At 47.0% G+C, this 116,081-nt stretch overlaps 6 protein-coding genes and 1 long non-coding RNA gene across 24 annotated transcripts; 3 read left to right on the top strand and 4 right to left on the bottom strand.

Annotated features, from left to right (window-relative positions):
- Positions 1 to 20,283: 20,283 nt before the first annotated feature.
- On the bottom strand, positions 20,284 to 30,091 carry LOC149335308 (uncharacterized). Its single transcript, XM_089552003.1, has 6 exons — positions 29,611 to 30,091; positions 27,215 to 27,418; positions 24,419 to 24,741; positions 22,918 to 23,064; positions 21,450 to 21,695; positions 20,284 to 20,597 (listed from the first exon to the last, which is right to left on the bottom strand). Exons 1-6 carry the CDS (start codon positions 29,805 to 29,807, stop codon positions 20,284 to 20,286), a joined length of 1,431 nt encoding a protein of 476 aa, XP_089408129.1. The 5' UTR covers positions 29,808 to 30,091.
- A 7,543-nt stretch (positions 30,092 to 37,634) lies between these two features.
- On the top strand, positions 37,635 to 61,835 carry LOC149335307 (uncharacterized). Of its 17 annotated transcripts, none has more exons than XM_089551987.1 (3): positions 37,635 to 38,012; positions 43,348 to 43,465; positions 60,649 to 61,835. In XM_089551987.1, the coding sequence occupies exons 2-3, from the start codon at positions 43,441 to 43,443 to the stop codon at positions 61,146 to 61,148; spliced, it is 525 nt and encodes a 174-aa protein (XP_089408113.1). In that variant the 5' UTR covers positions 37,635 to 38,012; positions 43,348 to 43,440; the 3' UTR covers positions 61,149 to 61,835. The 17 variants fall into 17 exon arrangements, 10 of the variants coding, with proteins under 10 accessions (XP_089408113.1, XP_089408108.1, XP_089408109.1 ...); XM_089551982.1 differs by having other exon boundaries at positions 37,636 to 38,012; positions 43,323 to 43,465; XM_089551983.1 differs by having other exon boundaries at positions 37,636 to 38,056; positions 43,323 to 43,465.
- Positions 61,836 to 65,984: 4,149 nt separating this feature from the next.
- LOC149335306 (uncharacterized) lies at positions 65,985 to 68,065 on the bottom strand. Its single transcript, XM_089551999.1, has 2 exons — positions 67,803 to 68,065; positions 65,985 to 66,282 (listed from the first exon to the last, which is right to left on the bottom strand). Exons 1-2 carry the CDS (start codon positions 67,921 to 67,923, stop codon positions 66,056 to 66,058), a joined length of 348 nt encoding a protein of 115 aa, XP_089408125.1. The 5' UTR covers positions 67,924 to 68,065; the 3' UTR covers positions 65,985 to 66,055.
- Positions 68,066 to 68,159: 94 nt separating this feature from the next.
- LOC149335305 (uncharacterized) lies at positions 68,160 to 74,738 on the top strand. Of its 2 annotated transcripts, XM_089551978.1 has the most exons (3): positions 68,160 to 69,790; positions 71,825 to 72,761; positions 72,979 to 74,738. In XM_089551978.1, exons 1-2 carry the CDS (start codon positions 68,562 to 68,564, stop codon positions 72,759 to 72,761), a joined length of 2,166 nt encoding a protein of 721 aa, XP_089408104.1. In that variant the 5' UTR covers positions 68,160 to 68,561; the 3' UTR covers positions 72,979 to 74,738. The 2 variants fall into 2 exon arrangements, with proteins under 2 accessions (XP_089408104.1, XP_089408103.1); XM_089551977.1 differs by having other exon boundaries at positions 71,825 to 74,738.
- Positions 74,739 to 75,071: 333 nt separating this feature from the next.
- LOC149335304 (uncharacterized) lies at positions 75,072 to 79,172 on the bottom strand. The gene is made up of 3 exons (XM_089552000.1): positions 77,534 to 79,172; positions 76,829 to 77,101; positions 75,072 to 75,698 (listed from the first exon to the last, which is right to left on the bottom strand). Exons 1-3 carry the CDS (start codon positions 79,108 to 79,110, stop codon positions 75,221 to 75,223), a joined length of 2,328 nt encoding a protein of 775 aa, XP_089408126.1. The 5' UTR covers positions 79,111 to 79,172; the 3' UTR covers positions 75,072 to 75,220.
- Positions 79,173 to 79,860: 688 nt separating this feature from the next.
- On the bottom strand, positions 79,861 to 91,654 carry LOC149335303 (uncharacterized). The gene is made up of 3 exons (XR_016284481.1): positions 91,317 to 91,654; positions 90,552 to 90,641; positions 79,861 to 81,129 (listed from the first exon to the last, which is right to left on the bottom strand). It is a non-coding gene; the product is annotated as an uncharacterized LOC149335303 (long non-coding RNA).
- Positions 91,655 to 99,905: 8,251 nt separating this feature from the next.
- On the top strand, positions 99,906 to 111,770 carry LOC149335302 (neprilysin-3-like). The gene is made up of 5 exons (XM_089552002.1): positions 99,906 to 100,259; positions 101,571 to 101,954; positions 103,404 to 103,903; positions 109,702 to 110,064; positions 110,847 to 111,770. Exons 1-5 carry the CDS (start codon positions 99,921 to 99,923, stop codon positions 111,154 to 111,156), a joined length of 1,896 nt encoding a protein of 631 aa, XP_089408128.1. The 5' UTR covers positions 99,906 to 99,920; the 3' UTR covers positions 111,157 to 111,770.
- The last annotated feature ends 4,311 nt before the right edge of the window (positions 111,771 to 116,081 follow it).

The raw sequence follows: 116,081 nt of genomic DNA, 5'->3' as shown, positions 1-116,081 counted from the left end.
CCAAAGGAGTATGGGGTTCACCAGCTTCCTAGACTGCTATGAACATTTCGGTTCTCAGCTAGTAGTATGAAAGTACTGCATTTCCTAAAATACAGTTTGTTTTGTACTAAGGCTGGGGAGAGGTTTAGTGTATTTGTTACCTGAATACTGGCTTATTTGCGCGCTTGGAAAGTGAAAAGCATCATTAAACCTTCATTAGAAAACCAGACGGCCCATGACGTGTCCTTTAGTGTGTATTTCTCCATAAAATTCATTTTTTCTACTAGTGCACCCAACAATTTTTGTTCAAAAATTTTTCTTTGCCACATTTTTTGTGCTGATGACATAAGTGATGATGACTATCTTTAGTTGCTGGACACTGTGCATGTAGGGATGAGCAACAAACAGCGTTTAATAGAATACATAAGCTGTGTGTATTCCTGCTGTCATCTAGAGCCATATTTCTTTTGCGTCCTTTCTCTTAGTTCCTTTGCGTTGGCTGTGTCCGTTCATATGCTGTGTTCTACTTTTAGACTGGGTGCAAAGGCAGGCTGCCATGCTTGGTTTGGCATGCAAGGGATAACTGTTAGCACCATGTTAGGCTTCCTGATGAAAATTCCAGTGTTTGTGTACATGCAAAAGTCTGTATCGTGCCCCATTTTTGTTGTTGTAGTTATTACTCTGTTGTGGTGCCAACTTGTGCTGGGCCCCATCTCGGAACTTTTTGGCAAGTGTTGATTGTGTAATGTTGGTACTCTGCAAGCCTGATTGGAATGACTGTGTGACCCATTCATAATTACATCATCTTGTTCCAACACCAGTGACAAGAAGAAAAAGCTGTTATGATAAGGACTTGTTGCGAGTCAGCTAATTTTATCTGTGTTTTGTTATGACTACAGCCATGATTTATTGGCAGGAATGTCATTTTTACTTGCATCCAATCTATACGGTATTGATGCCCTGGCATAGATATCTTTTGGATGTATAATATTACTGAAGAAATACAATGGGCACGGTGGACCTGTTGAGTGTTCAATTTATCTTTCATGCTGATGCAAACTGCGAGGAAAAGCTTTTATTTGGAGACTGAGTTATAAACTCTTCACGGACAACATTTTGACATCCTTCATGCCAGCAGTTTAAAAAGGGGTGAGGGAGGCATTGTTGCTGCGTACCCTCACCTTGCATTGACTGTTCTTGTGAGGTGGTCCTGCTCTTGTTTATACATTGAGTCTCATTTAACGGAACCTGCGCTTCCTTTCATTACGCAGGCTTGGCTAGCTCTGGAGGCAGACGTGATGGACCACCAGATAGGCCGGAATTGCAGACCGGAAGGCAGCAGTTACAATGCCGTGAGTGTGGCTATGCCACGGATCATCGTGGAAACTTGAAGAAACACGAGAGGAGACACACTGGAGAGCGCCCCTTTAAATGCAGACATTGCGGCCAGAGCTTTGCAAGGAGTGACTACCTGACAGCGCACCTTCGCAGTCATTCAGGCGAGAAGCTGCACCAATGTGTGCATTGTAGCCAGCGTTTCACAAGGAGGAAGACCCTGATAGATCACATTCGTCTCCACACTGGCGAGGGGCCATACCATTGCCACCTTTGCCCCATGACCTTCATATATAAGACAAGCCTGGACCGTCATGTGCAAAACCACAGTTGTGAGAGACCATTCAAGTGACACTCCTTGCTTGAGGACATTTGTGTGAAAGTTGCTGCTGAATTACAGTGAACAGAATGTAATTGCCTAAAGGCATCCGATGTTCTGGGAAGATGCAGTGCGTTATTCCAGCACTGTGCCATATAGATTCCATGCAGCGTGCCTGAAAAACGAGCCCATTTCTGCTCTTCCGTGTGCGCTGATGTCACTTTTACAAAAATGCCATCAAGAGTATGTGAAGGTGCGAAATAAACTTTCTTTGACTGTGTAGAAACAGTAGCTGCACCAAGGGGACACGAGGGTGGATTTTTCAGACCAGAAATTAGCCAGTTGCTGCCTTCAGAAGCAAAGCTGTTTCCTTGTAGTGCAGCTTGTATTAAAGGGAAACTGCGTAGGTTTTAGAAATCAACGAGCTTGGGAGGGTTGAATGCGTGAAACTTGCAGGTAAAGCATGCAGAGTCTTTTTGGGCTAGCACTTGAAATAGTGAAGCAATCGCCGATTAAAACCCGGACGCCCTTCAAGCTTCTCAGCAGCGCACGGCGTGAAGTGGGGTGCGCATGACGACGTCATTGAAGGTATTGGTACATTTCCAACGCTTTGAAGGAAAAACCAACGCCACTGAAGGCAAATCCTGCCGAGAGTTGTTTGGCAGCGTCGAACGAGTCAAGGCAGGGTACGGCTGACGACAGTGGTAATTTGAAATCATACCTTCCGTGACGTCACGCTGAACTTCCCTGCACTCCTCTGGTGCATTGAGGAGAAGCGCAAAATTCGACCATCGATTACGTCACTATTTTAAATGCTAGTGCAAAAACACTTGGCATGCTTTACCTAGAGCCTATATTGATTTGAATCCTTGAATATCATGAAATTCTCAAAAAAGTGGTGCAGTTGCCCTTTAAGGCCCTCTCGCTGTTAAAGCAAATATATGAAGCTCTTGCCGTTGCGTTTTATTGCTATCATTTATTTTATTTTTCTAAGGAGCAGCACTACTGAGGCATCTGACTTATCTAAAGTTGAATTTGCCACTCCCGCCACTCCTCCTTCTCCGTGCCACCTCACTACGAATTGCCTGGTGCCATCTCTGTGTGCAGAAAGCCGCACTCTGATACGATAATTACTGCGTTAGACAAGAAAATATTTGTTACCATAATTTGATGGAACCAAGGAAACTCAATACGCCACCCACTATCTTCACGTCACTTGCGTTGCTAACCCAACTGTTCTATAGCGGTGACTTTAATTTCAAAGGAATTAATAAATAAGGGAGTAATTACTCATTAACATCCAACCAAGCACAACCATACGGCTACAACATCAAATTAATGAATACTTCAAAAAAGGAGTATACCCTCCTGAAGAATTCCAAATCCAGCCCTTCTGCACTCACAAAGAGTTGATGATTGTGTTCAGATGAACTAAGCAGCGAAAAACAGTCACTCGCCAATGTGCGCACATCTATAAAAACTGCTCCAAACTTACTGCTAGTGAAGTTTCGGCAACAAGAGCGAGGTGATGGCCTAAGCTGGAATGCAGTCCTCACCAACTCTCGAATGAGTTGTAATCAGTCTGGAGGTCTTTGCCTTGTGCCTGTATCTGCTGCTCCACTTACACGTTGGAAGGCATAATGTAGAACTCAGTAAAATGCATAAATGGCGAAGGAAGGCACTGCACAGAACAGTCGCTTCACAGTGGAAACACAATGCTGGCAGATTAGAAAGCATGTCAGGTGGGAAGAGCATTCAGATAACCCAGCTACCAATGAAGCTGATTAACCCTGCGCCGCTGCATATTTTGCACGTCTTGGGTGGGATTAAACTAGAATGCTGCCCTTGGTGCAACAAGCTGTTCTTTTAAGTATTCATTGCTGTCTTCCGTTTCCTTGAGGCCGCGGAGCAGCACACGCTATTCACTTCGCGGGGCTCTTTAGGGCATTCAATGTGTGGAGGTGTCCGCAATGTGCTAAACTTTGCTGGAGGGTGTTGCAGAGTGCTGGCACCTCCATACCACCGCATGAAGCCTATTCTTATGGCAATAAAAAGAAACAAATACTGCCAATCCTGATTGGGATCATCGCAGGAATGGGGAAAATGCAAAATATAACAAAGAAAGTACATAATATATATACAGAAGTGTGACAGTATGTGAACAGAGGTAGTTCAGTTATTTGCTGTGATAATAACCGGTTTGGAATAACATGAGAGTAACAAATATAAAATGTAAAAAAAAAGAAAACGGCTTGTTACATTATACTCTAGAAAGGAGAATTTTCGTTAGTCAAGATAGAGCACTGGAGGAGTCGAAATGTGGTCTATAATTGCCACTGTAGAACTAGTAGGTGCACTTCATATGACCCTAAAAGATTTTCTAAAGATGTGCTAGTTACATTTGATGGTTGGCTATTCCACTCTCTAACTACTAACGCAAAAAAGAAAAAAAATGAAAGTCTGTAACAGTCTGTGTTTAGTCGATATTCTACCAGTGATTGTGTTTTCTTGTCGTGTTACTCTTGTTTCTGATTTTGATATATAACTTGAACTGTCCAGTGTTGTGATAAAGTAGTGATGGATCCAGAAGGATTGCGTCTGACTAGTATTGTGTTTTGATGTGTCTTAATGTGCTATTTTGGGAAAAGACGTGAGGCAGGCCCAATTTTTCTGTGTGTGTGGATGGGCCGCTCTGGTGGCTCAGTGAACATGGCACTCGGCTGCTGACCCGAAAGACGTGGGTTCGATCCCAGCCACGGCGGTCGAATTTCAGTGGAGGCAAAACTCTAGAGGCCCGTGTACTGTGCGATGTCAGTGCACTTAAAAGAACCCCAGGTGGTCGAAATTTCCGGAGCCCTTCACTACGGCGTCCCTCATAGCCTGAGTTGCTTTGGGACGTCAAACCCCGTAAACCTTTTTGTGTGTGGGCAGTTGTGAACACTTTTATCTCCACTTGGGATCGCTGGATAGCGGCGTGAAGAAGTGTATTAGCAATAAAGTGTGCGTGTATGTGCAGATAGTACTTTTTTCTAAACCGAATAGAATATGAATAGTGTAGCTTTGTTACTAATTGAATACGAACAGTTTAGCTAAAAACCAAAATCGGATACAAACCGAATAGTGAGACAGCCGAATTGAGTACGAATCGAATATTTTTACGAATGTTCGCTATTTGTTCACATATTCAATAAGCACTGCCTTTGCAGTTATAGCTGTGTCTGTTAAAAGACGAAAAATTGATCTCCATTTGGGGGGGCGCAACACAAATTCAGTGTATTAACCTAGTCATTGTCATGTTATGTGCACAGCAAAAGTACCTTTTGTTGTTGATAATTGAAGAAAATAAACTAGCGCCACGTCTTCATGCATGAGACAGGTGAGAGCTACGTATGGGGCATGGCCTCCGAGATCGGGCATAAAGGCCGGGTTTGCTGAACCCGTCTGGGCCCTATCGCAACGTCTAATCTCTCTGAGGCTGTGTATGAGGATTAAGAACACCGCCATGCAAATGGACTGCACCGTGGTACTGAACCCTCTGTGCATATCAATCGCGGCAGCATTGGTACGCAGCGTATGTGGTCCGTGTTTTTACAATAGTCATGGAAGAAAAAATATGGCAGGCCTTTTTCGAACCTCACACCAATTATTCAAAAACTTGACGTATTTGATTCATTTCGAATAATTTTTAACATGCACTATTTGACTCATTTTAATTATCAAATAGGAGGATACTTCATTCGCTATTCGAAATTTCAGAGTATTCGCGCAACTCTACAATGAAGTGATGTGTTCACTGTGTACTGAGACTAATTTTATGTTTAGCATTTTTATTATCCAAATGCCGCCTTTTTTTACTTGTTTGGAAAGTCAAAAGTCATCATGAAACCTGCATTACAAAACCAGACAGTGCATGGTGTGTATATATAAACTGGTTGCATTGCTTTCAGTGAAACATAACAAGCTCTTCTTGTCTTTTACTGTTGCGCATCCAACAATTTGTCTTCAGATATTTGGGTTTGGTGTATGTTTTGAATTTTGGTGCCGTGTAAAGGCGGAAACTGATCCTTGATTTGAGATGGTCCCTTGCCTTTAAGTTCAGGCATTGCAAAGGATGTGTTGCATGGGTCTGTGCTGGTCCAATGCTGTGTCTGTTCTGTTTGATGCCTTGTAGCACAGATGAAGTGTGATTTTTGTTCATTTTTTGTGCTCACTGGTCGTTCTTTCCACATTAAAAGCCTAGAGATGCCAATCTGCTCGTAAATGACATCCTCTCATTTACCTTATGTAATATCCCCGATACAAGGGGGCCTTTAAGGTAAATAAACTGAACTGAACTGAACTGTCTCCTGCCTGTTTGTGTAAAATTTAAGAGTGCCCAATTACCGGGTAAAATCTCTTAATCTCTCGCTCTTAGTTTCATAGCTGCCTGTACTGTGCAAACAGTTTTCACATTTTATATGGGTTCTGGTATTTTAGATGGGTCCTGGTATGAGACAGTCCCAAGGCAGCTAAGTAACATCTTTTAGCTTACATTCAGAGATTTCAGGTGCTTCTTTCCAGCATATTATGTGAATGCTGCTTAGCGAAGTCTTTCTCATTTTTTTTTGCCATGGGTAGCAACTAGTTTCATCGCTGATTTATTTAATATCTGTGGCCATCTGGGGAGAGATTCTTCTTCATTTTTTACTCTAATTTTTCTGTGCCTAAGCAGAATTCTCTCTTTTTCACTCCTTTTTCAGGATGCACAGCAGTTGAGTCAGTGCACTTTTTGAATGTCTTCTTATCATCATCATCATCCTGGCTACGCCTTGATTCTAAATTCTTACTATGCCTACGTTCTGGATTAATGCTTTGCTCGGTTCTTTAATGTACTCCAGCCTCTGTGGGTATTCCGGAAAATATCAGAATTTTCTTTGTGCCTTAGGAATCGAAAAGCACAGAAAAAGGCAGAAGCTACAATGCCATTTCCCTCCTTCTACAGCATACTAGCTCCTCAGGTTGATTTTAAAATTAGGAAGCACCCATTGTGCTTTGCACCCAATGCCATCAAGTGATTCCGGAACTTTTTAGGAGCTTGCGCATTCATGTTCTGCAGTGTTCTGATCCTTGTAGCGCCTATGATTAAGTAAAGTAATCATTGTTTGTGCATTTATTGTTATAAATTTCCATGTGTTTTAACGACAGCTTGTTCAGTGTCTTAAGGAAATCATAGGTCAGATATTAACTCTAGTTATATAACAACTTATTCCTAATAATTTCAGTGATGGGAAGAGTGTCATTTCAGTATTTCATGTCAAAAACCTAAGTTGAGCAGTGGGGTGGGGCTTCTGGAGCCACATTCCAAAACCCACAAATTTCAGAAAAAAAAATTTAAGCTAGAAAACGGGCTTTACCTCCAAAATGGCTGTAAACCAAACAGGCATCTTGCACATATAGAATGGTCGATTTATGATGTTACTTTTGATCGACTTTTAAAAAGCCCGGAAGCACCCGCAATGTATAGCCTCGCCCTCCATTAACTCATCTTGTGAGGTGGACCAGATCTTGTCTCTGCATTGACACGTACCTCTCACATTTAATGGAACACTTGCTTCTGTTCATTGTGCAGGCTTTGACACCACGGGAAGATGTGATGGCTCACTGGATGGAACAAAATTGCAGATCGGAAGGCAGCAGCTTCAATGCCGTGAGTGTGACTACACCACGGGTCATCGTGGAAACTTGAAGAAACACGAGAGGAGACACACTGGAGAGCGGCCGTTTCAGTGCAGCCACTGTAGTCTTTGCTTTGCTAGAAGCGACCGCCTGAAAACACACCTTCGCATCCACACAGGCGAGAGGCCGTACAGGTGCAAGCACTGCAGGAAGAGCTTCTCCGTAAGGAGCAACCTCGGTGTACACCTTCGCACCCACACAGGCGAGAAGCCGTACCACTGTCACCTTTGCCCCTTGACCTTTGCACAGAAGACACACCTTGATTGTCATGTGGACAAGCACAGTCGTAAGAAACCGTCCAAGTGACACTTGTGACTGGGAGAATTTGTGTGCAACGTACGACTAAACTACAGCGAACAGACTTACCACCCAGAGGCATCAGCTGTTCCGTAAAGCTGTGGAGTGTCCTGGCAGCATTTTTTGGTGCACTTGCATGCAGAGTTGTACTTTTTATGGATCCAGAAAAATTGTTGAGGGTGACCATCTTGGAATGTGCTGTGTTGCTATGGTACTGATCAACAACAACAAAAAAAAAACTGATGTGCGTTAAAATTTTATATTAGAAAGTGTTTCAGTTCTCTTCTTGGGAACAGAGGCAAGTAGGAAGGAACTGCATTAGCAATGGAGATATCCATTCTCTGCCTGCTAAATAATATTAGGTGTAGGTTTAGTGTATTGTTTCTGTGAATGATGTCTTCTGTGGTCGTGAAGGCAAAAGTGGTTGTGAAACCTGCATTAGAAAACTAGACTGGCTCTGGAAAGGGCAAATGTTCATTCTCAGATGAAAATTTTTTACTGGGGATCTGCTAGTTCCAGCAGTACTAGTTTATTAGAGCACTCCCAGCAGCTGCTTAACCAGGGGCTGTTGGAACCAGGGGTGGTATTCTCCCGGTGTCGCCTTTTGCGACATGTCGCAGTCGCACTTCGCTGATTGGCTCGAGCCGCGGTGACGGCGGCGTGACAACACGGATCCGCCTTCCTGCTACGTCGTCGTGACGTCGCCCCAATTTACTACGCTTAGTCGAACAACGGAATGCGCTGAAGCGATTCGCGCGGGCGACGGGCTACCGTTAGCGTACGAACGCAATCGGCAGTTGCGGCTTTTGCGCCCTTGGCGTGAAAACATGGCGACGTCCTTTCAAGCGAGAGCCGCCCGCTTCAGCCAATTCAGCAGTCCTTGCGATTCCGGTCGGCATGTTTACCGGCAACTACTGGTGTTGTTACTTTTCGCTATGACTTACCTTGCTTCGACGATAAAGTTTAAGCTGCAATTCAGCCTAGTTTTTTAGATACGCTCTCGATTCTGGAGCGCGCAAGCCTAATGGGACCTCCAGCTACACTGCTACCGTCTGCAACTGCCCGAAACGCAGCCGAAACCTAGCACAACCGTCCGGAACGAAAGAAAAATAGATTTGGAGCTTTTTCGCGGTGTTTTATAGACTTAAATGAAGTAAAGCGAGTTTATATTAAATTTGCAAATGTTTTTTTGAACATTAGACGTCATGTGATGGCAAATATTCTTGCTATAAAAGATACGAAACTACTGCTGCTAGTGAATCAGCAGTGGTAAATTGTCGCTTCTCGGAGTGAATGAATGCACCGCAGACGAAAGTGCCGGCGGCTTTTTCCGTTTCTTCGAGCATCTGTAAGCACTTTTTTAGGCCCCGCCCATATGCGACATGTCGCAAAAGGCGACACCGGCAGAATACCACCCCAGGAGCTGCTGGAACCAGTGGCTTCCCTAGTTGTGATGAAACATTACATTTAATTCTGTTTTGATAAACGACTCATGCAATGTCCTTTCATTTTCTAATCTTTCTCCAATGTTAAAAACAAATGTTAAAGTAACTTCCCTAAACATTAATTAGGCACACATAAAAAATTAGAAATAACTTTTGCAACCTACGGTAAAATGTTAGTCAAAGACCGTGCAAATCTTCCTGTAGTGGGAACACACATACAGCTTGAAACCCCACCACATCGCAAAAATGCTTTGTTTAAAGCAATACAGGAGAGTAAGAAACAAGAAAAAAAAAATCTAAATTGTTACATTTGTGGCACGCACAGCGATGCTGCTCACTAACAGCAGTGTGACTTAAATCAATTCTACGTTCATTGAGAATTTTGAGGAGAGGCAGCAAAGTGTAAGGTATTTTGTTCTTGCAGTAATTGTCACAAAGAGTGACCTTCCAGTATTCGGAGTGACATAGTATAGGATGCAGTTTTTGATACCAACTGAGCTAGGTTGAGGAAAAAGTTGCGGTTTTCTTTTAGTTCTCACTTAAGCACGACACATTGCCTTAACGGTATAATTTCTTAACATGTTTTGTGTCTCCTGGAAGGAACAGATCGCGAGTGTGAGAATTATAAGGAACATCAAAAAGGAGCCTATCTTTTTTTGCAGGATGGACAGCTTTTCTAAGTTTGTTGTTGGGGTAGGTCTCCATGCTAAAAAGCAGTAGCAGAGGTGGGAATTAAAAAAGAGAATTGTAGACTTTTTTTGCGAAATATGTAGTATAATATTGTACTACATCGCACAAGAATGCCAACAACACTCGATAGTTTAAAGGACATCGAATTTACGCGAGTGTCATCATCATCATTTATTGGACCATTAAGGACCCTTTACAGGCCACTACATAAGGGAGGGGGCAACATACATCGAACAATACACGAAACACAAAGTCAAGATATTTTGTGGAAAAGTAACACCAAGAATTTCGTTTTACTTACTGTTTATATTTTTGTGCTACCAAGAGCTACATTTCAATTTACATGTTTTGACTTAGGTCTAAAGAGTATGACATTAGTTTTAGTGGTGTTTACTCCTGACTGGTTTGTTACAGACCATTCCCGAAGTTTTGTAAGAGCAGAATTTGCCATGTTGCTGATGAGCTAGTAGATTCCCTAGTGTCTAGTTGTAGTGTTTGTTTCTGCTTAAATGTTGTTCTCACTTTTTTTTTTTCCCCAGGAGTCATTACAGGGTTATTTCACTTTTCTACTCTTGTGTCCAACGTATTGTCTGCAGATATGTGGCTTTTGGCATAATAGTGCTGTTGAATATACAGGACAGGCAAAGCTAGGCCTTGTACTGGGAGGATATCTGTGTGGTGTCTGTTTCTTTTGCTTTTAGGGTTTTACCAGCCCTGTGACTGAATCAAGAAGCTTTATGTGTGCTTCTCATTAGACAAGGTTTTATGCTACATTCAGCATTAAAATAGAAGAAAGTGGACGGTATTGTGCACAAGCAAAAAGTACATTTTTACTGGTACAAAAGGGAAGGTCAGGCACAGGCCTTGGCGTAGGGTGGCAAATGTGGTGCACTGATGCAGGTTGAGAAGTGTGTGCAATTAAGTTTAATGATCGCAGTTCGTAAACTTCTGATTATACACTATTACTTATAAGCTTGTGTTGAACTGCCTCTGCAATGTTTCAATAGATTAATTGTTGACATGTAAAGTGAATTCGTTTATACACTTGACCTCAGTAATCGCCTTATGTTGCAGACACTGAGTGTGCAAGACAATATTGACAGCATTTGTGTGAAGAGTAATTTTTCTAAACTAGATCAGACTAGTGGAACATGTTGAAAATACTTGAGAGAACAATAAGTCGATCATTCTATGCTAATGATGCAGATCGATAAATAGGACCATGATTGTGGAGGCATATTGGAAAACCTGTGTTATTCATGACAATGCTTAGGGTAATGATAGCCTGGAAGTTGTGGTCTATTGTATAGCATTTGGTTGTTCCTATGTCTGGGGTACATGGGCAGAATGGGGCACTTCAGCTCTCATCTCTTTATGCAAAAGATATCAGCATGGCCATGTGAATGGACGCAATGACCGATAGCAAGGCATTGAGCCCGTGTTTCCATGTGGCCATGTGTATGGCTGCACCTGGGACCATGCCAGGAAGTGTTGTATTTTCTCCTTTTCTTGCTTTTTCATGGTGTTTGATAGTTCTTTAATAGAGCATTGCATTGCTACACAGTGCCTTAGAATGCACCTTTGTGCCTTGTACCCACTGTGCATAAGGTTTTTGTCCTTATGTAGAATGTAAAACAGTATGAATATGTTTATGGAATCTTTGAATAGCTATCTTTGAATAGCTGGTCACTGACTTTCTGAGTTGCTGGTTCTTGTAATGCTGCATAGAATCTGTATATATCAGCTTCAGTGTAAGTTTTGGTGCTGAGAGTGCATTGTGAAATCAACTTTTCTCAATAAAATCATTTCCCAATGCTAAGCTGTTGTGCAGAGACTTTCTGCTGGCATTTATTTAACACTTTTGCTATCTTCTGGTACCATGTCTTTGTTTATTACCTGTGCCGAAATTCTCTCACGAATCAAGTGTTTTGCCACCACCACACGAACGAGGTGGGAGGAAAGTGACTTTAGTTCCATCTTTTCTTGCTCACAGATGGTGCATGTCATTATGTATCTCAACATAGCCAGGTATGCTGTTTATTGTGCGAATCTCATGTATGTTTCATTCTGAAGTTTCATTGGAAAGCCTTGGCTTGTGACATTCTTTTTTAAGTTTGTTTGGGAGAATTAATAAAAAAAAGTTTAATGAAAACGGGTGAAGGGAACTGAAGGTAACTACTAGTTGAAGATGACACATTCTCCATTTTATGCTTGTTTTTCAGGGTGGAAGCATGTCTCCTAAAATTTTCAATGAAGTGGAAGTCTCAATTACAGCCTTCTGTGGATTACTTGTGGATGTGATATCATTGCTTGCCTGCTGTAGTGCAGCTTGTGGAGTGTCTCAGGGTTCGCTATCATGTGCACTGCATGTTAACACACTGTTGCAACAAAAATTTTAGCTTTTTTTTTGTGTGTGTATTATATAATACCCAACATGCCCATATTTTTTGCAGACATTTGCTTTATGCATTTTTCGTTCATGTTCACAGGAGCAGTAACTGTTCTGTCATTTCATGCTTTTACTTACCTAGCAACAATGAAAGAACACTAATCATTTCTGAGGTGCAAACTATGCACAATGTCATAACAGGGGTTGCATGTGCTCAAAAAAGCTTTTGTAATCACCAGATAAATCAGGTGGAAGACGTATTATTGGGGCGGGCTTAATATTGCGAAATGCACAGCATTAAGCCAGAATGTATCAGCTGGACCAGCACTGTGTCTATTTTATGATCGTAGAGATGCTGTTAAGACCCTTTCTTTGACATGCTGTGAGAAGCAATACTGGTGATTGAGTTAAGAAGTCTTGCAGTTGTGCCACTCTTTAAACGAGGCTTTGTGTTATGCTCAGCCCTCAAATTAACCATGTGGATCGAAGGACTGTGGAAATTTTGACCACGTGGGGTTCTTTAACGTGCACTGACATCGTGTACTGTGTGATGTCAGTGCACGTTGAAGAACCCCAGGTGGTCGAAATTTCCGGAGCCCTTCTCTACGGCGTCCCTCACAGCCTGAGTCGCTTTGGAACATTAAACCCCCATAAACCATAAACCAAAGCGTCTTATGAGGAGGCAAAATGAGTATTTTTGTATCAGTGAAATTAAAGCACTGGCACATAATTGTAGCGTGGTACCAGGCTGTCTAGTGAACCATCATTGTAGTCCCAGTAGTGCATGTATCCACAAGGGTGGCAGAACAAGCTAGACAGTGCTCAAATGTCATTTCAGCAGTGCTAAAATTTAACTCGGACAGGGAGACGCACACATACAAAGGAGCACTGCTTCCAGCTCGCTTCTTCCAACTACTTCCAGCGCTGCATTAGTCTACCACAACGGTGGCCTAGTCATTTGAGCATCTGCCTTTCATGCAGGAGGTGTGGGGTTCAATCCCCAGTGCCGCCGGGTACGCACTGGTGATACAATAGGTACAAGCTTTCCCCTACCTGGTGCTTGGCTTCTTTAGGGTGAAATGCTTGAGAAACGGGTCTCCGACCCCACCTTGAGTAGATGAAAAAGTCTTGTGCCATGGCGCTGTCTGGCCACAAATGCCCTCGCATCATAAAAATATCATCAGAATTAGTGCTCGTCCATGTATGTGTGTCTTCCTGTGTCTGCATCAAATTTTAATGCTCCCGAAATGAAGTGGACTTATGTTCAAAAGCCCTTTGTTCTGCCCAGTATCTATAGTTAGTTTAACTGGGCATAGTTTTCGTTATTGTAATCAAGGTATTGGAAAGTTGTTTTCACAGCTGTCTGTGCATTGCTTTATTAGTTTCACTGGCCAGCTGTTTAGTCCTCTCAAAGATTCTACCTGAAGAGGCAAGGTGCAGTTTTGATCATCCTATGCGGTGATTACGTGGTGTGAAAAGCACAATGTTTAAAAATTTTCTGAAAAATAGTGATGGTAACACTCACAATTCATTATTTCATACTGGCAACACGAAGCAGAGAACAGAATGGTGGTTCTGTTGGAATGGTTGAAAAGCTGTGTGATGTTGGTTATGAGAGGTCATTTCCGTGATCAAGGGTTCTCAAACTGCGTTCCATGGAACCCTTGGCTTGGGACTGGCTTACGACTAGCTTTTGTCTGTGCAGTGAAGTGCATCCTTGAAACATGCTTTTTTTTTTTATCGTGCAGGCTTAGTCACGACTGGGAGCAAGTATGGCAGCTTACCGGATGGAATGGATTTGCAAGCAGAAATAGAGCAGTTCGAGTGCCTTGAGTGTGGATACACCACGGCTAATCTTGGAAACTTCAACAGGCACAAAAGGACACACACTGGAGAGCGCCCGTTTCAGTCCAGCCATTGCAGCCAGAAATTTTCTAGGAGTGACACACTGACATTACATTTTCATAGCCACCTAGACGAAAAGCCATACCAATGTCACATGTGTCCAACCGCCTTCACACATAAGCGAAACCTAGATCGACATGTGGAAAGCCACAAACGTAGAACACTGTGATGACACTTTTGCTTAAGGGAATTTGTGTGCAATTCAAATGCCATGAACTGAATGATTATCCAAGGCATTCATAGTTCCATAAAACTGTATAATGCTCTACCTGCATTCTGGGATGCACTTGGAGGCAGTCATTTTGCATTATGTGTTATGTGCATCCTGGAGTATTCTTTTTGACGATGACCATGTTGTTGGAGTGTCATGTTGCCAAAACAATGAGATGCACTAAAATTCTTATTTGCATAATTGTGAGCAGTTTGTTTTCTTCTTGGGAAGATTAGATAGTAACATGAAAGAAGTGCTCTAGCTATTAGATGTGTTTGGTGTAAACCATGGTATGGTTTCAGCTTAGCGTATTTTTTTTTCTGAATGCTGTCTTATTTGTGAGCTTCGAAAGGCAGAAGTGGTAATTGGCAAGTAATTAGACACGGAATGGAAAGCGACACATAGGCAGCGTAAAGTGAGTGCTTTGAATGTTTTTTTATGGTACCAATTTTTAAATTTTTTCGCAGACGCATTGGATGCATTTCTTTCCTTTTGCCCTCACATCGTACAAATTGCTTTTAAAATTTTCTCGTTTGTGCATTTGTTCGTTTATCAGTGCCAAGAAAATCGGAAAACTAATACCTGTCCTGAAGTGGTACCTCTTTATTTTTAAGCATTGTGCAAGAGAAGCGTGGCCAGTCTGTGCTGGTTTAATATTTTCTAACGGCCATTCTGCTTGATACCTCAGAGCATGTGAAGTTTGTTTCATTGCTTGTTCTTTCGTGGTCAAACAAAGTTATCTTCATGCCAGCCTCTATAACATTCTTTCTGTACTTTGTTGCATGGAAAAAGAGTGCCCAATTCTGGGGCGAAATTCTTCAGTCCCAGTACTTAAGATAGTGAGGTCTGGTTGGTGACTGCCTTACTGTGCAAATTAGCAGACATGTGGAGGGAAATGAGGGGCTTATTATGACATACTCTTCAAACGGTGGACACAGTGCGTCTAAGTTTAGGTATGACAGTATCAAAGAAGATTGAACGAAAATTTCTTTTTAACTCCATTCAGAGATGGAATTGAAGTAGTAAACCCCTTTGTAGTAAACCTTCTTTCTTTTTTTTTCTATTGTGCATCATCCTGTTGGAAAAGAGAAAGTATATATACCTCCTCTTTGCAGTACATCTAAGGGGCACCAGCTTCGCTACCGACCTTTTGCACCCCGAACAGATTTAAAAGAAACTGGAGAAACTGCAGAAACTTTGGATATTTCATGCTTGTTCTAGAGGAGCGCCTTGAATTAAGTGGTGATCGTAAACCCCCTTTAATGCTACCGGCAGCGTTAGGGCAGTAACGCTATGAGTGGCTGCAACACAGGCGGCTGTGTCATTTGTGTAGCATTGATGTGCGACTGTCGTCGCGCAGTTTGTTGGAGCGAACAGCGCGTTCTGAGCGTAGCGTCGAGGCGGTAGGACGCCACTGTGTGACGCTAGTGGGAGCCCTGCACTTTGCTTGGACCGCTGTGCGGGTGCTTTTGCTTTTTGTTCAGTTTAGTGTTGTTTCATTGTTGGTCTGTACTAAACGGTATTGTCTGCTGCTCATGGTATGTCACCTTGGCTTGCGGACCACCGTGAATGGGGTAGGCTCAGATGTTGGAATGCACACAGATTGTTCTATATTTTCTGGGTCAAGTACACATTTGTTATGCTTGATTTAGTGCAGCACACTTGCAAGTGTGTCCTGTGGCACTCTTCTTGTAGTAGCTGTGTGACGGCTGTCTCTTTTGTTTGCGGGGTGTGACCAGTGATGTTCGTGAGTGAATCGAGAAGGTTTATGATGTGTGCTGCTCATTAGACAAGGTTTTATGCTGCACTTAGCATTAAAATGCAGAAAATGAATAGTGTGCTGCATGCAAAGGCAAAAGGAGCACATTTTTAATGGTGCGAAAGGCACGTGTCTTTAATAATCGACTGATGCGTTAAAGCAGGACGACTGTAAAATCGTAGATTTTGAATTTCGTGCACTTTCTTTTAGGGCCGGTTGAAAAAGCTATGTTAATGGCATTAACTCTACCTAGTTGCAAACATTTCACCTAGCAGTTTTTTTGAGGTGATCTACAAATTTACTATAGGTACTTTATCCCAAAGCCAGCATTTAAAAATTAGCTAGTTAGCCTGAACTAATTAACTTTGCAGCACACAAAAAAAATACTGTGGACTAGGGCACACAACTTTCAACAGCACTGAACTGGTTTCATTAATCTAGGATACTTGGTCTTTTTAATAACTGGGTTACATTGTGCTGGCACATCCAGAAATCACAGTTTGTTCAAATTCAGTTGCAAGCATTACCTATAAACATCTGAGCAACTTTTTCTGTGACAGATGAGTTTTAAAGTCCACTCACTCACGCACTTATCAATGAAGAAGGTGTGGTAGTAATCACCTTATAAAGCAGATAGATACTGGGTGTGAAAAACAGCATTGACAGTGTTTGTGTGAGGATTAAGCTAAACTATACTGGTGGATCATGTTCAACACTGAGGTGAACAATTGAAATCAGTTATTTTATGCTAACAATGCAAATTGATGAATACGATGTGTCTTCTCAAGGTTCACAAAACTCTCAAATACAATCATGGATTTAATTGACCACTTTCTTGGAGTTGTTTCTGTGCATGCTTGATCTGGTCTATTTTTTTGTGGGCATTGGAGCTGACATGAAAATTAAAAAAAAAAAAAAGTTGGAGGCAAGCAGTGCTTCAGAACAACTTCCCATATGTTTATCCTCCTGAGACCTGTGTATGGCAATTTGTCCAATATATTGGACATTAGCTTTTAAGCCAGTACTCCCGCGCCGAAAGATTCATCTTCATAAAACCCGCTTGTCCAATACATTGGACAACTGGTGGCGCCATCTGTGCACCTTTTTTGAAACTAAACTGCTCACTTTCCCGCCAAAACACTTTGAAAACGGCGGCGTTCAGCGGCGCGGCGTTCTATGGCACCTGCCGGTGAAGTAAGTGTTGTTTCTACGATTTTTACCTACTTTTAACGCGTAAATTTTGTTGGATATCAACAAAAATAGAACAGAAAACATGTAGATATCATAATTGTAACTCTACATGACCTAACTTTTCTGTGTTTTCAATTTGATTTCACGTCTCCAGTACGTTGGACGCTGGGACTCAGCCCGGTTATTTTGACCGCGCTTTTGAGATGGCTTTCGCAATAACTGTAAACGAATACTGCTTGTACCGTATTGTGCGTTTTTATCGTAAAGACTTTCAAAAATTTTCCCGCCTCAACCGCTCGATCGTTTGTGGTGAAACTGCACACAGAGCTTGCGCAATACGGTAACTTTTGTATCGTAGCAAGTTTTACAGCGGTACTTACTTAGTTGAGCCGTGCCTGATGCGAAATCGTAGTTGTCTGCGTAGAGATCGTCGAACCCAAACCCGCAGACGCCGTTTTTTCGCTGAAAGGCGGCAGTGGCGCCATCTGCTTTCAGCAGTGAAAAGCGTCACGACAAGGTGCCACGGCAATTTTGCAAATAATATCATCTGAAAGGTAAAGCCTCGTTAAATAAGTTGTTCTGATATTTTTTTTTCGCTCAGTTAGCCGAAAAAACGGCATGTTCAAAGGGCACGCTTACAGCTCACCTCGGCTACCATAGTTGGTGCGCACTGCGCTGGGATTTCTTGATAATGTAAAAGCTCACTTAAAAACTGCTTTAAAATATAATTAAATAAATCGTCACTTATGGTTTTAAACCTTAAAAGCATTGTATATAGCAATATCTTTAGTTTTTCAGTACGTGACGTATCGCTCTCTCCCTGCACTGCGGTATGTGGGGTACTGCCGCTGGCGCCGGCCAGCGACGGCCGCGGAAAACTTGCGCGAAAGCGCGCAAAGGGCGTGGCTTACGGTGCGTCGTCTGCTACTGCGCTTGCGGTGCGTTGTCTGCTGCTGAAAACGCTATGGAGGTGATTTACGCCCATCAAGCCTCAGCGGAGCTGCATCGCACGATGCCGTTTTACGAATATGTGCTCGAGCAATGCGCTGGCGCTGCTTGGGCCCGTGCTCGTAACTTAATTCTTCTAGGCCGTGGCACGTTGCCACGGTCGGTCTCGAAGGGAGCGCGAGTCCCCCTCGAGACCGGCCGTTCACTCGCATGACCTATTGGGCAGTGAATCTATGAAGCATTCAGAACATCCACGCGGACACAGCGCAAAAACAGAAATTGACAGAATGTTGGACCCCTACCGGTTTGAGGATAATGCTTCCTCGGAGAAGCTGCCAGACCTCGGAGAAGCTGCCAGACCTCGGAGAAGCTGCCAGACCTCGGGAAGCTTGGATTTCGAAGACGAACCTTGCACATCCGTCTTAAATCCACCGCGCAAAAAACACGCAAAACAGTCGCAAGCATTGCGAACCTGCATGGCGTCTCCAAACGGCTCAAGAAGAAAGCAGCAAAGTACTTACAGGGATGATGAAAAGAAATGCCAACAGTATGAATGGTGTGTGCTCGCATTTCTTTTCATGATGCTTTTTACTTCGATGGCAGCAAAAGTCGATATAGAGTCGTCCAGGGACTCTGCCTTTTTCTTACCACCCAGGTAAAATAGCGGTGAAAAGAAAATCTAACAGCAGAGTGAATAGGGGCCGCGTTGTTCAAATTTCTTTTCATCGCGATTGTACAATGTTCAGGTAACGTTCTCCAACATCGGAAGTGTTGTGCGGCCGTAAAGATGCGGTTGTTAGAGGGCCCTGCTAATGCAGGAAAAATGTGTCTCACGTGCTACTAGGCTTACTTAATTCGTATAAAAAGGTGTTAACATAACGGGAAATGGTGAGACAGGCAGTTGCATCAACGCGTGCGGCTAAAGGAGCATGAAAAGTCTAGAAAAAGATCGTCGTACGTCATTAACCTTGCGCTGCACTGCCAAGGAGGCAAAAAAAAAATAAACAAATTTGAAACTTCCACGATTCCATGAAAAACTTCATAGCGCAGCATATATAGGCATGACATCAGAACACATCAGATTTTACTTTACAGCATCCGCAAAATTTCCGTTCATTTTTCGACCAAATGGCTTTAGTGAATAACACATCGCGGGCTAGTTGGTTCATCACAAGGCAGAACAACAGCGCAAGCTACACAGGGACAAGTAGACGAGACACACGACACAGCGCTGCGTATGTCTCGTCTACTTTCTTGTCCCTGTGTAGCTTGCACTGTTCTGCTTTACTGCTGCTTGAAAAGCTTTTTTCTCTCAGGCACTTTCAGAACGCAAAAAAGATGAATATGGAAGCTCCGAAATGCCGATTGGTGGTACTTGCGGCCTGGTCCGCGAATCCGACTGCGCATACCAGCATGGCGGTTTTTGCCAGCTTAAGACACTGGACAGCGCCGCATTCGCAAGACGCCGGCGCCCTTAAAAAATTGGTGGAAATGGCACATCTCGGTGGACACCCAAACCGCACTGTAAAGGAAGGGAGGAAGGTGGAAATGAAAGAGAAAGAGGAGCCATAGTTGAGGTCTCCGGAATAATTTCGACCACCTGGGGATCTAAAGTGCACTGACATCGCACAGCACACGGGTGCCTTTGCGTTTCGCCTCAATCGAAATGCGGCCGCCGTCGAAGGTTAAGGCTTCACACATACCTCGGCTTTTTCAGCTTTGCTGACAAAGCTGAAAAAGCTTTCTTCCCTCGCGCTAAAAAGAAGGGTGCCATAATTCCGGATGACATGTGAACAATCTTATGCAGCATGGTGATGCATTGTCAAAAGCCGATAGGAGTGTGGCCACGAACTGTAGGGAGCTGTGGACACTTGAATCGCGCAGCATGCGACTAGACGATGCAAAATGATTAACAATTAACGAATGCACATACAACGAAGCACGAAGCTGCTAAGCTATGAACTGAACAAGCCTTCAGTTTTCTATGCTTGACTTCGCCACTTCCGGCAGCCCAGCACGTGTTCGAACCACTTTATTCGGCCAGGACACGGTACGGACGATCCTGAGCAGTGCTCCGGAGTCCAACAGTCGCGCGACATGTCACATGATGCGACACTTAGGCTGCTTACTGCCGCCCCTGGTGGTGTCAAAGGAGGAACCCGTGCGAAGGAAGCCCCTTGACTGGCTGACCATGGACACTGGCGAGGCGGCCTTGTCCCGCTTGTCGGGCATGTCAGTGTAGATGCGAAAGTAGAGAACCACGCGTGTCCGTCGCTGCTGCTCCTGGTCGACCCCTGCTGCGTCGGGAGCGACCTCGGATTTGCTGGGAGCCGACGCATTGATCTTGCTCAGACCTCGGCGCGATGACGGGTGGTAGTCCACAGTCAGGGACTCGGCGCATAGGATGTTGCCGCCTGCGAACGCCGAAACATGTGTGCTGTCTGAGACTGCAGCAGCCTACTCCGGACCCTCCGGACGCGCACCGTGGTTGCTCTGGTTGCTCACTGGCTGTAGCGTTTGACCGCTGAAGCACAAGATAAAGGGGGTTCATTCCCGTCTTCGGTGGCAGCATTTCGGCGAAATCGTAGCAGAATCGTATGCCACTCAACGGCGGCCGGGCTTTCGTGGGCCTTCCATTGTGTCGCTACAACCACACATACTCAACTACCCAACAGCCATCCTTGATGACAGCTATCTGATGCCTACCTTTATAATGCTCATGCATATTGACCCGTACACGAGTCACTGAGTCACTGCGCTACCATGCAGTACATATACTAAAATTAAAACGATACAGAGGAAATTAGCATGGTCCCTACCATCACGTGCCATACTTCTAGGAAAGCCCGGCTGCCCCTTCTGCTGTGCTCCGGCCAACACTGTTGCCGCCCACATCCCCCACGTATTGCGTATCTGTCATACCATATGACGAGCTGCCACATCAACACTTTTACACTCTACTCGGCCAAGTTATCTGGGACACGGAACGCGGAGTGGATTCCAAGAGGACGAAAGCACAGCTGGAGACGCTACAAAGTCAGGTGAGAGCAAGATATTTGCGGGATATAGAATGACACAGATCGATGACCCCGAAATCAAGTTCGACTGCACCCCCCCCCCCCCCCCCTTCCTGTTCTCTTGGCAGGTCTCAACCAGCTGCCAGGAAGCCGGTCAAGCAGTTCAGCATCCTGCTGGGAATGCGATTTAAGAAAGGGGAGTTTGTGCTGCAGGGAACGCCTAACGCACTGCGGGTGATGACAACTCACGAAGTGCGACGCTCCAGAGGCTCATTTTGGCCTTGAGAGCGTGGATGGCCTCGGCGACGGGCAGCTGTCGGCCATCGCTGCGGTCCATCGTTGGCAGGAACACCCGGTGCGACAAGCAGCGAGGGAAGCGGAGGCTGCGGAAATCTCCTGCGCTCTCGGGGAATGTGCTGTACACGATGCGCAGCACCTTCAGGTAGCGCACCAGCGAACGAACTTTGCGAGACAGCGCCGTGCCCGGGGGAACGTCTGCGTACGTCAGACGTAGTGCACGCACGCTGAGACAAGCCACTAGGATATGCGAAGGTCACCTTTATGCCATTGAGAGCCAAGAGCCCGTGAAAGGAGTTCGGGTTGCAGGAACCGCGACACTCGACTCGTGTGCTTATTAATGCGATATCATTAAAGCCCCGTGGGTCCAAACTGCGTCGTCGGTCATAATATTAGCCCGTTGGCTATAGGAAAGTGACGTCATCAGACCGGACCATTCTCGTTAGCTGAAGAAAGTGACGTCACCAAACCAGAGAATTCCGATTGGCTAGAGTGAATTGACGTCACTTCCGGCACATGCATCAACAGCTGCCGATGCTATCGTATTGCCAAGACATAATAAATAGAAAATAAGGTGGCCCTGTGAATATTTGTTAACAATATGTGCGCGTGGTTCGCCTTGAAATAAATGCGGTAGCTGTTGGAAGGCAAACAAAGCCACACGTTACATCGTATGTCTAGTGGACACCTTCGGGACCATTCAAACGGCCGTAGTTGGATGATCCTTCGCACACGCACTCGCTAGAGGCTCGGGCAAGACGAAATCTGACCTAGTTGCTCTTTGGCGTTGATGAATAAAAACAGAGATTAAAAGTAAACACAGGGAATATAGCGTACAGTCTTTGTCAAAAGTTTAGAGCCCAGGGGGTTTGCTTCTAAACCTTGTAGTGGGACTCCTGAAGCATCCCTCCAGCCCTACCCATTGGAGGAGGCAGGACCAGAAATAATTTTACCTTCAGGAAATTTGGAGCGCTGGAGATGCATTACGAACCACACAGTGTGGCTCAGAAACAAACCCCCTGGGCTCCAAACTTTTGACAAAGGCTGTACCTGAAATTACTGCCTTTATAGCGTCGTCCCCAATGACAAGAATGAAATTTGAACATAAGGCTCCCGTCTTGCGAGGAGGGGACATGCGGCATATTTATTCATCGCATTTCTCTCCATGTAATGCACAATGCTTTATATTTGGCGGGAAAAGGGGAACAAGCTTAACCCTCGCGCTGGTGGATTCTCAACCGCCTCATCTACATTCTAAACATGATAGAGTTAAAAGGAAGTAAGCTGACATAGAGCAGTACATGGAGTAAGCACACTCCATTTCATAAAAGAGAGTGCACTAGAGGACAGCTCACTGCCATTTTAATCCTATTTTGGCATATTTGTGTTTAGAGTGTACAGCTAAAGCGAAGGCACCCACCGAGCTTGGCCTTGACGAAGAGCGTCTGCAGGTTGTACAGTTTCAGCGGGCTTTCGCTCTGGAGCCACTGCGAGGCACGCCTGAGCACACCGGTGAAGTCTTCGAAGGCGTAGTCGTCCAGAGGCTTTGGCACCACGTCGCGGATCTCTGTTATAGACCGAAAAGGGTGGCACATGTGTGTCTTCTGGCGTCGAGTCATACTCAAAGGCTTTCAGTGGAAGTGCAACAAAACCCCACAGTGTACTGTTTGCTCACTTCCGCTCTTTTTTTGCACTGCTCCGGTGAGCCAAGAAAACAGATGATGGTGCCCCTGTAAACGCATCATCAAAATAAACACCTAATGGACGAAGAGCTCCGATATGTTTTCACGCCGACGAATTTCTGCTAGAGAGAAAGTTGCAGGGTACTACTGAAATCATCCTGGCAACCATAGGGTCTTTCAGATATCGCATGCTAGCTAGAGCCGCATTCTACCACCTCCTGTTGCTGTGGTTACCACGATACGACCGCATTCGTTATGTGAGCGATGGGTACGCCGTTAGTTCGCCACATGCAATACCTGCGATATTAAGTGCTCAGCTTAGAATATTTTCAAAGAACGCGCACCAACCTGTACCTAGTGCACACAATCGAATTGCAGTTGCTTTTGGCACTGTATTTTGCCGAAAATCTGTCACCATGGCTTATCGTGCGAAGAAGGCTTCAGACAAGGTTATAATCAGAAAGAACTCTAGAATGTAATGGCAAATACCCTCAGAGGAGGACCTCCAAGAGTATCGACCTATTTGACATCAGGCAACCACTGTCTGCCAGCCAGTGCCGCTAGCATGCAGGTGCAAGACTGGTATCATATTACAATGGCTGGGCGCCATTTGTTGTGGGGCCTCCTACGAAGAACGTTTGCCGCCCCGTTCTTGAGTTCTATGTGACTGTCATTATTGTTATCCTAACTACGTCCACTGCATGCAGTATAAAGGCCTCTTCCGTATTCCGCCAATTAATCCGGTCCTGTACCAGCTGCGGCCATCTTATCCCTGCAGACATCCTTATCTCATCCGCCTACACGACTTTCTGCCGCCCACTGTTGTGCTTGCTTCCTTTCGGAATCCATTCTGTCACCGCAAAGAACCATCGGTTACTTCGTCTTCCATTACGTATACGTGAGCAGCCTGCCCATCGTGTCAGGCGGCAACTCAATTGTGAGGGGCTGCATGCTCGGGAAGAGCAACCTGAATCGCAACCCAACCCAAGTCGCCACCGATAGCAGCACCTGTCATAGAAGAAGGCAGCACCTGCCATAGATAGCACCTGCCAGGAGTAAGCTGGAAGTCAGCTTACTCCCTTTTTACTCCTTTCTGTTTAGAGTCTACTTTCGGCACCTGGTGAAACAGGGGCTAATGGCGTGTTCATATTCGCTGCCCATCTATACTTTTTTTCTGAGGAACTAGCAGAATAATGTCTCCAGATGTCAACGGATTTTAAACGACCACGTGCCACTCACGTATCCGCTCGCGCGTGGGCAGTCCCCGGTAGAAGAAGATGCGAAGGCTGAACAGCTGGAAGTAGCCGAAGCCGTCGCCCTGAGCCACGTCGCGGCGCATGTTCTGCGGCTGGTCCACGTCCCGCGACTCGACGGCCACTATCTTGCCCGGCACGGGGGGCCTGGCGGCCGTCGCCTGCTCGGCGTTGAAGCGCTCCAGCAGGTCCGGCACCGTCTCGTAGCGGATGTGGCCCGGCGGCTGCTCTACCAGCTGCGGATCCAGGTCGCGGAAGCCCAGCTCGAAGCCGCCGTTGATGTGCGCCTCGGACGGGAACAGCCACACTCTGTATATATACAAGGATGCGCGGTGAATTGCATGGGCATCTTCTCAGCAGAGAGGCACAGATATACCCACGACCAGACCACCGTTACGAGGCACAATTCGAGTTTATTTTGGCGAAAAATCACTCCAAGGTTTTACAACTGTGGCGCCTATACGATTTTGGGATGCCGTATATACATCCACTTTTACGGGTCTTCCGTGTTTTCTACTGGCTGCCAGTAGGAAATTTTAAGCATTGTGCAATTTACTGTGAACTCCAGTACACTGAAATGACCCAGCCAAGTACTATGCACTGAAGTTATAGAAAAAGAAGGAAGAATGAAAGTCTGATAAGGACGAAACGCGCACGAAATCGGCTGTATGACAGAGCTGGCCTGTTCACAAGTATTCGTCGGAAAGGTTGAAAGCGAGGAGGGCGATGGGCGGAGGTGAGGCACTGGTGTTCAAGTACCGTAATTTCTGTTGTACAGTCCGCAGGCTATATATGTTTAAAAGCTTAAATTTTTAGTTTTGCTGACTACCCATACGTGCGGACTCTGCAGTAATTTTCTCTGAACATGACATGAAATTTCCAACCCCTATTTTATCACGACGCTTCAATTGTGAAACGTGCACAAAGATTTTTGTGCACTGGTTGCACACCTGGCTCCTGCAGGCTACATATCGGGTGCCGACAGTCTAGTAACTTTTTTTTTTCATCCAAGACAGACGTGCTGAATGCATCGGGTGCGGACTGTATACAGTAAATTACAGTGCCTATTTTCAGTGTCAGTGCTCAGGGCTTCAGCCCGGACAAACTACTTAACCCCTCCACCCGCCGCGCCAAATGGTCATGCTGCTCATCATCATTAACAGCTTCCACGCCACGTCGAAGGTCTCTCGCGTTTTAGCACAAGCTTCGGTCATCCTTGAAATCTACAATCACGTTTCTTATCGAGGACTTTAAAGGGTCCCTGAAAAGGGTGTTGGAGGTTGGCTCTAAAATGTTTTTATTATGTAGAGTACAGGACACCGAGCGTTCGTGCCGCGGACAAAACCTCAAAAGCGAACCGATAATTTATAATACAATTTTAAGAACTCCCGCTTCCGCGCCTCGGGGCGACCAGCGGTGCCGAGCTTTCACCCCAATCCGCGCGCATTTACGTCAGCAGCGGAATGCCATCTTTGGTTGGCCGCGCCAGCGCAGTCGACACCAAACCAGTTTAGGAGGCGTTGGCTCCGCCCCCTGGGAAATTTTCACGTGCGTCGGCGGTCGGCGGAGGGGTCGAGTCGCCGAGTGCGTGAAGTCGACGGACCGACATTTCAGGGTGCAAAAAGTGACGAGACGAGAGGGAAAGGCGCGAAGACGCGGAAATCCAAATTTTGAGTACAAATAATTCAGCTTCCACAAAACGCACCAAAAAAATTTTTGCTGGAGCATATTTGTGACGCTGCATCCTTTAGCATCCTAGGCATATCACATCTTTGTTGAGACCCCCTTTCACAGCCCCTTTAAGAGGTTATCCGCGCTACAAAATCTGTAAAATAGCTGGTATGAGTGTCCCTGTGGCCAAGTGCTACACTTGAAGGTAGAAGCCGGGTGACAGGCAAAGTATTTCATGAGCGAATAATAAAAGAACGCACCAAATCATAGAATGGCGATGCTATTCTTGAAACAGTGAAAGCACTGTTCTTAGCCTGACTGGCACAGAAATTAGTTTTATACAACATTGCGTCTTCAGAGCACGCATTCGACTAAGAAATGTAAACATTTAACGAAGACAGTGCTCTATACTGGCCATGCACCTTATACTTCTGCCTCTTCTGTACGCACGTTTGCCGCGAGATCATTCTTGGTCTAAGAGAAGCCTGCCTGTTGCGTGCGCGGTGATGAGTAGAAGGCGGCATCACAGCGGTCCCCTTTCTCGAGGAAGACGACACTGATGTGCGGAATACTGCTACTATAGTATGATACAACCTAAAAAAACAGCAGTTGCTAACACTGGGCCGCAGTCCACGGCGTCTTGTATTACTCCGCTGGTCAATCGCAACAGTAAAGGAAATTAGTTTTAATATTTGACTATATATCAAACAATCCGCACATTAAAATTCTAGAGCTGATATTTTTTCTTGTGACAGGCTGCTTGATTAGGTAACAAGAAATGTTCAAGCAGCGTACCACTTTTTCGTCGTGGAAGAATTCTGTGCGCGGAGGCTCAATGTGGGCAGAGCAAAAATATATAATACACTTAAGGCATATCCACCCTTGCACAGCCGCCGTCACGCAAAACGTTGAAGCCCCTCAAATAGTGACTCTACTCTCAAACTTTTCAGTTCAATGGTAAAACATTTTCAGTTTCCCGTGTGCTTGGATGGCTAGTCGTCATTAAGGAACTATAGAGATCTTCAAGGATCGATGTCTTTTATCGTCAATAAAGAATGGTGTAGAGCGTGTGCAACCAGTGTTGGGGGCCAGTGCTATGTGGCGAGCCCACCTGAGTCCGTCGCCGTAGTAGTGCTTCAACGCCGAAGACCTGGAGCGGTCATCTTCCGAGGTGGAGGCAGGGAGCGCCGCTGCTTCCCCGGATGAGGAGGAAGCGGAGTCCCTGTCGCGAAACTTGAACTGCACCGTTTCCATGGAGACCACCCGGTAGCCGCAGGTCTTCCGGTACCAGTCGCTGGCGCGCTCCATAACGTCCCTGCAGCACCGGTACAGGCAGTCACGTGTTTGTGCGTATGCCGAGCTTTGACGCTCCAGCGTGAGGCGAAGCAGCCAGACTCGCTAGCAGTCGAAGACTTAATGGCCAGGACAGCGTTCTGAACAGAGCTGTTTGATCATGTCGGGCTTTGCCATAAAGCCCAGGTATCAAAAAACGTCGCTGCTAATGATCCAAAGTTGGGAGGTTAGCCCCGAAGTCTATCGCAATAAGGGGCTTCGTGGACGTTCTCACGCAACATGAAATCGTGTTCGTGCAGATTAAGCCCTGAAGAAAAAAAACACGCTAAAAAACATGGTTCGTAAGGTTGTTATATTGTAATCAAGCAACAAAATACGACATCAGATAACGTGGTCTGTTTCGCGATCTCACTTCAGCGCAGAGCACGAAGGCTTTACTACAGCGAAGCCCACTTGTGGCATGAACGGCACCGTTGGCGCGACGCATCATGGTACGTCATCGGAAGTGAAGAGCTGTCCGAGCGCGCTCCGCAAAGGTGTTGGAGTCTCTTCATTTCATCGCAAATAGCAAAAACACATACTGCTGTGTTGGTAAAACGCATTAATAAAAAAGAGTAAGTGCAGAGGCATTTTAATGCGTTAGCAGTACAACGTTCAATATCGCAAAAACTGTCCGGCGTTGTCGTGTGGAGCCTCGGCTGGCAAGAGGCAAAGTGGAGAGTGAAAAATCTCCCTCTCCACTGGGAGAGGAAAAGTGGGAGAGAAAAGACAGAGGGCGAGAGGCAACGGGTGGCGGATGGGGTAGAGTTCTAGTTCACTATAGGTAGAGTGGAGCGGGGAGTGTGGCGTTTTACGCTGTGATTGTCGGTTTGGATCACGCCACCCGCCCGCACGGTCTGAACCAATCAGCAGTGGTAGCGGCTACTCTGTCCGGGGGGTACACTAGTGCTAACGCATGCTCTACCGCGTCAGTCGCATTGATCATACACTAATAAAAAAAATCGTATAGCTTGGTGCTGTATGAGTGTTTTCTGGATGCGAAGAAATCTTGTACGAGTAGTTCCGGGTGAACACTTATTCTCGGGAGCGAAGTGATGCGACATTGCAGTGACACCCAAGGAGAGTTATTACGCGAATAGACCTGAAACGGTGTTCTGGGCTTGTATGAAAGGTTCTGACCTGAGACGGGACAGTTCTCGGCGGATGCGATTCACGGTGTGCAGCCACAATGGACAAAAATTTGTTGGGGTATAGATTCGCAGAAAACTATTTTTTTCGCTGTCTCGATAACCAGTAAGCTAGTATGTGTACATCCAGACGATGCAGCCCTCAAGTCCGTTCGTGGTTCTATGCTTTTCATTGACCTAGCTGCTTTACCTGAATGCGCTGAAATATATATATATATTTTTTTCTACGCAAGGCCGTATCCTGTTAACTTTTGTCCATGACTGCACTCCTCCACGACGGCCAACTCGTGGGGGATTACCCTTACTGCTTCGGTCACAGCAGCATTCATGCTAAAAGTCCGTCACGGTGTTGCCACTGTCAAAATGCTATTTATTTCATGTACTCTACGTATTCACTGGGACAACAGTTTATTTGCATCCGTTGAATTCTCCCACCTGAATTGACAAGACGATGTGGTGCAAAAAAAAAGTTTAACCCCATCAGAAGCATGCGGTACATAAGACCAGGTTTAAAAGCAAAAAATATATTAAGGTATCTCCTCAAGGCCTGTAATTGTTTTGATCAGAATGTTTTTTTATTCATTACATCACTATCGTACACACATAAACCTGCAGTTTTTTTAATAAACCTGTTTTAATAAACTGCAAATTTTGAGTAATGAGAGTCCAGTGCGAGAGATAAAAGCTGATTTGATCTCTGTTCAATTCCACAGTACCGTCCTGTGATTGCATTTTTTTAGGACGTTTGAGGAATTGTCATCCTCGAGTTGTCCTGCAAAGTACAAACTGAGGACATTTAGCCATGATGCACTCAAAAGGTACTCAGAATGTCCTGTTCGGGATGAGGACGTTCTGACCATTTGAGGACGTCCTAAGGACATTTGGCTTTGTCTGAGGCCTCAAAATACACCGACAGTGCGAAATGGCGCACACGCGAAAGGACTACAGCGTAACGAAACGTTAGTGCCCTTCGTGCGAGGCTGAGAGGCACACCAACCTCTCCATCAAACGAAATATGCACACTCACTCAAACCCTTGAAACTCGAGCAGCCCAGTGGTCTTCGAGCGACGCATCAGCGGAAGGAACTCGTAGTAGAGAAGGCCAGGTACAAGGTCGTGGCTTTTCGCTTGTTCAGCCGAGTTCGACTTGTTGAGTTGCTGCAGCGAGGGCCGAGACCTGGCAGCACCCTTGGACGACTTCGTCATCGACAAGCTCTGCGCCATTTTGCGCTGAAGATGTTTTCTTCAAGCGCGTAGAACGAGACAACGCCTTGTAGTTATTGACGCCACTCGTTGGTACCAAAGCGACCTGTCCAGGTCGTGCGTGTTACCAACGCCACGGTCCGGAACAGGCCGAAAGTGCCCGCGTCATCGCCGGAAATGCCGTCCACTCGCTGACGTCCGGTGAAACGACTCTTGCGCCTGGTTTGAACTCGCGGACGGTGTTGCAGCCACCCACTGGTTGCTCGCGAGTGTGGTGCAGTTGTAGTAGCTTGGCTGTTGTCTTCTGTCCTCAACTCGTGACGGACCACTTAAGTTAGCTCGAGCTGTGCGCGGAGAAGTCCTTTTCGTAAATGGCCCGGCGGTGGGCCCCACGGAAGCCGCGCGAGGCTGCCGCGGCCAGAATCGCGCAGTCGCGCCCTCACCTCATTCTTCTGCTTCCTTCTCCTTGCCTCTTCCTTGAAATGTGCGCTTCCGCCGATGGCGGCGGAGCGGCGTAGATGACAGAAAAAAAACAGCGTGGGCACAGGACGGCGAACGTAAACGGTACAGGCTCTGGCTAACTGAATTTTATTCGAAGGTGCACACACGACATGTAGTCTTGAGGAAATCAGCTGATTCAACAAACTAAGGTTTCTTGGCGTGGCCCTCATCCTGCATGCTAGACACACTTGTTTTCTCATGGCATAAAGCGGGTGTGTAATGGATGGCAAAAAAAAGGATGGTTAAATAAATGAAAAAAGGGCTGGCCGTTGTGATGAAGTTGAGTATAGTGAGCGGTGATATGCGGTCATTGCGTTCAGTCAGTATAATATGACGAGGGATTGTTCGGCGAGGGGCCACTGACGACAGGTGCCGGATTTTCGTTGGCTTCAGTTCCGTAAACCCAAAACGGATGGTGGATGTCGGCCCCAGCATTCGGCCGGGACTTGCAGACTTCTTTTATTCTTGGTTCTTTGTTTATCACCGGTGGCTCACGGCCTTAGTACTTGGTTTTCTAGGCGAGAAACGACCCCGACCTAGGACGCACGGAGTCAGCAGAAACCACAAACGAACCTTAATTCGGAAGTTCAGAAAATTCGGACTGCCGTCGCCGTCCCGAGGCCAACGCCAATGCAGGTCTAGGGCGTTGGACGGTCGTTAATCCGGACAGAGCTAGATGGGCTCATACCGGCTAATTTGGAAAGGCTCCCGACCGGAACCCGTGTCGCGATATAAATGGCACAGCGAATTATCACCCAAATATCCCGCGTCGCGTATACTATCACGTGATAGGGATGCCCGCGCACCTCTTGATATTCGCGCAACTGCAAACGTGACGATTTTCAGAGCCCCGTCGCCGAAATCTAGTGCAGCCACATAGTTTCGGTTTCCCTTTTAATGCGATGACATTACAACCCTAATGTTGGAAAAAAACTGCGTGGCGTCCGGTGTTCTCTGAAGCCCCCTAGAACCACCTGCCATGGTTGGCAGGTGGAAAGTCCTCCTCTCCACTTGTAGGGGAGAGAAGGGACAGGCCGGAACGTGAGCGGAGAAATGCGCAACTTGAGGGTGGTTGCCATGGGAACAACCCGGCGGAAAGCTATTATATAAGGTGGAGGTTGATGAAAAAAGTGAGCTAATAAGAGGCAGAGATATATATATATATATATATATATATATATATATATATATATATATATATATATAGGGATCCGCTAGGTGGCGCCGCCCTGGTTAGCTGGCTGACTATCGTGCTCCGTTTTTCACCTGCCCCTGGCCTGGTCCAGGGCCTTGCCCGCCCCTGGATTTACACTCCATCGCGTCAGGAAGACATCCGCACCACGAGGACACCATTCGCATCACGGCCCGCTGTCGAGCTGGCGCTCCAAGCGCCTCCAAAAATCTGCTGCGGCGCGGCGCCTCACTAACCCTAACGCGCCGCGCCTGCACCTCTGGCATGCAGCGTCTCAACAAGCCCCTGAAGCCGAGACCCACCCATACCTCGCCGGTGTCAACTTCTTCCGACGCGGCCGCCGCGGGGCCTACTCCGACCACGCTTACAGCCATGACTCAACCGGCTGCGTTCAACACCGGCCACACCACCGCGCCCATTCCCGTCGCGTTCACCGACGCTGGGAGCTCCGAATCGACAGCCGCAACGCAGCCGGCAGCGTTCGTCACCGCCGCGGCGTCCACTGCTGGCCAACTCCACGCATTAAGGGAAGCCAAGAGCTTCGGGCCCACAGACGCATCGCAGTCGACTGCGTTCGTCGCCGCCGCCAGTGCCGCCGCACCTACTCGTACCACACTCCCCGCTGACAGCAAGTCCAGCACCTTGGTACCTGCGTCGCAGATTGCGGCTCAGGCTGACGACACAGCAGACATGGACCTTACGGCGTCCCCGGTCGACGGCCATCTCATTCCGGCCCCTGAGGTCGGCTGGACCACCATCGGTGCCTGCCGTAAGCCTGCCTCCGCCACCCGGCCCCGCACCGAGCTCATCACAGTTGGCATACAGCTTCCCCCTGGCACCCTCAACCCCAAGATACCGCTCTACGACGTCCTCGCCGCAGTCGTCTCCGCTGCACAACTGTCCTCCGAGAGCAGTGCGGAGATTACCCTTCAGGCCAAGCCAGCCCAAAGCCTCGTCTTTTTAAAAACTCATTCCCCTCTCACCGCCCACCTCCTGCTTTCTATCACGCATCTTCAGCTTCACGGTAAGGCTATCACCATTAAAACATATGCCCCTAATCCTCCCATCTCATGCCTCGGCGTCATCCATAACGTCGGTGGCCACTTCACCCCTGATGACCTCATGCATGATATCGAATCATTCAAAACCGATATTCTTGCTGCTCGTATGATGGGCACCACTCAGTCGGTGCTCATAACTTTCGCTGGAACCGTAATCCCCCACTTTGTGTATTTCAAACGCGTTGCCTTCCGGTGCCGTCCCCATAAGCCTAAGCCTCCCACCTGCACCCGTTGTCTCGCTCTTGGACACCGCGCCCACCAGTGTCCACAGCACAGCGTTCCGGCAAAGTGCCGTCGCTGTGCTGCTCCTCTACCCGCCGACCCTTCCGCTCATGTATGTGCCCAGCCCTGGTGCGTTCATTGCCAGGTAAACACCCACCCCTCCCTCGACCCCACTTGCCCCTTTCTCCTCGGTAAACAACGCGAGTGTGCCAAAGCTGCGTACCTACGACGCCTAGCTTTGCGCCGGGCCACGCAACCCACCCCCTCCTCCTCCTCTAATCATGAACCTCCGTCAGCTCCGGTCACGTCACCACCAGGCTCCTACGCCGCCAAAGTTAAAGGCTCCTCGGTTCCAGCGTCCCTTTCCAGCGTCTCTTCCACTGCACCACCCTCTCCATCCCTGACTGACGAGAGCCGCTCCTTCGACCTCCGGCTCGCTATGCTGGAACGCCAGCAGCGAGAGCAACAGCGCATTTCCCACGACCTACAACAACAGATCCACGCCTTGACCCAAACCCTCCAGACAACCACCTCCTCTCTTACCTCCCAGCTTACCAAGCTAAATGAGCACCTTGCCGCACTCACCACTCCCTCCTCCACCGCCCAGGTCGCCCCTTTGGCTGATCTTCTCGAAACCATCACACAGGCACACCACACTCGCTTGGTTCAGCTCGAGACATCGGTTCTACAGATTCTTACCACCCTCCAAGCACAATCCAAACAATTAGAATCCTTCACTTCTACGCTCCAATCCCTGCATGAGTCACTGCCCCCGGCCAAAAAGAAGGAACGCGTACCCTCACGAAGTTCTACCTCTACACTATCATAATGGCTTTTGGCGAGGACCTCGAGATTGTGCAGTGGAACTGCCGAAATCTGTGCCATAATAAGACCCCCCTCCACCAGTATCTACTCGCCCGCCCCTCCCTGCCCCATTTTCTCCTTCTCCAGGAGACCCGGACGGCCCGCACTGTCCCAGGCTACCGCGCCTACCATGCCGCTACGGCCACACCACTTGCGTCTATTTATGTACGTAGCGACGTGCTCGTGGAGCCACTTGATATCCCCTCCGTCCTTCTTAAATATTTAGTTGGTGTGGTCTATTACCACCCTTCTTCCCGCGTCTCACTCGCCCTTTTGTCTTTCTACAACCCCCCTGTTACCTCCTCTTTATTTTCCGCCCTGGGCAAGTTCCTTCACTCTCTTCCTTCTAACTACCATCTCCTCTTTGGTGGTGACTTTAATGCCCCTCACACACTCTGGGGCTACCCTCAAACCCTCAAACCCGGCCGCCTCCTCCACTGTCTGGCCCAGGAACGCCACCTCACCCTTCTCAATACTCCTGGCTCCCCTACTCGAGCGGGCACTGCCTCACAGCGTCCCACGACACCCGATCTCACTTTCTCTCGCGGTTCACTTTCATTTCACTGGCAAGTGACAGCCGAAACTCTTCTCAGTGACCACTATCTTGTCCACATTTCCACCTCTCTTTCCCACATCCCTCGATGTCATCCGGTCACTCATACTGACTGGCACGCCTTCCGCGCTAATCTCGCCTCTGACTCCTTTCAATCCTACGACGACTGGACGTCGCGCATCACTGCAGCGCTCACGTCCAGTAGCCGTCGTGTTCGCTCTTGTCACCCAGTCCCAGACCCAGATCCTCACCTACTCCGTTTATGGCGTCGCCGTAAACGTCTTCAACGCTCCTTCCGCTGCCAACCCCACAATGCCCAACTTTCTTCCCGGATCACTGCTCTGCGGGCCGAGATCGTCGCCCACTGCGCCTCACTCGAGCACTCTCGTTGGAGTGCTCTTTGTGACCGTCTTGACTCTGCATTGCACTCGCGATCCACATGGTCTCTCTTCAAATCCCTCCTTGGCACTAAGCCTGCCCTTGCTCCCACTCTAGCTAAAGCCCTCACTCAAGGAACTCCCTCCGATGTTTTTGATCAGCTCGCCTCTCTCTATCTCCCGCCCCCTCTGGCACCCTCCTACCCGGTGTACTGCGGTGGACCTAACCCCGATCTGGACCAATCCTTCACTCTCCGGGAGCTCGAATCGGCTCTGGCTGCTAATGCTACACGCTCGGCTCCCGGTGAGGATGCCATTACATACACCACACTTCGCAACCTTCCTGACTGCGCCAAAGAATTCCTCCTTAAAACCTACAATGATGCATGGGACAGCGGCTGCCTGCCCAGCTCCTGGACCTCCTCCCTCATTTCTATGATTCCAAAGCCGGGCAAGCCTCCCTCTCTCTCTAACCTCCGCCCAATCTCCCTGACATCATGTGTTGGTAAGACCCTTGAGCGAATGGCCCTGACTCGCCTCTCTAATTTTCTCGAGACGAGGGAGTTCTTCCCTCATTCTCTCATCGGCTTCCGACGCCACGTCTGTGCACAGGACATGTTTCTGGTTCTCCAGCACACGTTTCTGTCACCTAACCCCACTCAAATTCACGCACTTGTGACCGTCGATGTTCGCAAGGCCTTCGACGGTGTTTGCCACGACCACATCCTTTCCCAACTCGCCTCCCTAGACTGTGGCTCCCGCATGTACTGTTATATCCGCTCATTCCTCTCTAAACGTGTCGCTCGCTTTCGAGTCGACACCTATCTGTCCGACCCCCACAACCTCACCCGAGGCACTCCTCAAGGTGCTGTTCTCTCTCCTACCCTTTTCAATCTTGCTATGGCCCCTCTCGCCTCCCAGCTAGCTGAAATTCCCGACCTGCATCATATATTTTACGCCGATGACATCACTCTCTGGTGTTCGTCTGGCTCTCCCGGTCATGTACAGGACACCCTGCAACGTGGCCTAGATCTCATCGACTCCTTTCTCACCACTGCTGGCCTCTCTCCTGCTCCTGAAAAATCCGAGCTCTTTCTCCTCAACCATTCCTCATACCAGCGCTCACACAACCAATTCGTCTCTCTCCACCTTTCTGGCTCTCCCATTCCTGTCGTCACGCAGTGCAAAGTTCTTGGCTTTCCTTTGCATGCAGCCAAGAACGTGCAAGCCCTCCACCGTGCTGTCACCACCTGCCACTCCGTAACTCACCTCCTGCGGCGCGTGGTCACTCGGCGCTCAGGTCTCCACGAGGCTCACGCGTGCCGAGTTGCCCACGCGCTGGCCCTCAACAAGGTCTTGTACTTTGCACCCTACGTTTCCTTCAATCAGACTCAACTTAACGCTCTTGAGACTGCCCTTGTGGGCCTCTACAAGGCAGCTCTCAACCTCCCTATCACTACCTCTACTGCAAAGATCTTTGCAACAGGCCTCTTTCATCCTCTCCGTTCTCTGCTCTCTCTCCATCATGACTCGCAGATTGCCCGGCTTTCCCTTACCCGTCAGGGTCAGTGGTTACTGACTCAAGCGGGTATCTCGCCCATTCCCTGCGCCCCGTTTACCTCTCCTATTCCCACCCCGGCTCCCAATCTTCGGATCCTCCCCCTTCCGTCCAACATGTCCCCCGTTCTGCACGCCGGCCGTCGTCATGCGGCCGCACAGCACCATTCCCCTCTCTTTGATACCCAGGGTGTAGCTTACACGGATGCCTCCTTCGTGGCTCCTCGAGGTTCCTGCGGCTACGCCCTGTACCACCCCCACCTCCCCGCTCCTGAAACTCACACCAGCGGGCCGTTTCTACGCCCTCCGGATGCATTGTCCCTCGAGGTCCTCGCCATTGCGCATGCCCTCCAGTCATTTGCCCTCCTTCCCTCTCTTCAAGAGTACACAGTCTATTCAGACTCACAAGCCGCTATACACCACATACAGAAACGCACCCTAACCCCTTCTCTTCAACAGGAGGTCGAACGAGCGGTCTCCGCTTTGCAGCCTTCCATCGTTTTCCTCCGCTGGGTCCCTGGGCATTCAGGGATTGACGGCAATGAGCTGGCTCATCAGCTCGCCCGTGACACACTTTTCCGGGCACCGTTGATCCCCTGGCCCAAGCCCTCGGAGGACGGTGGGAGACTCACCCTTCGCCGCACCATAAAAGAGGTCTACCTCGAGCTCCGCCTCGACAAACGCCTTTACCCTCCCCCTCATCCATCACTCACAGTGCCAGAGGCTCGCCTTCTTCGGCACGTTCAAATGAATGCAATCATCACCCCGTCTCGCCTCTTTTTCTATCGCTATCGATCGGACCCTTCCTGTCCCAACTGCCCCTGTAACTATGCGGACCTTGCCCATTGCCTCTTCTATTGCCCGGCTGCTCAGCAGTCGGGTTCCTACCCCCCACCTTCTTTATCCATCACCACCTGGCTCGACTGGCTTGGCGCTGAAGGGGAGGAAGAACAGCGACTTCTGGTCGCCCAGGCGGTCGATATGCTCGGCCTGTAACTTTTGGCCGAATAAACGTCTTCTACTACTACTACTACTAAGAGGCAGATATAGTAGAGAGGTGCGCGCGCGCCGGATGCCACTCCTCCTTTGAAGTGGTTGTGTTACCTCCAGAACCGAGTGCTGACGGATAGTAGGGATGAGACATGGCAGGAATGCCAACTGTGCAAGTGAATCAATGTAAAGAAGTACAAAGAAGATATGCAAGAAAGGTGGGTGTAAATAACTGTGTGTGATGCGTCCCGTGCAAAACGGAATGAAAGTCTAATACTATTTGTTTCCATTGTACCTTCCCACCTATCGCCTGTCAATTAAATTTAACGCGAAAGCATTAAAGACCCCGTTGACCAGAAAATCCGGTGTCGGCGTTGTGAGCGAAAAATCCCGAGCATGACTCTGGCAGGTGATGCTCAGAAAGCAACCGAAAAGGCAGGTGGGCCACTGTAAGGAGATAGCGCCACCCAGCGGCGTTCGTGAGGAGAAGAAGACAAAGCACGAGGAGCGCGTGCGGAGGGGAACGCGGGGCAGGTCGAAGAGGATCACGGGGCAGAGAAGAGAAGAGCGCAGTGGGCGACGGACGTGGACGAGTTCTGCTGGCTCCCCGAGTTCCGGGCTTGGGCCTTAGCCGCAGACGTCCGGGCCACCAGACCTGGACATCCATCGTCGAGAGCCTCAACCACCAGGCCCAGGCGCCACTCTTCTCCGTCCATCCGTCAGCTGCTCCACACAGGCTGCTTCTAGCGCCTACGTGACTTTTCCGGGATACCAGACCTGGAAACCGTGCCGGGAGCCCACGGACGCCGACGCTGCGGTAGCGTTGCATCGACATTGGAACGCCAAGAGACTCCCTGACTGCCCGACACCCAGCCAGTCCTCCCCGCTCGTTGCTCGAAGAAGAGACAAGTAGTGTGACTTTCCTCTTTGACTTTCTTTTTTCTGCATTTTTCGTAAGCACTTTGTTCTGTTCCCCCGTGTGTTGTTGCGTTGCTCTCTTGTTCCTTTCCTTTTTTCTCGCTCATATTGAAATTGGTTTCCTTTCCGATAAAAGCCGCCTCGTTTATTGTTTGTACTTTTGTGTCTGTTTAAAATAAGACCTGCAATCACACAGATCCTCACAGCCACCTAGGTCACGTGATCTTGCATCAGCACCGTCGTCGTTTCGGATGACGTGGTTGTTGCGACGCGCGTCTTTTCTTTCAATATTTCCTCTCAAATTTGTCATAACGTAGGTCATGACTGAAAACGCGGCGCTCGGCTTGCTGTGTGCGTCCTTCGGCAGCTTAAATTTGTTGTGTCTCCCTATTTGTCTTGCCATCGCTGGGATTTTCCATACCATCTGCGAGTACACGAACACACATACGCCTCGGCTTTTCTCGTAATGGGGCTAGTTATAAGGCTTTCGTCTTAAAAGGCGCGCGCTGCAGCATTCGTCCTTCTCATCAGTCTGTTTCTCTCGCGCTGTGGATCTTTAAATATGCTAATGACTAGACCGAAAATTATTTTGCGTGCTTCTTGGCGCATCAGTGAGGCGTGACATCGGCTCCCTTAAAATTGAAAATTGTTTTTTGAGGAAAGGAAATGGCGCAATACTTCCCTCTAATCTAAAGCCCATTGAGAGGCTTTACTCTAATCTCGTTGGATACCCGAACCGCGCCATAAGAGAAAGGAGGAAGGTGGGAGTGAAAGAAGAAAGAGGTGCCGCAACTCGAAACTGAAACTGCAGCTGTTCCAGGGGAGTGTGCCAGGATTTCTGCCAGCGTTCGTCTATTCTTTGTTACGCGAAAATTTGGTTTTAAGAATTTAGCTTGTTCTCCTTTGTGCTCAGAAGATCAGAACCAGATAAAAATGTGTGTTTTCCTCGGTTTCTCTTAAATTACTGGGTTCTCCAAACGACACTCACATTTCTTGCGTTCAGCTTGCTTATTTGTTTGATTAACAACAAATATTACACGAGAACAGCGCAAAAGACTGCGAACGAAAGGAAAAAACACGGCTTTTTGTTCAGTACGTCTTGCTTTTTGTACTGAAATCCACAAAAGAAACCAGACTTCTGGGACAGGAAGTCGGGACGGGTCGTCCAACTTCCGGTACTGCACTTATGGAGGAAGGGAAGTACTTCATGCTCGCGCACATGATAATCCATCAAAAACGCCACTATGGCGCTCGCCTCGTGAAGCGGGAATGCTGCATAATGTATCCAGCCACCTAATGGAGTTCAGTGGCATAACCAACACAACCAGACCAGCACTTGAAGCTGATCTGAAGCGCTCTGAGAACGGTGATGGTGTGCGATGTCTGCTGCAGTGCCTCCTTTCTGCTCCTCCGACTGGAGCGATTGTGGAGGACCCAGCGGCAGCCGGACGCGCTGGACGAGAGGAGCAACAGCGACTTCAACGCCAACGCCAGCGAGATCTACCAAAGGAGGAGCACCAACAGCAGAGCGAAGAAGCGGTGAACGGTGTTCCATCGGTAAGCGGAGATTTTGAAAGCGGGAATGCGGCATCCAGCCACCCAATGGAGGTCAGTGGCATAACCAGCACAACCAGACCAGCATTTGAAGCTGGTTTGGAGGACTCGAAGAACGGTAGTGGTTCGCCATGTCTGCTCCAGTACCTCCTTTCTGCTCCTCCAACTCGAGCGAATGTGGAGGACCCAGCGGCAGCCGGGCGCGCTGGACGAGCGGAGCAGAGGCCTCGACGCCAATGCCGGCGAGAAGAGCTACGAAAGGCGAAAAACCAACAGCACAGCGAAGAAGCAGTGGACGGTGTTCCATCGGTGAGTGGAGATTCGGAGGCGGCCCGTCGCGCTCGGCGAGCGGAACAGCAACGCATTAGACGCCAGCGTCAACGTGAAGAGGGAGATCCTGCTGTACAGCGTCGACGAGAAGCTAACGCTGAGGCAATGCGAAGGAAGCGCCAAGCGGAGGCCGAGGCGAAGAAGAGAAAACAGCGAAATCGCCAAGAAAGCTGTGAGAGTGCCTCGAATTTGTTCAGTCGAATGTACCGAGACAACCCATTCGGATACGCTTGCTCGGTATGCCACCGCCTGGGGTTTCGCGACGACTTGAGAGAACTGCCGAAGGGTAATCATTCTGTGCTTCGCGAAGCATTTAAGGACGCTGACCTGGAAACGTTCATGCTTTGTGCTACGTGCTACCGAACTGTGAAAGACAACAAGGTTCGGCACCTCCCAACGAGGAACGGAACCCGGCAAAACCCGACTACCTCCCAGCCCTGAATACGGTGGGCAAATGCATATTCTCCTCTTGAATCCAGTTTATGCAGATTTGACGTTAATGCACGGCGGAGGGCAACTTCGAATTAAGGGACCAGTGGTAAACGTATGTGTGGACGTCGACAAAATGGTGAAGTCATGGCCTAGAAACACCAAGCAAGAACGGTGTAGTGTATTGCATCGTTCAGAGAGGATGCCACACACCCGGCGGCGATCGACCTCGCCTGTCGCGCTACGTGAATCCCTTAGCCAGGGAATTGGAAACCCGGAGCCAGGCATCCAGGGAGAGATGAAAACAACAGACAGATGTGCGCTGTGACCATGCTCTGTACTGATGCTGGTGCCCTATAATAGGCCAGTTGAATTTGATTAGAGTGTTGTCCTTTCTGATTAATTGGAAGACACTACAACTGGGCTGACCAGGCCATAAGATTCCACCTGAAATGCCACCAGGTCGCCAGTAGTTCGACTCACGTGGCTGGCCTGGTCAAGAACAACAAGGTAACTGTGGCTCAAATTTCTCAAAATCGATTTTGGATGGAATAGAATACGTGTGTGATGCCATTCCAGCCGAAGATAAACCCATTGAAACAGTGCTGGCGTGCAGTGCCATCACTGACCCAGCGCACGTCCGCACAGCACTGTCGTTGGGCCAACACAGTATGACATTGGAAGACAATTCGCAAGCCCTCAAACATTCTGTTCGATGAACACATAGAAGAGCTGGCATTGCCCCAGGTCAGACCGACTGCATCTGCACAGCAAGTAACAAGGGTGGAGCTTCAGAGTCAAGAGTGTGTGAAGAAAGCGGTACAGTATGATGTGGCATTCATGCATGAAATCCCGAACACCGCACGATACTGGTTCTACCACAAGAATACCCTCTTCTCAATTGTTCATCAACTCTGAAAGCCAACCGTGTTCCTAGTGCTGCCTGCTTCTGAAGTGCATTGGCTGGAGCTCCTGAATGTACGGAGCGACTGTGCCTCAAGCTGGATGAAGTCAGCATATCCATGAGGAATATGAACTGCCTGTACAGAGCACTTCTTATGAACGAAGACCTGGTCATGTGTGTGACCTGCTTCGATCAATTGGACCACGTTATCATGAGCATTTGAAGAACATGAAAATTTCACTGTTTGCACCGTGCACGTTAGTGGATCTCAGACTGAGTTTCAGCACAAGGGAAGTGCATACATGCAAAACCTTCTGCGGTTAGATAACATGCTGAACGAAGAGCTCTCGATGAGCAACATGCCTGGCACTGTCAGAATGGCGGAGAAGCTGATGTCTGTGAGCCGTACCATGCTTCCAAATCCTCATGCCCAGATCCACCAGAGCAGGCATGTGCTACAAGAATAGCACGAGATGTCGAGGTGCCTGTGAATGAAACGACGGTGATCACCCTGCCTCCACCAGTCGTGTACGATATGCTGGAGACGATGTCCTACGAGAGTATTGAGCAATTCTGAGCTCATCGTAACATGTAGGACCAAGATGATTACATCTCTCTCCTTTAGTCCAGTGTCCCCCACCTGATGCTAATGTTAAAATGGTATGTGGAGCAGAAGAGCGGGACCTACTTCAACCAGTGGATTGCTTTGGTTCTGGTCTCCAACATGGACCTGATAACTCTCTACATGTTTGCACATGCAATATACATGGTGTGGTATGTTAACAAGGCAAATAGAGGGATGTCCCGCGTGCACTGTGCAATCAAGGAAGTTATGGATTCATCTAAAGAAGTGTACATAACATGCTCGAATGCACTTCTTTATCATGCCATAAGGATGCTGAATGCTTTAGGGATGCCTGCACGAGAAACAATGTGGTTTCTGCTGAACCAGAGCATGTCTGAGACCAGCTGGATTATCTTGTCCGCCAACATCGCCTGGCCAGGAAAGTGAACGTGAGTTCGCAAGACCCACGACAAATGGAACTCGAAGGCCTACACCAGTCAAGCGCAGATTTGTGGAAGAAGACGAAAAATAAAAACTATTAAGATTGACCAACTAATCTTGAGCGCATCATGTCTGCTGAATTCATAATTGGGTACAAAGGCAGCAGAGAGCCATTGTGCGCTACCACTGTTATCTGTTGACCAATGCTTGCAACTTCAAATGTGAGCCCGTAATGCTCTTCCATTCCTTCTGAAAGGAGGTGAACACAACTCCTTTGGTGGAAGACCTCATCGCTCCCTTTAAGGTCCACAGTCGAAATACGCAAAATGGTGAGCATCTGCTTGTTATGTGACTGCAGGATGAAGGGACAAAATACTGACATGGAGCGAATTTGCATGCAACTTATACTTTCATAGTTCATTTCATTGCGGCTTTTTGAGCAAGAAAGCAGGGTATAAATATAGCTAGCGTGTGAGAATAATCTGGCTGCATATTAATGCACATCTAGGCTCTTTTGGCGACAGCAAATAGGTGACTTATCCTGGCGGCTACAGTTTTCTTCCGCTGAGCATATGGTTATAGCAGCCATGTTATGAAGATGACGGAATGGAAAAGCATTCAGTGGAGTTAAAAAACCCTTGGGAGTTAAAGTAATCTTGTGCTCGTTCTTACAAATGTGCATTGTAGGCATTGCCCACAACTCAGCTAATAAAAAAATCATAATTTTGCCATGTATCATCATCATCGGCCTAACTACACCTACTGCAGGACAAAACCCTCTCCCATGTGCCATTCTTACCCTAAGCATGTATAAATGTTAAAGAAATGCTTCATTCAGGTAATTGCGATGCCTTCTTTTTAGCACTTACTGTCCTATTACAAATCTGCTTTACCTTGGGGGATTCCCCTCACAATTAGTCCGGCAGCTCTTACAGTGGCATGCAAAACTCTGCAACAGTTAAGCTTGCAGATTTTAAAAATGTGCACGTTTGGAAGTCCTGTGTATCCAGTCTGTTTGACTGTTTTTAAGCTTTCCACAATGTTGACTAAGCTGAAGGTGACTGCGTTTTTCGTGCAGCCTTGGCATGTCACTCCTCTCCTAGGATCTTGTGTGCCAGGAGTCCTGCTGCCAGATTGAACGTTGCCCATTCCACGGCTAGGTCTGTTCTCCCTCGAGTGCAGCATCAGTTGCCTGAATGGTTCCATCCAGTGCCTGCAAAGGTATCAAGTGTTCTAGTGTGGACTTCAGTTCTGTTCTGGACAGTTCTGGACAAGCACTTGTGGTGGCTTTAGTTTGATCGTGCAGTGGAAAGAAACGATCGAAATCTTAAATATTTATGTTCTTCATGAAATGGAAGCCTACTAATGACTTTCTGTTTATTGATGTAGTTGGATACTACTCAGAAACGAAGCTGCGAATTCCCCTCAAAGGAAGCTTTCCAGCCAGTAGCGTCGACGGATTCTCATGATGTTGTGGTTAATCCCTTTGCACGTGGTAGCGTAGCTTCGCACGAGCAGGGGCTGCCAGATGCATGGGGATTAACTGCGGATCAAGGTGTCATGATAATCTGCTGACACCACTGGCTGGAAGGCCTCCTTTGAGCGGCAGCTGCTTCGTTCTTGAGTTGTATTCAACTATATAGTGTTTGTGACGGAACAACGCAAAACACCGGGACAATAGACAAGCGCTGACTTACAACTGGTTTTTATTTCGAAGAAACACTGCTTCTTATACCTTCTTCTCCTGCTCAAAAAAAACAACAAATGCGTCACAACCATATCGTTCAAGCGTCCAAAAAAAATAAGATAAATAATCACAGAGATTTATAATCACATTTTTAACATTTCAAATTCTTTCTTAGTCAAAGCACCAGACGGCGTGCTGACACAATCATCGCGCAGACTCGCTACCGAAGCTGCCTCGATTATTTCCCTGACTAACTGGTCTTTGTGATTAGCCAAAGCTTTGCATTTCTGGAAAACAGGTGCACAACTTGTTGAAGGGCAATCTCTGCAATGAATTCCCAGGTTCCGGCAAGCTTGCTCGAAATTAGTTTTGTGTTCTTGTAGCCTTTCGTTCATGCACCTATCAGTCTGCCCTATGTATTGTTTACCACATGCCACTGGCAACGAATAAACAAGGCCTACGGTGCACTCCACAAAGGGGGTTCAATGCTTTATCGTGCATCCCTGCTGCTTTTTGGTCGGGTCGGAATTGAATAGTGTGTGTGACGACACATGGTCCACTACGTGCAAAGTATTCTTCGGCACTTTTTTTTTTGTGACACTGAAAGTGTTCGGTGTGCTTTTCTCAATTCAGCTTGAATGTGTACTTTGGTACTCTGGTGGATTTACCACTGCTTGATGAGCTACTTTCTTTTGTATTTTCTCTCGTGCACAGTGGGTGTGTGTGTGTTGTTTGATGCTGTAGGGCAGCGAAAGACAGGTAGCCTCCAAAATATTTTCTTACCACTAAAGTGGTGATATGGCATGCATTCACCACTGGCTCAACATTTGTGAATAGTGAGGGATCTACAAAATAAATGCTGCATCACTGGAAATTCTCTGTGTGCACACAGCATAGCACATCTGTCTGCGGCCATTTACAACTTCCTCATAATGCAGGCCAATCTGTTACCCCTCTAAAAGTGGCGCAGATGACTTCTCTTTTGTATTTTATTGTATGGGCTCACAAAGCCGAGCCAGACTGTGTATCTCTGTGCTCTTGTTTTGTGCTGCTTGTTTCGCATCATATGTGTAGCGGTGTAACAGCCATTACCTTTCCAGTCCACTTGTCTTCTGTGGTCCCATACCTCGGCACCAATAGAGGTGGCTCAATCACACTCACACTCACGGCCACTCGCACTCACATCCACTCATTCACATTCACACTCATGTCCACTCACACTCGCAACCACTCACTCACATTCCCACTCATGACCACTCGCACTCACAACCACTCACTCGCATTCACACTCATGACTACTCGCACTCACAACCACTCACTCACACTCGCACTCATGTCCACTCACACTCCCAACCACTCACTCACACTCGCACTAATGTCCACTCACACTCACAACCACTCACGCTCGCTCTCATGACCACTCGCACTCACAACCACTCACTCACACTCGCACTCATGTCCACTCACACTCACAACCACTCACTCACACTCATGACCACTCGCACTCCCAACCACTCACACTCATGTCCGCTCACTCTCATTCACGTTCACTCACTCTCTCCTTGTTTGCTAACAACGGAGGGGTTGAGAGATTTACTGCCGCAGCTGACTGCCCTATTTGGCCAATTTCACATCTTCACTGCTCGATGAAAGTGGTCACTGATCACGCATATTCCATGCACTGAATGGTACGCACGTGCGCTTCCGGGCTTGCTGCTGAGACCACGAGTGCCTGTTCAGCGTCAGCTAAAATCCTTAGAGAAGTTTTTGAACGGTGTCCATAGGCGTGCGCAGGATTCTCCATGAGAACGAGCCATGTTTCAGCGCAGTGCCCCCCACCCCCACCACCAACCTTCTCTCCTAGGCCCTTGCGGCCAGAACAGAGCGCAAAGGTGAGGATTGATTATAGAACATTTTTTCCATGCGATGTAATTTCAAAACATACGAGATATTATTCAGCAGTAGTTTTTATATTAATCTGTAACATCGGCAGAGGAATATATGGTATAGAGAGGATAAGCCGCTGGTTCTTTCACACTCAAAATGTGAACAAAGAGAGGGGAAAGGGTCAGGGTGCTTGCCAGAGTTTCCACAAGAGGTCTTGTCTTCATCCTGACTAAGACAGCCCTCTTGTTGAAACGTTCGCAAGCACACTGAGGCTTTCGGCTCTCTTGTTCACCACGTGAGTACCGGCAGAGGAAGGCATGCCACTGCGTCGCGGAAGTAGCAGTGTAACATCCCGCTTCCAAAGTAATTTCCATTCTCTCTAAACCACAGCAAATGTGACAGATTTGTTTTTTTTTTCACTGTCACAGCAAAAAAGAACCTGAAAAGCTTGCCTCAAAATAACCCGGACAGTAAACAGTTCTTGAGCGCAACATCATAGGTCTTCGGCCACTAAAAAACCTGATTGGACATAGCACTGCACTGTAAACTGTGACGGAACAGGTCCGACAAGTAATTGTATGAGGTAGACTTGGCGATTAGGGGGCTTAGACGATTCAGGGGGAGGGGGGGGGGGCACCTCCCTCCCTTGTGCGTGCGCCTATGACGGTGTCTGGGTAAAAATAATGAATTTGTCTTGGCAATAGTATTGTATGGTGTCTAATTACCAATATTTGGTCTTGCTTGACAATGACGTTCCGTGACTCTGCATGAACACATTGGAGTCAAATGGCAACTATGAATACTTTTCGCGGCATCGAAAATGGAGCGTGTTTTTCAAACGATCGAGTGATTTCCTCACGCAAAGGAAAATGGCTGGAATGGGCCGCAAGTAGAGGATTTCCCCGCGTAATAACGATGCTAAGGGGAGTTGTCATTAGCAATCCATTTACAGAACCTCCTAAGCTACAATGTGTGACCGATCTGTGGACATGTCTGCAGCGCAGAACGTTTTCTGCATTGCACATAATCCCTGTCTGAAGGAGGTTTTACAAACCGGCGCGGTGTTTTTGAGGCTAGTGCGTGCGGAGACCACATGCACATCCGCGTGGTGATAGGGAGCGCTTACATTTCACCTGATTATTCTTCAACGTTGTTCGCGGAAGAATGCGTATGCAGGTAACCTGTGAGCCATTTTGTAGCGCGCGCCTTACTTCACTGAAAACACGAAAAATAAACAAAATCGCATTTCACAAGCTTCTTTCGATTTCACTCCCCAGTGACAAATCTTAGGCGCCAAGTAGGTCAGGTTTTCGCGTGGGTCCGGCCCAATCAACAAATTACAGCCAGAGCAGAGCTCTGCAATGCACACACCTGGGCACACAAAAAAAACCTAAGAGTCCACTGCAGCCCTCGAGATCCCATCTTACGGTAGTCATTGCCAAGAAGCGGACAGTCGTTGTTTCAGCAGTAAGCATCGTAACTCTTGTGTATATGAGGTCGAGCCGTGCGAGGAGCGTGGCAAGATACACCTGTCTATATTTTCAGGACTGGCAATGCGAAATTCGATAAAGGATCTCACAAAACTTGTAGAGGCACATTGCATCCGCGAAGGGTCTGCAAAGGATCTCACAAAACTTGTAGAGGCACATTGCATCCGCGAAGGGTCTGCGCCCATGCCAATGGTGAACTACAAATGGAACGAAATATTGCCGTTCCTGTGCCAGCGGAATCCTTTGCTTCGGTTGTCCAAAGACACGAGCATGATGCCTTATGCTGCCTCGAGCGCCCTCAGTAGTCAATATTTGCTTCCCTCAGCTGTCAACAACATGAAAATAGCTAAGCGGATATCGTCGTCGCGAAACATACGTGACAGACTTCGCTGTCGCGTCCACCCACCACTCACATCCACTCATTGCCACTCACCTCCACTCACAACCACTCATTGCTACTCACGTCTGCTCACAACCACTCATTGCCACTCATGTCCACTCACAACCACTCATTGCCACTCACGTCCACACACAACCACTCATTGCCACTCATGTCCAATCACAACCCCTCATTGCCACTCATGTCCACTCACATCTACTCATCAAACATATCCACTCACCACTCACCTCTACTCACGCTCACATCCACTCACTCGCACTCACACACATCTCCACTTACACTCACATCCACTCACTCACACTCATGGCCACCCATGCTGACATCCACTCACTCGCACTCCCACTTATGACCACCGGCACTCATATCCACTCACTCGCACTAACACTCGGGTCTACTCAAACTCACAACCACTCACTCGCACTCACACTCGTGACCACCCTCACTCACATCCACTCACTCGCACTCACACTCACGTTCATTAACAATCACGACCACTCACTCACACTCGCACTCACAGACGTGAGTGTGAGTGTGAGTGAGGCGACATGAGTGCACTCATGAGTGAGTGTGCCGACCTATGTGTGGTCCTGATGTGTGTAAGATGAGAAATCTTGCTGTAGATTAATTGTGTGCCCTCGTATCTGGCCCGATCTCTTCTTGACATCATTTCTCCTTTCACCCTGTGTCATGTAGCCACAAAAAGAACCTTTTCATTAAGGGAATAAAATGTGTCCTCCAGCTGATTTGCTTTGCAACTCCCATGAGAGCTTGAAAGAAAATTGGCAGCAAATTAGCAGAACAAGCAAATTTCCAGTGGTTGGGAGGGGAGCAATAATGTTATTTGAAACACTTAATATGACACTTTTTCAGATCTGTCATTTTTGTTATAACCTTTTGCACCAAACTTACTGCTTAACTTTTTAATCATCGGTGATTATCAGGCAGGGCAGCACCGTTTCATTTATATCTATCCTGGCCTTACTATTAACTTTATCAATGTTATCGATGCTGTATCCCACCTCTGCGCATTTCAGGTACTTGATTTAATTTTCAAAACACTGTTCCACATTTTCCATGTCTCTGTTGTCTGTGCACTATCGTACTTATTGTGTGGTTGCATGAATAAGGTCAGTTTTTGATCACACAGTCCAACTCGAATTGATTGAATGTCATGCTGCCCATTGTTTCCACCTTTTGCTGTCTGTGATGAATTCAATCACTGTTGAACAGGAAGAATCAATATTCTTTGACAACCGTCTTCTGTCATTCATGCAGTAAAGCTTCCACCACGACTGCAGCGGTGAGACGGCTATTGGCACCCCTGCTCTCGTGATCGCCGCTTACTTCAATAGCCACGTGCCTTGTGAGCCGACACTGTTTGATGTATCCTGCTGGTTCACCGTGTCTTCTTTGAAAACATGGAGTTTTCAGATGCTCTGCTGTTTGGGTGCTTTTTGTTGAAGTGAGCTGTTTTCTTTCTTGCAAAACGCAAAGGCCCCTTTTTTGCAGTGACACAAGCACTGGTATTTGTGTCCTCATTGGGTGGCCTGAGGAGTGCATTCTGCACCTCACTCCTTTCACTCTGTTTACCCCTTAATTGCAAGCAGTAGTATGTCTCTGCTGCAGTCTTTTATTTCAGACGGTGATGATTTGATATTCAGTGTTGCAAGGACAGGGTGGCCAAAGAGCTGCATGGCTAATATGCTTTTGGTCTGCAAGAAAGGAAAGTAAAAGACCCGTTTGGTCGTGCTTTTCACCCTAGAGAAGCACTGCTAGGATGGAGGAAAGCTTGTCATCATCATCATCGGCCTGACTACGCCCACTGCAGGGCAAATGCCTCTCCCATGTCTCTCCAATTAACCCTGTTCTTTGCCAGTTGCGGCCGCCGTATCCCCACCAACTTCTTAATCTCATCTGCCCACCTAACTTTCTGCCGCCCCCTGCTACGCTTGCCTTCTCTTGGAATCTACTTCGTTACCCTTAAGGACCACCGGTTATCTTGCCTTCGCAATACATGCCCTGCCCAAGCCCACTTCTTCCTCTTGGTTTCGACTAGGATGTCCTTAACCTGCATTTGCTCCCTCACGCACTCTGCCCGCTTCCGATCTCTTAACGTTACACCTGTAATTTTTCTTTCCATAGCTGGCTGCGTTGTCCTTAACTTAAGCTGAACCTTCTTTGTTAGCCTCCACGTTTCTGCCCCATAGGTGAGTACCGGTAAGGTACAGCTGTTGTAGACTCGTACCCATAAGGAAAACTGGTAAGCACTTAGTGGTACTCTGTATTGAGCCTTGCAACCTGTGCATACGAAGTGGATGCTCAGAACCACTATGCCACCACTGCGGTCACCTGCTTAGTTTGCCGCTTAGTACACCTTGCTTCAAAATCAGGGTTTGCACCATACTGACTGATGACAGTTACTGTTGAACACACAGATATCAAAAGTGCCAACAGCCGTTGAAACTGCCACAACTGGGAGTGGTACTGGCAAACACACCTATGGCTAGTCTACATGTAGCATGCACTCAAAAGTAGAAGGTTAGACAGTCGCCACTATAACTTAGTTGGTCAAGCACCATATGCAACATGTGGAGGTTGTGGGTTCGGATTCCACTGGTGGCATGCTTTTGACTTTTGTTCTAATTTCCGTAGGATTATCTTTTATCTAAATTATTGCAGTGCTAACTTTGTTACTTTGAGCAATGCCACCTTTAAAAAAAAATGCATTGCTCTGAATTTTCAATGGCCGTTGGCTTCTTTCACATGTGCATCATAACGAGCCTCCTCATTTCCCTACTCTCCTATGCTTGGTGATCATGCATTCTAATATCTTAATTTTGGTGGCTTATGGAGCCATCCAACTCTCTCACTGTTGGCTGGCAAAAGATAGGGGGTGTGTGGTCAGTCTGGTTTTGTGTCAGTCTTTCCCAGTGGAAGCTTGATGCAAGTTCACTATGCTGTAGTTCAGGATGAGCTTTCGGCTTCTTGCCGAAAATATCCCCTGCATACTGTAATGTTGCATATTCTCCGCTGTTGTTCATTGCGATGGTTAATGAAAAACAGTCTCAACATTGAGTGCCATTTGTTGTATCAGGATGCACTTGGAAATCTTCATCTGCACTTCCAGATGTCAGCACTAATGTTTGGCTGCATTGACCTGGCATGAAGCTAGTGCTTTTCAAGGCATCCTCTTAGCACTGAACCTCCACATTGGCTGAATATGCATTGTTCGCATTGTTCCACTGCAGTTGCAATGCTAGCTAAACCTGCTGCTACTTTTGAGTGGCTTATTTGCCTCATGTTTAAGGATTCTCCTGAATTTTATGTAAAGTCACTACGGTGTCTACTCGATTGAACAAGATTAGAGGAACGGTTGCACCCATGCACAGTGATGAAACTCCGTCCATGCTAAGGTTACAGTCTGGGGCCATGGCCAACTGGTAATTTCATAAGCTCTTGTGTATCTGCCTCTTTTAAACTCTGAGCTTGAGCATCTTGATTAAATTCATGAGGCTTCTCTGGAATGCTTTGCAGTTTTCTCACTCTCGCTTCCTGATGAATCACAAATTCAATAAAAAGCACCCCATCCACTCTATGTGCATGAGTCTCGGCGAAGTGCAAAGCAGATTCTTTGGAAAAAAGGACACTTGGGGAGCTGGCCTTCACTGTTTTCCAGCATGACACTTGAAAAATGACACACAGACAAGTTGACACACAGGCACTGACTTCCAACAGTTGTTTATTTGGAAGAACTGCCACTTTTATTCAAATTCTGCAAAAATTAAACAAGAAAAAGGTGGAAGTTAGTACTCTGCTTTTGTCGGGGATACCAGAGGTGCACTAATACGACAGTCATGCTGATTAGATATTTCAGCGGCCTGCACAGTCTCCCTCACTATGTGGTCATATTTTAGCGGCCTGCACAGTCTCCCTCACTATTTGGTCAGAGTGCCTGCTGACCACAAAACAGCTGGCAAGATCTTGTGTGCACTCCCTTTTGATGCCTGAATCTTGATCTTGTTTATACTCACAGTGATGCAGCACCAGATTTCCTGTGCCTCTATTCTAAGTTCTGTATTCATGCTCCTTCAGGTGCCCTCTTAAGCATCTTCCTGTCTGACCGACATAATACTTGCCACAGAAAAAGGCAGTTGACTATAAAACTCCTACACACTCAATGAAGGGCTTGTGATGAGTCATGTTACATCGTCTACACTCATCATCCTACCTGTTCACCTGTGCACACAGTCTGTCTACCTTCTGCACGACATTCTCGACACAACAACGACCAGTCTTCTTGTGTCGGCATAGCACGTTGCCTATGTAGGCAATGACTACTACTATCTTTCTTTTCCGAGGTTCTTGTTCTTCATCTCTGTTCCTGGCTCATGCTTCTTGTTTCTCCTTGAACAGGTGTTCAAAAACAGACGTAACTGTAGGTTGGGGTTGGGGGGTATCCTGCGGCGTCAAGACGAGCCACCTGATCATCTAAGCTTTCTATGAGGGCATGATCTGTGGATCGCATTCCTCAGGCACAGACTGGCATTCACCCTCTTTGTCTTCTTGGAATGGGCTGACCAGGTTGGCAGCTTGCAGCTCCAATCAGTGAATGACCAACTAATCTGCACCCTTGCCTTATTTTAAGCAGGGATCAGGGTTCCACTACACAGCGTTGGCCTTTTGTACATGCCTTGAGGTGGCCTGGCTGTCTAGCTTGAGCAGGTGTGCTTGTCATTTGTAGCAGAGTGCACAGTTCTTCAGTGAGCACGTGAGAACCTTAAATCATGCTAAAAATTGTTCAAGTAATACTTTGGTTTGGGGTAGTTTGTTCGTAATTGCAAGTGATTCTGAAGTTGGCATGAAAGAACAAAGAACAAAGACGGTGCATAAAATCACTGCACCGACCCCATTCCCATTGTTTTTGTGTGCTTTCTTTGTTCCTGTTCTCTTTTGTGCCGCCTTTAGAATTCATTATAATAAAAATTATTATTAAAGTAAATTGTGCCAGTGTCTTAGTAGGAACTGTGTCACTGCAGGAGCTGAACTGTGGGCAATATCTTGAAAAACAAACAAACAGTACAGGGTTCATTGCGTTTGGTTGAGTACTGGCAGCTCATTGTGCCACAGAAGGTGGCATCATAGCTCGTAGCAAAAGGTGAGGAGATAAAGAAGTCCCTAACAACTTCTTGAAATAATTTTCATTTGTAGCCATTTGGCCATGCTTGGGTGCATGCAAACAAGTAATTGCTCCCTTATTTCAAATCTACTTCACCTCGGGGAGGGGGAGGATTTCCCCAAACACATTGGACAAACAAGTAATTTGTGCTGTCAGTGTTTTTTCAGCAGGTGCAATGATATGTGTGGATTGCTTAGCATAGGTTCAGAGGTAAAATGGTGTGCAACGCCCTGATCAAGTACCCCTCAACAGTAACAGTCGTAGACTTCCAAAACTCTGTTGGAGCATTTTTGGAGCTATCGTGTTCCTGAACACTGCCAGCCTTGGGTAAAGCAATGCTTGTAGTGCGAAGGATTTGCTTGCAGCACTTAAGTGGTGTTCTTTCTTCTTTGCCACTTGTCAACATCATGTCACCGAAATGCTTTAACCTGTGTGTTAAAGGGACTTTGAGGAGAAATTGGAGTTTGCCGGTATGAATACCTGCTGTGTTCTGATGACAAAGAGGCTATGTCCACTCAAAATGTAGCTTTTACAAGCTATAAAAGACAAAATTCAATATGGGTATTGCTGTCATTTCTGCTTATCACTTGTAGATTGCAATGATGTCAAGACCGATTTTTGAATGCGGATCTCCGAGGCCGGGCTACAACACCATTCGTTTTGAAATGGTGATCGTGGAGTCCTTTTCACTTGCAATATCGCGGGTTTGGTTGGAGTGGTAGGAAAAAAAATGTCCCCTTTTGAAATTCAATTTCTTTGGAAATAATTGTCTTTTGTTGCCAAACATCAACCAACATGGCCACATTGAAGCAAACGATTTTTGCTGAGAACAAAAATTCTATGGCATTGTCCTCAGGGTCATGTAAGACGTGTTACCAGATACTGACCAGAGGATAGTAGAAGTTCAGCAGGAATAACATCACTGTGCCTGTAGTTACCGGTTAAATATCACTACCACAATGCTGGGAGCACAGTCTGCGCTTTCTGTTGAGATACTCTGTGGCCTGTACATTTTCCCTAATCCTTGGTCATTGAGTCAGTACAAGCGTCGATGTGTCAATTCCTCATGTGAGGGTTACTTCCACAGAAAGTATCTATGCCTGACACATGCTTTGTAGTGTCTAGATGGCCAGTTGTGGCAGGGTGTGTCAAACCATTCAGGATGTGCCAATGAATTAAGGGAGTCTATAAAGAGAGAGGATAGCATTGATGACACAGTCGTCTTTCGGGCCGCCGCGGTGGCTCAGTGGTTATGGTGCTCGGCTACTGACCCGAAAGACACGGGTTCGATCCCGGCCGCGGCGGTTGAATTTCTTTGGAGGAGAAATTCTAGAGGCCCGTGTACTGTGCGATGTCAGTGCACGTTAAAGAACCCCAGGTGGTCGAAATTTCCGGAGCCCTTCACTACGGCGTCTCTCATAGCCTCAGTCGCTTTGGGACGTTAAACCCCATGAAAACCAAAAACCAAAACAGGAGCAAAGGTTGGTTGTTCGCAACGGCACTGTTGTCCAAGGCACTACTGAGTAGTGCCATGCCATTGTGTAAAAATTTAACCCACTGTCTAGTCTTAACACATAAATGCCAAAACATCAGAGGTTTTACAATATTAAAATATTTTTTCATATAAGACATTTATTTGACTTCAGAATTCAGAATCATTCTTTTATTGATGGAAATAATTTTTTCAATACCAACTTTTTAGCCATTTACAGTGTAGGAGACTAGTCAAATTTGCTACCTGTAATATGTGATAAAGCTTCAAACATTTGATATAGACCGTAAGATTATGTTTCTCATCACGTGCAGTACATTTCTTGTGACAATGCACAAAAAGTATTAGTTTTTCTTACAGAATTGCTATGTAATCATTTAGTGGGGTTGAATTTTAAAATGGCTTCCAGAGAAGACTGGTCAATATTCCTGAACATGCACAATAGAGAAAAATGAACACACACACCACAATGCTTGCATAGAGCCTCTTGAACCTATGCCATCAGGCGAAAGCTTTTACACGACAAATTTTTAGAGTTACTGCAGAAAAAAGCAGTGTATGTCGCTAGGCGTATATGTGTTAATAAGCACAACTGCCTTACTAGAGAAGCCTAGAAGCTCCTCCATTCTGTTTTACAAATCTTCCAGAGATATGACAGAATGTGCTTGTGGAACACATGAAATCATTAAGCACAGCTGCTTGTAGCGTTGTTTTTTTGCACATGCGATGCATCACAGTGTTTATTTTTGCAGGCACGGAGCTGCCATCAAGAAGCCAAAGGAAAGAGTTTGCAGGAAACACTACAAGTCAACTGTTACCCATCTTCACTGGCCACACATAACGAGTTTATAAAATAGCATGTCTGGTGATTGAAAGATGTAGTGTATATGCACGCGGTGGGGTACTTAGGCTGGCATCTCTTTGTTCCAAGGAAACTGCACATGGACTGTGACTGGCAGCTGGGTCTCGTGCAAGGGGTTCTGTGTGATCATGTGTATGAGTGCTTTCAACTTTGAAACTGTACCATAAATAATGATATGGTCTTGTTTTTGTTGTTTTTTTATCGTGGTGCTTGGTATTTCTTTCCCTAAATGTTGTGCAACAAAATTTTTTGGAATGCCATCTAGTGCCACTTATTCTTTCACCTTGCTTGTGTTCGAGTATAGCATGGGAAACTGAAGGCACATTTGTTGAAGGCACAGTTGAAAGTAAGCGCTCGTGTTGTCCAAGGTCTCTTCTCTGTCCGTGTTTTTTAGCGCTTGTACGTGTCTGTCTACGTGTCTACATTTATGGCGTCATCACAGCTGCCAGCGGGCAGTTGGCAGCCATTATGCTCGGCATTCTATTTGCTGCTTGGGTGCCGGTCATAGCAAGGGCGTCCGCTAAGGAAAGCTACTAACATCGCATGAACCAACTCTGTCTCCTTTCGAAGCTGGCAGATGTGATTGCTTTCACTCTTAGAAGTTGTTTTTCTTGATGTTTTTCTGCACTGACAGCGACCACCACCAGCAGCTAACTGGCGCTTGCAGTCTCAAAACTCTGCCAACTTGTCAAACCTAGAGGGGGTGTCAGCCTGTACAGGCATGGATAGACGTGGCATTATACGAGGGAGGCAGAAAGAACTTTATCAGGACCCAGTAATAAGTGCCAAGGATGTAAGCTTATGTTCATTGCACCTTCTTTGTCGTGTTCCTATTGTCACTGCTACCATTTTTTGTAAGTGGCTACCTGACTGACTCATTGGGGTTTTCTGCTCTGTAATCAAATTCATTTCACATGGTTTCTTTCTGGCGTGGTAGATACTATGTCGTGAATCTTGATCCAAATGAGTACGTCACTGTCAGGCTATGCAAGTCTGAGAAAGGGCTGGACCCTGGCGGGTCTGAAGCTTTTTCTTATAATTTAAGATAGTCTTCATTTTGGTTTTGGGGCAACCTTGAAAGGTGCTTCTCTGTATGGAGGCATGTCTCAGTGCTAAGCTATTGCGATAAGCGCGATAAGCCTTCTGTGTGGCTCTTCTCTAAGCTCCATCTGTCCTGTGGTGTCATGCTTGTGCAGGTTACTAGTGTCCAGTATTGAAAACACCCCTCCTTAGTAATGGGTGCATACGAGAGAAGTCAAGCATATGTTCTGCAATAATTGCATGTTCTCCTTTTGGGAATGGAAAATGAGGCTTTGTCTTTTTATGGATACATGTCACTTAATATCTCACAAGAGCCTTGAGTTGGTACTTTGATGCACATTTATGTGGCAATGTCTGAATAATTGTTTTGCAAACATCTTCAGCTATCAAATCACATGTCCCTGGTCACCAATCTTCATGTGCATTTAAATCCTTCAGCAGGTGCTGAAAAACGATTACTGGGCTAGTTGGGGTTGGGGTACTGGCTGCATGTTGGCTAGCGCGAATAAAACAGCGGACAGAGACAGAGAGAGTGTGTCCCATCTGTTTCTTTGTCTCTGTCCGCTGTTTTATTCATGCTAGCTAACAGCGGTGGCTCAGTGGTTATGGTGCTCGGCTGCTGACCCGAAAGACGCGGGTTCGATCCCGGCCGCGGTGGTTGAATTTCTTTGGAGGAGAAATTCTAGAGGCCCGTGTACTGTGCGATGTCAGTGCACGTTAAAGAACCCCAGGTGGTCGAAATTTCCGGAGCCCTCCACTATGGCGTCTCTCATAGCCTGAGTTGCTTTGGGACGTTAAACCCCATAAACCAAACCAAACCATCATGCTAGCTAACATGTCGCAACTAGCAACTAGTGTGCTGAAAAATGATGAAAAATGAAATCCACTTTTAATGGCATTTGAACTTTTCAGGAAAGTTATCTCTTCTTTTTTTGTTGTGCCATTCGCATGGAGCAAGCTTCCTTCATCATATTTTTATCCATGTTTGTGTGGGAAACGAGCTGGATAAAAGAAAAAATACTTGAGAAGTGATGTGAGCCCTTGTTATAAATATATTTTCTCTTGTTTCCAGGTCAGGAGCCCGTCGTCTCATATTTTTGATGAAATCCAAGCCTCCACTGCACCAGTCTGTGGACTGGCCTTGACCGAGACATTGTTACTTCCGCGCTGTCCTCAGTGCAATGCATATTTTTCAAGAGTTTCTCAGCATGCGTTATCACTTGCATCACACATCTACAGGCTGTTGTGACCAAAAATGTACTTCTTATTTTGCACTTTACATGATGCGTCGCTGCATATATTTTCACTTTGCATCCACGGCAGCAATTACTCTGCCGCATTTTCACGCATTTTTTCAACCCACCCAAGTATTCCTGAAATGCAACCGCACGCATTGCCATGTAGGTTGTTGTGTATGCGGAGGAGAGCTCCTGTGATGATAATTGCTGTCAGCTAAGGTGGTACTAATGGGAGTTTGATGAATGTGATCATGTGCAACATTCTGCCAGATGACATCTATTTGTTGCCTGGTGCTCCCGTACTGTGCTACTGAGACCACATTTGGTGTGTCAATTTAATGAGTGTAGGGGCACTATGACAGCAATGTGTCTGATGGCTAAGGGAATGCTTATGGTCTGCTCTTCCAAAAAGGTTTACTAAGCATTTCAAGTGAGGGAATCGAAAGCTATTATAAGCAGGTGGAAGAAGTGTTTTTGCTCATGCAAAAGTGAACCGCTGGCACCAGTCTTCGTGGTTTGGTGCTGGGCTTTGTGGTGAAGGGCAAATGGGTTTGCGAAAGTGTGTGCGCATTTGGGAATCTTTTGTCTCATGCATTACATATGATTATCTGAACTGATCATAGTTTGTGCAATAGCTACTGTATTCCAGAAAAGGGCAAATACGGGCTGGTTGGTACATGTTTTACGAATTGGAAAAACCGCAATCAAAGACGAGACACAAGAAGGACAAAACACCAGCGCTGACTAACAACCAAATGGTTTATTGCTACAGGTGAGGCAGCATATAAATGAAATGGCACGAGTAAAAATACAAAATAAGCATGAGAGAAAGATACCACACAACTTGACTAAAAAAAGATATAGAGAACAAGTCTCGCAGAAACCATCTTGCTGTGCACTGTGTTGAGTGTGAAGATCGGACCACTATCATCGCCCCTTATAAAGATGAGACCACAAGGCTCATTTTTGGAGGCTTGCCATATCAAAAAGCTTGGTAACACCTGTATCAGCAGCCCATCGATAAATCTACTATCAAAGGAACTTGTGAAAGGATCAGTGACATGCCTTTTTTTTAGTCGAGTTGTGTGGTTGTGCGGTATCTTTCTCTCATGCTTATTTTGTGTTTTTATTCCTGCCATTTCATTTATATGCTGCCTCATCTGTAGCAATAAACCATTTGGTTGTTAGTCAGCGCTGGTGTTTTGTCCTTCTTGTGTCTCGTCTTTGATTGCGCTGTTTTTCCAATTCGTAAAGCTACTGTATACTTATAAATGTTTTCAACATTTATTTCTTCTATGGTTTAATGAATTCCTTGGTCAGCCAGAAAATCCAGCCACCTATTCACTTATTCTGAATGGGCAGTGTGAAGTTTTGATTGCTGTGCACAGCATACACTGGATGTAGAAAGCATAACATAATTTATAGGTTTGGTATAAAGACTAAGTTAGCTAATAACTTGTAGCTTATATTGAAAACTGTGTTGGATTACAATTCACTATTTCATTCTGCTGGCATACAGTCGGGTTCCTGGAGGTGTATTGGGAAACCTGTGCCATGCATAATGGTTAATGGTTTTGAGTGGTCATTTGCTTGTTGTCTGTGCACATCTGTGCAAGTCTGACTGATATGATTGCATAGTCTACAAACTGCTATTCATAATTACATCAGCGAGTTTCAGCACTTTGTCAAGATAGAAGAATTTCAGTAACAAGGACTTGACAGACATTTTGATTTTCTTATGTTTTGGTGCTTTTGCAGCCGTCATTTATTAGGTAGAACAATAGTTTTACGTATAGCTGCCTAGAATAGTGGTGACATAATATATAAGTCTTTGGAGCATAAAGAATCTCTGAAGAATAGCAATAAGTATTTCGCACCTGTGACAATGATTCTCTCAGACGTCTCTCATGATTTTCAGGCTTTATCATTAGACGGAGCAGGTGACAACACGAATGTGGGGTGACCAGTAGAATGATAGTGTTAAATTGAAGTAGAATGATAGTGTTAAATTGAAAAAGAAAGTGCCATTAACATCATTAAGGCCCAGCTGGGGGTTAGTAACTGGAAATTGGCTGGCAGAGGGGAGAGATACGGAGTATAACGAATCAGGAGAACTTGAACTTTGGCTCGCTGAATTCTGACTTCACATATGCCAGTAGTGTGAAAAGGCCTGAGCTAGGTCATTCTCATCGCGTATTAACGCTTTCAAAGGTAGTCCATTTCTTGTCCGTGCATTGAGATGTACCCATCACAGTGGCTCAGTGATGAGGGCATTTGGCTGTTAAGCCTGAGTATGCAGGATCAGGCCTCATTTTGATAGAGGCAAAATTTTCAGGACGCCCACATGCTGAGCGGTGTTGATGCATGTTTAAAAAATTGCCGGCGGTGTAGCTTAGTTTGGCTAAACTTGAATGACGTGCGCTAACGATCTATGTCGTTTGGCATTGCAAATGTTAGGTTGAAATGTTCTTGTTCTTGTTCACTAATTAAAATGCATTGATGGAGGTTGAAACAAATTGGATGAGGTGGGGACAGCTTTCAGTCCCATCATACGAGGAGCTTTTGACAACCCCTTAAGGTGCCAGACTGAAAGTGCCTCGAGATGAACAGTCGCCACCCTCTCTTGCATCCGCAGTCCCCTTCTTTAGAACCCGCACACGTCACTTTCGCCATATGTGTGTACAATGGGAACCGGGGCCTCTTTTCTGTTTCAGAGGCCCGCATGGTCAGTGTGGCAGAAAGTGAGAGCCACCGCTTTCTCCTCCCCTTCCTACCCCGCGTTCATTCGCATGTGTTTCTCTGGGAAGAGGCGCAGGGGTGGGGGAAGGAGTTCCTACTGTAACTTGCTTGCACGTGGAGGCTTTGAACAGACAACGGCGAAATCCACAGATGTGGCAGCCCTAGCGCTCTTTTTTAAAAACCTCAGAGGGTTGAAATTAATTCAGAGCCTTCAATTACGACATCTCTCTTTTTCTTTTGCCCCCTTCTTTGTTCCTTCCCTCAAGGAGCGGTTCAAACCTCCACTGAGACTGAGACAGTTACTGCGCCTCTCATTTCCTCATAACCTAGTTGTTATTATTGAAGTGTGTCCTTCACATTTTAGAAAACATATACTTTCTTTCACTGCGCAGGCCATGTCACCAATAGGGGCAGGGACGACGTCTCGCTGCGTAGACTGAAATCACAACCAGCAGTGCAGCGGTTTCGCTGCACTGACCATGACTATGCTACGGCTATCCACACCGACGGGAAGAAACCCGAGAGGAGCCACATCAGAGAGCGCTCCTATCAGTGCGGCCATTGCAGCCAGAGCTTTGGAAGGAGTAGTATCCTGAAAAACCACCTTCGCACCCACACGGGTGAGAGGCCGTACCAGTGTGCGCACTGCAACAAGAGCTTCAAACAGAGGAACGTCTTGACATCGCACCTTCGCATTCACACGGGCGAGAGGCCATATCAGTGCCCGCACTGCAGCAAGAGCTTTGCATACAACAGTTCCTTGATAACGCACCTTCGCGTCCACACGGGCGAGAGGCCATATCATTGCCACCTTTGTCCCAAGGCCTTTACACAGGCTGTAAACTTAAATAGGCACTTGCTCTCCCACAAGCGTCGAAAACCATTGCACTGACACTTTTGCTTGAGGGCATTTGTGCACAGACTGCAGCTGGAATAAACGTAGCAAGCAGAATAATTACACAGTGGGATCCACTGTTCCAAAGAGCCGCTGCATGTTCTGCCAGCATCCTCTAAAGAACTTGGAGGACATCGCTATGCGTTGCTTGAATACACCAGTCTGGCTGTAAGGTATTTGTTAAAAAAAAGAGACCAATTGGAAAGTGCCTGAGATAGGCTGTGTTTTTTAATGTTTTGCATGATGCCAGAGAGGGGCTGTGAGTAAAGTGTGATTGTGGTAACAGTTATCGGAAATTCTGCTGTTCCACGTAGATCCAGACGACAAAATGTAAAGCCTGTGCACTGAAGATGAGGGATGCTGGCTGTGTAATACTAGAGTCTTCTTAACTTCATGATATTTTTTTACTGGATGTTCTCCGACAGGTGGGTTTGGAAAAGCAAAAGTGGTTAAGAAACGGCCATTACAAAACCAGGCAGCGTATAGTCTGTGGTCCAGTACTTATTTATGGCACAAAGCTCTTGCCTTTTTCCCAACGGGTAATTTGAGGGATTCCTTCTTTTCTTTGTGGTTGCTTGCGATGATTTGTCAAGCAAATGTCTTTCGACAGATTTTTTTTTGTGTTAGTGACATGTAAATGAATAAAGGTACCGTAGAATAAAGATGATGCTCAATTTTGCCATTTTTAATCTGCTGCGGCTCATATCTTCTAACAGTGCATTGCGTCCCAGGAGTGCTGACTTGAAAGGACCCATGGTAGTAAAATTATTCCTCTCTCTCTCTCTGAGCTAAGGACAACATTGATACCCACTGAAATGTCTCGTGCAGTGTGTCATGTTGTGTGTGCAATGTATCCCTGTTCGTAAACTGAAATATTTTCTTTGGTTCTCACATCTCACAAATTATTAGACAAAAAGGAATGGTTCCAAGCTTCTATACGCTCATTGACACGTTGGGTCTAGCCGTGTGTGAAACTGACGAGCAATTCAAAAGCATACAGTACATTAAAAGCATCCCGTATGCAGGTGAAATGGCAATTCGGACATGCAAAAAGTTGTATGGTAGAGCAGAAGAAAATTTCAACTATGAAGAGTCCCTTCTCAGTTTGCACTTTTTCCAAAGCTAGACTTCAAAAGGTACAGAGAACCGTCAGTATTGCAGGAAGGACTGCGAAGGTAAAAACCCTGAGGTGCGTGGCTAGCAAATGAGAATTGCTGGAGGACGTAGCATGAAATGCAAATTAAAAAGAAGAAACTGGCCTAAACGGGCCCCTGCATCTCGAAAGCACTCGATAAAATTAATGCTAAATTGGATGTTGCGGTAGAACACTTTCCAAAACAAGACAAACAAAGTCGTCTACATAATGAAAAGACTAACCCCAAATGTGAAGGAGTCTAACGACATCAGGTTCGAAGATGCTTGATTAACATCATGACTGAAGTGTTATCTACTCTGCCTGAAACTTCAACCTTCCAAGAAGTCGCAGGCAATTGGACTGTAGAGGAGCAAATGTGGCCAGGGTGCACCCAAAACACTGGGGAAAGGTCTGCCCAGGCAAACGAGTCTGCATTGCACTGTGCATCGGCAAGAAATGTGAATCCTCGCATCACTGGACTACACAGTAGCAGGCCAAACACAACAACACAAACACACTGCTATACTGGACCCAGTTCCATTCACACTACTACGAAGAGATGGACCCAGCAAAAGGCATTGAGAGATCAGCTTTGAGCGCTCTAATACTAAAAGCCCATCTACAAGAGTTTAAAAATTATCGCATCCTCTTTGCTGATGATAGTCTTCCCAATGTGACAACAGAGTAGTGGATGGGTCCAATACATCAGTCATTAGCAAGCTTGGCCATTGGCAAAGCAGAGGTACAGATATTGGGTAAAGCTGAGGTAGCCACAGCTGAAGGCTAAATGGGCATAAGAGCTATGTCACTATTAGAAAAGTTCACCTCCCATTGTATTTGCTGCAGAAATGTAATAACATCTATCAGACAATGAACACAAGGGCACTCGGTGTGAAGTTATCTGAATCACATACATATATAGTAATCTAAATGTCATCATATATGCTGTCTGGATAAGCTTTAATATAAAATGAAACAGAGAACTGTCAGTCCAGCCAAAGCACTGCATTAACTCAATTGCGTATTCTTCCCACACAGGTCACTACTAGCCAGGGTACAAATATCAAGCTGCTCTTCGAGCGCAATCCAAGACCTTACGCGTACCATTTGGACATTGTGAAATGTATGGTTGTGCATAAAAGCCAACCCCCAGAATGTAGGTGCTGCACTGACCTACCCTACTCGTAACATATTCTATGGAACTGTCCTGCATCCAAAAAGCTTACTGCCAAAATCAGCCATGGTAAATCCCTCTCTGCTACTGGATCTGTGTAACTGGTTCAAGCTGCAATTTAAAAAAATGGATTAACAGTATCAGGGCCAAGACCTCTGCAATACAGCCCTAGGAAAAAGGCATGATCACAACGCTATTCTTTAACATTCTTAACATTTTCTTAACATTTTGTTATAAATTACTCCTTAGGGTGAAGACTTTTTGTTGCTTCTACTGGAGCTTGTCAAAAACAAACTCCCGCCTCATTGGTCAGAATGGGTCCCAAAAAAACAGGCAATTTGCCCATCATAGCTCTACGTGGCAACTGCGCTCATATGGAAAACTGCGGTTAACGAGGGATGCGGCTTTCAGAAAAAATTATTTTTTATTTTTCGATTATATTCATGAAATTTTTTTAGCATATTCAACTTATTTTATGACTACTTTCAAAAAATTTCAGTTACGTCTCCAGAAAATTGTTCTCAAATACTAGTCATAGATGCTCATTACTATGGGTTCGCATAATCCACCAAAACAAGCTCATTGTATCCAGAGTACACTTTATGTGACTTGTTGAGCTTTTGAATTTTGTAAATAGTGTTTTGTAATTGAGCTCACTTGATATCTCTTTTGAACAAAAATGAACCTTCTGAGACAAAATTTCACGAAAGTTAATTTATTATTTTGAAAAGAACTCAGTCTGCGACATGCGGCCGGCAGATGGCACTTTCCTTCTTTTCACTGCAAGCGTTGGATTACTCCCACTGGAGCAATGGGAGGTTATGCTGGCCAGTGGCACCGTGGAAGACCAGCAGCCCTATGAGCATTGAAACTCCCATGGACATCCTATGGACGTTCAGGATGCCCACAGGATGTCCAAGAGAGGTTCAGTGCCCTTTGGGGAGGTGCTAGTCGCCGTCGCCAAAGCGTCGGCGGGAGCTACCAGAGTCCTGGACTGAGGACCCGACCTACAGTCCGGTCCAGTCTCCTTTTATAGACTAAAAGTTTATTCTGTATCTTTCTTCACACCTAAGTTTTCTCCAGAGCATCCTGAATGCCAGCGCTGGCATCGGAACTGCCTAGATTTTGCCAGTTTTCTTGGAAGTCGATGGCATAAGCTATTTTCTCCGACAACCCTGCACAAATGACAACTGAAAATCACCATTTATTGTTATTTTGTGGGAAATGGTAAGTGTTCATTTCGACTGACCTCCATCCGCCAGCCATGCTCGGTTAATGTGCAGGAGCCAGAGCCGAGAGTGGGAAGGATAGGAAAAGCTCTTTCTCCCTACTATGGAAAGCGGGGCCTCAAATGCTTTGATGGCAGAATTCACAACTCTCAATGTGTTGTGACTGGGCCTCCATGGTCGACAATAAATGGGGTATCACTGTGTACTGTTTGATGATGAGTTGGAACCCAGCTCAAATGTCATTGGCAAAACATGTTCTGGACCAAATTTTAGCACAAATTTAGTTTACTGTATGAGATGGTGTGTTGTAATCCGGTCCATGAAAACCGAAACATGTTGGAATTAAAATGTGTGCTGAACAAATTAAATTAGTCACACTGTACTGTTGTTTCCCGCTGTCCATTTTATCTGGATCCACTGTAAAGGCCGATTCACACGACGGACCGTTCGCCCGCGGCCCGCGCGCTACGTATTCATGCGTCATCACATTGAGAGGCGCGCTGCCGGCCGTGGCCTCTCACGGCCGGCAGCGCTCCTCTCAAAGTGCTGACGCATGAATACGTAGCGCGCGGGCCGCGGGCGAACGGTCCGTCGTGTGAATCGGCCTTAAGCAACAACTGTGCATTAACCTCTGAATGTTGTTAAAAGGCTGCAGACATGGTAAAATGTGGCAGATGGCTGGTTCAGCATTTTTTGCATTGAGTGCTACAAGTCAAGACTCTCTTAGAATTTTATATATTTATTTTTTTGCAAATCACAAATTTTGGTTTTTTAATTATCGCGATGCAGGGTCCGTTGGCATATCTAGAGCGTCAAGAAAATTTTGTATAAGAAATTTGAAATTGAAATATTTGAAAAGCAGATTGTCTTGACTTGAAATACGGTCCTAGAAGCGCAACAAAACGAACGGTATCAAAACCCTGCCGTATCAAAATTGATAAAGCCATGGATATAAAACCGTCGTGAAGAAATCTGCACCGCAACCGTAACGAAGAAAAACAGCCATAGCAGGCCATAGTTCGACCGTTTCCCCGCTATGCAGAGAGGGGGGCCGCGGTTCAGAAAAGAAAGATTTTTTTTGGTGTATTAACTAATTAATTTTAGCAATGAAACTTCGGGACAGATCAGACCAGGTGCACAAGCGGATTACATGAAGTCCTAGCTGAATGTAAAAGTTGTCTGTATTAAAAGACATAGTATTGTGCCTTGTTCCCCGTAAATATGACTTTTATCGGAGTGTCAAGTACTTCTCTAAGCCGTAACTATCGTAACCGTGATAACCCAGACCATGACCACGACCTCCTCTATAAACTTCCGACCTGTTCATGCTGATGCTCCCCCTGTCGCCAGATTTGCTTTTGCTTGTCTAGTTTTTTTTTAGTTCGCCAAACTGCCGCCGCAAGCAGTGGCGCTGCAACTTACCCCCTTGCCGGCTTTGCTCTCCGCTCTCCGCACGGCTGTCTCCGCGTGCTCCGCTTGTTGTTGCGTGCCGCAGGTGTTTGCTTTTGTGACATTCGGAGATGATCGTGTGTATTTCTGGGAAGCCGGAGCTGGTCAGGATGCTTCTCAGCTTTTTCTCCGTGCCTCCCTCACCTTCATGATGAAAATTAAAGGAGCTATTATTATTCTGTGTGGTCTCATTTGCGAATTTGTCGTCCTAGGTCAGTATGTTGTAGCCGCTAGAGCAGGGTTGATTTTATTCTGCCAGAGGAAGTGGGGAACTGATGCCTGTATACTTGCTTCCGATGTTATGTTGGTGGGCTGTCGGTAAATTGCTGGGGACTAGGTAGTTGGAGCTTGTATATATTCGATTAGGTCCTTAGTCATACAGCCTAATTTTAACTGGTAGCATACTGGTTGTACTTGGCAGTGTTAATGATGGTACATTAATAAAATATGTTCTGCTCGTCGGAACATTTCAATTTCGGATTACTGATTTTCCTGCATTTGTGATGCTTCAAAAGCAATGTCTGCAAATGTGAACAGAAATGGTCACTACAAGTACTGGTGCTAGAATGTACCATATGTTCAGGGAATAAAACTTTGCTTGAACTGTGAGCTTGCTTTTTACCTCAATTTCGTGCAGTGCAAAACTACTACATACAGCCGCGTGCAAAAGGTTTGCAGCATGGAACTTGCATGGAATTCCAAATTTTTGTCTATTAGCACTGAGCATGAAAATCGTGAAAATCTGTCGCAGTCATAACGAGATTTAACCGCTAAGCATTTCACTTTGAGAAGTAATGCATTCGCTGCAGCAGAATATCGTTCCTGAGTTTCATTCTGCAGAGGCTTTTAAGGTGGATCTAATATGTTAATAGGTGGTTATCAAGATTAACCACCCAGGTTCATCTAGTATTGCAAACAACAAGATGTCTAAAAGTGTTCAACCAGAACACATGTCCTTTTTCAAGTTGAAAATCCTACGGAAATAAAGTTTTTCAGAACAAGATTTTCATAGATTATTAAAGTTGGTTATACTACATAAAGCTTGGAACATTCCTATGGATGAGAAGCGCTCACAAGAGTTGCTGAATGAAGTCCAGTTAGCCTCCTAACGCTTTATGTAGCCGCAGTAATGAAAGCTCGGGGCACCTCCGATGCGATCGAGATACGCGGCAGTAATGCCAGCGAAGCTCCACCGACGCTCAAACAGTGGCCATAACCGCGAGAATTAACGCTGTTAGGGGTCATTTTCAAGATACTGTAGGCGCGAATAGTCGCTGTAGCACGTAGCGGCACGCCGACTTGTGTTGCTTTCGTTGTTAGAAGGCCGCTATACTAGACCCCAACGCATAAAACGCGGGCGCCCCTACCGTTCTCTATTATCCTCCCTTCTGGACAGGATGATAAAGGTAAAGTTTACGGAACCTGGAATGAGCAGGTCGTAAAGGTAACCGACTTATACGGGTGACAGTGTACGCTAATTGTATTTTTTTTCGCGCTGCAGGAACTTGCATGGTTTTCAAGATCAATGTATTGACTACCCATGCACGAATTACTTTTGCACCAGACAGCGAAGCGTTGCTGCACAAAATGAAGCAAGAAAAGGAATATAAGACTTGCATTTTCCAGGCCATGCGCTGTATAATACTGTTGTTTGTTTTTCATACCTATGCGTTCCGACGGCAAAATCGCTCGTGCGCGCTGGATCAGGTAGTCAATCGTATTTCGGAACCCTCCGCTACGGTGCTTCTCATGGCCCGAGTGCTGCTTTGAGACGTTGAACCCCATGAATCAGTCAATCCACGCGCTAGGAACACGAAAAACAAACAGAAGAGCGCACACTGTAGTGCGTCAGGACCAGCCAGGACCGTCGCGCACGACATCGCATCGTCTGCTGTGGGGGTTAGTCCAGGCGACACCTGGCGGTAACTTCGGTCCCTACACAACAGTTTTTAGGTCCGCGCGCCGCCGTAGGGGTGGCGTCAAAGAGCAGGTCGGAAGTTTATAGAGGGTGTCGTGACCATGACCCAGTCGCAATGTCCAATCGACCTTGCCTGACCACAGCCTATGGCCTGACCCGCCTGACACCTGCGAATTCTTTGTTGACTTGGCTTGGCTTGGTTGAAATTCTCTATCCAGCTGGTTTCAAAGCGTGGTGCCGCCAGAACTACCGGAATCCCGTACCACATGTTGCATGTCAACGCAACACATGCCAACTACTCAGCTAAACAGGTTGCCCCAAGCTTTTTCTAAACTTTCGTTCGCCGAAGTCGCGTGACTTCTTGCAAGACGCGAACACAGCTGGATAAACTTCCATGACGGACTTTGTTCGCCGGCTTCAAGAATCAAGAGTGCAGCACGTGTTACAGAAAGGCGGGTCGTAAGGTAATGCGTGGTGATTTTGGGTGAACTGGCTGTGAACGATCATGGTGTCACCGAAGACCTACTACTGCTGTATGGTGTCGCCACACCGGTCGCCGCTGTACGCGTATCTGCCAGGCTTCCGAAGAGCCTGTACGGCCTCATCGTCAAACGATTGCTGGTTGTGTGACGTGCTGACGAGCTGGAACAGCGCTTTGCGACACTGCCGTCTCAGCCTGAGGGAAGAGGAGCCGGGGAAGTTGTGCCTTCAGTCCTTGCGCACTACGATTTTTGCTGATGACTATGCACTTCGTGACTACGCAGCATGCGACTGCCCAGCTTTCTTGCTGGCCTACCTACCCCGGCAACACAGGTGCATCAGAAAGATAAGCCTTAAACGAACCCTGTTACCTCGCCAGCGAGCGCCAATAAAGCCTTTGCTCAAAGCTGGCTGGTGGCCAGAACAGCCGGAATGCAATGTGCAGTACATCGAGATTTCCGGAATCGTCAGTCTCGACTGGGACCTTCTCTTGTGCGGCATGGGTCGCGTCAGCGCGCTCAAAGGCTTGATCATTGAAGACGCCATCATCGACGACTGTTTCTTCTCGAAACTCGATCAACTCCTCGCAGCGAATTCAGGGTGTCTGCAGAAACTTGTGATTTCCGCAAGTCAGACGGAATCCGCCGGAAACTTCGACAGGTTGATCGGCGCTATCTCAAATTGCACACATCTCACTGAGCTTTTATTTGATGGCCACTTGACGACATCCGGTGTTGACGATTTGGGTCGAATGCTGCTGTCATGCAAGAGTATTCAGAGGCTCTCTCTTAGGGATCAGTTTGAGGGTGAACGCACGAGAGCACTTTTGGGTGCCCTCAGCAGTTGTGTCAAAGCTAATACGTCGCTGACGGAGCTACATTATGAAAGTCTAAGCTTGGACATCATAGAACTGCTGGATGCGTTGCGGTTCAACCGCACCTTAAAGCACCTAGTTTTGAGTGGCTGCAAACAAAACCAAAAAACATTTCGGAGGGAACACGGTGCAGCCTTGGGGGCGGCATTGGCAACGAATTCTGGTCTTCGGAGCTTGGTGATTTCTCACTGCATCTTCAGCGAGTTAGCTGTTGAAGACATTTCGACTGGGCTGGCCCTTAACACCTCCTTGGAACGTCTTGATCTCTCTCACTGCAGAGTCGACTTTTATGTGGCATCAGCATTGTGCCGTGTACTTAACATTAATCGCACTTTGCACATGGTGGTGCTTGACCCCGATGGAGAAATCATTTCTAAACGGTATGTATACAGTGTGCTGTAACATTACAGAGTTCCATCACAAGTCAAAATTTTGTTCATTTATAAGTTGAACTTGAAATGCTTCTCACAGTTTTTCAAGCCATGGATGCAGTGGAGGTTTTTTTGTGGTTAGGGCTGTGGCAAACAAAAGAATGCAAGCACCAATGAAAATGCTGGCAGGAATAGTTGAAACGAGCCTCGTTCATGCATGAGGTTCTGTTTTCACAAACTAGGATTGCGAAAAAGGCTTACGTGTACAATTTAGACTGTAAAGCTGTTTTTCAACATTTCAGCTGCTAACTCCTTTCTCTATGTCATCTTATAAAAAGCCCTACTTTTCAAAATGAAAGCTGTCGTTTGTCACAAGTAATTGCTTCTGGGTTACTAATTCTGTGCTCTTCAGCGTCTGTTAGACCAGTACACAGGGCTATTGCTTACTCAGAGCATTTGCTTTTTGTTGTGTTGCCTGTATTTTTTTTCTTACTGTTGGTGCCCTCATGTCTCCTTAGCAAATGAAAACATCTGACGTGTGACCACCAACAAATTGGTGCACTCCAGATTAATTGGTACAGTAAAAGTACCAAATGTTAAACTACGTACCTAGCAATATGTTAGTGGTTCTTCTGGCTAAAATTATGGCTTGCTTGCACTCCAATTGCACTCGAGTGGCACTTCTACAGTTGGTCTAGTTTAACGCATATTTTCACTGCGGCACTTTCCTTTTTAAAATCTAGGAAACAGATCCCAATATGCTGCCTTCTTTGGCGACGCTTGCCTGGAAACATAGCACAATGATTAGTGACCCGGTCTCCCACATTGGTCACTGAAGTAGCACTCCGAAGGGCTCCAAGGCTTACTTAGTGCTGTAGCAGTGTTGTAGGAGTGATGTCCAGAACCTTGTACTGTCACGTTCTATAGTCCTGAATACGAAGTCTGCAATTGTTGCATCTTTCATTCTCTTTTCCGCTGCCCTTGTACCTAGTAGGAGTCGAGACCTTCTCTAACATGCAGTCCAACCCTTTAGGTAAATCATTACCAGGATTCAGTTTCACTAGCAACAATGATGGAAAACTTGCCAGTTTCAGCCTCGTCTGCTGGACGGGCACACAGTTTTAATGCAAGAGCACTAGGGCTGCCATTCTGCAGAAAATCTATCGGCGGCAGCAGCGTTGTGAGTGGGAACGCAGGTTGTCCACCTGCCACCTAGGTCACATGGCCTTGCGAAATCACAACCTGCCAGGTGGCAGTTAAATTAATGATTGGTCGTGAGAGGTTGCTCGGGAGGAGCAACCTTGGTCTTACAAGCCTCACTGGTGGCTGTGTTTGGAACAGCCACCTGCTAGGGCAGTAGCCAGTCGCCAGTAGGATGTGCGGTGGACCTTTGGAAATGCCTGCATATTCTTAATAAAGCCTTTTTTAACTGATAAATTACTGTAAAGGCCTGTAAGAAGTGGCCTAATTGGGATGTTATTTTGCAATAAATTTTCTTCCAGGGGAGATATTTGAAATTAAATGCATATTCGAAATCAGCATTCTATGATACACCTGCATGCCAAGTTTCAACAAGTTATGACGACAAATAAAAAAGTTTTTAAGACCCTCATCTCCCCTTAACCGCTGCACCAGTAATAGTATGAGGACTCCCCCAACCCCAACTGTGAATGCATTGTATGACCAATTCTGCATATATGGCCATGTAGGCAGAACCTAGGCGAAGTGGTATTCAAAGAGGACTCCAGGCCACTGAACTGACTTATTAACGCTGTTGCATCAGTGTCCCCTTAACTTTTCATTTGAGAGACTTGTCTCACTTTGTCTGTGTTGAAGGTTTCTGGTTTTTGAGAGTGTAAAAGGCACATTGTTTTTGATGACATGATTACTTGATCTGCTCACAAAATTCACATAAAACTAGTGAATGGAAGGAACTCTTGGAGAACTTCTCTCCTGTTGTTCAGTGCCAGAGCTGTGCTAAGTGTACAGTGTTTGTGAACAAAGAAAGAAAACTAATCGGTGCACAAATGCTTCTCCTTGCAGGGCCAGGTTTTCCGAACAGGTGGCAGCAGCCAGCTGCTACCACCGTGTGGGGATGCGCTGGGACGAGACCAGCATGCCAAACTTTGTAAATGCACTGCAGCAGCCATCACTTTGTCCGCTAGAGTGTCATATTGACTCCAGTCGATTCTCGATCAGGTCGCTCTCACAGGTGTGCTCAGCGCTCGTCTCAAGCACCGTGGAGTCACTCTCAGTGACATTCATTGATTCTGAGGCCCTGGCAAGACATCATGTGTATGCAGCGATCTGCAAGAACCAGTCCATTGTGAGCCTCAGCTTGCAAGAAGACAGTATCTCCTCTGGATCTTGCATCTTTGTGGCCGGAGCTTTGTTAGAGAACACGACAGTAACAAAACTTTCCTTGAGGATCGACAGTTTGTGCACCGATACGGCAGAGATTCTTTCAGTGATCTTGTCCAAGAACCAGACTCTAGAGGAGCTGCTGCTCAACTGCATTGGTGTAAGTCCATGGTGCATGGATGTCATTGCCAGTGAGCTTAAGCAAAACCGCACTTTAACTCATTTTTTCATTTTTGACGAAAGGGCCAATGCCAGTCGCTCAACCATAGCTATCGATGAATGCATGGACCGGAACCTGAGCAGTTGGAACTGTGCAGTGCAGTTTGTGCTTGAAGCCTGCATCAGCAGACGGCGAGCAGAGGCTTTTGAATCACTGCAAGGAATGCCCTGCTTCCTTCAGCGGGTTGCAGCAGCCTCTGGAAAATCTCGGGCGGAAGCTGCAGTAATGGTAGAATCTGCAAAGCGTTTCATAAGGAGTAACTATCTTTTCATAACTGGGGTGGTGTGTCAGGACATCTGCTGCTACCCTAGCGAACAGACTCAAGTTGACCGATTGAATGGGGACTGCTGGTATGCGATCGCTAAGTACCTCAGGGTGTCTGATGTGATTCGAGATTGACTGTGGCAGGGGACCGTCAACGAGCGGCCATGTTTCATTTTGGTACTATAAAACTTTTTTTTTAGTCTTCTGAAATTGCCGTGCCTTTTCTGCCAGAGGTTTGCTATGGCAAAGGTTTGTTTTGCATTACTATGTGAAAGCAACTGCTTAGAATCATCTTTTTCTTTCTTTAGCCACTCGTCATCTGTGCCTTTGTTCCATTCACTTCGTATCATGCCTGTTGAAAGACTAGACAAATTTCAGGTATTCAGTAAATATATTTGTGTAAATTTCATTCCTGAGAATATAGTTACTTATAATAATAAGACACGGTTTACGTTGTCAAACAGCGCCCGCCGTGGTGGCTCAGTGGTTATGGCGCTCTGCTACTGACCCAAGAGACGTCAGTTGATCTCGGCAGTGGCGGCCGAATTTCGATGGACGCGAAATTCTAGAGGCCCGTGTTCTGTGCGATTTCAGTGCATGTTAAGGACCCCCAGGTGGTCGAAATTTTCGGAGCCCTTCACTACGGTGTCCCTCTTAGCCTGAGTTGTTTGGGACATTAAACCCTCATAAACCCTAAACTTTGTCAAACAGTTTCTTGGTGAACCAAAAGCCCGGACTAATTATGGCAAGCAAATTGCTTCCTTCTTTGCGATCTCCTCTGTGAATAACTTTTCAACCTACACTGAAATCACCAATGCCGTTGTGTAAGTTTAAAAAAAAAAAGTGTTAAAACAATGCATGTTTGAGCCCTTGGATAATTAATATGGTCCTGTCCTTGGCTATGCTGAGTTGCATCCTATTACTGTACATTTTTATTTTGTTGCTAGTTTTCTTTCCAATCTTTTTTTCCTTTGCACCACAGATTGTTGCACATGTGCTGGTTTATTATGCTCAGTTCATTTAGTTATAGGAGGCCCTTCTTTAAAAAGTTAGCGTAACACAAAAACAACCACGAGAAAGAAGACAGGACGACACGCTCGTCCTGTCTTCTTTCTTGTGATTGTTTTTCAGTCACTTTACTTTTCAGTCTTTTTTCCTTGCCTTAACATTTTTTTTTGTATATACCTGTATCCATGTAATGTACTGCAAATACGAAATAAAAAATGTTAAAAAAGTGCAAAAGTGTAGGGAGCCTCATACCAAGTACATGTCTTTGTGAAGTCATCCTTAATATACACACTGTTTAGTGCAGAGCCTTTGTGTGCTCAGTTTTGTGTAGAAGGCCCTTGCAATAGGGCACAGCTATAGCTTTCAAGACGTTTTCGTAAAATTTATGTATGAAGAGCCCACATGCTCTCTCCACAGTGCTGTCCAAGTAAGCATGAAAAGCTGCGGGCAGGTAGCTCAGTGCACTTTTCATCATAACGGCGGTTACCTTGGTGATGACGCGGAAGTGGAGAGGGCCAGCATGGACAGAGGGACGGTTGAAATGTGGCAGGTGGAGTAGGGCAGATCTACCTGAACACCATCTGGCAGGTGGACACCATGCCGACGCCGCTGGACAGTTTTCGCCTTCATGGACCTCCCGTTGCTGTCGCATTTTTAAAAAAAACTGCGCCCTAAAAACCTTTGGGAAAAGGGACTAGAAAACGCGAGAATAAGTATGAAGGAAACGAGAATACTGCAATTTTGTGCACCAGTTAAAGTTGATGAAAAAGATGCTAGGTAAGAAAAAGGCCTTCGAAAATTCAAACTACCAGATGTTCTACTGACCGTCTATTCGAAAAATGCCGTTGCGCCTGGTGCTTAATCATTAAAACTAATTACGTACACGCATATGGAGTGACGAATTTTAATGGCGCAAGGGAATCTTTGGCCAAAGAACGTCATGCCGCAAGGAATTTTGGTATGCACAAGTGGCTGGCGTGATCCAGCCCGTCAATCACGTGACGCGCTGTACTGCTCCGCTCTCCTGATCGAGCCCAGAAATCGGGGTGACGCCGCACTACTTCTAGTTCACTGTAGCCGCACCCCATTCCATTCTCCCCACCCGTCACCCTCTCCATCTTCCCCTCCACTTCTCTCCCCTGATAGTGGTGTCGCACAGGCATTTTGAAATAATTTGTCGTAAAGGCTTGCTTGCAACGGAACGGAACGGGACGTAGTCGTGATGCCGCTTTCCAGGAAGAAATGCCGACCTCGTATCGTATCACTGCGAAGAGTGGACGACTCTAGTGGCGCGATATTCGACAGCTTGTGATGGATTCATGAGGTACGCTTGGCGTGATAGTGGAGAGGGAGCTTTCACGCTCTCCGCTTTGCCCCTTGCCCACAGAGGCCTCAGACGGACGGACGGACGGATTTTTCCGACATGGGGTTCTAATGCTAATGCATCAAAGTAAAAGAAACCACTCACATATGTTTTCAATCTCTACACTAGTACAAAGTTAATTCGTGAATACACCAGAACACAGAGCCCGTTATCTGCGTCGTTCTCCGGATAATTTTTTTCTTTATACGAGACAGCGCGCCACTCAGTCGTAATGCGCGTGAGGTGCGTTCATAGGTGCACTTTCAAAGCCGCGAGAACTGCCGACGCTTGAAGCGTGTTTTGAGCCGGCCACGGGTGCAGGATCGCTACCGAGGAGGTGTTCTCTCCACAGGTGCGCGGTTGCGAGTCCCAAGAAAGCCCCGGTCACGTGGCAGAAGCTCGCACCATAGTGCATGTTCAGGTGCAGGTGCGCCAACTCTAGCAGCAGACCGGGCCAGAAGGGCACATTGAAGGGGAACGAAGCCATCAGGTAGCCCGAGTTCGGGTGCCAGCTGTGGTGGATGGCCTTGAGGGCCAGCATCGTGCCGACCAGCGCGCAGCCGCAGTCGCTTGTGTGTACCACCGCTTCCGGGCTCGGCGAGTCGCTTCGGATCGCGACCAGTATCTTCCAGTTGACGAGGGACAGGACGTCGCCGAACACGCTCACAGAGAACAGCAGCCCGACGAAGAGGCCCGAAAACCTGCGGCGGACAGTGCCGAGGCGAAATGGGCATGTGTATAACGGCGTTTATTCCTCCTGAAGAGCCCGTGTAGGTTAAGAATATTTGCTCCATATACGCTGTAAACATAAAGGAGTAAAAAAGGGAGTAAACTGTTCAACATCACACTCACTTGTTCATAAAAAAGGGGTGCGCTAGAGAACAACTTACTCCCTCTTTACTTCAATAAGGGCATATTCGTGTAACAGAGTGTAACAATAGAGTGTAACAAATATAGAGTGTAACAATGGTGCAATAAAATAAAAAAGCGGTCACTGCTTCTTCATTTAATTGGATCACCGTATCTGACGAGTGACTTCAGTTGAACGCGCGACTCCATATAACAGTAGTCCATAAGGGTCATAACGGTGAATTTACAGGACAGCTTTTCGAAGAGACTGAAGAAAATACTTGAGATTAGACAGGACAACGCAGCGGAACATGTAAAGGAAAATGACGGGGGACGTAGCCTTAAAAGACGGTGAGAAGGCAGAGTGGGTTAGGGGACGAAAAGAAGTTATTTATACCACCCAGGCTAAAAGCAAGAATAAACGGACAAAGCACGTAGTATGTGATGTGGAGAGCGTACAACCTATGGGCTGTTGGGGTGATGTGGTAGATTCAAACTGAAGAGAAACGTAACCGGGGGCGGCAGAGATTCAGGCAGGGGGATGAGATATGATCGCTGCAGAACAGCGCTAATTGGGCGTCATTGGCAGAGACCTTTGTTTTGCAACGGTCTCAGCCCGGCTGATGATCAGAGAGAAAAAAGCAACCATCATATATACTCATCATGACTCACCATAGTTTAGTTTAAATCTAAACTATGGTGATAACTAAATAGTAATTTTCGTATTGGAATCAAAGACCAATGGAAGCCCGACGCTGATGTAATGCGTTTCTTTTCGCAGAGCCCTTCTGGCTTAAACTGGTTGGCCATTGAATGGCGTTCGACTCTGCCGTAATCAGCTTGGCGACCAATGAGATTATTATCAAAGCAGCCCCGGACTTTGATGGCATGCATGCATGATGCCCAAACGGACGGCAGTCGCTCCGATAAACGCAAATTCAGGACGGTTCCATCAGCGAAACACGTCTATAGAAGGTATCACCTGCGGCGGCCCAGAGTTCTTTCAAGGTTATGGCCGACCGCTATCAGCGAGAGGACGACGTATGCCAGGTGGTAGACGTTGCCTATGTAAAGTGCTCCGGGGATGGACGGTTGCCGGAACGGGTCCCCGAAAATCAGGGTCGGCTCTTCTGCGGCAGAAGGTTCGGGGAACGGCCCGTACAGGTGTGTCACGCAGATACAGGCGGCGAAGAGACACGTTACAGGCGTCCTGGGAATGGCGCTGAGGTGGAGCTGGCGCCGCGCTGACGGGGTACTGCAACAGGGCGAGATTGCAGCTAGTTTTTGACGCACGCAGGGCGAACGCACACACATGCTTTATCGTGTTACAGCGAGAGCCGTTAACGGGAGCCCACCCTGAGTCATCATGTAACTGAAGCCCGTTGTAGTTGTAGCTGGCTTGCATTCCCTCGACTTACATTGGCGCCGGTCCGCTTGGGTGCCAAGCCAAGGCAAGGTATAAAGAAGCGGGAAGAAAGAAAGCTGAAAAATATATTGTATAGGGTTGAACGTCTCGAAGCGACACATGGGCTGTGTGGGACGCCGAAGCGGATGACTCCAGAATAATTTTGTCCAACTGGGACTCTTCAACGTGCGCTGACAACGCATAGCACGAGGGCGGTAGTTGTGCTTGAACTGGGGAGCTAACACGGAGAAAATGCGTGCTAAACGTGAACAGAAGCCTCACCGGATGATGAGCTCCCCCGCCGAAGTTCCAGCCAGAAGAAAGCCGACGAGGAGGCCGCTGATGATTGGCAAAAGGTTCTTCGACGAAGACGCCCACAGTACGAACAGCTCGCACAGCACGAGCACCGCCGGACGTGCCCCGATCTCGAACTGCATAAAGTCAGCCGTCACGTTGGGGAACCTCTTGCGGTGCAGCAGCTCTAGCGCTACTACGACTCCAGCGAAGGTGTTCAAGTCCATTACTTCCAGGGAGGCCACGGCGGTGATAGCCTGCAGATATCGGACGATGGCGGCGTTCACGAGGCCGACTAGGACCACGACGATCGCAAAAACGTGGACGAAATGCGTCGTGCCGAGTGCATTCTCGAGAACGAGCCCTTTGAAGAGGAAGGACACCACGTTGGACGTGATGTGGACGACGTCTTCGTGGTGGAAGGCGGCGAACGCGAGGCGCTCCCAACGGCCTTCTTGTAATATGGCGGCGACGCTGGTGTGTCGTTCGGGGCAGTGCTCGTACAGGAATTGCCAGTGAGCCAGCAGCTGAAGCACGGTGACCAACATCGTGGCCCACGGCAGGCCAGGGGTGTCGGGAAGGTCCGAAGACTGAGCTGTTTCCTGCGGAGGCGCGTATGTGGAGGAAGTGGCACGCCGCCGGGATGAGAAAAAACCGATATCGATGGGACCGATGGAGACGTCAGACTGGGTGCTTTCAAGGGACACAATTCCTCTGGCGGCCGCCCGAGTGCGAGACGTCTTGTCGAAGCTTCTGAAGATTTCGCTCTGATGCTCAATTGCCGTCGGGCTAGGGGAACGTTGAGGTCCGTCTAGAAGCTGCTGCTCCCTGCTGACTGATTCAGCCAACGACAAGGTTTTGGCCAAAGCCGTGCCGATGGTTTGAGTTAAAAGTTCTTCGGAGTGCGCTTGCTTCGGTGGCAGGGTTCCGAGATTGTCGACGTGCTGATAGGAGCCAGTCTGCTCTGCGAACGTTGGGTGGGACGTTGAAGCGGACCTTCTCACTCTGGCGGACGGGACTACTTTCGCAGAAAAGGCCATGTAACCAACCTTCACTGGTGCAGATTCCTGTGTGGTCACGGCTTCTCCAATCTCGCTGGCAACTCCCGCGCTAGGCGTAACGCTTGTCGACGGCTGGAACTCTGATGTTGACTTTTGGGCGAGTGGCGTGGGCGAGGGAGACTGGCGAGTCAGAGGCCAGTTCTCACGACAAGAGGGCTCCTGAGTTTGTGCAATCTTCGTTAGAGGATCCGGGGACGAACTTGACGGTGCTGAGAGCGATGTACACGGTACTGACTGGTGCAGTGATGATGAAGAGGCCGGAGTCGAAGGCTGTTTTGTATGGTCATACTGACGGACGTCGAAAAGCTGCGAGCCTTCCCGCTGCGGTAAATTCGTGTCAGGACCAGGCGTAGCCAGCACTGCTGCTTCAGCGGCTCCATCTGATCTCACCTCTGTCTGCGCATCGTCGCGGGCTTCCGGAGCGTCCTTTTCTGCTGAGACAGGGCTGTCTTTTCCTCGGCTAACCTTGAACGGTGTTCTCGTGAGGCTCTCGGTGCTTGACATGCTCTCTGCTGGTGCTCACGTCGGCAACCGGGCTGTGGTGCTCGCAGAATAAGGCAGCTCTGGGCGTGTTGAGCACTGTTTACTTTCTCTGAGTTTCCCGCGGCTTGCCTTTTCTTGGTGGTGTCCGTTCGAATCACTGGTAAAGAACGGTAGACTCGCCCCGTGCTTAAGCCTCGCGCTTTCCGCGAGCTTCTTTTTTACCCCTTCACGAGCCCAAGCGCCAATATTAGAGGACAGAAATCAAGCCTTAGAGGGCAAAAATGCGGACAATTTTGAATTTTGTGCCCGACCGCCGGTGACAAGAACATAGAAGCCGCTATCAATTGGGCACCATTAAGCCTGCACTGTAAAAAATAAAACACCTTTAAAGGAGTTTCCAGGTGTCTATAACTCGCACCCTTGCACCCGGCCCAGAAAGGAGTTTTGTGACTTCAATACATCTTAAAGGTGGGGTGTTTCAGGAAAGAACCAGCCCGAAAATGATAAAATTTGACCCAAAGGTGCTGAGGTGTATCACTCACTTTACCACCGAGCCACGGGCGTTTTACGCTTCTTACACCCCTACACCCTTCAGGAAAAAAGCATGCAATGGGTTCCCACTTTTATTACTTTTCTTAAGCGTTCTTTAAATTTACCATTATAATGCCTAAGTAATGCAATATACCTGTATTACTGGAGCTCTTCATAGCAGTAAACAGGCGGTCTGCACCTAAGAAAAACGTTTATTGACAAACAAATCACAAAACTGCAGAAATGTGGAAAATTTTTATTAGAACAAAACACATCCATAAAACAAGGCACAAGAAGCTTCTCCAATGAATTCCTTACCGCCATCCAAAGAACTAAAAATTTGAAGGTACAACAGCACCCAGGGTGTCTACCAAGTTGACGTTTCCAAATTCCCTGAGTTTTCCAGGTTTTCCCTGAGTGCATTTGTTAAATTCCCTGAGTGACACATTACTTTGGTTTATGCAAAAACAGCCTGACACAAAGCCGCCTGATGGTATCACTCTCCAGTAAGCATGTTAAAAAATAAAAAAAACGATTTAGTCTTATTTGAATAGTAAGGAGTAGCTTTTACCGTATTTACTCGCATAATAGGCGCTCTTTTTTTCCAGAAAATTCGGCTCAAAGTTCGGGGTGCGCCTATTACGCGGGGTAAAATTTCCGGAAATTTTTCGACTCTCAAAATTGAACACACCGCGTAAACGCACTCGTGTAAGGGCCGTACCCCGTTTTCCCGAAGAAAATATTAAAAAAAAAGATCCGTGTAAGGGCCGCACCGAAACTTTCTACGACCCACGCGGGAATAGCCTTCGGAATGTACGCGCCGAGGCCTCTGCGATCGGCTCCGGCCGCGCGCACCGGGCGCTTGATCGTGGAGGCCACACACGCGCACAGGAGTGCCGCTGGCGCCGCGAAGCTTTTTGGCGCCTTGCTGGGATGCTCCACTTGACGGCAAAACGTTGGAGGCCGGAGCTCGCTGAGGAGAGTACGCGTAACGCCGCAGTGGACAATCTGTGCAATGCCAGTCCGCATCGTTTACACGAGGCAGCATTTTTCCCTGATATAAGCACAAATCCCCTGAGTTTTCCCTGAGTTTTTCCAGATTATCCAAATTCCCTGATAATTCCCGGTTTTCACGGTTTTCCCGGTTGGTAGACACCCTGGCACCATACCTGCTTTTATTGGGTTTATGGTGCACCATACCTGCTTTTATAAGGTTCCATAGCACTTACTCTACCTCCCAATTTTTTCAGAGCAAACAGAATGAAAAATTCATGCTTGTGCAGCCTTATATACCAGCCTGAAGAAGGCTTGAACTGTGACGCTAACTCCCAGGAATAAGCAAAAAGCAAACTTAAGGCAACTTATGCTGAACACCCATATTCCTAACATTATGGCGCAGTTGTGGAGTGAGCCGCAGTGGTAAGCCTGCTGAGTAGCCATCCTCCCTCGACGAACAGGTTCTCAGCCACCTCAGGATTGTCTTCGGTGAACAGCATACATGGTGCGAGTCTGCATTTTAGACAAAAACAGTAAAATATTTCATACCAGTTTACACTGTTCAATGTTGCTGATAAATTCCAACATATTGCTCATTAACAATGTGTTTTATTATGCATGCTAACGCTAACAGAAAGAAGAAAGTCTGCCCATGTGGCGAGCAAGCACCAGCTGTTATTTTTTGAAACATTCCAAAGAGGCCACTGTGGTTTAGAGAAAATTGCTCTAAACAGCATCATACAAACAATGTTTTAGCTAAAAAGCTAGATGTTATGAAATGGAACGAAGGTGAGCAGGTCATGCAATTAATTCTGCACGAACTGCTACAAGCTAGTGCAAACCACTGGCCTGTCTTGAGGGTAAACTGACTATAAAAGGCACAAAACACCATGACAACAAAGACGAAAATAGCGCACTTGAAAATGCTTTAAAATAAGCCGAACAACAAGTAATGTGCAAAATTCACTGTAACAACAGAAAGCACAGTATCTGATCAAAGTCAGCAACACAACCCCTTCCATGAGAGTGGTCAGCTGCAACTAATGCAAAGCATGCATTCATTATTATATCAAGCAAGTGACATCTTGAAAGGCAGGCAACAGTGCTAAGTTAACATATCTCCCATGTCTGCAGCCAGTAAAATCAAAAATCCATCAAGAAAGATTTGCACAAGGCCACTAAACTACTACAAGAAAAGGAGCTGGGCCAGTTGGTGCATGAATCTTTGCAAAACCACGCAGGATAACAGGACACAGACAAGACAGGTGCAGTGATAACTGAGGAATTTATTGTTTAGTTTGCAATGAATACAGAAAGCATCATCCAAATTACAAAGAAGGAAAGTCATGGAATCGTCATTTTGTCAAATCTGTCGTGATTATTTATCCAGGTAGTTAATTTCTTTTTCCTTAGAGTTAGTGATGATGTGCTTAAACAGGTTGAACAATTCTTATGTACCATACACATCTCTTGCATTTCCTCAGAATTTTACATTGTCGAAAGTGTGATAGACACTCACAGTCCGATATGTGTCTTGGTAGCTTGTTACGATATCCTTTCTCAGTATTTCCGACATGTTGCATTAGATAAATGTTAACACGTTCACCTTATTTCCCAACACAGGACGCTCCGCGTGGCGGATAGATCTTGTAAACTAAGCCACTGTCGCATGTCGTGAATTTGTTTCTGTGCTTCGTCTTACACTGGGCTGTTTTTGAAGCACCTTTGCTAGGAGCATTGCGTACTACATTCAGCTACTTTCTGTGAAAAAGCAAATGAAGCCACTGAAAAGAACTTCCACAAGCTGCAAAAGAAGATCAAGCCAACAACTTGACCAAACTAGGGCTGGTTGTGAAGAAGAGTGAGGGCCTATGCCTGAATGCCTTCTTTATGGCAAAAACACGGAACGATAACTGGCCTTTCAGAGTAATTGTCTCTGAACAAGGATCGTGGCAGCAACCCTTAGGGCAGTATCTGCAAGAATTGCTCTCCTAGCTCATCATGGAAGACCTTTTCCTGGTAAAGAAGCCAGAAGTGTCCGCATTCCTCTTGAGCAGCCGTCCAGAAGGAGTGTCTTCTCATTGTCATCAAGGACTAACATTACACGCTGCCACATTCCACCTTGTTTGAGACGGTAAGAGAAGGCATTGATTCAATGGGAGCAGCATGATTCCAGAACCAATGCAGAATTAATGCTGATAGATTCCTCGAGTTGCTAACCAACTGTTATTTTAGTTTAATTATCTGCACATACAGTGGCAAGGATTATGCACCAGTTCCTGCGTTGCACTAATTATCATTGTCCTGCTAGCCTGTCAAGATAGCGAACTATTAAAAGCTTTGCTTATCACCAATTTGATAATGACCTTCCGATTTTTGGACGACTTCCTAGTAATCCACAAGCTTCATAAACAAGGGCAACACAACGGCATTGTTCACATATTCAAGACCTTCTCCGAAGTCCTTGCTGGAGGTACAACTTCTCGATCTATAGCTGCACATCAGAGGCCCATATGTAGTGGTGTTATGTCCCACAGTCGAAAAAAAGACTGTTGCTACTGGCACACTAAAAAATGTCTCGAACAGATTGTTATTGACTGTCAGCAGGAAAGCGTTGAGGCCCAGCTAACATAGTTACCTGAAGCTGGTTTCCCGGATGACCTCGTCTGCAGCCTTGGCTTGAAGATAATGAAAAAAATTTGCTGATCCACCCCAACGAGGCTTCAGAAAGAACGGAAGTTAGCTGTGACGGCATATGTGCATGGTATCAGCCACGCGCAAGAGAAAGTGGTCAGGCGAGCTGGTGTGAACTTAGTAAACAAGGTGCCTAAGTCACTGTCGCATGCTGTGGATTTGACAGCCTTCTTTTATACCAGGCTGTCTTTGAAGCACCCTAGCTGGGCGTGTTGCATACTAAGTTCACACCAGCCTGCCTGACCACTTTCTTTAGTGCGTGGCTTATACCATGCACCTATGACCTTAATCACCGTGTTGCCCACTACCCTCCCGGCTTCCACGTACTCCCCTGGCTCCCTGCACACCATGTGGGCCTGGGTGAGAAGCTGCGGCCTCGTTACGTGGGTCCTTACCGCGTCTTCTCTTCAGGCAACTGAGCAATGTGACCTATGAAATCACGTCCCTGCACTCCCGCACTGTTCCCCCAACCCCCTCCACAAAGCTCGTGCATGTCACCTGTCTTAAGCCCTACCATTCACACCACCTTAGGGCGCCCAGGGGCTGTGCTTCCTTCCGCGAGGCGGAGGGGGCAGTGCTACAGTGCAAGTTGTAAAGCGAAGAGGACGTTGTTTTGACACTGGGCAGTTGACAACAGGCACGCTGCAGCTAGCGCTCGGAGTGACTTGGTTTGGGGTGCCTTCTGAGTGCAACCTGTCGCGCCTGCTGCTGAGCTAAACCCCATAGTAATATGCTATGACAGCTACGTTCCGTTCTTTCTGAAGCCTTTCAGGGGTAGATAGGCAAATTTCTTTATCCTGAAGCCAAGGCTGCAGATGAGGTCATCTGGGAAATCAGCTTCAGGTAGCCATGCCAGGTGGGCCTCAAGGAATTCTTGCTGACGGTCAATACACGAGCTATATAGGATATTTTTCAGTGCGCCAGTAGCAACAGCCTTTTTTTCGACCTTGGGAAGTAACGCAAGCACATATGTGTCTCTACAAAGTACAGCCATAGATCGGGAAGCTGTACCTCCAGTGGCATTTCTTTGGTCAGCTCAAAGTTAGCAAGCACTTTGGAGAAGGTCTTGAAGATGTCAACAATGACTTTGTGTTACCCTTGGTAATGAAGCTTGTGGGTTACTAAGAAGTCGTCCACAAATCGGAAGGTCATTATCAAACTGGCGCCATGCACAGCTTTTTAATAGTTGGCTATTTTGACAGGCTAGCTGCACAATGAGAATTAGTGCAACGCTGGAACTGGTGCATACTCCCTGCCACTGTATGCACACATCATTAAACTTTACATAGGTAGAACGGAAGTAGATGGTTAGCAATTCGAGGAATCTATCCGCATCAATTCTGCACGGGTTCTGGAATTGTACTGCTCCCATTGAATTAATGCCTTCTCTTATCGTCTCAAACAAGGCAGCATTTAGCAGCGTGCAGTCTAAGTGCTTGATCAGAATGAGATGACAATTCTTCTGTACAGCTGTTTGAGAGGAATGCGGACACTTCTGGCTTCTTCACCAGGAAGAGGTCTCCCACGGTGAACAAGGAGAGCAATTCTTGCTGATACTGCCCTAAGGGTTGCTGCCTTGATCCTTGTTCAGCGACAATTACTCTGAAATGCCAGTTATTGTTGCGTGTTTTTGCAACAGCGAAGGCATTCAGGCATAGGCCATCACTTTTCTTCATAGCCAGCACTAATTTGGACTAGTTGTTGGCTTGACACAAGTTTTTAGGTTTCGTTCTTCACTGTTTCACGCTTGACCTTCTTTTGCAGCTTGCGGAAGTTCTTTGCGATGGATTCATTTGCTTTTTTGCAGAAAGTAGCCGAACGTAGTATGCAACACGCCCAGCAAAAACAGCCCAACACAAGATGAAGCACCGAAACAAATTCACAACATGCGACTGTGGCTTCGCTTACGAGATCCCTCTCTCATGCGGAGCGTCGTATGTTGGGAAATAAGGTCAGCGTGTCAACATTTGTCTAATAGAACAAGCGGGCAATACTGAGACAGGATACAGTAGCAAACTAGCAAGACGTGTCGAACAGTGAGTGCACCCCCCCCTTTCGATGATGTAAAATTCTTAGGAAATATAATTAACAGCTCATGCCGAGATATAAGAGACGTGCATGACACACAAGAATTGTTCAACCTATGGAAGCACATCATCAATAACGCCAACGAAAAAAGAAATTGACTATCTGGATAAATAAGCCCAACAGATGTGACCAAATGATGATTCCATGACTTTCCTTCTTTTGTATTTTGGATGATATTTCCTGTATTTATAGTGAGCAAAGCAATAAATTCCTCAATTGTTAGTCATCGCAGTACCTGTGTGTTCCTGTCAGTGCCCTGTTACCCTGCACGCTGCTTTGCCTAGACTAATATACTATCACACATTAAGAGATGAAGTCTGCATCTGGAAAAAGACCACAAGGGGTTCCAAGCTGTTTCCTTTCTGGTTCGCGTTTCCTTTCTTAGAGGCATACATGCACCATGTAGTGAACAAAAGTACAAAGTAGATAAACAGAATTGATCATCTTACAAATATCACTACTGTAAAATGGTGTTAACAAATGGCCACATTCATCCTTAGGATAGATCTGCATTTCATCTGTCATTACATATGAAACATGAAACTACGAAGCAGCCAGGTGAATGAATACATTTTTCCCAGAAATTTACCAAAGGTACAACACACAGTGATACCATTCCAGTGGATCAGTTGAGTATGCTGCTCAGGAGCAGCAGTATTCATATGGGGTGAACGCTAGCAGCAAAAAATATTGGCAATGCAATACAGGTTTGCATACAAGATGCGAAATAAACGGCATGATATGGAACCATTCCAATTATGCAAGCAGAAAAAATTGCATTCAACCTACACTGCAATATTAATTGAGCTACAAAAATATTATAAAGGCTTCTTCAAATCAGCGCACAGTTGGCATTTATATGACATTGGGTCATTCCATGCCAACTGTTCGAGGCTTAGCACTGAATCTTCGATTTCTTTAAAAAAATTCATGGCTTATTGCATTACTTAGGCAAACATTATCCCAGCTTGTTTTAGGCGGAGTAATTTTTTCCCGTCGTGGCCGCCATTTCATGTTTGAAAGTGATAGCCAAACCTAACCTTGCAAAGAAATTTGTAAAAATAAACGTTCTTACGCAGGACTATGAAGTTTCTGTTATATAAATTAAAGGTATTCCATATCCAATGCAGTAAATTGAACTTATTTTGTTTTAAATAAAACATGTAATAAGTACAAAATATAAAAATTTGAAATCTTTTTTCAAATTTCATGTTCTCACAGTAGTTATTCTATTTTCTAAGCTGTCGAGAAGGCAAAGGCGATAAAAATGTTTCAGAGAGCAAAACATGTAAGGCAAGTCAGCGAAAGGATTCTAAAGTCGAGAGAATTTGCTTTTTGTGACATATTCAGTAGTCTGCTACATAATGAGGTGATCTTAATTAAATTATGAAAGAAATTTAAACAGTACCATTTAACGGCATTTATTTTTAGTTTATTTGGGGCTCTTTTTTTTGTTTTAAGCGAGAAAACAATCTTACAAGTTGAGTCCCTGCGTTCAACATCGACACTGCTGAGTGCTTCCTTTTCACTCCAGCACACTTTGCCACCAGCTGTAAATTACACAAAACCAGCACTCCGCTGCACGAATACAATGGTGTGCTGGTCTTCGATGCCACCAGCTTCGGCAATAAGGAAATCTGCTGAAGGATAGATTTACAAAAAGTAAAAATGAAGGGGCCACATGGCAGAACGGCTCTCGTTCCTCGACACAGGGAAGCACCGTTTGTGGTATGACCAATCAGAGTTAAAACCTCTACTACCATGAAAATTACTTAAACTTTTCAGTGGAATGGACTTTTTCACCCCATCACACCCCATCACGCTACTGGTGGAAGTGTGAGGCCCCTTGCAGCAACAGAAAGCATTCAGAGGCCATAGAAAGGTCAAATACTGATTCTCTATAAGCTGTTTACACGGGCGGAGAAAACCATTAAGAGTGTCGTAGCTCTCTGGGTGCTCCAATAAATGATTCAAGAAAACAAAAATGAACTCACTAGGCGGTTTACAAGAGTGCTACCATTAAAATACTCATTTTTCACCACATCAAGCCTTTTTTATCTCTCTCAATGGTGCACGCTGGACTTAAGTCATGCTCGAGTTTAAACTGACAAAATGTGAGCGAACATGCCAGCAGACATGTCAAAACCAAAGTATGAGGAGCATCCACATGGAGCACCGTGCTGCGAAGCTTTGTGTCTCCTAGATGCCGGCTCTAGCGTGCACAGGTGTGTCGAGCAAGCAGCCAGCAATGCTGGGGTTGAAGGTAGACACTGAAATTGCGAAGTTATTTTCCCGCCTAAAATGAAAATTGCTCCAATTAAAATTTTAGAAATGTCACAGCCATTAGAAAATAAATGAGGCCAACCTCACTGAGCCACTGGTGGCTGAATATGCCTCAAAAATATTTTTTTTAGCTGACTGACATGTCTTGCGTTTTTTTCATCTCTGAAACACTTTTATCACATTCTTTGCCTTTTGGATAACCCAGAAAAATAGTTGAAATGACTGTTATGAGAACATAAATAGAATAAAAATATCAATTTCCAATATTTTTTACCTTCTTTCATGTTTTATACATGAGTCCAATTTATTGGATATAAAAGCACGTCCTTTATTTATATGAAAAAGTTTCAGTTGCATAAAGCGTTTATTTTTAACAAGTTTTTTGTAAGACTTAGCTTTGCTATTGCTTGTAAACATAAGACTGTGGCCACGACACGAAACTTCTTTTTTTCTGCCAAGAACATGCTTTAAAAATCGTTGTCATGGTAATAAAATAAGCCATGATTTTTTTTGTTTCTGTAGGAAATCAAGTGCAGTCGAGTACAAAAGTCTGGATAACGTGGCGTGGAATCCCCTTATTCAGTATTGCACAGCAACACAATACACAGCCTACTTATCACCAGGCATATAGCAGCTTCCATATAGGTCAATAAATTGGCTGGGCTGTAAGAGGCTTCTGTAACACTAGAAAAATTACAATTACAAGTTACAAAGAGGACACCAATCTGAATCTTTACATTGTGCAGATGTATAACCGTGACACTGAGAACTCCCACTCCCCTACGCACTTGGATGGTGGTATTGTTCCTGCCAGTCTACCAAATATAGCCCCCCAATATAATGAGTCTAGCATTTTGCCCTCTGTAGACGTGAGCAGGAAAGGAGACTTAATGCTGGTAACAACATAAGCATCCTAAGAGTTTGGTAAGCTTGCAAAATTTAAGCTTGTTCGGTTCCAAAAATATGCAATAGCAACCTGAATGGTCATTTATTCAAACCATACGAATGCAATGGGTAAAATGGCTGCACAATGTAAAAGGTTACTTTCTTGAGCTAGTCGGTACATGTTTGTCATCATGAAGGGCACAGCATAACTGTAATGGGATGAAAGAACTAGACAGACTCCGCGCTGACTCAAGACTGACGATCTTAATTGCTGCCACGCAATAAACAGGTGAAAAAAGAGCACAAACAACATTTTTTTTGCAACAGTTTGCCAGCTTGCAAAACATGTGGCACTGCATTAAAGATTGACTGCGAAAGGCAAAAATGCTGGCGAATAAAAACAAAAAAAAATGTTTAAAAATATAGAAGAAATTGTTACCCTGCCGTCTAAGCTGCTGAGATAGCCTATACTCCGTCTCACAAGATGTTTGCAGCACTACGAAAGGTAGAGCTCTCTCGTCCAATCAGAATGGCGCGCACTACATTAGTGTGTTCCTACACGCCTGTGGCTCGATCCACCTGATGTCCAGGTGGCTTCTTTCTACCTCTAGCAGGTGGCGCTTGATGTCTTTTTATTCTTTTTCTGGTTTGTTTTTGGACAGGCGGACGCCCGTTCCAAAGGGACTAGCCCCACTTTTTTTTTTGTCGCAACCTGTTCTGATCAGTTCCTCTGTTGTCGCGAAGCCACCTGCTTCGCCTGCTTGGGGAAACAGCGCACTGTCGGTGTAGAGCACACAGGAGACACAACAGACTCGACCGACGCCATGTTGGAAAGTGGCGACGTATCACTACCTCGCAGCAGGCCTCCGCAGAGCTGTGTCCGTATGGGCTTTGTCTGGTAATATCACCAGTGATTGAAACATTCCCTACCATTTAAATATACCTGCCCAAACCATGTTTTAGTTGCAATGTTTATTGCTTTGATTAATAGTCATACGCTCCTCAAATATTCGAGGGACTATATTCTGTGTTTCTGCAGTCCTGATTGGACGAGAGAGCTCTACCTTCCGTAGTGCTGCAAACATCTTGTGAGACGAAGTATAGTTCTTTGCATCTGAGCACAACAGAATGTTTGCAGATGCATTTGTCTTGCTCCTGACGGATAAAACGCATCAACAACAATCTCCCGCATGTGCTGGTCCTTATGCGTGTACAGTATGGTTGTACGGCTGAAAGCAGAGGTGCAGTTTTCACACGACAGCCAATATATGACCATATTGCTTTCAGGAGGTGGTTTTAAGGGGCTCTTGTGTTCGCTCAGACAGTCGTTTAGGCATGTCCTGTTTGACTGATAGAGCACGTTCCGCGGGATAGCTCACTTCTGTGCGGCACATTTTTGGGGCACTAGTACATAAGAGAATTCTCGGTTCTTTTCGCATTCTGCAGGTGGCAACCCTTCACGGTTGACACTCTTGCGGAGATGTTTCAATTTGCTTGGAGCAGAGAATACTACTCGCAAAGCAGGCCTAGCTCCTATTCTTTTCAAATTGTGAGACACTCGTGGAAAGGACGCGTTCACAAGCAGAAGTACACAGGACTGTGTACTTCTCCTGCTTGTGAACACATACTTTTTGAGAGGAGGAGATTAAGACATTATGTGGTAGCGCACTTTTTATCACCAAATGCTAGTACCAAGTTCACAGGGATATGGTAGCCGCAGCTGCCAAAGGACTGCCTTTGCCCTGCAGTGGGTGTAATCAGGATGATGATGATGACGAGAAAACTACGTTTAACGACAATCAAACTGGTTTGCAATAACCCCATGCTGACAACGAACTAGCAAGGATGTACAAATAAATGAGGGCATGGTTAGGCTATGTGCCCTGTTTCATGAAGCAGCCTGATGAAGGAAAGAAGGGAAAATGGCCCAAAAAGAACCTAGCATACAACATAAAAAGAAGCTTGCAGCAAGAACTAAAACACACCTTTGCTTCCATACTGCTCGTGAATATTTCCCAGCGGCAACAAGGTGCAAGCTGTGGCTGTGGACTCCCATGTGGATGTAGATGTTTCCCCTGCAGACATCCATTTAATACCATCACGATTAGAGGCCGCCAAAATTCAGAAATTACGTCCCTATGGCCAAACAATGAAGCTTTTAAAAACTTGAAAAAGCAAGCTAAATATACCTAGCTGGCACAGCACTGGATTCTTTAATCTGGATGCCGTTCTAAAAACAATTAGAAACCGAAATAGATATCAGCGTCAACAAATTTATGCAAAAACATGGCCTGATGCGCAAACGATCAGTGGTCAGCGCCTGCAGCACACAAAATTGAAAGCTTATCTCAGACGTCACGCTGACGCAACGAATTTTACGCAGAGATACGGAATAGACCTTACGCACGGGCGGAAAAATTACCACGTGCAGATAAACCGTAGGACAAGGAATTTGACGAAATAGCGTTAAACGGCTTTAAATTTGACAGAACACACATACTAGAGCTCTTAAGTAGCATGAGGCAGTACTCTGCAACATTCGTTTCGTCAAAACAAAAACAGCTCTGAGTAGAATCATTCTCGGCGAACTCTGTTCAGTGCTGCTTCTCTTCCTGGATACATCGAAAGAGCTGCCTGTCTGCAGATCTTGGCACTTTGGTACTAGAAGCGGCAAGTCTTGAGGCCGCTCTTCCATAAAATATGCTTTGAATAATGCAAACCAGCATGCATGAAGACATAGTATTGCTTACCATTCGAGGCAGGTGCGTAGTCGTGCCGAGCTGATGAAGTACGCCTCCAAATCACGGCAACGCTCGTTTTTCATCAACGCCGACTTCAGGACGTTTCTACATTACAAAATGCATTCTGGTGCATAAACACGCTCACATTATAACTTCGCCCGTGATTTCTGATATCAAACCTTTAAACCGTGAGCGAGCGCCGGCCTTTCTGCCAATCAACAACAAAGAAACGCATTCGGCAGAGCCTCCAAAGGCTACTCCGATACGTGAGATACGAGTACTTGGACAGCAGTGAACGAACCTACGCACTACTCCAGTTATATATGCACAAAAAACACTTCAGTTCAACACGGTACCTCGAAAAATGCGGTCGAAAACGCAGTTCACGTCAACTGCTGAAATCCGCACACCACGACGCCACACCGTACACAACAGGCAGGAAAAAATCAACAAAGGCCCGACGGTACCGATGGCCGCCTAGCGGCGGAAATGTAGTTTCACTTTCAGTTTCACTTTCAGTTCTGAATTCAGTTTATTGGGTTTTTTGCAGTGCGTACGGAAGCTACAATGTATTTGCAGCATCGAAACAGCATACACAACGATTGCCAACCGTTACCAGTTACGGAAAATGCGAAGTGATTAAATTAGATATATTTCTTCGGATTCAAAATTTGCCATGAATTGGCCCCCTTGCCGTTTCTTTCTTTTTACGTTCACTCCAGCGGCTGCATTTCGATGGTGGCGAAATATATATATATAAAGTGTAGCCTATATCGTCGTCTAAAGTGGAGGGAGCATGAAATGTATGGCAGTCACGGCGTAGCATATTTTAGGACGGCACCCCCACCGTCAAGCGACACCTTCGAAGGGCCGCACAGGGACGGTGCCAGGGCATTCGTGGTGAGGAGGCTCAGAGAGGTAGAAGATGGGCGGGAGGGCGCTATGTTATGATGGATAGGCATAATGCTCCAAGGCCTGTGGCATTGCCCTTCATAAACTTAAATTAATCAACAAAACGCAGCGGTGATTCAGAGCAACACATAAGGCCGAATGCCGACTGCAAGGTCTGATCGCGACAGATTTTTCTGCGGTCCAGTAGACCTTCAGCTCCCTTGGCGCTCTCATGGGTCCGCACAGCGTGCTTCCACTCGCGGCGCGCCTGTTACGAGATCAGCGGGAGGATGGAAATGTTCGCTTAAGGTTCTAAAAGTTCTAGCTCATGTTCTCTGTCCTGTGCGCTGCTGTGCGTAGACGATGTTCGCTAGTTTGTCCAGAACGGAAACTGGAAGCACTAAATGCCTAAATTGTCCGTGTGTTGTGCGAATGTCAGTGCACGTAAAAGGACCCGCGACTGCCGAAAATGGTATGGAGTCCTCCACTACGGTGTCTCCGATAGCTCAGGTTTAGCTTTCAGACATTAAACGCCGTATACCGCAGCATTTAACTTTTTTGTAATGGGTTTGCACAGGTACCTTCTGCTACTCGCTCAGTTTTGGAGAGCTACGTATACGTCGGGGCAAAATAAAATTTTTGTTTTCTTCCCTTTGCTCTTTGAGCTTCTCAAGCTCTTCTGGGACCCTAATTAACTTCAGGTCTCCATCATTACCTTTCTTCCAGTTGACATAGAGGTTACTTCAAAAAATTGCTAATTTTGGTCTTGTTTTTTGCGCGTAGTTTCGTGCGTAAAGTAGAATGATTTCGCGCTGACAGTATTCCGTTTGAAAAATATGCAGGGTGTTTCACGTAACTTGAACCAAGGATTTAAAAAAAGCGGTACACCGCAGCCAGCTGAAACCAACGATGCATTGTTCGCCATCATGTGGCGCTCCTCAAAATATTTTTATTGCGCTTAATTAGTTAATTAACTAAGATGAATTATGCAATTTTTCATATATTCACTTTAGTGCCAAGACCATTACGTTAGGTCGTAGAGCATGTTTATAAACAACGAATACAGTTTATTGTAGCATCGTATCTCCTACGGGGTCCTTTTTTCCCGGCATCTAAAGAAAGCCCGCGAAATATGAAAAAATACCACGTGACTACGCTCGTGCGCTACCAAATTGCAACGCTCTCAACGGCGTTTTCGAGCAAACTGAGTGTGCCCGCTGACCGTGGCGAAGTGAACGGCCGCCGCTCTTAGCAGCGGCTTGACTGCGTCAGCACCTTCCGCAGCGGCGCGGCGGCCGTAATAAAATCAATAACTTTTTTTTTTTTTTAGCTGCGAGCGAACCAATATTTTTCTCGCCGCGTCATGTATGTTCTCGGGTGCGAAAGATGTAAACCATGCCTCAAAGTGCAATCCTCAAAGTGCAATCCTATCGCCCCCGTCAGAGCGTTTGTACTGCCTTCATAATTAGTTAAGTTGGGATCGCCATGTGGAATGTTGCCATAACAATCGCGTCGATGCATCAGTGAAACGTGGATAAAATGCCGAAAACGCATGTTACTGCTTCACACGTGCACGTGTTGTTGTCACAGGAACCACGCCAACACATTTTGTCCCATAAAACGCACGAGCTACAGCTATATTTTATGTTTTTTACAGTTACCTTCCCCAATTAGTCCGGCATGCATAACTGAGGTGAAGCCAGCTTTACATTTTTTAAAGGAACACCCTTGCCTGCACTGGCGGGTATTTTGGCCATATGCACCCGGCCCTAAAATGCTAGGTTGCAGACGGGTGCAGGACGGGTGAATGAGTAACAGAAACTCCTATTTTGTCGGGTGCAAGGGTGTGTTAGTCAGTATGTTCCCTTTAAAGGTGTGAAATTTTTTACAGTGTGAGGACAACATCATCATCATCATCAATCTTTTTACAGCGATATGAAGGATATCTTTCACCGGAAACCATAACGAACGCATAAGAAGGAGCGTGTTTAGTTGCACTTTGCGCCTATAATCGTAATCTGCAATAAGATCTGCAATAATTAACTAGCCCACACCAGAATCCTCTTAGAATGCAATAACTACTCCAGGAGAAGGCACAGTCGGCAGCTTACAAATGATTACTTTTTTTCAAAGAAATGCGAAATATCTATGCCGCTGCCTTAACCAAGTATACTAAACACGCACTGTGCAAACCAAACGCACACTTACAACGGAACAATTTCATAAATCCAAAATAGGTTAGAAATAAACTGGTGCTGAAAGAGAAAAAAACTCGGGGCCGATCAGACAATCCTCGATGCGCGTGTTACCTAGTTTTCGCCCCCTATGTTTTGTGACACTCATTCCTCAATTCAGCCGCAGCCTACCCCGCTGTGCTCACGTATACAGTTTGGCCGCAGTTCCAAACGCAGGCATATGAACGTGGCTAAGCGGTATAACGCGCGGCGGACGGTGGCGTACAGCCGACATGCCGCTCCTGGAGCAGAGGTGCCAACCAAGAAGACTTCGAGAATCACGTGCCTTTGGAGCAATAAATGTTTTATAATCAATCAATCAATCAATCAATCAATCAATCAATCAATCAATCAATCAATCAATCAATCAATGGTTTTCTCGATCGCCCTTTCCCCTGAACACATTTTACGTAACACGCGAGACGTCGTCTTTACCCGTCGCGGTGGATCAGTGATTTGGGCTACAGCGTTGCTACTGAGCCGGAGAACCCGGGTTCTAACCCGGTCGCGGTCGCCGTGATTCGCTGGAGGCAAAACTCTATAGGCGGCCGCGTTATGTGCGATGTCAGTGCACGTTAAAGATCCCTGTGGTCGAAATTATTTTGGAGCCCTCTATAAAGGCACCTCTTTCTCTCATTCTTTCAATCGCACTTTCCTCCCTTCCCTCACGGCGCTGTTGAGGTGCTCATCAAGAAATGACAGTTATTCCGCCTTTCATCTTCTCAAAAACCAATTTTGTATTTTTTTGCACTGCACATACTGCGCACACGAAGCTGAGAGGAATTCCTCCGGCCGATGGTGATGATGATGTCCTCAGGCTTAATGGCACATACCCACGGCGGGGCACTGGCCAGAGTGCATGCATATATCGGATCCGGCCGATGGATATCCGCAGTTTACTTCATTCCTTCTGGCAGTGTGTATTTCTACAGTGCTATATGAGCAGCAATTCACGAGCGGTTGATTTCACGATAATATGAACTAGACAGGGCTCGCCAAAAACAGCGACACCATAAAAAAAAAACTTGGCGCCTTCTTAACCACATTTTTAAACAATAAAATAAGACAGCATTTGGAAGTTGGCCCACCGCCAAATATTCCAAAGGACCCCCAAAATTTTAGAAGTAGACCCACCCTTAAAAATGAACCAAGCTGGATTAATGGGGATTATATGGTGGAGAAGGTGGATTAGTAGAAATTAGTGGGGGGAATAGTGTGGATATGGGGGATTAGTGGGTGTTCGATTTAGGGTAATTGGTAAATTGGTTAATGAGGAAAGGAAAATGGCGCAGTATCTGTCTCATAATTATCTTGGCGGACACCTGAACTGCGCCGTAAGGGAATGGGAGGAAGGTGGGAGAGAAAAAGGTGCCGTAGCATATGGTAATCCGATGTAAGGTACTCGAACATTCTAGTCCTCAAATTTTCCAATTTGAAGGTGCTGATCGCGATCCTATCGACCGATCAGGGAATTCTTTTACGGAAAAACAAGGTGGTTTTTGCAAGTCGACAACATAAATGCATTTAAAAAATCGGACCAAAGTGCAAAGAAGAAGAATACGTCCAGCCGCCAAACGACCCCTCCGTGCGCACGCGACAGGCGTTCTGACAAAGACGAGAAAGTGCAGTGCATCTCGTGCGCGGCAGGCAGCCCACTCCCATTTTCATTTGACGTTCCATTCTTGGCGTAATCGTCATCTGCAGATTACCTGCCGTTAATCCCTTGGCTGCCATTGGGCATCAGGACGACGGGGACCTGTAGCTGTCGCGAAAACAGCAGTGTCGACCCTACTCTCCTATAGTGACCATGCCCGGTTGGAAGACTACCACGACGACCTGGTACCAGGAGGACGACCTGTTCGCGAAGGGCGCCTTGTTCGCGCTCGTGGCCGGTGTCGTCACACTACTGGTGCTCTTCTTCGCTTCCAACTTCTCGGGCCGGGACACCGTGGCCGTGAAAGCGGTCTCCCGCGGTGCTGGTGCCGGCGTCGTGTCTGTGGAAGTCGCCAAGGCCAGGACAACATCCCCACGGCCGCCGCCATTCCACCAGGGGACGACGGTATGGCTCCACTTCATGAGAAGTTGCTTTTCGCATAGTATGGGCAGAATACTACGCGAACTAATCTTGCCATGTTGTGGCTGTTAGAGGAAGTACAATGCGGGGTGAATTGCGCGGCTTAGGTGGGTTTGGGGGGGGGGGGGGGGGGGGGGGGGGCTTTCTGTTGGAAAAGAAGACGGGGGAGGGGGGGGGGGGACTGAAAGCTATCTCTAATTCGAGGACCAGAAGGAAGAAGAAAAAGTGATGAGTTTTCTCCGTGTGAGTACAAAATTATGGAAGGCTGCCGGCACGATGGAAGTCGCAATCACCGGCCGCGGCGCTCGAATTTCGTTGCAGGCGAAATTCCAGAAGCCTGTGTACTGTGCGATGTCAGTGCACGTCAAAGAACACCAGGTGGTGAAAAAAATTCAGGGGGCACTTTGCCTCTGTGGCACTGGTGACGTCACCACTGGATTACGTCACCACTGGACGGCGTCAAACATAATTAATGACCAATTATTAATCAATGGGTTAATTAAGTATTAATGACTATATACTAATTAACTGCTAATTATTGACGCTTAAGCTTCGCCTTCAGGAGTGGAACGTGACAGCGTGTTGTTGCGCTGCCAGGCAGTCCATGGGAACGCAACCACCCGTTCGGCGCGATGCCTTGCCCTTTGAACGCAACACTTTTTGAGGAAAGGAAATGGCGCAGTAATTCTCTGTCATCTCGGTGGACACCTGAAATGCACCGCACAGGAAGGGAGGAAGCCGGAGTGAAAGAAATAGAAAGAGGGGCCGTAATGAAGAAAATTAAAATTGTATTTGAGGAAAGTAAACTACGCAGTAACTGTCTCACATGCCTCGGTGGACACCCGTCATCCGTTTGTAAAGGAAGGGAAGAAGTGGGAGCGAAAGAAGGAAGAGAAAGAGGGGCCGTAATGAAGAAAATGAAAATTGTATGGGAGGAAAGGAAATGGCACAATAACTGTCTCGTATATCTCGGTGGACACCTGTCAAAAGCGTGACACCTCTGCTGACAAGCTTTTGCTGACAGCCTTCTGTCGACAACGATGAGGCATTAAAGGGTTTCACCTTAAAATCTCCGAAGCCCTACACTACGGCGTCCCTCAGCCTGAGTCGCTTCATGACGTTAAACCTCCATAAACCAACCGAACCAAGTCGGGATCGTCAGTAACGTCATATCCCACGAATTGGGTTTAGTGAATGAAATAGGGCGACTGGAGTTAGTATGTCGAGGGCAAAGAATACAGTGGAAGGACTAGTGAAGTAAGAACTCTCCTTAATACTTCGCTCTTCTTCGTCTTAACCACTCAGAACTGCCGCATCAGTGTAAGTCTGCGTCGCTGGAGCTTTTACACGCCATTTAGGGATCACGATGTGAGACCGCTGTCTGTACAAAAGATGAGAGTATGATTTTTTTACGAGCAGTAATAACTCTTTAAAGTGCTTTGACAGTTTCTAACGGATGTTTCAATAAGTACATAGTATATAAGTTGTCTGTACAAAAGATGAGAGTATGATTTTTTATGAGCAGTATAATAACTCTTAAAGTGCTTTGACAGTTTCTAACGGATGTTTCAATAAGTACATAGTATATAAGTTGTCTGCACAAAAGATGAGAGTATGATTTTTTATGAGCAGTAATAACTCTTAAAGTGCTTTGACAGTTTCTAACGGATGTTTCAATAAGTACATAGTATATAAGTTGTTGGATTTCATCGAGTTTTTTACCCCGATAGCAGTAATAGTGGTAATAGGTGAAAATGCCCTCGTTATTGCTGCGAGGACAGGAAATTTTCTTTTTCTACACTACCCAGACGAGCCACGCACCCCTCCTACCCAACTCCACCCCCCAGATGCACCACCTACTAACAACCAACCCAGCTTCATTCCCCGTCCACAAGGCCTCCACGCACAGAAGCCCACGCAGCAGCGAAAAACTGAATTCTTATACGCAATGGGAAAGCCAGCTGTCCTCCTGGAGCACCGTCAACCAGCCACCTCCTGACCTCACCCGCCTTGACCCGCTATTCACCTCAATCTACCCACTAATCCACCTTATTCCACCCACCAATCTACATTAGTCCATCCACTAATCTACACTAATCCACCCTCAACCTCCCCGAAAACTGGAAGCCTAGGCATAGAGTAAAACCATTCATCATAGAACAAGCATCAACGTAATCATCGAGGGAAATCCAACTGCCATCGCTGGTTTCTTCCATCAGGCTTCATGATCGTCCTGTCAATGTGGTTGTGAATGATGAATCAAGTGCTGCCAGCGAATGACGCGTCCATTGGCTGTCTGCGTGTTTTACTGATGTGTGGTTAACATGTTAAGCTTCGCCTGTAAGAGTGGAACGCGACAGCGTCTTGCAACGCTGCCAGGGAGTCCACAGAACGCCATCGCCAATTCGGCTGTACGCCTTGCTGGACGGTAAATTTATTTTTTGAGGAAAGGAAATGTATCTCTCTCGCATATCTGGCTGGACACCTGCACCTCGCCGTAAGGGGAAGGGGGAAGATGGGAGTGAACGAAGACGCCGTATTAGCTAGACGCGCCTTTGTTCATTCCAAACCATTCAGCTGGCATTACGGAGTGGCTAGCGTGCTCGTATCGCACTCCGGAGACCCTGGTTCGATTCCCCAACTCGACCAATTTCGTTCTCGGTTTTATAGATTTATGCGGTCTAACTAGAAAGGTTAATTAGGCTATTTCATATTTACATTATTGCATTTCTATCCATCGTGTTCTGTCATTAACCTGTCAATTGTTGGAACTGTCTAGGATGTTCGACACAACGTATATGAAACGAGCAACGTCTTACTGAGTGGGGAAGTGCGTGGTGGTGGAGGGAACGCGGCTTCGTACTTATCTGTTTTTTTTTTGAGCAGCGTCTCCTTCCGCGGACGCTGTTGTCGCTGCGGCGCGCGTCTTTCTTTTCTTTTCTTCTGACCTCTTCATTCTCCTCTATATTAGACATTTTTTTTTTTTGGCACCAGCCCTGGTGGTTTACCCACCTTATGTTCTTCAGGCCGTGGAGACCGCTTGAAGGAGACTCATGACACAAAACTCGTAGTCTCTTACGAGCGCGTGCCCCCCACAGTCCAATATTGATCATGGCGTCGGACGTCGAGACACGCTTGCAAAGGTCTACTCTGCTAACAAAAAGGAGTAAAAGGGTAGTAAGCTGTCCTCTAGCACGCTAGCTTTCATAAAAGGGAGTGCGCTTGAGGACATTTAATTCCATTTTTACTCCCGTACAGGCGTATTCGTGCTTAGAGCGTAACACTCAACTGTGGAATGTTCTCATTGCACCGCTTCACGGCATGTGAGCGATCGAGTCGAGTCGGCCGCCGCATGAAGCGCCGCGTGGGTATGCAGCGAAGTTGGGCGAAGCTCTCAACATTACTCCGTTTAATATGTCGCAGGTGGCACGTACGAAGAAGGCGAAGAGAAAGCCGAAGACGAGCGGCAGTAAGCGGCACCACCGCGAGTCCGAGGGCCGCCTGGTGTCCCGGCTCCTGGAGGAGTCGATGGACGACGGCGCCGACCCGTGCTTCGACCTGCGGGCCCACGTGTGCTCCGGCTACGGCGCCAGCAGCGTGATCGGGGGAAGGCCCCTGGAGGAACGTGCCTCCAAGGACGTGCAGCGCGGCATCGCCGAGTCCTTCCGGCGGGCATTCCGGTCGTCCAAGCTGCTGGCGCAGCACGTCTCGCTGAGGAAGGCGGCCGGCTTCTACCGCTCTTGCGTGGACACGGTGAGGGGACTACGCTGATCGATTTATAACTGAAGAATTGCGTTCGCTTAGACTGTAAATCAGCATGAAGCAAGGAAGAGGCGTTCATGTAATGCAGCATCGCATTCAGCGTCTGCTACATGTATAAGAGCTTGACGTAGATGACAAGCTATCACAAAAGAAGGCGCTAGGGCAATTAGTTGACCGATGGATCATGACTAAACCAGTGGCTCACCCGTAATCCCATCAGCCATGATAATGTACGCGACGACAGGCAAAATGATGGTTTGGTTTGGTTAATGGGGTTTAACGTCCCAAAGCGACTCAGGCTATGAGAGACGCCGTAGTGAAGGGCTCCGGAAATTTCGACCACCTGGGGTTCTTTAACGTGCACTGACATCGCACAGTACACGGGCCTCTAGAATTTCTCCTCCAAAGAAATTCTGCCGCCGCGGCCGGGATCGAACCCGCGTCTTTTGGGTCAGCAGCCGAGCACCATAACCACTGAGCCACCGCGGCGGCCGACAGGCAAAATGACTTATGGGTCAAATGTTGTCCAATTAAATGGGTCACGTGGCCGGTGACAGTCGATCATGTGATCGTTCTAGGTGATGACGTAGTTCATGCAGAAGAAGACCAACACATCTCGGGCTGGTCTGGCTATAAATGCGGGCTTTGAAAAGGATGCGCACGTTTGTAGCGTTTGGTCTGTTCGGATCAACGAAATATTTAGTTTGCTCTAAATTTCATTTCCTTTCCTGCATTACATTTCCTCCTTCATACATAAAAGGGACACTGAGGACATCTGCATTATTATTCCCAGTAAAAATTGATTCATTGGCTCCTTCTGGCTGTGTTGTTTGTTCGGCAGCAAAAGACACGTTCATCGCGAAGAAAATTGGATTTAAAAATCCTGTAGTCAGTCGATTCAAACTCCCGACGTCCTTTTCACTCTAACCACAAATACGCCTGTGTGGTATAGTAAATAGGGAGTGGTATAGGGAGTGGTATAGGTGTGGTATAGGGAGTGGTATAGGTGTGGTATAGGGAGTAAGTTCTCCTCTAGCGCAAGGGAGTGGCTCTAGAGGGCAGCTTACTCCCCGTCAGTGCGCTTTAAAGAATCCCATAAGGCCGAAATTATCCGGAGCCCCCCACTACGGCGTCCCTCATAGCCCGAGTCGCTTTGGGACGTTAAACCTATGAAGACAAATGTGCTAACCCATTCAAACCTATACACATCGTCCCAGATGGCTTAAGCCATATAGGGCAATGCTAATACTGGGAAGGTTGTTAATCTCACTGCTGTTGTATTTTTTGTTGGGCACTTTTCAGAACCCAGGGAACTCGAAGAATGTCAAAGCGCTCGCAGCCTTTTTCAAACACAACGACTTGCCGCTGCTGGAGGACGCCGACGAGGGCGCTGCGGGGCCCGACTTCTTGGACAAGACGATCGAGCTGCACCTTCGGTACGACCTGAGACTCTTCTTCGAACTCAAGGTGGACGCCTTTCCCGGTCCGGGAGAAGGGGCCCGCTTCATCCGAGTGGCCCCCAGCGCCGAGTTCCCCGACCTGAAGAAGAGACGAGCCGCCATGAAGAACCGGAGGGAACACGGCCGCGTTGCCAAAGGCGTCCTCCTCTCGTGCGGCGTAGACGAGCATCGTGCCAAGGACCTGGAGGGCCGCATCTGGACCTTGGAGAAGAAACTTCTTGTCAAGGTGGTACTGAACGTTCTGTTGCACAACGAATTTGCTTTGGTGATTGTGTAGGAGCTGCGTGTAGGTAACCATGGAACTGTGCCACGTCTTGGCAACTGGGAGGTGCTCACCAGATTCACTGTGAGCTCCTCACGTTGCTCGCCTCCGCTCTGGTTCGTTCATTTTTTGACGACGTCCGCTTCTGAGAACTTATTTACCAAAACCACTGAGGAGGCCTGGCGGAGAAATCTTCGCTCATAGATTTTAAAAATACTTGCATGAGCCCATGTTCATAACGCGGGAAACGACGTTAAGTGATGGTATTCGGCTAAATGAAACGTGGTCATATGCAAGACGTGCGCTGCTTAGAGTGACAAGGACAGAGTTAAAGACAACACGAACGGTTTTGCGCTTAATCGTTTGTGCTGTTTTTAACTCTGTCCTTTAAAAAAAAATTCGCAGTGGCTTAGTTCTGCTATGCCAGATTTACACATCTCGGTGGACGCCTGAACCAGAGAGAAGGCGCATAACTGCCCTCTTGGAACAGTGGACACCTTAACCGTGCATAAGCTAAGTGGCAGTAGTGACAGATGTGCGCTGAATGCGTCGGCATTGACAACGCTGTGCCAGAAACGCGTCGCTGAAGCCATAGGCCGTCGGCGTTCGTTGTGTTCAATGGCGTTGACAACGCTTTATACTCCGATCATTTTAAGGAAAGGAATTGCGCATAATGGCTCTCTGGTTCAGTGGACGCCTGAGTCGGGCTTATAGGTACGTGGGGTGATGAGAGATATGTGGGCTGCAGGCATTGACAAGGTTGTGCCAGAAACGCGGCGCTGTAGCCTTAGGTGTTGTTGTTGCGACTGAGAGAAGGATGAAAAGGAAATTGCACGGGCCTGCCAACTGGCTCAAGCCGAGCCACCACCGCTGTCACGTGCAGATAGAGGAGAGTTAAAAGATAAGAGGAAAGAGTGAAAAAAAAAAAGACGCGCGTCGCAACAACCGCGTCCGCCGGAGCCCTGCACTATGGCGTCTCATAGCCTTAGTCGCTTTGGGACGTTAAACGCCATAAACCAAACCAAACCAACCGAAGCGGACGCTGGCTGAGAAAAACGGATAAGCGGCCCTAGCCGCGCCTCCTCGTCGCCACCTCCCTGTAGCCATAGGCCGGCGGCGTTCATTGTGTTCAATGGCGTTGGCGTTGTCAACGTTTTACACTCCTATCATTTTTAAGGAAAGGAAGGCCAGCGAGCGCGGCGAGGCACGCCAGCTGTGCGCCGTGTGACGTCACTGCTCCTCGCGCATGCGCAGCACGGCTCTCCAGAAGCCACGCGAAAGTGCTCAACCTCGGCCAGCGTAGCTCACGCTACAAAACGACATGTTGTGATACATCGTACTATTCGAGGCCAATTAGGACCTTTACTTCTGCGCCGCTACCCGCACTAACGCTGCATGCATATTTTGTCACAGACCAGCGGCGACGTCACGGACGACGACGACTCCGTCGAGGAGAGCTGGAAGACGTCGCTGGAGGCCCACTCCTCGGGAGCCTTCATGGCCGACTTCGAGCTCGACATCGGCTCGGAAGCCGCGGCGTTCTTCAATCACATGCGGTCGCGTCAGGGCGTCAGCGACTCCGGACGCGCACTCTTCGTCGCCTGGGAAGCGTGCCGACGGCTGGTGAACGTCAGCAGCAGGGCCATTGGCCACGCGTCGCGATGCCTGGCGCTGACGAAGGCCGACTATGGCCACGTGGTGCGGGCTCCCTACCTCTTCTCTGTCCTCGCGGAGTCCAGGCTGGCGCCCGTCAAAACCATGATCGGCAACGTCGTGCGCGAAGTGATCGCGAGCATCAGCAACACGGTCTGGGTCCCGCACTCCGTCCGGGTGAGCATGGAGAAGAAGACTCGGCGCATGCGCTGGATGCTGGGCTACGCGCCGCGTCTGGACCACTGGCCTGGACTGGACAGGTTCGTCACTCACGTTGGAAAACTACAGTCTGAACATGTCGTTAGGCGTAGATTGTTTTTTTTTTGCGCTATTTTTGCGTTGTAGCGGAAGCAGATTCAGATGGGCCGTAGTTGTTTGTTTTGCCCTACGATGCGTTACAGACGATCGGCATTTTAACGAAGGTGCTTAACGAGTGCTCGAAATCAACAGTTAGCTGCGACGCAGTTACGCAAGGATGCACTGTATTCACTTTAAACACGAATACGCCTATATGGGAGTAAACAGGTATTGACTCCTGTATACTTATAATGTGATAGGAACGCGCCCGAGCGAAAAAAAAAATGTGCACAGAGTAGCTAATAAGCATTACGAGGGGAAGTAGGCTGTGGTTTGGCATTCTTAAGAAATAATCACAAAAGGACTATGCAGCGGCCACGTTCGAATTTCTTCCGGACAGACTGTATGGGTGTCAGTGATACAGGCAGAACTGCAGAAAGAGATGTGGCCAGAAAAAAGTGACGCCAGTACGGACAAGCAAAAGATGGGATGGCCAAACGAAAGAAAAAAGGTGAGAGGGTAGCCCCTGGATGAAAGCGCTTTACTTCGTAAGAGTCTCTCTTCGAAGGTGATGCAGATACATCGTTCGCTCCGATCGACAAGATATATCGGCCATTTATTGCTTTGGTTTTTGTTTTGTATTTCGATGTGTAATCCCTGTTTCCACGAGAGATTACAGTCGAAGCAAACATCGTTGCTTTATCCGCCGGCGTCTCTCCACGCAGACGCTTTCGCCAACTCGAGACGCTGTGACGTTCGGGCACGGTGTAAGAATAATTTAGGTGATGACACTGTGGCCGGCGCACCGTCCTGGTTGTGTTCGCCGCCGGCGCTGTTTCCGTTTCGCGGCGACAGGTGGCGCTAGTAGGTGGAGGCTCTTAAAGTCCCTTAGAGGCTCTCGGATTCGCGCTGCGTAGGTTATCGATGCTAAGCATTGCTCGTTTGTCGCGCTCGATATCGGGGTGTATAGAAAAGTATGCACAGGCATGCATACACCGGGATTCTGCAGTAACGAGACTGATTATCTAAATGAATGCGCAACTGATTTCTCGACGACGTTTTTGTAATAGCTCTGATAGCTAGCATAAATTGAAGCCAGTATATCAATCGTATTTTCTAGTTGCGCCCGCCAATGTTAGCTAAGTAAAGCAAAAATAAATAAATTGTAGCAGGATTTTCAGGGAAATAGCCTAAGGACAGCTAGCCAAAATGCCGTTCCGAGCTTCGGTCGTTAACCCAGCGATCTTGCGCTGTGCGCTGGCGGTGCGGCTGCCGCCGCTGCTCATCTTCCTCTTTACAAAATAAACGTCCTCAAAGCACCTTGAACCATTGCACCTCTAGCTTACACATGTACTTGGTCACAAACTTCGCTCGACATGCGACCCCTACGCAGACTTCTGCTCAGTGTTAAGCCGATGGCGGTTATACTTTGCGCCAGTACACCAAGACGTGTGCAGTACAGGTTGATGAAGGGCATGTCACACGGTTAAATCCATCGCAACTCTCAAAGCAGTATATCTTGTTCTAGTTGCCCAAGAATGGGCATAATGTTTCCATCCTACTCTGTCATTTCAAGAGAACAATGCGCGCTCTTATATTAGAAAAAAAAAAATGTCCCACCTGAAGTAGGTCGGGTGGTGTGTACAGTGCTGTTACATTTGTGTAGAATATTAGGAATTGTATGCTGAAAGGGGGGCTGAACATATACTTTATTCGGTCACAAAACTATACATTACATGGCACAAACTGTTTAAAACATACATTCGCAAAAAATCTAACAAAAATTAGTACATTCTGTAAACTTGGCAACAAGATTCAGGATGAACAAAGTTTTGCGAGCTTTTTTTTCTCTTGACCTTGTTTTTTCAAGTTCATGGTTGCAGCTTTGCAGTGCTGCCTCATTGTCATGGTTAAGAAATAGTGCAGAATTTGTGCAATGACCTCTTCTTTGTGCTGAACACATGGAAAAGTCAAGGTCTTTGTGTCAAGCACATACTCCACCGTTTCCCAGTATACAGACTGACTGTCGGCATTTTTTGCAAAATGCTCCTCAGCTGTTCTCAACAGCTCAAAGAGATTCACGTTGGGGTGCAACAGTCCACCCCTGCTCTTTGTGTTGGTCAGGGATGCTTCAGCAGAGCTGTTTTTCCGGAATGGTAAAAGCAGACCGGCAACAATCGCACGTGGTGGCTTTCATCAACTTTCGGCTCAAGAATCCAACCACATAGTAAAGTACGTATGCAGTCAACGACTTGCGCTGTATCCTTTCCGTTTACTGTGATAACATCCTCACATTCCCAGTCCTCAACAAGAATCAGTTTATCAAGCTTTTCTTTTAGCTGATCAATGAAGCCAGGCGAAGAGTTGCTTGCACTGCCTAGTTCGATCAGGGCTCTGAAGTCTGATGCGTCTAGTAATGGCTTCTCATCGACCACGCAGCAATTCCCAATCTTGGGAGGCCTCAGAAGGCTGTAAATTGACATTGTATTGTACAGTTGCAGAAATGTTGGCATTGAAGGAAGGTCATTCTGGCTTCCAGCAAGTCTTATCTTGCCAAAGAATCTTTCGATCGGATCTTGGTTCATTTTATTTGTAAGAACGTATCTGAACTCGTACTGATGCAAAAGAACCTCACAAAGCTCTTTAGTTGATCTCAAGGTAACTCGGAGCCCTTCAGAGGTGCTTTTTGTCAGGAACATATCTTTCGTGATATTTCCACTCTGCAGCTCTTTTTCCCAGTTATCCAACTATTCTACCCCACGTGACAGTATGCCTAGGTCAGAGCACTGCTTTGTGACACCTTCATGAGGAAACAGCCGGTTCAAGGCATCGAAAAGATTATTAAGAAACAATGTGAATTCTTGCGTGGCTTCAGTGTCTCCCAGACTGCGCACACCACGGTTTCTGTAAAATTCAATACCTGCTGCCATCGAGCGACTGAACAGTCGCAGTTAGCCAATTTTCAGTTAGCCAATTCTTGTTCAAGATTATGTTCTTGTTTTTGAAGCCGCACTTTTGACTTGTAGCAGGTAGTCCTGGCGCGCCGCAACATTTCAATGCGTGTTTTTTTCGATGGACTGGCCGGAATGCGAATGTGTTTCAGTTGAGAATTCTTTTTCTTTCGTGCAGCATGAATACGAAGTACATCTTTTAACTTAGCACATGCATTGCAACTTGTACTCTCTGTCACTAGTAGGCAACTGTTGCGCCGCCAGGTTCCACATTTGTCAATATGTGCGCACTCGGGGCGTATATTATTGTACATTTCACCACTGGGACCACCTGCACACACATGCATTTCATGAAAGACCCGCACTGCACACTCTATATCAGCTAGGGAATTCATGGGCAAACCAGAACTTATTATCTGTACGTTAACAATACGGCCATAAACAAAACATTTCACTGACAAGGAGTCATTATGTGGTGTGGTTACTTCTAGTACTCGTCTATGAAAAGGCGCTTGGTTACTATCTTTCGGCAATTCTAGCTCACTGAAAACAACAGATTTAACACCAAATCTGTCAGAAACCTGGTGTGCCCAGGCTTCACTTGGGAGTTTAAGGCTAGAAGCACAGCATGACAGAGCGGAAATTGTCATTTGCTGTCGTCCGTCCTGGAGGAACAGGGACTCGGTGGGTCACTGCTCTTGCGTTGGTCCATGACTTCTCTCTTGCTCCGTAGTTTTTTCAGATGAGGAAGAAACTTGTTGCTGAATGGAAAGAAATGATAGAATCAGGAATGTTTCCGCCGTCCCAACTAAGCGAAAGTTTTGTTTACGTCATCTACATTATGTCATTACTTCTCTTAAACAAGTTGGTGTTATGTTTCGTGCTATTTTGTTTTTTCTTATTAATCTAAAATTTTCCTGTTACCAACCTGTTTTTTAACGCGTGAACGCAGGCGCTGAAATTAAATAAATGAATGTTCACTTTCCGGATGCCACCTAATAGTGAGCAAAGCTTATGCGATTACTAGCACACTGTGCTATTAGATGTCCAATGAGATCCTGGCTAATTAATTATAATCAAATAAATATACTGAAGGGAAGAAAACACGGCTGCGGCAACCAAATCGTATTTACGATAATTTCCGCTCAGTAGTTATTGTAGAACAATATCATGATTTGTTGCGCCTAGTGAGCTTAGATGAGGCGGCTGGAGGAATGCCACCTGAATTTAAAACAGGAAATTACCTTTTCAGCTGTGTGACTAGGTGCGTCGGCAGTGCATGTGCCACTCAAAGTGTCAGTATCGTGTTGAAAAGTACCTCTTCTTCACGTGGAGGGTGCGCCACGCTGTTGAAATCCAAGCGTGGCCTCTTACAAAGCGCGTCTGTTGATTCGGCATCAGAATGTCCTGACCTCGTTATGTCAACCAGCAATAAACTTGGTGTATTTTCAACATCCAGATGCAGCTCTTCAGAAGCATTCGACGCTTCTAGTTTAGTTAGTTTATGGGGTTTAACGTCCCAAAGCGACTAAGGCTATGAGAGACGCCGTAGTGAAGGGCTACGGAAATTTCGACCACCTGGGGTTCTTTAACGTGCACTGACATCGCACAGTACACGGGCCTCTAGAATTTCTCCTCCAAAGAAATTCTAGCCGCCGCGGCCGGGATCGAACCCGCGTCTTTTGGGTCAGCAGCCGAGCACCATAGCCGCTGAGCCACCGCGGCGGCCATTCGACGCTTCTGGCTGTCCTTGCTTCTTAGGCGTCTAAGAAGTCTGCGGCAGAGCCTGCCGTTTCCGCGGAGGTTTTCTCGTTTTTTGCTGCACAGTCAAGTATCCTGGGCAGTTCGGGAAAATGCTAGGCACAGTGTCGGGTGAGAGCACCGGTTCTTTTTTTGTTTTTTTTTGTACGTGTAGAAGGACGTTCCCCTTATATTCCGCGTGATATGTTGCAGAGATCACTTCATTCGGGAAATGCTTCGCGCACACGTGGTCGGTAGGCTGCAAAACTCTGTCTGCTCTCGGAATCGCCCGTCGCCACTTTTCTACACGTTCGGGTTCACGCGGAGCCTTGAAAAGCGACACACGCTCTGTACATGTCCGATACCCCGACTTGCAATTCGGTATACAAAGCACTTCTTGCCCATTTTGAAGCGCAGCAAGCCTGAGCGCAACTAATTGCACTCGGCGTCACATGCCGCGGCGTGGTATACGTTGAGCGAATCCCAGCAAATACCAATCAGCCGAACAATGCACTCACAGGACTCACAGGCACAACCAAACAATTTTCGAGAACCCGGAGAAGCCTTCACACAAACTCACACGAGTTTCAGGAAATTTCCGAACGCACGCGAGCGGGCACCGCGGGCCCCTGGGCTCCCATACTACAGCGCCATCTGTACTCTTGCGGCGAAAACTATCTCTCACTCAAGGTCATCTGCGAACACAATCTGCCCGCGCTTTCTCTCCACGGGGAGCGGCGAGTGTCAGCACCTAAATTATTCTTACACCGTGCGTTCGGGCAAAAGCAACGGCGTACCAATTTGGCGGCCGCAACGTAGATTATTATTTAACAGGTGTAGCTGGAAGATATTCCTATAGACTGCACTTCTGTATTCTCCGGACACTCAGTTAATGGCATGCGTAAAATACACTTCAACAGGCTCATGGTGCTATTAGCGTCACCACATAAAGTTGGTACGCCTGCGGCTTTGAAGACTATAGTTCACGTTCGTCCTTTGGATGCTGCAATGAACTTCACCTGCATTACTGCATTGATTCTAGCAACGCATCCCATTCTTTTGTCATGCAGGTTCTACCGCGGTTACCCGTCCGCGACTGGCATCTTTGCATCCGACTACTTGGGCTCGCGACAGGAACGCATGCGCCGCTACCTGGCGTCGCTGCACAGCCCAGACGCGGACGCGCGCTTTGCCTTTCAGGAACCGCCGGCGGCGCCCACGTACTACACGGCCCCCAACAGGGTGGCGCTTCCGGCGGCGTCCATGCTCTCGCCGCTGTTTGACCCGCGGGGCCCGCCGGAGTTCAACTACGGGCTGCTGGGCTCGGTGCTGCTTCGGACAATGATGCGCGCCTTCGACGGGGAGAACGTGGGGTACGACGGCGCCGGACGGATCGCGTGGAGCCCGGGTCGAGTGAAGGAATTCAATGAAAGGTGGGTTTTCAATCTATTCAGGAAAATTCCCCGGATCGTAGTAGCCTACTCTTAAGCACCGCCTGAGGACAGTATTGAATTGCACCCGAATTACTGCCCCCTTGAAAAATAGACTCCTCAAAGCTAGGGTTTTGCGGGTTTTTTGTCTATGCGTTGCCGCAGAGGGCACAGTTGCCGAAGACAGTAACATTCGTTTTTCTATTGGACTCATGGCGATGTTGTGTGGATCATTATAACCTGTCGTGTACGGATTCCCGTGTATAAAAGAGCAGTTCAAGTGAGAAAAACCAGTGAAAAAGGACGCAGGACCAGGAGAAAGACACACACTCCGGCGATAGTCTGTGTGTGTCTTCCCCTGGTCCTGAAAAAAGAATATTTGCTTTTTGGAGAAAGGAAATGGCGCAGTACCTGCCTCAAATATCGGTGGACACCTGAACCGCGCCGTAAGGTAAGGGATAAAGGAGGGAGTGAAAGAAGGAAGAAAGAGGTGCCGCGGTGGAGGACCTATTCGCTAGTTTTTCTCAGTTGAACATGTACCAACTCGCCCAGCATTTCACGCTTCTGAATAAAAGAGCAGGCCTGTTATGTGGCAGTGGCTCGAATGAACTTAGTTATGCACTCAAGAAATCGACACACGTACGTACACGCTTTTGGCCATCCAGAAAAGCAAACTTAAAGCTTAATTTAGTACCTCGCTTTACCTGGCATGCAGAAGCTGGGCGCAGCATTTAGACGAAGTAAATCAACATTTTCATGATTTCCTCACTTCACTCTCGCACCAGGTTTTCGTGCATCAAGACGACGTCTAGCGCCGCTGGCGCCCTCCAGGTGGCGAGCACATCTGTCGGTGCCCACGCCCTCTACAGGGCGTTTCGCAAGGCAGCCGCCAGCGAAAGGAGACGCCTGATGCCCAAGCAGGAACGCCTGAGCCGCGGTCGGCTCTTCTTTGTGAGCCGGTGCCTTCTGCACTGCGCCGACTCCCACGCACACCACCGCTGCAACGGCATGGCGCGCCGGTCGGCAGAGTTTGCGGAGGTCTTCGACTGCCCCGCCCAGCGGAATCGAACGCACGACTTGTGCGACCTGTGGTAGCCGACCGACCACACAGCTGGGGGTGGGGTCATCACTGGTCGGCCGATGTCGTGCGCTGTAGCACAAATGGACGGACTGACGATGAAATTTTAGCTTACTTTTATACAGCTACCGTTAGTGTAAAGTTTTAGCTTGGAACATGTCCCGCGCGCTTGTGCCGAGCAGTCTGCAAGTTGCCACGCAAGCGTGCACAGTGGTTCACCATCTGGCGACCCTCTCGCTGTCGCGCTATAGTTGTTGGTGCAAGCGCAATAGAACCTGCTGCGAGCTCCTCCAGCCTTTCGCTTAATGCGAACAGCCGTTGTCAGCGTCGCCTATTCTTGGTGGCGATCAGTGCTGGTCTAGACGAGGCGCTTATTACAAGCTGCGCCGCCAACGAGAAACGGTGAGAATTCCACGCCCCTCCTCCTCAAACCACTTTCAGACTTCCTAATTCTCGACTCTTCTTCACGTGTGCGCTACGAAGTCCTCGTGTGCGCATGCGCACGTGTAATGCTGTACGGTAAGGGGCGCGCGGTAGCGGTATGCTGAGAGCTTCATTGCGGACCGTCCTAATGTGCCGTAGCGCACATTTATGGCGCTACCTGTATAAATAAACATTTCGTTAGATTATAGATGGGGTGACTTTCAATTGCATTTTCTTACGTGCCAATAAAAATTGAAGGGTTATTGTACGATATGTGAGACAAATTTGCGCTTGTGGTATTGGTTTTGCATCTTTTCATTTTGGCCTTTACAGTGGTCGCTGTCTCTTTGTTCTGCTGCTGCATGCTTTCTGTTCGGTGCAGCCTTGTGAAGGGTGGAGGTCGGTGTTGGTGGCGGGTGCAATGCGGTGCTGGGTGCACGTGGGCGGGTGGAAGAAGCAAGAAAAGTTATAATTGCGCATATAACCAACCAAAAGCTGGCGCTTAAAATTTCCACAAGAAACGGGAACCATCGTTCCTTGTTACAAGGAGTTTGGTGCACTCACAACTGAATCTGCTGCAAGCTCTTCCCATCCTGTCGTTTGATCCTATCAGCTGTTGACAGCGTTGACAACCCGCCAAAAGTTGTTGGCGCCCTCCTTTGAGGAGGGTGCCGAATATAGTCCTTTCCACAGTGCACACGCAGATGTCGTGCTACTATTTCACTCTCCTAGCGGCAGATGCATACGTGGAGAGACAGATACTGAGTAATTTCCTTTCCTCATAAACCAAAAAAAATTCAGAAAGTAGCATAGCGACGCGCACGGCACGCATGTTGGAATACGCACATGACCTTACGTTTTCAATTTCCGTCGCGTGCAATGCAAGCCCACCGGCTGCTTTAGCAAAGGAATTCAGGTACGCAGCGGCATAATGATTTTGAGTAAAATTAGGCGTGATGCGTACAAGGCAGAATTGGAAAAATGTTAAACATGGCATTTTGCTCACGATATATCTAATTCTTAGTCAAATTTAACATGGAGTATCCGATTGAATAAACAACCATATAGGCCGGAAAACCCAGTTAACATGGTGCGCAAAATAAGCATGACGAGCCAAGTAGGCCACTGTTGTAATTTTTAAATATCCTACGTTTTGATCTTTCGCGCACATTTCAAACAGTCCTGTACGCGAAACAATTAAGTGAAATACTGTCGAACCGAAAGTCACGCAGATTGATTTCGTTGTATCCGAAGTTCGTAGTAAGTGGTGTGGAGATATTGGGGGTGCGACTTCCGAGGTATCGGCGGCGGACGTTTGTACCCGCCGACAATGGCGGCCGTGTTTTCCCATGCGCGTCGCATTCTTGGGGCAAAGCCATCCCCGAGCATTTGCTGGGGGAAGTGACGAGAGCGCGCGTTTGCTGCGCTCGCTTCGCTGCCTGGAACCAGAAGTCCACCGGCAAGGCGCGACAGATCTCCGTGCGCCTGCCGCGGAAGGTGTCGAGAGCGTGCGACTGCAACCACTCGTGACGCTGACCGGATCCCGAAGAGACTCTCACGGTGCCTCACCGGCCAACGTTTTCACCGGCTCCGCGGAGCTCCGCGTAGCCTTCGAGGTGACGCTCCTTGGCGAAAGCCTTTAATGCCTCATGCTGTCGTTAGCAATCCGTGTCGGCAGCCGTGTCTCCGCCCGTGTCGGCAGCCGTGTCTGCGTCCGTGTCGACAGATGTGTCCGCGTTTTGACGGGTGTCCACCGAGATATGCGAGACAGTTACTGCATAATTTCCTTTCCTCAAACACAATTTTCAGTTTCTTCATTACGGCCCCTCTTTCTCTTTCTTCTTTCACTCCCACTTCCTCCCTTCCTGTACGGTGCGGTTCGGGTGTGCACCGAGATGACAGAATTTCCTTTCCTCAAAAAGCGTTGCGTTCAAAGGGCAAGGCATCGCGCCGAACGGGTGGTGGCGTTCCGTGGACTGCCTGGCAGCACTACAACACGCTGTCGCGTACCACTCCTAAAGGCGAAGGTTAAGTATCATTAATTAGCAGTTAATTAGTGTTTAGTCATTAATCAGTAATGAGTTACTAATTAGTAATTTGTCGTTGCTTCGTCATCAGCCCCGCCGCGGTGGCTCAGTGGTTACGCGTCGGTAGCCGTGTCGACAGACGCGTCGGCAGGAGTGACGACAGATGCGTCGGCAGGAGTGACGACAGATGCGTCGGCAGCCGTGTCGACAGACGGGTCAGCAGATTCGTCCGCCTGAATAAAGCCTGGAACGCATGTAAGCGAAAAAGAGAGCGACGCGACGAGCGGCGCGACGAAGGCGAACGTGGTTCGCTCTGTCGCGTACAGGGGCAAGACGCATGCACGCGACAGCGCGAAACCGACGGCAACGCGAAACGGCGACAGCGCTCAGTGTTCCTGGCATAGCACACCGCAAAGGTATTCGCAAATGCAACAACAGTAAAAAAAATTGCAAGAATTTAATCCGGCCGCCGTTAAACCCGCCACAAGATAAAGCCTGTACCGTATTTCTGTGAAATGGTATAATTCTAGTTCTGCATGCAATGCTTCCTTGTCAGGCAAATCTGCTACGCGGGAGCGCGCATTTTCTAGCGAATGATAACGATCGCTAGACGGCAGCTAAGACCACATGCATGAAATATAAATGAGCGCATTCACTTCCAGTCTGCCTACTGAAGCAGTTAGCAGTCAATGAAATAGTTTACGAAACTGGTGCGCCTGGTGCACCGACGGCTTCTGCAACTCGGCACCAAGCCGCATCAGAACGGCCGCGATGTTCATAGTACCTGTGCTGCAGGTCCCAAAAGACCTGCTCTCACTCGACGGCGTCAATAAGGGCGCTCACTGAAGTTTTGGTTGGCCGTCGTTTTGTAGGAAGCGTGAATACGCGGCGATCGCAATGCAACGCTTCAAAAAAAAAAAAAAGCACGCGAAATGACCGGCAGTGACGTACGCTGAGCGTTCATGCTATTGGCTGATCGCGCATGCACTTCCGGGCGAACAGGCGAAATTTTCTATTTCGGCAGATCCGAGCGACGAGCCAAGCGACATATACATTTCGTTCGCGCGGAGCTTCGCGCGACGCGTGCCGCCGTCGCGTTCGCGTTCGCGTGAGTTTTCGCGTGCATGCAGCTCAGCCTTAAAGGCGCATCTAGTGGATGCATGGACTTCATAAATAATATCAAAGGAGTAAAGTCAAGAAAAGGGAAATAAAAAATAAAAATAAGAAAATAATCAAAAATAAAAACAAAATAAAAATAAGACGTGGGAATAAAAATAAACAATAAAATTAAGAAAAGGAGCAAAAAAAACAAATAATGAAAAATAAAAAAGTAAATAAAAACAAACAGTGGCCAGGAAACGCTTTCGCCTTGCAGCACTTTAGAGAGCCAAAGTGCCCCCTAAATTTTGGGGGTTCTTGGGAATTTTTGTCGGCGGGCCAACTACCAGATTTTTGGGGTCCTTCCTCACATTTCAACTTCGGCGGTGCCCTACGATTGGTCCCCTGGCAGTCACGCGGTGTTGAAGCTGTCACGACCCTATCGATCGCATTCATGTATCGTGGGGAGTCCTCACACCACTATTGGCGCAGTAGTGCTGCGGTTAAGCGATTCGCCGCTGCCCGGTCAAGTGGCTGTTACAAACACGCCTACCTGTGGAGCTTGTAAGACCGATTGCCCTTCCCGTGCTCCCGCGGCTCGTGCGCTGCGCCACGGAGGGAATGCGGCAACCGCATTGAATTTGCCAATGGTGGGCACGTTGCGATGACGTCACAAGTTCACGTGACCTATCTCGACCAAGAAGGGAATTTCAAATTTTGCGGTGTTTTCCGATTGGTCAATTGGGGTCACGTGAAGCTGATAGCGTCATCGGGGAATTGACCAATCGGGGAATTTCGTTACGGAGGTGCAGGAAACCGTATGACAACAGCCTATCAATGTTGCGGGCCAGTTGGTGGGACATTATAAAGAACAAAAACGCTAAGAGACACGGGACAGCACCAGGGCGATAATAACAAGTGAACAGTGGTCCTGCGATTGTCTTCGTGCCTGCCGTTACGCGCACGTACGTGTGTGAGAGAGAGAAAGGAATGTTCATGAGAGGAACAGGTGGAAAGTCGAGAGAAGTGCGTAGTCCGGCAGTCGTGAGAGAGTTGTCGTGGAGGAATTCTATGTGGTGGTCTTGAATGCGGGCGGAGCTTCTCGGCTTTATTGCAGATTTAAGTTGAATCCGACTGCGTTCTGTTCGGTCTACACGGTGGCATGTAAGCCTGTTCGCGCCAAGGTCACTTACGGTCGTAACAAACTGTAACGAAGAGATCGTGGGGCTCCTACGACTTCGTTATAGCGAGGTTCAACTATACAACCAATTAGCATACATAGCTCAGTTTATTAACTACTTGCGTTCACTCGTTTTCAGCGGCCAACCAAGCAACATTTTCTAAATAAATAGACCATAAAAAAAGCCTAGCGAGTGGATAGTTCCAAACTGAAG

The sequence above is a fragment of the Amblyomma mixtum genome, chromosome 7 (assembly GCF_055824585.1).
Source record: "Amblyomma mixtum isolate Tamu chromosome 7, ASM5582458v1, whole genome shotgun sequence".
Classification (NCBI taxonomy): domain Eukaryota; kingdom Metazoa; phylum Arthropoda; class Arachnida; order Ixodida; family Ixodidae; genus Amblyomma; species Amblyomma mixtum.
Note: the sequence above shows the minus strand (reverse complement) of the source record. Positions and strands in the feature narration are given on the sequence as shown.

Bases quoted from the DNA above. Each gene is read 5' to 3' on its own strand.
- LOC149335308 (XM_089552003.1), bottom strand. From the start codon at position 29,807: ATGGCGCAGAGCTTGTCGATGACGAAGTCGTCCAAGGGTGCTGCCAGG. The intron at 27,419-29,610 runs GTGAGTGTGCAT...CCGGTGCTGCAG, and splicing joins CTCGAGTTTCAAGGGTTTGA to GGACGTTATGGAGCGCGCCA. The intron at 24,742-27,214 runs GTGGGCTCGCCA...GTATATATACAG, and splicing joins TACTACGGCGACGGACTCAG to AGTGTGGCTGTTCCCGTCCG.
- LOC149335307 (XM_089551979.1), top strand. From the start codon at position 39,291: ATGCTGCATAATGTATCCAGCCACCTAATGGAGTTCAGTGGCATAACC.
- LOC149335306 (XM_089551999.1), bottom strand. From the start codon at position 67,923: ATGGGGTTCAACGTCTCAAAGCAGCACTCGGGCCATGAGAAGCACCGT. The intron at 66,283-67,802 runs GTATGAAAAACA...TTCATCATGAAG, and splicing joins TTTGCCGTCGGAACGCATAG to GTGAGGGAGGCACGGAGAAA.
- LOC149335305 (XM_089551978.1), top strand. From the start codon at position 68,562: ATGGTGTCACCGAAGACCTACTACTGCTGTATGGTGTCGCCACACCGG. The intron at 69,791-71,824 runs GTATGTATACAG...TTCTCCTTGCAG, and splicing joins GGAGAAATCATTTCTAAACG to GGCCAGGTTTTCCGAACAGG.
- LOC149335304 (XM_089552000.1), bottom strand. From the start codon at position 79,110: ATGTCAAGCACCGAGAGCCTCACGAGAACACCGTTCAAGGTTAGCCGA. The intron at 77,102-77,533 runs GTGAGGCTTCTG...GCCCTGTTGCAG, and splicing joins GCGGGGGAGCTCATCATCCG to TACCCCGTCAGCGCGGCGCC. The intron at 75,699-76,828 runs GTGATACCTTCT...TGTCCGCCGCAG, and splicing joins AGAACTCTGGGCCGCCGCAG to GTTTTCGGGCCTCTTCGTCG.
- LOC149335302 (XM_089552002.1), top strand. From the start codon at position 99,921: ATGTCGCAGGTGGCACGTACGAAGAAGGCGAAGAGAAAGCCGAAGACG. The intron at 101,955-103,403 runs GTGGTACTGAAC...ATTTTGTCACAG, and splicing joins AGAAGAAACTTCTTGTCAAG to ACCAGCGGCGACGTCACGGA. The intron at 103,904-109,701 runs GTTCGTCACTCA...TTTGTCATGCAG, and splicing joins CACTGGCCTGGACTGGACAG to GTTCTACCGCGGTTACCCGT.